A 144,179-nucleotide genomic window follows, 5' to 3' on the forward strand; every position below is an offset into this window, starting at 1 on the left:
ATAGCCGGCTGGTGATGGCTGTTCAACAGTCTGATGACCTGGTGACAGAAGCCATTTCTCAGTCTCTCGGTCCAGGCTCTGATGCACCTTGTATCTGTCTTCTAGAGGGTAGCAGAGTGAACAACAGACCATGGTTCGGGTGGATGAGGTCCTTAATGCATTTCTTGGTCTTCCTTCGACACAGAGTTCTATAAATGTCCTGGATGGCAGGCAGTGTGCCCCTGGTGATGCGCTGGGTTTCTGCTCCACCCTCAGGAGAGTCATGCGCAGGTGTGTAGTTCTGGGGGCGTACGAGGTGAGGCACTCCCTCACTTTTTTCAATTTGAGAATACACAAAAAATGTATTCTGATCAATTCTAACTAAATTATATTTAATTACCACAAAAATTCCATGAACAATGATTGAATGACAAACCAAATAAATATGTAGGCTACAGCAGCCTGCAGGTAGGTAATTGGGGGTTTCTTCCCTGTCTTCTCTCTGGTGGTGGAGAATGATGAAGAACTGAAGGCTACACTGTGGGGGCCTGTTAGAGGCTTGGCCAATCAGAACGTAAAAAAATAACAATCGAAATTCACCTTGATGTTCATAAAATACCACCAACCCCACTCTTGTGCAGTGGAACCCAAAACGATGTGACCACTTGGTTACTGCGACACCCTCCCTGCCGAGGACACCCAAAACAGAGGAGACACTGCAAAGCCCAAGAGACTTTAGCGCTGTTCTTTTATAACCACGAAGGGAGCTCCAGTCATTTAAAACAACATTCATCAAGTTCTGTTACCTATGCTTAATAGTCCTACTCAATAGTCCTACTTATTATTATTATTACAAATGAAAGATTATCACTTCTCACAATGATGCTAGTTTAGTAAAGTTAGATCAAAGTTGTCTTTGTGCTTGTCTCCACCCCCCTCCAGGTGTCGCCCACCTTCCCCATTATCTCCAGTGTATTTATACCGGTGTTCTCCGTTTGTCTGTTGCCAATTTGTTTTGTCTCGTCAAGCCTACCAGCAGTTTCCCCATGCTCCTCTCTTTCTCTAGTTCCTGTTTTCTAGTTTTCACGGTTTTGACCATTCTGTCTGTCCTGAGCATGTCTAATGTTCTGTACCTTGTCACACCACTCTGGATTACTGACTTATGCCTGCCCTTGACCTGTCTTTCGCCTGCCCCCCTGTTTTTGTAGTAAACTTTTGATACTTCAAGACTTTCTGTATCTGGGTCTTCTCCTGAGCTTTGACAGTTACACCAAAAACACAAAGATTTTAGGATAGTTAGCTGAAGCTGAATATCAATATTTTTTTAATCATGAGCCAAAACTCAACAGAGCCACTAGGCAGGATATATGATTTGATTGAAACAAAATACAATAAAGGCTAATAGTTTGTTAACACCATCTGCTCTAAGTCACTCACAAAACAGTAATTCAAGAAGATCAAAATGCATAGGCTATTCCTATAAAACACAATGAGATAAATCAAATGATCATTCACGATTGAAAGTGATGATGGCCTGTTTTGAAATTAGGCAGCATAACTGGGTGTTTGAGGGTATTAAAAATATAACCTTTTCATGAGACAATATGTGTGTGCATAGGCAGACGTTGCAATTGGAGGATGCATTTTATGCATATTCTACACTGAACAAAAATATAAACACAACATGCAACAAATTCAAAGATTTTACTACGTTACAGTTCAAGGAAATCAGTCAATTTAATTAAAATCCTTAGGCCTAATCTAGGGATCTCACATGACTGGGAATACGGATATGCATCTGTTGGTCACAGATACCAAAAAAAAAGGTAGACGTGTGGATCAGAAAACCAGTGAGTATCTGGTGTGACCACCATTTGCCTCATGCAGCGCATATATCAGGCTGTTGATTCTGGCCTGTGGAATGTTGTCCCACTCCTCTTCAATGGCTGTGCGAAGAGGCAGGATATTGGCGGGAACTGGAACATGCAGTCTTACACGTTGATCCAGAGCATCCCAAACATGCTCAATGGGAGACATATCTGGTGAGTATGCAGGCCATGTAAAAACTGGAACATTTTCCGTTTCCAGGAATTGTGTACAAATCCTTGCGCATGAGGCCGTACATTATCATGCGGATAAAAGGCACGACAACGGGCCTCAGGACCTCGTCACGGTATCTCTGTGCATTCAGATTGACATCAATAAAATGCAATTATGTTCGTTGTCAGTAGTTTATGCCTGCCTATAGCATAATCCCACCACTACCATGGGCACTATGTTCACAAGTTGACATCAGCAAACCGCTCGCCCACATACACATGGTCTGAAGTTGTGAGGCCGGTTGGATGTACTGACAAATTCCTTAAAACGACGTTGGAGGCGGCATATGGCAGAGAAATTAACATTTAATTATCTGGCAACAGCTAAGGTGGACATTCCTGCAGTCAGCATGCCAATTGCACTCTCCATCAAAACCTGAGACATATGTGGCATTGTGTTGTGTGACACAACTGCACATTTTAGAGTGGCCTTTTATTGCCTCCAGAACAAGGTGCACCTGTGTAATGATCATGCTGTGTAATCAGCTCTTGATATGCCACACCTGTTCGGTGGATGGATTATTTTGGCAAAGGATAAATGCTCACTAACAGGGATGTAAACAAATTAAGCTTTTAGTGTGTATGGAACATTTCTGGGATATTTTGTTTCAGCTCATGAAACATGGGACCAACACTTTACATGTTGCATTCATATTTTTGTTCAGTGTCGTTTTTGTTCAGTGTATTTTTTAACAAAGCTGAAATGTACTTTTTAGTGCAAAGTGTAAGAATAGGTGAAATAGGTGAAATCAGTCATTGACACACACATGGTGGCATAGCAGAAACATCAGAATGAGTTCAAATCCCAGGTGAGGACATATTAAATAATACTTGCTGTATGCATAAACATACACAATGTAATCATGCATGTCAACTATGTAAGTTGATGCCGGCAGCCTCGTATAGGGCTACCTGATCAGAGGGTCTCCCCCTGGAGACGAAGCCATTCCCCAAACTATTTAATAAAATATAACGATAGTTTTTTATTCAGTTAAGCCTGTACTCGATTGAAATGTAAGTAATTTAAGTTCAATCAGGAAGGTGGATCTGAATGCTTGTTTAACTTCATCCAGTAAGCATAACATAATTCACTTTTTTTCCTATTCTACGGGAATAGTGGGAATGAATAGAAACGTATCATCAGCATAGCACCTTGTTTCTTTTCCTCTTAGCCATGTTTGGAATGTCATTCACCTATTTACCTTATAGCCTATAAGCACGGCACAATAATGCACATTTCCCACGCTTGCTGTTTAAACTATGGGCTCACTTGTAATGATCGCCTCCCTCTCTCTCAACCAATGGGCATAAATCTTGGGATGTATTTATATATTAACTTACCCTTGTTCTCTCACTTACTGTTTTTCAGAAAAAGTTTTCGACAACCATCCACATCACCACCAGCTATAATAACCTTTAGGCTCATCGGTGAAACTCCTTTCCACCAGTGGGGATGTTTCGATGCCAGCAGCCCCGCATAGGGCTACCTGCCATCACATCATCTGGCTCCGAGGATCATCTGTCAGAGAACAGGCCATTCCCCAAACTATTTAATAAAATGTCATATTGCATTCCATCTTTGTTCATTCAGTTAAGCCTGTACTCAACTGAAGTGGGTCTAGGGTGTCGGGCAAGGTGGAGGTGATATGGTCCTTGACTAGCCTCTCAAAGCATTTCATGATGACAGAGGTGAGTGCTACGGGGCGATAGTCATTTAGTTCAGTTACCTTAGCTTGCTTGGGTACAGGAAGAATGGTAGACATATTGAAGCAAGTGGGGACAACAGACTGGGATAGGGAGATGTTGAATATATCTATTAACACTCCAGCCAGCTGGTCTGTGCATGCACTTAGTATGCGGCTTGGCTTGCCGTCCAGGGCCAGCAGCCTTGAGATGGTTAACACGCTTAAAAGTACTGCTCACGTCAGCAACAGAGACATGCGTTTCGTGTCTGAGCTATGTTGTTTTATTCATATGTACAGTGGGGCAAAAAAAGTATTTAGTCAGCCACCAATTGTGCAAGTTCTCCCACTTAAAAAGATGAGAGAGGCCTGTAATATTGATCATAGGTACACTTCAACTATGACAGACAAAACTAGGGAGAGAAATCCAGAATATCACATTGTAGGATTTTTTTATGAATTATTTGGTTACCTACAAACAAGCAAGATTTCTGGCTCTCACAGACCTGTAACTTCTTCTCTGTCCTCCACTCGTTACCTGTATTAATGGCACCTGTTTGAACTTGTTATCAGTATAAAAGACACCTGTCCACAACCTCAAACAGTCACACTCCAAACTCCACTATGGACAAGACCAAAGAGCTGTCAAAGGACACCAGAAACACAATTGTAGACCTGCACCAGGCTGGGAAGACTGAATCTGCAATAGGTAAGCAGCTTGGTTTGAAGAAATCAACTGTGGGAGCAATTATTAGGAAATGGAAGATATACAAGACCACTGATAATCTCCCTCGATCTGGGGCTCCACGCAAGATCTCACCCCGTGGGGTCAAAATGATCACAAGAACGGTGAGCAAAAATCCCAGAACCACACGGGGGGACCTAGTGAATGACCTGCAGAGAGCTGGGACCAAAGTAACAAAGCCTACCATCAGTAACACACTACTCCGCCAGGGACTCAAATCCTGCAGTGCCAGACATGTCCCCCTGCTTAAGCCAATTCAAACTCATCGTGTTTGGAGGACAAAGAATGCTGAGTTGCATCCAAAGAACACCATACCTACTGTGAAGCATGGGGGTGGAAACATCATGCTTTGGGGCTGTTTTTCTGCAAAGGGACCAGGACGACTGATCCATGTAAAGGAAAGAATGAATGGGGTCATGTATTGTGAGATTTTGAGTGAAAACCTCCTTCCATCAGCAAGGGCATTGAAGATGAAACGTGGCTGGGTCTTTCAGCATGACAATGATCCCAAACTCACCTCCTGGGCAACGAAGGAGTGGCTTCGTAAGAAGCATTTCAGGGTCCTAGAGTGGCCTAGCCAGTCTCCAGATCTCAACCCCATAGAAAATCTTTGGAGGAAGTTGAAAGTCCGTGTTGCCCAGCAACAGCCCTAAAACATCACTGCTCTAGAGGAGATCTGCATGGAGGAATGGTTCAAAATACCAACAACAGTGTGTGAAAATCTTGTGAAGACTTACAGAAAACGTTTGACCTCTGTCATTGCCAACAAAGGGTAAATAACAAAATATTGCGATAAACTTTTGTTATTGACCAAATACTTATTTTCCACCATAATTTGCAAATAAATTCATAGAAAATCCTACAATGTGATTTTCTGGATTTTTGTGGGAGAACTTGTGGGAGAACTTGTGGGAGAACTTGCACAATTGGTGGCTGACTAAATACATTTTTGCCCCACTGTATATGTTTATTCATATTCATATGCATAAGCATTCATAATCTCGTAAGCCTGTGAACTTGTTATCTTAATTAAGTGGAAAAATAGCACCAAAAGTTACAATAAATATTCACAAGGCAAGAATAGATGCCAACTTCAGCCTGAAATGTCCAAAAGATGCCAACAACTGAAATACTCTGGCTACAGAGGTACTGGAGACAAGTGACTCACTGTTTTTCTATAGATAGCTGCCTTTTTTAGGGTAATATTACATATTCCCCTTAAAGCTAGTCCTCTGAACCCAACCTAATCTAGACTCCTCCATGCTGTACACTTTCCTTTGCACCACCAAACATTGAATTGAAGTAAATCATGAGAATAATCATGAACCACATCTGTTGCAATGCATATTCATATTTCCCAATGCTGTTGAAAACATCTTTATGCTTTGCAGTAAATAATACATTTTATATCTGCAATATTGTGTGAGACAAAACAAATCAAAGACTATGATTCCTTAAAACGTCTTTGGGATAGGGGACAGCGTTTTCACTTTTGGATGAATAGCATGCCCAGAGTAAACTGCCTCCTACTCAGTCCCATATGCTAATATATGCATATTATTATCTGTATTGGATATTAAACACTCTGAAGTTTCTAAAACTGTTTGAATGATGTCTGTGAGTATAACAGAACTCATATGGGAGGCTAAAACCTGAGAAAAATCCAAACAGGAAGTGGGAAATCTGAGGTTTGTAGTTTTTGAACTCAGCCCCTATCGAATACACAGTGGCATATGGGTCATTTTGCACGTTTTGCATGCTTTAGAACGTTGTTTCAGGCTTCTACTGTGAAGGGGGGCCGGATGAGAGGGGATTGAGTCAGAGGTCTGGCAGCAGCCTCGATCTCAGTCACGCGCATTTCACATGAGAGGTAGCTCTCGTTCCATTGCTTTTCTTCAGACAATGGAATTCTCCAGTTGGAACATTATTGAACATTTATGATAAAAACATCCTAAAGATTGATTCTATACTTAGTTTGACTCGTTTCTACGACCTGTAATATAACATTTGAACTTTTCGTTCGACGTTCGGCTGGACCTGAACGCGCATTTGGTTTTGTTTACCAAACGCCCTAACAAAAGAAGCTATTTGGACATAAATGATGGACTTTATGGAACAAATCAAACATTTATTGTCGAACTGGGATGATGATCTGATGATCTGATCTGATGATCTGTATTTGGCGCCCTACAATTTCATTGGCTGTTGGTGAGGGGTTCCGCTAGCGGAGGTTAACAAAAATTTCATCTTAGAGTTGTACTTTGAGGTGATTTAGAAGACTGGAGCAGAGACACAATGATCAAACAACAGTTGTCAGATGTTGTTCATGTAATAACAAATACTAGAAAATAAAAGATTGTGTTGAACCATGCAACAATTAAAGGTCTTTACTTTCACTGCATGAAAATAGAACAAGTAAATGATGTTTCCATTCTTAGGCTGATTATTCTAACAAGGTGACAGGAGAAAAAAATTGCACCATGTGACAGGATGTCAAAATGATTTGAAATGAGCTAAATAACAGATGTATAATATTCTGTTACTGAAGACTTCAACAAATCCAAAGTGGGTTTAGTGTACACTGAAAGTACAACTTGAGGCAGCAATAACACCTGGGACACAAGTAGACAAGGCAGACTTAGTGTACTTCTCATTGTATTTATTTGTGAATCAATACAGGTGGAATAAAGGTTTCATCATTATTACACTACAAAAATGGCAAGCTCTTTTCTCATTTACATTGCATTGCATAATTCTATACACAGCAGTCTCACTCAAGAAAGAAAAAGCATTATTAAATCAATAAAAGCAAAACATTTTCTCTTTAGGCTTCAGTAAAGCCCATTGAAAATAGAAATAGCATATTAAAGTCAACTTTTTTCAAGGGCACTAAGTATGCTCTTTGAGATGATCAGCAATGTATCCATTCAATTATATTTAGTGATTGCTTTAAATGCAAGTTCTCAGTGCATTCGGAAAGTATTCATACCCCTTGACTTTTTCCACATTTTGTTACGTTACAGCCTTTTTCTATAATGGATTAGATAGTTTTTTCCCCTTAATCAAAAACAAAAATCCAAGATGGCACAACAGTAAGATGTGTTTGTTTTCATCCCATGTAAATATTGTCTTTTTTCAGTTTTTTTTTGTGTGTACATTTCAATCTCTTTTGTCCTTTTGCAAAATCTGGACTCCTTACAACTCAGCTGGGCTAGACAATCTGGACACTCTCTTTCTAAAATTATCCACTGCAATTGTTGCAACCCCTATTACTAGCCTGTTCAAACTCTCTTTCGTATCGTCTGAGATCCCCAAAGATTGGAAAGCTGCCACGGTCATCCCCCTCTTCAAAGGGGGAGCCACTCTAGACCCAAACTGTTACAGACCTATATATATTCTACCCTGCCTTTCTAAGGTCTTCGAAAGCCAAGTTAACAAACAGATCACCAACCATTTAGAATCCCACCGTACCTCCACTATAAAATCTGGTTTCCGAGCTGGTCATGGGTGCACCTCAGCCACGCTCAAGGTACTAAACGATATCATAACCGCCTTCGATAAAAGACTACTGTGCGGCCGTATTCATCGACCTGGCCAAGGCTTTCGACACTGTAAATCACCACATTCTTATCGGCAGACTCAACAGCCTTGGTTTCTCAAATGACTGCCTCGCCTGGTTCACCAACTACTTCTCAGACAGAGTTCAGTATGTCAAATCTGAGGGCCTGTTGTCCAGACCTCTGGCAGTCTCTATGGGGGTGCCACAGGGTTTAATTCTCGGGCCGGGGCCTCCCGGGTGGCGCAGTGGTTAAGGGCGCTGTACTGCAGCGCCAGCTGTGGCACCAGAGACTCTGCGCTCGCGCCCAGGCTCTGTCGTAACCGGCCGCAAACGGGAGGTCCGTGGGGCGACGCACAATTGGCCTAGCGTTGCCCGGGTAAGGGAGGGGTTGGCCGTTTGGGATATCCTTGTTTCATCGCGCACCAGCGACTCCTGTGGCGGGCCGGGCGCAGTGCACGCTAACCAAGGTTGCCTGGTGCACAGTGTTTCCTCCGACATATTGGTGCGGCTGGCTTCCGGGTTGGATGCGCGCTGTGTTAAGAAACAGTTTGGCTCGGTTGGGTTGTGTATCGGAGGACGCATGACTTTCAACCTTCGTCTCTCCCGAGCCCGTACGGGAGTTGTAGCAATGAGACAAGATAGTAGCTACTAAACAATTGGATACCACGAAATTGGGGAGAACAGGGTAAAATAAAATAAAAACGTTATTCTCGGGCCGACTCTTTTCTCTGTGTACATCAATGATGTCGCTCTTGCTGCTGGTGATTCTGTGATCCACCTCTACGCAGACGACACCATTCTGTATACTTCTGGCCCTTCTTTGAATACTGTGTTAACTAACTTCCAGACAAGCTTCAATGCCATACAACTCTCCTTCCGTGGCCTCCAACTGCTCTTAAATGCAAGTAAAACTATATGCATGCTCTTCAACCGATCGCTGGCCGCACCCGCCCGCCCGTCCAGCATCACTACAGTTCTGACTTAGAATATGTGGACAACTACAAATACCTAGGTGTCTGGTTAGACTGTAAACTCTCCTTCCAGACTCACATTAAGCATCTCCAATCCAAAATGAAATCTAGAATCGGTTTCCTATTTCGCAACAAAGCATCCTTCTCTCATGCTGCCAAACATACCTTCATAAAACTGACTATCCTACCGGTCATTTACAAATTAGCCTCCAACACTCTACTCAGCAAATTGGATGCAGTCTATCACAGTGACATCTGTTTTGTCACCAAAACCCCATATACTACCCACCACTGTGACCTGTATGCTCTTGTTGGCTGGCTCTCGCTTCATATTCTTTGCCAAGCCCACTGGTTCAAGGTCATCTATAAGTCTTTGCTGGGTAAAGCCCCGCCTTATCTCAGCTCACTGGTCACCATAGCAGCACCCACCCATAGCACCTGCTCCAGCAGCTATATTTCACTGGTCACCCCCAGAGCCAATTCTTTCCTTGGCCACATTTCCTTCCAGTTCTCTGCTGCCAATGACTGGAGCGAATTGCACAAATCACTGAAGCTGGAGACTCATATCTCCCTCACTAACTTTAAGCATCAGCTGTCAGAGCAGCTCAAAGATCATTGTACCTGTACATAGCCCATCTGTAAATAGCCCATCCAACTACCTCATCCGAAATATTGTTATTTTTGTTGTTGTTGCTCCTTTGCACCCAAGTATCTCGACATTCATCTTCTGCACACCTGTCACTCCAGTGTTAATTGCTAAATTACTTCGCCACAACGGCCTATTTATTGCATTACCTCCCTAATCTTACCTCATTTGCACACACTGTATATAGATTTTTTCTATTGTGTTATTGACTGTACGTTTGTTTATTCCATGTGTAACTCTGTGTTCTTGTTTGTGTCGCACTGCTTTGCTTTATCCTGGCCAGGTCGCAGTTGTAAATGAGAAATTGTTCTCAACTGGCCTACCTGGTTAAAACCTGTTTGGGATAGGGGGCAGCATTTTCACGTTCTGATGAAAAGCATACCCAGAGTAAACTGCCTGCTACTCAGGCCCAGAAGCTAAGATATGCATATTATTAGTAGATTTGGATAGGGAACACTCTGAAGTTTCTAAAACTGTTTGAATGATGTCTGTGAGTATAACAGAACTCATATAGCAGGCAAAAACTTGAGAAGAATCCAACCAGGAAGTGGGAAATCTGAGGTTAGTAGTCTTTCAACTCATTGCCTATCGAATATACAGTGTCTATGGGGTCATATTGCACTTCCTAAGGCTTCCACTAGATGTCAACAGTCTTTAGAACCTTGTTTGAGGTTTCTACTGTGAAGGAGGAGAGAATGAGAGCTCTGGCAGAAGGCCATGATCACACGTGCACCCGTGAGAGGTAGCTGTGTTCCATTGCATTTCTAAAGACAAAGGAATTCTCCGGTTGAAACATTATTGAAGATTTATGTTAAAAACATCCTAAAGATTGATTCTATACATCTTTTGAAATGTTTCTACGAACTGTAATATAACTTTTTGAACTTTTCGTCTGAACTTCCGCCTGGACTTGCCCGCGCCTGTATTTGTGAACTAAACGTGCTAACAAAAAGAGGTATTTGGACATAAATGATGGACTTTATCGAACAAAACAAACATTTGTTGTGGAACTGGGATTCTTGGGAGTGCATTCTGATGAAGATCATCAAAGGTAAGTGAATATTTATAACACTATTTCTGACTTTTACTGACTCCACAACATGGTGGGTATCTGTATGGCTTGTTTTTGTGTCCCAGCGCTGGACTCAGATTATTGCATGGTTTTCTTTTTCCGTAAAGCTTTTTTGAAATCTGATACAGCGGTTGCATTAAGGAGAAGTTTATCTAAAGTTCCATGCATAACACTTGTATCTTTTATCAAAGTTTATGATGAGTATTTCTGTAAATTCATGTGGCTCTCTGCAAATTCGCCAGATGTTTTCGAGGCACAACATTACTGAACACAACGTGCCAATGTAAAATGAGATTTTTGGATATAAATATGAACTTTATCGAACAAAACATACATGTATTGTGTAACATGAAGTTCTATGAGTGCCATCTGATGAAGATCAAAGGTTAGTGATTAATTTGATCTCTATTTCTGCTTTTTGTGACTCCTTTCTTTGGCTGGAAAATGGCTGTATGTGTTTTTGTGACTAGGTTCTGACCTAACATAATCATAAGGTGTGCTTTCGCTGTAAGGCCTTTTTGAAATCGGACACGATGGGTAGATTAACAAAAAAGTTCAGCTTTAATTTGTTGTATTGCACACGTTAATGTATGAAAGTTAAATATTTCAGAAAAATATTTTTGAATTTTGCGCTCTACCTTTTCAGAGGATGATGTCAGAGAATGTTGCCCTAATAAGTTTGAAGTTAAGTTGAAAAAAAAAATCTACGCACAATACCCCACCCACAATGACAAAGCAAAAACAGGTTTTTAGACATTTTTGCAAATGTATAATAAAACAACAAGTCAAATATAACATTTACATAAGTATTCAGACCCTTTACTCAGTACTTTGTTAAAGCACCTTTGGCAGTGATTACAGCCAGTCTTATTGGGTATAACGCTACAAGCTTGGCACACCTGTATTTGGGAAGTTTCTCACATTCTTCTCTGCAGATCCTCTCAAGCGCTATCATATTGGATGGGGAGCGTCACTGCATAGCTATTTTCAGGTCTCGGGTTCAAGTCTGGGCTCTGGCAGGGCCACTCAAGGACATTCAGAGACTTGTCCCGAAGCCACTCCTGCGTTGTCTTGGCTGTGTGCTTAGGATTGTTGTCCTGTTGGAAGGTGAACATTCACCCCAGTCTGAGGTCCTGAGCACTCTGGAGCAGGTTTTCATCAAGGATCTCTCTGTACTTTGCTCTTTTCATCTTTCCCTCGATCCTGACTAGCCTCCCATTCCCTGACACTGAAAAACATCCCCACAGCATGATGCTGCCACCACACTGCATGACCTTAGGGATGGTGCCAGGTTCCTGCAGAATGTGATTCTTGGCATTCAGGCCAAAGAGTTCAATCTTAGTTTCATCAGAACAGAGAAGCTTGCTTCCCATTGTCTGAGTGTCCTTTAGGTACCTTCTGGCAATCTCCAAGCGGGCTGTCATGTGCCTTTTACTGAGAAGTGGCTTCCGTTTGGCCACTCTACCATAAAGGCCTGATTGGTGGAGTTCTGCAGAGATGGTTGTCTTTCTGGGAGGTCCTCCCATCTCCACAGATGAACTCTGGAGCTCTGTCAGAGTGACCATCAGTTTCTTGGTCACATCCCTGACCAAGGCACTTCTCCCCGTTTGCTCAGTTTGGCCAGGCGACCAGCTCTAGGAAGAGTCTTAGTGGTTCCAAACTTCTTCCATTTAAGAATGATGGAGGCCACTGTGTTCTTGGGGAACTTCAATTTTGCATAAATGTTTTGGTAACCTTCCCCAGATCTGTGCCTAGACACAATTCCTTTCGACCTCATGGCTTGGTTTTTTGCTCTGACATGCACTGTCAACTGTGGGACCTTATACAGACAGGTGTGTGCCTTTCCATATCATGTCCAATCAATTGAATTTACCACAGGTGGACTCAAATCAAGTTGTAGAAACATCTCAAGGATGATCAATGGAAACAGGATGCACCTGAGCTCAATTTTGAGTCTCATAGTAAAGGGTCTGAATACTTATGTAAATAAAGTATCTGTTTTTTTATTTTTTTGTTAAGCATTTGCAAACATTTGTAAAAACCTGTTTTCAATTTGTCATTATGGGGTATTGTGTGTAGATTGACGAGGAATCTACACTCAATCATACATTTTAGATTAAGGCTGTAACGTAACATAATGTGGAAAAAGTCAAGGGGTCTGAATACCACCTGAATGCACTGTAAATAAACAAGTGAACAACAGTCCACGTAAAGAAATACTTTTAGATTTAATTCATTCAACCAAACCCCTTCCCTGGGGTTAGTACCTTAAAGTAAACAGACACTTGTCACTGCTTCATAGGGCCTGAACAGTACTGATGAGGAGATGACTGTACAATACACTGGAGAAACCAGACCAAGGTGACCCATGTTAGTCTTTATACAGGTACTCTATATGGCTATCCATAAAGCATAATAGGTGGGTGCATTTACCAAAAGGGAAATTAAATGCAGGGCCTGATGTCTTGTTTTACAGTATGGTTCCTGTTGGTTTGGTGAATTAATACAAATCCCTCTCTCCTCTCAGTTATACAGCCTTGTCCACCAGCACCACCAGCACCACCACCCCAGCAGCCAGACAGAAGTAACAAGGATTTTTTTTTAAAGCATGAGGACTTTCTAATGAATGTATTAATTTCTCTGTGCCACTCACCTGGGGAATCACTGAGCTTCCATTCTCAGTTAGAATCTCTCTGACCTGCATGACATCAGCATCCCAGAGACCGGAACAGCTAAAGCCCTGTGCAGATGGGACTTTCTACATGATGAAAATGTCAGAGTTGCTGATTGTGATGCACTAAAGGAAATCTGATGCATTTGCACTACATTTCCAGTTTTAGTTTTTAGGTAGAACGAGCATACTCGTGGCACCACCCCAACACTAATATAAAAAGAGCCTATACTGTACAATAATATTACACATAATAGAGCTGATGATTGAAAATGACATTTCTCCAATGAGTCAATCACATTGGATATTCGCAATACGCAATATGGCTGTCTTAAAAAAAATAACTTGTGCAATTCACATGTGCATTCAGTTTGCTTCCTCTGGGAAGAAGAATGGTTCTTTGTGCTTCACATCCTTATCTGTAGACTTCCTTCTCCTGGCTCTGCTCTGCTCAGGGTAAAAATAGTGGCCTCCGACCTTCGTTAGAGCTCATTACATGCCGATTCCTCTGCCGTCTTGAACATCAAGATTGAGTTGTAGATTTTTATGGCTGGACCCAGCTTGATGCTCATGATCCTCACTAGGTCAACCTGAGTCAACAGAAGGAAGGCTTCACCATCTATTTGCTGGACAAAAACATATGAGGGAGGGAAGAGTTAGAGAAGTCTCACGTTTGAAAATGTCCACCATCAAAGTGCTTTCCTAATGAACCTTTTTTCCCAAGGAATGTGTTTCACTTTCAACCTCCAAAAACAGGCAGCTTAGACATAGTGGTGCATAAAGAATTAACTTCAAAGCCAAGGGTTTTTAAAGATTCTTCACCATACAAATGACCATGGCTCATTAGAGGGGGTGTTATTCAGGGATTGAGTCATATTCTACATTTAACAAGCAGTCGTAATATCTCCCGCTATTAACGCTGACAGAATGGCATAATAACGATGCTCTTGTTTTGGGATAACCTATGCATCCTTCATTCCTCCCATCCTATAGGGAGACCGACAGATGAATATATTCAAACAGTGCCTTAGATGAGCTGGTTTGCGCATGTAGGAGTGGTACTTGTGTTGCCTCTCCTCCCACAGACACTTACGTAAAACCCTCTTGTTCATTGTTCATACTTCCCGCAGCCGTTGGATAGGCACATAATTTACTTTTACTTGCCCACTGTAACATATGATTAGCCTAGGGTACTCAATCTAGTAGGCCGCTATAGTTTTATAATGGGCTGCAAAATAGTGGTTTTGTGCTGAATTTGGAGAGCAGTTTGACATGGGACATACACACACATAGTCCCCAGTCTCCAGGATCCCAAGATAATGTGTTTTATTGGGTGCGCTCATGTAGCCAACTAGCGTATAGCTGTTAGAAGGATAGTTGCCATAAGGGCGAAATACTACTGTTAGTAAAGCACCATGGATAAGGTCATTAATAGTTATGTAAAAACATTTTTGCAAAATGTTCGCCTAGGGTACGCAGCAGAACGTTGTAGCGAATCTGGAGCGCAGACTGACTTTCTATGTTTGTGCTCATAACACTCCATGGTCGTTAGAAGAGTGTACACCTATAGTATGAAATTGACAGGGGGAAAGTTGGTGTGTGTGTGTGTGTGTGTGTGTGTGTGTGTGTGTGTGTGTGTGTGTGTGTGTGTGTGCGAGCTAATAGTTCATGTGCAGTGACGCCTGTTTGAATGAGTGTTTTTAGTCATTAGATTGATGGCCATTAGTTTGTTTTGCCCCTAGTTTGTACCACCCACACACACACACCCCCACACACACCTGCATACACACACAACCCGCCCGTCTCTGTATGTAACAACGGTTCCTCCTGAAAATAATCTGTGGCACAACCTTTTCCAGGTCCTAATACTTATAATAATATGGTAATTATGTGCTTCTTACTAAAGCCAATTCTAAAGTATAGTTTCACCAGGTCATCTACAGTAACTAAGACATTTCAATGGTGGCGTGCACAGCATTAGGGAGCCAGGGAGACATGCACTTTAACAAATCCCCTACGTTAATCTTGAAATATAACAGACTTTATTCTAAAATGTTTACTTTATTTGCAAAATATTTGCACCTTATTCATAAAATATTGGCACTTATTTTAACGTACTAGCATGCAAAAAATAATATTTCAAGTACCATCACCATCACTGTTTATTTGATTAATATTGTGATGCTCCAAACTGAATACAGTTCAACTCTATATCTGACATGGTACAGGTGTCTTCTTTTTTTAAGCTCATAACCGTGTGTGTGAGGTGTGTACGTTTGTTTCAAAGTAGATTTATTTAGGACTACCAAGAAACACTCTGTGTGACGCTGATTTAGCCCACTGCAGTAAAAGTTTAAACTCTGAGGCAGACACAGATGTGGAGACCACAGAGCGATAATGTGGAGGTAATGCATCTGATGAAACACAAATGGGATCTTTATAATCCCACAAGCAGACAGTAAATGGGAAGTCCTTTTCCCAGAAGTGTGTGTGTGTGTGTGTGTGTGTGTGTGTGTGTGTGTGTGTGTGTGTGTGTGTGTGTGTGTGTGTGTGTGTGTGTGTGTGTGTGTGTGTGTGTGTGTATCAGTGATCAGTGAGCTAAAAGCTGTAGTGTACTGAAACTGTACCTCATCTCTGAAAGTGTGCACGTGTTCGTTACAGCCTGGAAGACCTTGGATGAACTCAATCACCTGTAACACATTGAACATCATGGTTAGTACAGTTATCCAAATTACCCAGACAGTTATTTAGACTGCAAGAAACAATGTAAGTTATCCAGTACCTCCTCCACTGTCCACACAGCCACTTTGCTTGAAGTGATGCCAGCCACGGTGGGTAGCAGCTTGCTGTGCTGGTCCCAGCAGAAAGGAGTGCTGCTGGGGGATGGCGAGGTGCATGGCATGAACACTGACTGGTGAAGGGCTTCCTGTAGTGTCAGCTCTACTGTATGGAAGAGAAGAAAATAAACATACAAAACCTTGAATGAATTAACTTAATTTTAAACAACAAGGGATCTGTTGCTGTGGCTACCTGTAGATGAACTGCTTGATATTAAATCAGCAAGGGATCTGTTGCTGTGGCTACCTGTAGATGAACTGCTTGATATTAAATCAGCAAGGGATCTGTTGCTGTGGCTACCTGTAGATGAACTGCTTGATATTAAATCATCAAGGGATCTGTTGCTGTGGCTACCTGTAGATGAACTGCTTGATATTAAATCAGCAAGTGATCTGATGGAAGTATCTAGAAATGCTAGAAGAAACAGAACGCAGATCCTTGACGCCCACCTTTAACCATATTAGGAACCAGGGGCAACCAGTCTAATCAGATAGTGAGTTAATGCTGACTGTTACTTTGCTCCAGGCATAAACACATCTTTGAGCATCTTCCAAAGATTATTTCCTAAAATGTATAATTGGTAGTGACAATTCAAGTGAAGCAAAATATTTTGACGTTTTGAGAGTAATTCTAGTTTGATGGAAAATGAAGATAAATGTTGCCACGGGAGGAACAAATCTACTGTAGCAAGAGAGGGAGGACCACTTAGAAAGGTTTCAGCCAATAGCAAAGGCCACAGTCAAACGGATGGGTCATAACTCTTAGTACAAATTGAATGACAGTTGTGACACAGCAACTTCATGTTACTTTACTTTGGTGGATGGAGAAAACTAACAACAAAGCACTCAAGGACAATATTATTCATGTTTCAGGGAAATGGGAAGTATTTTTTGGAAGAGTCTTCTCTTGCCATTCTGCTGAGTAAATACCTTTGGGACATGTGGTGTTATATATGAAAATGCATGTTAGAGAATGACCACTACTCATTAAATCTATAATATACAGCGGGGTCCGAAATTAAAATGTAATTAAATGATATTGTATGCTCAAAAAAATTGGGAATTATTTTGTATTTTATTTTATATTAATACAATTGCTCAGATAAAGAGATTCTGTATAACAAGTAATACTATTTTCTCAAAAGGTAGGGCTCAAAATGATTGACACCTCTGTTTTCAATACTTCACCTTGTGAGGATAACGGCACTGAGCCTTTTTCTAAATTGTTTTATGAGTTGGAGAACACATTGGAAAGGATCTTAGCAGTGGCGGCTCAACCATTAAGGCGTTAGGGACGGCACCCCACTTGTGATAAACTGTTAACAAATATATTATATCATTCATGGATTATATTTTAAAATGCTGATAAAAGTGTGGTAAACATTTACATTTTCCGGTTTCAAAATGATATTGATTAACAAAAGGCTAAGCTTGAGAGCAAATATATATTTAATTTCATTTGCGATTTTCATGAATAGTTAATGTTGCGTTATGGTAATGAGCTTGAGACTATAAATAGGATCCTGGATACGGGATTGCTCGTCGCAACAGGTTAAAACAAGCTGTTCAGTTACCTACTAGTCAGCCTCTCAGTAGTGCTGAGTGATTAGTGCTTTTTGAGGTAGGTACGGTTTTGATTAGATTATTTTTTAAATAATCAGGTTTTAGATGTTTCTTTATACATTAAATGTATTATGAAATAAAGCTTTTTAATGGAAATTCCAAACCCCAAAATAGTGAGAATTAAATTTTGCAATGTCTCTGTCAGGTCCACTTTTGGTAGACATAAATAGAAAAATAGGAAATTATTATGAAATACTAAAATATTTCAGTTGTGTATATTACTTAGTTGTTATTTAATAACTTAATTATTTTTCATTTGTTAAAGTCATCATCACATCATCTTTAGTCATCCTATTTAGCTAGCCTGCCTAAGTACTGTAGCCTTCATACAGTATGCTACAGCGCTGTCTGATTAAATAATTGTACTCGTTTTTCAAAGTAGATAAGGCATACTTTCACAAACTGTCTCTGTCCCTCTCGTTGTTGTGTTCTGTACATTCACCTATCGTGCGGTCTGTGTGGAAATCTAACCTAACGTAGCAGACGTAAAAGTGTATCCATCCAGAGATCTACAGTACCAGTCAAAAGTTTGGACACACCTACTCATTCAAGGGCTTTTCTTTATTTTCACTATTTTCTACATTGTAGAATAATAGTGAAGACATCAAAACTATGAAACGACACATATGGAATCATGTAGTAACCAAAAAAGTGTTACAAAAATCCACCCTTTGTCTTGATGACAGCTTTGCACACTTTTGGCATTCTCTCAAACAGCTTCACCTGGAATGCTTTTCCAACAGTCTTGAAGGAATTCCCACATATGCTGAGCATATGCTGAATGAGTAGGAGTGTCCAAACTTTTGACTGGTATTGTATATATAATAACGAGATGCTCATGTCTCCGGGACCTAACAATGGGGGTCGTTGTCGAACTAGGTTGAATATTTGCTTAACTGAAAATGACAACTCTCTTAAGCCCAGCATCCCACAAAATTCTTGCCTTGATTTCAGTTGTAAATTATTTAAATTCTCTCTAGCGAAACGCTGCATTGGGCTCACAAGAACCCCTGAACTAAATGGAATTAAAGAAATTAAACCAACATTGGCCAATTAGTTATTTAAACCCGGAGAAAATAAATGTTGGTTAATCACTCAGCACTACCCCTCAGTGATTCTGCCAGCAGCAACAGCTCCGCGTGCGCATAGGCCCGGCGAATATTGTTTGGATTGTTTTACCAGCCATTTGCTATGAGTGGGAATTGCCCCAATGAAATTGCAGGATTTCATAGCATAAATTATAACAGCACAAAGTAAATGGATCATCCTGTGGCACTCAAATGTGGACTCAGTCAAAACCTCTGGGTCTGCTCTAGTCTCCCTCCCAATGAGTCTCCTGCACCAGATGGCTTGAGATTAGATCTGCTCTATCAGGTACAGATGGCACTAAAGCTAAAAGCAAATTGTAATGAAATAAATAATCATAACAGTCACTGGAGTCTGGGACCTGATAAACCGGATATCTACATCCAACAAGAGTCAAAGGACTGAGAGATACACTAGCTCAAACCTTCTCATTGTGGATCTGGTAGGACAAAAAAGCATGACAGTGGCTGGCCAATTCTCCCCATGGTATTCATAAACTGGGAGTATCACAAAGTATGATCAAATTAATTAGCAAGCTATAATACATTTTTTAGAAACATTGAGAAATAGTTTGGAAAATTTGGGGGTAAAATTAACCAGTTATCTACCTTTGATAAGCATCTAGCTAGCTATAGCTAGCTAGTTAGCTCCCATTCCAAATTAGTCTTTCTAAACTAATATGTCACTAACTCAGAAATATTAAGTTGTTTCAGAATGAAACTAGCTAGCGCATCATGCTTTGTGACATGGTAGCTAGCTATCCCCATTTAGATAATGTATTTTCACTTATTGCATCTGCATGCTTGTTGAGTTCTCCCAGGTGCACCCGTTAGTTCGTGAGCTGGCTGCTCATTCTAAATAGTATAATCTAATCTGTTCAAAACAGTGGCAGCATATGCAGCATTTGTCATTCGGTTTTTGACATGCAAAAGTGAAATGTATTTATGCTGTTGTTCAAATGCACAGATCGATTCTATATCTTCTCAAAGAAACTATCAGTAGTTTGAAAACTTCGCATCATATTTTTGTCATGCTGCTTTGTTGACAACTCCAACGACCCCGCGCCCCTGGTATTCAGCCAATCAGCGGCCACCACTGGATCTTAGACCATTCCTCCATTCAGAATCCTACCAAAGCCTTGATATCATTAGTCTGCGCTTATGGACTGCCCTCTTCAATTTAAACCACAGGTTTTCAATGAGTTTCAAGTCCAGAGACTGAGATGGCCAATGCAAAATGATGTTTTTCTGTCGAATTAACCATTTCTTTGTGTAATTTGATGCGTGCTTGGGGTTATTTTCTTGCTGGAGGATCCACTTGCAGCCAGGTTTCAGCCTCCTGGCAGAGACAACCAGGTTTTTGGCTAAAATGTCCTAGTACTGGGTAAAGTTGATGATGCCTTAACCATAACAAGGGCCCCAGGACCAATGGAAGCAAAATAGCCCCATAACATCCACCACCATTTAGTAGGTAGGGGTAGGTATGTGGTATAGGGTTCTTTTCTGCTCATGCATTCTAATTGAGGCTGCAAACCCACAACTGGAGCGCGTAGTTCTGGAGCTCTATTTTCATGTTATCTGACCAAAGCACTGGTTCCAATCCATGTGCCAATGCCGCTTACTAAACTCAAAACTACATATGTTGGATGACATGAAATACAGCTATTTGGCCACACACGCCAGGGGTGCGTTTGGCGTCGAAATGAGAATGCTGCCTAAATTTGTTTTGTGTGTAAAAAAAAGATTTTGAAAGAAGTAGCGCCCCTTGTGTGCACCGCCAGTAATAACATATACCACGGTATGGGTTCAGGAACGGTATGAAGGTATGAAAATCAGAACCGCACAACCCTAACGAAAACTAATTCTGTCTGTCTTTGTATTCAAATAATATTTGCTTCCAGCTTGCTAGCCTTTGATGAGTTCTGACTATAAACTTAAAATATTGTTAACTATCAGGTATTCTATTGAAATATGTCTTTGTCTGTTCAGCTGTTCGATTCTTTGGGTGAATAAACTTTGTTGGAACTTTTATAGTGTCCGTCAGTTTCTTACTCTGTTATTTAGAATCTAACACCTTCTATCCCTTCAGAAGAGTGAGAACTCACAAAGACACAAAGGACCAGAGCAGACAGAGCCTTTAATGCTCTGACACAGGGACATCACACAAATAACCCTGAATCCAGGGACTGTACTGTACAAGGAGTGAGACATTCCTATTGCTTTAAGGTTTCTTATTGCTTAATGGTTATGTTCACACTACACTACAAGGACTGCTTTGGTATGCGGTGCAGTTTGGTTTCATTTGGAGAGGATGTGAATGTTGGAATTTCGCTCAATAAATCAACTGAAACCAAAGGAGCTAGGACAAGAAACAAGATATATTATCTGTGCCAAAGACATGAACATTTACATAATTGCACTGTGTAAAACTGTTTTGACAGCTTGTGCCTAGCCCTGGCACGACAGAGTAAGGGGAGAGAAATCCCAAGAGGTGTACACATTCAGCATAGTAAAAGACAGAGGAAGTGATGTAATTCTTGCTTAATCTACATTACTGATTCATACTGTGAAGGAAGGCACGGGGTAAGATGAGTGGGAGGCGATAGATCAGACTATATTGGGGAAACACTGTGCAGTGTTGATATTGATATTCAGTGGGAAGAAGAGATCTTAGAGATCCTTATTATTCTCTATGTTTGGTTAGGTCAGGGTGTGGGAAAATCTATGTTTTCTATTTCTTTGTGTTTTTGGCTGAGTATGGTTCCCAATCAGAGACAGCTGTCTATCGTTGTCTCTGATTGGGGATCATACAGTGGGGAGAACAAGTATTTGATACACTGACGATTTTGCAGGTTTTCCTACTTACAAAGCATGTAGAGGTCTGTCATTTTTATCATAGGTACACTTCAACTGTGAGAGACGGAATCTAAAACAAAAATCCAGAAAATCACATTGTATGAGTGGCTCTGTAAGAAGCATCTCAAGGTCCTGGAGTGGCCTAGCCAATCTCCAGACCTGAACCCAATAGGAAATCTTTGGAGGGAGCTGAAAGTTCTTATTGCCCAGCAACAGCCCCGAAACCTGAAGGATCTGGAGAAGGTCTGTATGGAGGAGTGGGCCAAAATCCCTGCTGCAGTGTGTGCAAACCTGGTCAAGAACTACAGGAAACGTATGATCTCTGTAATTGCAAACAAAGGTTTCTGTACCAAATATTAAGTTCTGCTTTTCTGATGTATCAAATACTTATGTCATGCAATAAAATGCTAATTAATTACTTAAAAATCATACAAATGTGATTTTCTGGATTTCGTCTCTCACAGTTGAAGTGTACATATGATAAAAATTACAGACCTCTACATGCTTTGTAAGTAGGAAAACCTGCAAAATCGGCAGTGTATCAAATACTTGTTCTCCCCACTGTATATAAGTTGTCATTTTCCTTTTGGGTTTTGTGGGATCTTGTTTTCTGTATAGTTTATTTATCCTTACAGAACTAACTGTATGTGCTTTCGTTTTTGTCAATGTTATTTTGCTTTTGGTGTCATCAATAAAAAGAACGATGTATGCCTACCACGCTGCACCTTGGTCCACTCTTCATGCTACAATCGAGAGCCGTAACAACAGTTCAGTACCTTTGGTTTCAATTATGCATGGCACCTCACTCTTCATCTCCTCATCCTCCACCAGCTCCTCTACCTTCTTCTGCTTGCAAGGCCGCCCAACCCTGGAAGAGAGAAGGGGGTCAATAGAGACACACAAACAGGGCAATCTTGCAGGAACTGGGATCACACAATTTGGAAAAACATTTTTAATGACATACTGAGTTATTACTTAATTATCACAGTACATTCCAATATGTTCTAATACCTTCACTACTCCTGGGATGAAAATGTAATGTAGATTGTAATCACTCCCAAATCCCAAAAATAGTTTGGTCAAACTCAATCAACATGCTGCTCTGATGAGTCTTGATAATTCATAAATTACAGAGTAATGACTTGAGTTCTCTCTAAATTAAACTTAGCGAACACCTTCGGTCCCCTCTCTTTTCCATGTCTTCAGAATTTGTTTTGTGCATTGGACTGAAAGCAGGTTCCAACTCTGGAACAATATATGCCATTTAGCAGACGCTTTTATCCAAAGCGACTTACAGTCATGTGTGCATACATTCTACGTATGGGTGGTCCCGGGGATCGAACCCACTACCCTGGCGTTACAAGCGCCATGCTCTACCAACTGAGCTACAGGACCACCTATATAAAACACAGAGATAACACTTGGTGCCAGTCCCTTAACAACCAATTTCTCTGTGCAAATAACATTACTCAACATTTTAACAATCAACATTTTTTAATTAACATTTTAAGAATAAAGTGACGTTTTTGGTGAATTTCATGTTAGCCTATACAAATCAAGCTGCCCACATATGGCCAACAGCTCTGTGGCCATGCTTGTGGAGTAGAGATACTGTACAATTATAGTGAAATGGGATTGAGTGCATATTTGTGTAAATACCTGCTGGTAATGACATTAAAGTGTTTTTACAAGAGAAACACAGCATTATGTCATTTAATTATACGTTACTTTAAACCTGAGGAAAACAGTGCATGATGGATCTGGTAGTGTATGCTTGAGGAGTAATTTCTACTACTAGGCCTTCAATAACCACAATGAGAGGAGGGCAACTGGAGGGCAAGCATTAGTCAGATGACAGTTTGACAAATGTTGGGGAAGCTGATGTAGAGGCTTGGTACCTAGAGCAATCTTAAATTCTACTACTGTGACTCTGAGGCTCTCTGTGTGGCTCTCTGTGTGAAAATAGATAGGTTCTGATCTTTGCCCATGAACATTAAACTCTCAAGTCCAGAAAAAAGGACTTAACCTCAATTGTGTATCGGTCACTTGAAGGAGGATGTATACACCACCCCGTTCATGAAAATGGATCACTCCTACAGACAGTGAGTCACGTGGCTGTGGCTGTGGCTTGCTATATAAAGCAGGCATGGAAGCATTCAGTTACTGTTCGATTGATTGTTGGAATGGGCAAAATTGGTGACCTAAACATCTTTGATCATGGTATGATCGTCGGCTCCAGGCACACCAGATCCAGTTTCTCAGAAAGGTTCGCACTCCTGGGCTTTTCAAGAACAATACTGTACAGGGCTGTCCCCGAAAAAAAAGTGTAAAAATCTTGGTCGACCAATAGTTGTCTGTTCAAGTGAGCGAAATTTGTATTTTTTTTTTTACATATATACAGTCGTGGCCAAAAGTTTTGAGAATGACACAAATTTTCACAAAGTCTGCTGCCTCAGTTTGTATGATGGCAATTTGCATATACTCCAGAATGTTATGAAGAGTGATCAGATGAATTGCAATAAATTGCAAAGTCCCTCTTTGCCATGCAAATGAACTGAATCCCCCAAAAATATTTTCACTGCATTTCAGCCCTGCCATAAAAGAACCAGCTGTCATGTCAGTGATTTTCTCATTAACTTTTTTGGGATAGGGGACAGCATTCAGAATTTTGGATGAAAAGCGTGCCCAAAGTAAACTGCCTGCTACTCAGGCCCAGAAGCTAGGATATGCATATAATGGTAGAATTTGATAGAAAACACTCTAAAGTTTCCAAAACTGTTAAAATAAGGACTGTGAGTATAACAGAACTGAAACGGCAGGCAAAAACCTGAGGAAAATCCATCCAGGAAGTGCTATTATTTTGAAATGGGTGTTTTTCCATTGAAAGCCTATCCACCATATAAAGGGATAGGACCCAGATTCCGTTCCCTATGGCTTCCACTAGCTCTGAACAGTCTTTAGACATTGTTTCATGTCTTTATTATGAAAAATTAGGGAGAATGAGTAGTTTCAATGAGAGGCCAGTGGAAAATCCCCAACTTGTTTGGTGCGCAATCCCGAGAGCACGCCTTTCTTGTTTTTCTTTAATATTGACAACGCTATTGTCTGGTTGAAACATTAGCAATTATTTAGGCTAAAAACAACCCGAGGATTGATTATAAACATCGTTTGAGATGTTTCTACAAACTTTACGGATACTATGTTTCTACGAACTTTACAGAATTTTCGTCTGCTTCTTGTGACTGCATTTGAGCCATTGGATTACTAAACAAAACGCACCAGCAAAATTGAGGTTTTTGCATATAAAGAGGGACTTTATCGAACAAAATGAACATTTATTGTGTAACTGGGAGTCTTGTGAGTGCAACCATATGAAGATCATCAAAGGTAAGTGATTCATTGTATTGCTATTTCTGACTTTCGTGACTCATCTACTTGGCTGGTTACTGTTTGTAATGTTTTGTGTGCTGAGCGTTGTCCTCAGATAATCGCATGGTTTGCTTTCGCCGTAAAGCCTTTTTGAAATCTGAAACGGCGGCTGGATTAACAACAAGTTAAGCTTTATTTTGATGTATTGCGCTTGTGATTTCGTGAAAGTTAAATATTTATAGTAGTTGAATTTGAATTTGGCCCTCTGCAATTTCACCGGATGTTGTCGAGGTGGGATGCTAGTTTTTAACACAGGTGTGAGTGTTGGCGAGGACAAGGCTGGAGATCACTCTGCCATGCTGATTGAGTTCAAATAACAGACTGGAAGCTTCAAAAGGAGGGTGGTTCTTGAAATCATTGTTCATCCTCTGTCAACCATGGTTACCTGCAAAGAAACACGTGCTGTCATCATTGCTTTGCACAAAAAGGCCTTCACAGGCAAGGATATTGCTGCCAGTAAGATTGCACCTAAATCAACCATTTATCGGATCATCAAGAACTTCAAGGAGAGCGATTTAATTGTTGTGAAGAAGGCTTCAGGGCACCCAAGAAAGTCCAGCAAGCGCCAAGACCGTCTCCTAAAGTTGATTCAGCTGCGGGATCGGGGCACCACCAGTACAGAGCTTGCTCAGGAATGGCAGCAGGCAGGTGTGAGTGAATCTGCACGCACAGTGAGGTGAAGACATTTGGAGGTTGGCCTGGTGTCAAGAAGGGCAGCAAAGTAGCCACTTCTCTCCAGGAAAAACATCAGGGACAGACTGATATTCTGCTAAAGGTACAGGGATTGGACTGCTGAAGACTGGGTTCAAGTCATTTTCTCTAATGAATCCCCTTTCCGATTGTTTGGGCCATCCAGAAAAAAAGCTTGTCCGGAGAAGACAAGGTGAGCGCTACCATCAGTCCAGTGTCATGCCAACAGTAAAGCATCCTGAGACCATTCATGTGTGGGATTGTTTTTCAGCCAAGAGAGTGGGCTCACTCACAATTTTGCCTAAGAACACAGCCATGAATAAAGAATGGTACCAACAGATCCTCCGAGCTCAACGTCTCCCAACCATCCAGGAAGAGTTTGGTGATGAACAATGCCTTTTCCAGTATGATGGAGCACCTTTCCATAAGGCAAAAGTGATAACTAATTGGCTCGGGGAACAAAACATTGATATTTTTGGTCCGTGGCCAGGAAACTCCCCAGACCTTAATCCCATTGAGAATTTGTGGTCAATCCTCAAGAGGCGGGAGGACAAAAACCCACAAATTCTGACAAACTCCAAGCATTGATTATGCAAGAATGGGCTGCCATCATTCAGGATGTGGCCCAGAAGTTAATTGACAGCATGCCAGGGTGGATTGCAGAGGTCTTGAAAAAGAAGGGTCAACACTGCAAATATTGACTCTTTGCATCAACTTCATGTAATTGTCAATAAAAGCCTTTGACACTTATGAAATGCTTGTAATTATACTTCAGTAGTCCATAGTAACATCTGACAAAAATATCTAAAGACACTGAAGCAGCAAACTTTGTGGAAATTAATATTTGTGTCATTCTCAAAACTTTTGACCACGACTGTAGACACACTGTAGACACACATGTGTTTGAATAAAATCAACTAAATGCACTGAACTTGTCTGATACTTTAAGAGCACTGGTTGATGAAATAATTAAGAAACAAATGACTCAAGAGGGAGCCTGGTGGCCACTCTGTGTTAATCTTTTTATTTTATTTTTACAGCCATTTAATTTCTTATTTGTTTCTCTGACTGAAACGTTATGTTACCGAAATCCCTCATTTGTTTAGAAAAAACATTCCCTATTTGCTCAACCCTTGCTCTCTTTATGTGAAACACGTATGCATCGCATGCATGTGACCAATAGGGCCTGACCTACTGAATAGCCTATCAGAATAGCCTAGTGATTAAAGCGTTGGGCCAGTAACCGAAAGGTTGCTGGATCGAATCCCCGAGCTGATGAGGTAAAAATTTGTCGTTCTGCCCCTGACCAAGGCAGTTTAACCCACTGTTCCCCAGTAGGCCGTCATTGTAAATAAGAATTTGTTCTTAACTGGTGTCACGAAGTTGGCCTGGGGGTAGGTTTATGACAGTCCTAAATACCTATTCACCCATTTTTCGTCTCTCTACCCTACTGATGTTACATTTGCAAACCCCTTTGGTTAACATAGAGATTCTGGGAACATCAGAAGGTGGGGGGAAATGAACTTTTTTCTGGTAATGCGAACAATTGAACATATGCAGTGGTACTTAATGAATATGATGTCAGTTCGGTTGTCATCTGAGACATTCTCATCAATGATAAGATGACATAAACTCTACAGTGGAAAGTCTACACATCAGAGTTATCGGATTCACATGGAATTGTTGTTCAATCTAAATGTTTGAATATGAAATTATTCGTGATGGGATGAAATGTGATTTTAGCTTTTAAAATGTGAGATTTGGGTTTTCATAAGGTAGGACTCTGCTCAATCAGTGGCCCGCCCCTGTGAATGGACATGGGCTATAAAACTTTTCAAACACGCTCTCCTCTCCCTTCCTATATAAAGCCTTGACGACAATGTAACCTCCTGTTCCAAGGATGTGAGGACGACGGTCCGATGTCAGAATGGTTCAGATAATAACTACAGAACAAAGCCAACATCAGCGTGAGCTTTGGTTACGAATGGTATGAACTTTGAATTCTTATTCACTACAGAAGTGATACCTCCTAGCCGTTGAGTTAGCAACAGCAGCTGCAAACGCAGGTTAGGAAGGAACAGACAGAGTATCCCGTCTACCACACAACAACGTTACTACAATGTATCCAATTTACCAGCAGAGACATTCTTCAAAGGACAAAGGACTCGGTTGGGCAACACGGCCTTCCATCTACCACCAACCTACCGAAGCGCAGCTCAGAGTAAATATTTATTGCATTTTCCTTTTCTAAATGGGCGGTAATTTAGAATGCATAAAATACTGTATTTACGATAGCACAGCTTCACCCTTTGTTCCTCAGTCTTCCCGCTCTTTCACTCAAACCCAGCCCCTTTTCTTTTGTGTAACAAGCTGTCATATCTGTTCCGCCCGCCAGGGACGTTTTCCTTTATGACGTAATTTGTAATCAAGTTATGATTTAATTATGTGTATGTGTAATTCCGTGTGATTAGTTAGGTATTTAGTAAATAAATAATTAAACCCAATTTTGTATTGCTGATTCAACTTGTTAGCCAGGGTTTGTGCAGATAACCAAGAATTTACAACTTTCAGATGAGACTGAATTAAGATGACGATTAATATTGACTGCTATTGATGTAAAATATTACTAAGTCTTTAAGAGTTTATTCTGAAAATAACAGCTCTATAAATATTATTTTGTGGTGCCCCGACTCTCTAGTTAATTACATTTACATGATTAGCTCAATCAGGTAATATTAATTACGGAGAAATTATTTTATAGAATAGCATGTCATATCACTTAATCCAGCATAGCTTGCCTAGTTAAATAAAAAATAATAATCACATCAATAAATTGGTTATAACAAGCTCTGAACGCCATAACACATGACAACAAAATTGAGGCAGAGGATGGGAAATAGGAACTTGAAATTGGCTAATGTTTACTGGTTCCCAGGAGGGAAATGGAAGTCAGATGTATTTGACTTAGTTGTGGAAAATACTGTGGATCATGCAAGCGCACTGTGTAAGTATTATGTGTGCCAAACAAGTGCTGTTAGATTACAATATTATATATTGTTTTGACCATTTGGAACAGTGTAAACAACACTAAATTGTGTACCAGTGTCTGTTCTAACCAAAACATTTTTTGTAGAAAGCAAAGATCAAAAACAGTTACATGCATTCGTGAATTGTGATTTATTTATTGTTTAGGCTAATTATTCAGCTCCCTTATTTTATGCTTGATTGCTTATCAAAGCATGAATGACTCGTATGCTGTGGGATGACATGAACAAATAATTCATTGATACATTAGCTCAGCAGTTCACAAACTGGAGGGTTGCGACACAATATGGGGTCGCCTGATGTGAAAATGGGGTCGGGGATAAAAACATTTATTTACAATATAAAATTGTCTTTGTATCTCAAAATCATTGCAATCTGGTTGCAACCTTAAATATCTACATGAAAATTACTCAAATCTAAAATTCTACAGAGAGCGTCCTTAGATCATGGGAAAAGGCCACACTTGACCGTTGCACTTGAACTATTCCCACAGTGAATGGCTAGGCCTGTTACACTATGAAACCACACACTATTGCGGAGACTTTGATATTACTGGCCGCAATTGATATGGTGAAAACAATGTGTGGAGTGACAGAGGCACACAAACACATCAATACCTTTGTCAGATAACATTGTTAAACAAAGAATTCATGCTATTGCGAACAATCAAGAGGAGACTGACTGAATGACTCAAAAACTCCCTAGCTTATGCTCTCCAAATGGATTTTAGCTGTGAGGACCAAGATGTGCATGCATTGACTTTTGTTCACTATACATGTCGGGGGATGTTATTCACCAGGACATATTGTTCTGTCTCACGATTCCCGAGAATAAAACAGCCAGGGGATGTTCAGTGTGCTGCCTGGCTGTATTGATGAAAAACGGATGAATCATGTGACCGAATGCATTCACGGGTCACTACGGAGGAGTTTTGGTTCTTGACTCAAAGGGAATACCCTGCTGCCAGTCTCACTCTGATCATCCTCACTCAGGATTCCAACTTGGGAACTCAGGCCTCTTTCTAGAGCCCCGACCTTCTGACCTGATGATCACGGACATCATGATTAGACTTTTCAGAGTTCCCAGTTGTCTTGAAAGCACCATAAAACTCACAGTAGCCTTTGCCAGCTCATATCTGTGTGAAGCGGGATTCGGTGCTATTGTTTGCATTAAAACCAAATACCGATCCAGGTTGGATGTGACAGCAGAGATGAGGTGTTTACTGTCGACCACGCCCTCTAACTTTGAGAAGGTCAAGCTCACCCACCTCATTAGTGGTGGTTAGATAAGATACATTATGTCAGACTAATTTGCAATTGACTATCATACCATCACATACTTTTAATGTGGGGCTGAGTTGAATAGATCGTCAGAAATACTGTTATAATGTTGAATGGCATAGCCCCAAATTTAAAAAATCACGTGGTTGGGGTTGCGAGAAAAACGGGTTTGTGGGCAAAAAAAGTTAGGGAACCCCTGCAGTAGCTTACAGTATATATTGAAATATAGGCCTAAGAAGGTTACGCTATTAAGACTAAACAGGAAGCGCTCTTAGGCTTTCAGCTCAGTGCTGGTTATACAAGGCTGCGTGCATATTATGTGTGACAAACAGGTGTTGTTAGATCACAATGTTTGGAACAGTGTAAACAACACTAAATAATTTTAAAGTAATACCAGTCTAACGGGGAAAAAGCCTTTATTACTGCATAGCAAAGATTAAAAACAGCACATTTGTGAAATTGCTTTATGCTACAGTTTGTGGTTGAGTGAGGCTTGGTGTTCTCAACACCAATATGCTGGTTAACTTTGCTATTATGCACATACAGAAGCAACATACAGTACCAGTCAAACGTTTGGACACACATTCCAGCTATTTAAAAAAAAACGATTTTCTACATTGTAGAATAATAGTGAAGACATCAAAACTATGAAATAACACATATTCATGTAGTAACCAGAAAAGTGAATGAGTAGGTGTGTCCAAACATTTGACTGGTACTGTACAGGGAAAGGCACCAATTCAACGGCAAACTGAAGATTATGTTTCAGAACCACGGACAGTGACCTCTATCCAACGTGTAAGAACGCACATTTGTTATAAAATATTATTATATTTATTAGTGTTGCACCATTATTCTTACATAATATAACTGCCGTAGCGGCAGGGTAGCCTAGTGGTTAGAGCGTTGGAGCGTTGAACTAGTAACCGAAAGGTTACAAGTTCGAATCCCTGAGCTGACAAGGTACAAGTCGTTCTGCCCCTGAACAGGCAGTCAACCCACTGTTCTTAGGCTGTCATTGAAAATAAGAATTTGTTCTCAACTGACTTGCCTAGTAACATAAAGGCAATTTTTAAAGTTTTTTATTTATTTATTTATTTTGTATTGTATTTCACTGTCTTTTCCTTCCCAATTTTGTGATATCCAATTGCGATCTTGTCTCATCACTGCAACTCCCCAACAGGCTTGGGAGAAGTGAAGATCGAGTCATGTCTTGCAGATTTCACACCAACATCAGAAATTCACAAGCTAGTCACAACCTGTTTACGTGACTATCAAATCAGTTACGTGACTATCAAATCCTCACAGTCCTATCAAGAGTCCAACACTGGGCCGGCAGGCAGGCGGGCAGGCAGGCAGGCGGGCGGGCGGGCGGGCAGGCAGGCGGGCGGGCAGGCAGGCAGGCAGGCAGGCAGGCAGGCAGGCAGGCAGGCAGGCAGGCAGGCAGGCAGGCAGTAATAATACAGTACAGTCACACACCACTCCACCATCAGATTTAATGCGAGGTCTGGCAGCCATTCCGGAGAGCAGGGTTATTCACATGTATTGTAAGGGCCACTCACCTCCTCTTGGGCTCTGTGCCGACGGGTTTCGCCATGCCGCTGCCAGCCATCTCACCCCTGCCAGGCTTTTCCAGGTGATTTGTGTTGGCGCTTAAGTGCTTGCTAAGAAATTGTCAGAGAGAGGAATTGCTTTTAAGTTGTGCAGAAAGAACATCCATAATAAGGCTGGCGGGGAACAGTTTAGAATGTTTAGTCACTTCAGACAGAAATAGATGAGGGCTGTTCACACTTATTTGGGTGTTAAGCTGCTAAAATGCTTCAAGGAATTTAGAATTCAAAATATGAAGCTACACGATGATAGTTTCAGCCAAACTCAGGAATTATACTGTATATTTTCCCCCCTACAACATCTGTCTGGGAATGTCTGAGAATGTTGATTAGTTAAGAGCATTCTGAGCGTGTTCTGGTTACTAATTGGTCCTTACTCTGCAGTGAGAGCTAGAGCTGGGTGGTTCTCTGGGTTGGGTTCTGCCCGTCGGGGTCGGCCCAGTCCTCCTGACCCTGGCATCTCACCACTCAGACGGTCTGGCAGCACTGAGTCCTTGTTGATGTTGAGATCAGAGTATGGGCATCCCACCGCACTGCAAATCAGAAAACGGACATTATTACAAATGACTGATTTCAGAAAAAGGACTTTGTGTAATACAAACTTCATAATAGGACTTCATTATAACTTAATAAGGTATTAATAACATATGTTACCATCAGACAAGATATGATTTCACACATCAATGTTCTTGGGGACAGAATCAATAAAAGCAATAATAAATTGATAAATAAATAATAAATAAAGGTGAATGCACCAATTTGTAAGTCGCTCTGGATAAGAGCGTCTGCTAAATGACTTAAATGTAAATGTAAATGTAAATAATGAGAATAGGGAAGTTGTCTCACACTGAGAGCGTGTCACAGACTCTCTTTCCTGTCTAATCGGGCAAAAGATGATTTTGCTATAAAACATGTGAGTTTACACAGTTCCAAGTACTTCTCAATAGTCACTGCAGCAAACCAAAGAATTCTGAGTCGCTGGGATTGACGTAATTAATTCCAGGGGGTTGAATCTCAATTTGGAAGCATTACATTTGCTGCAGACAATAGCAGTGTGCAGACTGTGACTACTTCTTTACAGTGCATTATCACCTTCTCATTAACTTTGGGGGAAACATACTTTAAGTCCACTAAAAAGGAAATATATAAACAACATATTTGCATATACATGGGGGTATGGATGGTTGAGTAACTGCGACCACTGACTGATGAGAGCAGAGAAGAGAAATTGAAGCGTTTTTCTCATTCTCCTCTAATCCCGCTCTCATTCCTCCCTGGCCACTGTCACACATTTTTATCAAAATGAGGATCTTCCCCATTATTTCTGGCCATAGCTAGCTGTGGCACTACCTGTTTAATATGCCAGGTTAGCCCACAAATCCTGATAAAGCGCCCTTCATTCCATAGATACATTTTAATAAACTACAGTATGTACTCAGACTCCAAGGTTAATCAGCTTACATTACAGATACATGGTACAGTGTCCCCATTAAAAAGTGACTCTACAGCAGTATCTATGACCTCAGGTAACTATATAATGTAGGACTTAAATGTCAGAGTCATATTGCCTTTGCTGCAAATATTTTTCTGCTCACATTAGTAGATATACTACACCTGGAGGGGTATATGCTGTAAGAAAGCCAGCTGATGCAGATGCATCATTGTAGGTGTATGGAGAGTGGAGATGTGGTTTCTTAGGAGAAAAGGGAAAGAATGGTGATGAATACTGATGGGAGAGAGTGACACTCATGCGCTTACACGGCTGTGCTTCTAGCTCCACACAGCCAATTATACAGCCTATATACAGCCTCACCTCAGGGGCATACAGGTACGTGTGGATCATGTACAATACCAATACTGTTGACATCCAGACCTAACACAGCTGCTCTAGGCATATATTGGGTGTCTTTTGCATTACGGATGTCTATGCTACAATATCGGCTAATACATGTAACCAGTTGATCAATGAGCAAGAAGACCCAGTTTGACCATTCACTGGCCTGTAGTGATATGAAGCCTGTTGGTGTTATTTGTATAATTTTTTATTTTTTATTTAACCTTTATTTAACTTGGCAAATCAGTTAAGAACAAATTATTATTTACAATAACGGCCTACTCCGGCCAAACCCTACCCCGGACGACGTTGGGCCAATTGTGCGCCACCCTATGCAACTCCCAATCACGGCCGGTTGTGATACAGCCTGGAATCGAACCAGGATCTGTAGTGATGCCTCTAGCACTGAGATGCATTGCCTTAGACTGCTCGGGAGGCCTATAAGTGTCAGTTTCCAGTAGATGGTAGTTTTATTCCTGGCCAGCCAGATTGAGTGCTGTGAGAGAGAGAGAGCACCTGTGGTGGCCAGAGTAGCGGGCTCCTTTGATGTGGCCCACACCTTTACACCCTGGGGTGGGACATCCGCCCTGCCCTGATGACTGAAACAGCTCCTGTGGACCTGGGGATGAGGAGAGGGGAGATATTACATTTGGGTCTACAGTACCAGTCAAACGTTTGGACACACCTCCCTACATTCAAGGGTCTTTCTTTATTTTTACTATTTTCTACATTTCAGAATAATAGTGAAGACATCAAAACTATGAAATAACACACGGAATCATGTATTAAGCAAAAGTGTTAAACAAATCTAAATATATTTTACATTTGAGATACTTCAAAGTAGCCACCTTTAGCCTTAATGACAGCTTTGCACACTCTTGGCATTCTCTCAACCAGTTTCATGAGGAAGTCACCTGGAATGCATTTCAATTAACAGGTGTGTCTTGTTAAAAGTGAATTTGTGGTATTTATTTCCTTCTTAATGCATTTGAGACAATCAGTTGTGTTGTGACAAGGTATGGGTGGTATACAGAATATAGCCCTATTTGGTAGATAACCAAGTCCATATTATGGCAAGAACAGCTCAAATAAGCAAAGAGAAATGACAGTCCATCATTACTTTAAGACATGAAGGTCAGTCAATCCTGAAAATCACAAGAACTTTCAAAGCTTCTTCAAGTGCAGTTGCAAAAACCATCAAGCGCTATGATGAAACTGGATCTCATGAGGACTGCCACAGGAAAGGAAGACCAAGTGTTCCCTCTGGCTGCAGAGGATAAGTTCATTAGTTTCCAATCTGAAAACAAGACTCCCTAAATTGTATCAGCATATCGATTGCGCAACCAGGGCTCGTAAAACCTTGGATCATCGCTTTTCTAACTTCCGCGATGCATATAAGGCCCTCCCCCGCCCTCCTTTCGGAAAAGCTGACCACGACTCCATTTTGTTGCACCCTGCCTAAGGACTGAAGCTAAAAGAAGAAGCTCCCGCACTAAGGTCTGTTCAACGCTGGTCCGACCAATCTGATTCCACGCTCCAAGACTGCTTCCATCACGTGGACTGGGATATCTTCCGCATTGCGTCGAACAACAACATTGACGAATACGCTGATTCAGTGTGCAAGTTCATTAGAACGTGCATTGAAGATGTCGTTCCCATAGCAACGATTAAAACATTCCCAAACCAGAAACCGTGGATTGATGGCAGCATTCGCGTGAAACTGAAAGCACGAACCACTGCTTTTAATCAGGGCAAGGTGACCGGAAACATGACCGAATACAAACAGTGTAACTATTCCCTCCGCAAGGCAATCAAACAAGCTAAGCGTCAGTGTAGAGACAAGTAGAATCTCAATTCAACGGCTTAGACACAAGAGGTATGTGGCAGGATTACAAAAAGAAAACCAGCCCCGTCACGGACCAGGATGTCTTGCTCCCAGGCAGACTAAATAACTTTTTTGCCCGCTTTGAAAACAATACAGTGCCACTGACACGGCCCGCTACCAAAACATGCAGACTCTCCTTCACTGCAGCCGACGTGAGGAAAACATTTAAACGTGTTAACCCTCACAAGGCTGCAGGCCCAGACGGCATCCCCAGCCGCGCCCTCAGAGCATGCGCAGACCAGCTGGCTGGTGTGTTTACGGACATATTCAATCAATCCTTATCCCAGTCTGCTGTTCCCACATGCTTCAAGAGGGCCACAATTGTTCCTGTTCCCAAGAAAGCTAAGGTTACTGAGCTAAACGACTACCGCCCCGTAGCACTCACTTTCGTCATCATGAAGTGCTTTGAGAGACTAGTCAAGGACCATATCACCTCCACCCAACCTGACACCCTAGACCCACTCCAATTTGCTTACCGCCCAAATAGGTCCACAGACGATGCAATCTCAACCACACTGCACACTTCCCTAACCCATCTGGACAAGAGGAATACCTATGTGAGAATGCTGTTCATCGACTACAGCTCAGCATTTAACACCATAGTACCCTCCAAACTCGTCATCAAGCTCGAGATCCTGGGTCTCGACCCCGCCTTGTGCAACTGGGTACTGGACTTCCTGACGGGCCGCCCCCAGGTGGTGAGGGTAGGTAACAACATCTCCACCCCGCTGATCCTCAACACTGGGGCCTCACAAGGGTGCATTCACCCACGACTGCATGGCCACGGACGCCTCCAACTCAATCATCAAGTTTGCGGACGACACTACAGTGGTAGGCTTGATTACCAACAAAGACGAGACGGCCTACAGGGAGGAGGTGAGGGCCCTCGGAGTGTGGTGTCAGGAAAATAACCTCACAATCAACGTCAACAAAACTAAGGAGATGATTGTGGACTTCAGGAAACAGCAGAGGGAGCCCCCCTGTTCATATCGATGGGATAGTAGTGGAGAGGGTAGTAAGTTTTAAGTTCCTCGGCGTACACATCACAGACAAACTGAATTGGTCCCCCCACACAGACAGCATCGTGAAGAAGGCGCAGCAGCGCCTCTTCAACCTCAGGAGGCTGAAGAAATTCGGCTTGTCACCAAAAACACTCACAAACTTCTACGGATGCACAATCGAGAGCATCCTGTCGGGCTGTATCACCGCCTGGTACGGCAACTGCTCCGCCCACAACCATAAGGCTCTCCAGAGGGTAGTGAGGTCTGCACAACGCATCACCGGGGGCAAACTACCTGCACTCCAGGACACCTACACCACCCGATGTCACAGGAAGGCCATAAAGATCATCAAGGACAACAACCACCCGAGCCACTACCTGTTCACCCCGCTATCATCCAGAAGGCGAGGTCAGTACAGGTGCATCAAAGCTGGGGCCGAAAGACTGAAAAACAGCTTCTATCTCAAGGCCATCAGACTGTTAAACAGCCACCACTAACATTCAGTGGCTGTTGCCAATATATACTGTACTCTATCATCTACTGCATCTTTATGTAATACATGTATCACTAGCCACTTTAAACTATGCCACTTTGTTTACATACCCTACATTACTCATCTCATATGTATATACTGTACTCGATACCATCTACTGCATCTTGCCTATGCCGTTCTGTACCATCACTCATTCATATATCTTTATGTACATATTCTTTATCCCTTTACACTTGTGTGTATAACATAGTAGTTTTTGAATTGTTAGGTTAGATTACTCGTTGGTTATTACTGCATTGTCGGAACTAGAAGCAAAAGCATTTCGCTACACTCGCCTTAACATCTGCTAACCATGTGTATGTGACAAATACATTTGATTTGATTTGAGCCTCAGAAATTGCAGCCCAAATAAGTGCTTCACAGAGTTCAAGTGACAAACACATCTCAACATCAACTGTTCAGAGGAGACTGTGTGAATCAGGACACCGATAAGAAGAAGAGATTTGCTTGGGCCAAGAAAAACAAGCAATGGACATTAGACAGGTGGAAATCTGTGCTTTGGTCTGATGAGTCCAAATTTGAGATTTTTGGTTCCAACCGCTGTGTCTTTGTGAGACGCAAAGTAGGTGAACAGATGATCTCTGCATGTGTACTTCCCACTGTGAAGCATGGAGGAGGAGGTGTGATGTGTGGGGGTGCTTTGCTGGTGACACTGTCAGTGATTTATTTAGATTTCAAAGCACACTTAACCAGCATGGCTACCACAGCATTTTGTAGCGATACGCCATCTCATCTGGTTTGTGCTTAGTGGGAGTATCACAGGACCTCCAGGCTGTGTAAGGGCTATTTGACCAAGAAGGAGAGTGATGTAGTGCTGCATCAGATGACCTGATTTCCACAATCACCTGACCTGAACCCAATTGAGATTGTTTGGGATGAGTTGGACTGCAGAGTGAAGGAAAAGACGCCAACAACTGCTCAGCATATGTGAGAATTTCTTCAAGACTTTTGGACAAAACAATCAAGGTAAAGCTGGTTGAGAGAATGCCAAGAGTGTGCAAAGCTGTCATCAAGGCCAAGGGTGACTACTTTGAAGAATCTAAAATATTAAATATATTTATTTGTTTAACACTTTTTCTAGTTACTACATGATTTAATGTGTGTTATTTCATAGTTGTGATGTCTTCACTATTATTTTACAATGTATAAAATAGTAAAAATAAAGAAAAATCATTGAATGAGTAGGTGTGTCCAAACGTTTGACTTGTACTGTACCTCGTGAGACATTATCCACAACATGACTTCAGGCAAACCATCCTAGAATAATGTTACAAAATCTATTGGATTCATGTAATGCTAATGAGCAGTACAATGTCCATATTAGGATAGCCTCAGAGTCACAAGAAGTAGGTGTCAACCTCAGAAGGAGTTGGTACTAATGAGAGCCATACAGGTAGAGAAAAAGCAGATATCTTCCTGAATCTGTCCTTAAGACACGAGTGAGCTGTCATGTGAAGCAGTAGCTCTGTACTCTGAAATATGACGGCAGCATTGACTTCTCCACGCCACGTTTCCATGGACACCATTACACAGGGAGAAATGATCAGGGAGGGGAGGCAGAGGAAAGTTATTTGTTCTGCTCCCAGCATCCTCTGGGTAAAATACAGGATATTGACCATATGATTTCAGGACAGGACTCAGGAGCCGGACTCGGGAGCCATCAAACATCTTGAGTTATTTTGAGCAATTATTTTCACAAACAAGGCTTCAACTACTTCTTAAATATAATAACGGCAGATCAGATTAAAACAATGTAAAGTTGGAACTGAGGCAGGGAGCTGGACATGAATAGATTAGGATGAGTCATAAAGCCACTCACTGATCGGGGGCTGGAGGGGGTGGCCTGTCTTAGCACACCAGCCCGCAGGGTGGATGTCTGGGCTGTCTGTGTCCACCCAGTAGTCATACTTATCCGTCCAGCCGTCAAAATGGATCTAAAGGAACACACAAACCAAGGACAAACGGTCACAGTAAAATAGCTAAATATAGAAATGTGGGGAAAAGTGATTGTCAAAACCATGGTAGACATGTCTTGGAGGTAAGAAGCAGAACTGCTGATTGCGCCAGTCTACCTGACAAGTATTGTCTCCGACTGAAGCCCCCTGTCGCTGCCTCTTACAGCTGCCTAGCCCTGCTATCTATGTGAGGCAGACACACAGCCTAGTTGATCACTATCTCTCCCTCAGTTCTGATTCACACTCCTGACAATGAGAGTTTGCTTCACAGTCTGGGGCAAACAAGAAGAGACATGAGCACATCAGGGAGTTGTGGAAAGGCAGACCATCCTAGTCTACAGCCTTCTTCCCTCCCTGGCTGAACACCCTTATTACTATTTTACAGTTGAAGACAACATGAAATATGAAGCAAGTGATGGTTTTCAGAGGAACTGGAGAAGGGGAAGCAGTAAGATAACGCATGTGATTGTTGAAGGACAATGAGAGCATGAAATGCCTGTAGTGTTGGTTTGTGTGTGAGTGATAGTGATGGTGGGGATGGAAGGAGATTTAGAGAACACTGCCTTGGAATGGAAGATAAAAGTCAGGACAGAGGTCCAGATCACATCTAAAGGCTTGTATATAAATGGAGGAGTGAAAGTAGAGTACAGTTTAGGGGTTAGGATTTATTTAATATATTTGTGTGTGAGTGTGGGGGGAGGTAGATCCGCTTGAATGTTGTTGATAGGTATTGGGTTCTATCAATTTAACTGTTTGCATAATTTCTAATTCCCCTTACTTATGTATTTTCTCCAACCATATCACCCCTCTCCTGACTGGAGTAAACTAACTGATAACAATACTGCTATTTTAGCTCACATGTACGGTACATGTAGTTAAATAATTATAGATCTATTCCTAATTTCCTCATTCTGCAAGTTCTGAATGTTCACCCACAGCGGGTAAATCCACCATTCATTGTGATCTTAACTCCGACCCTCCAATGTCCACAGTCTAACCCATCTTTCCCAGTATAATACAGTTTTGCTATTTCCTTTTGCAATACATCCCTCCACTTGACTGTGATGTGTTATGAGGTTCCTGAACCTCCCTATTTGTAACATTTCTGACGATATTGCCCTAAAAATAAATACTTTACAGAAGAGTGTAATGATATTTCACATTGACTGATCACATTTTTTCAGATCCACTAACAATACAGTTTGCAAGCCCATCTGAACACTGATATTATGACATAACAACCATTCCTGGCATAACAACCATAACGATCATTCCTCCAAAAGCGAGCTGCCAATGGACAGTACCAGAAAACATGTTCTATTGATTCTGTTTCCTCGTGGCAGAGTCTGCACAATGCTGACTGTTCAATGCCCCATATATTGAGTATTATTTTTGTAGCAAGGATTTTATATAATAGCTTAAATTGAAATGAATGCCTGCTCTTTCCATGACATAGACTAACCTGGTGAATCCAGGGTGGGGGGTTAGTTGCTTGTGTGACATCATTTTACCATCCTTGTTTACAATGTTCTTCATAAATATTATACCCTTCTTGTAAATGTTTTCCAAGAAAATGGTTGTTTTCTCTATCAGAACAGTGGAGTTCAGACATATTATTTGCTGTAATATTTGATCTGCCTTTCTTGGAGGATGAAATTGAAATTGTAGCCAACTCTTTATGTCTTAATTTAAAAAGGAGGATACTTAAACAGGGATCCATTGTCAATAAACCGAAAATGTACGGTTTTAATCTGCAAAAAGGCAAAGAGCCCACTCTTAAGCATAGGATGGGCCTCTCTTAGTTACCAGTTTGGATTTAGATATCGTTTTTGACTAATGGAGGCTGTAAGAGAGGTTTAATGCCTAAATATTGAATAGTTTTAACCTTCCAAACTCATGTTCGCTTTATAAATATGCCTGTTTAATTTGATCTGGTTTACAATTCCAAGTAAAAATAAACATTTTGTCTTGCGTGATTTGAAAAAGGATTCTCCTGGAGTCGGTAGATCCATGAATAAATATGTAAACTGAGAATGAATCAGAGAATGAATCAGGGTAATCGTCCAGTAGGTGGACAGGTAGGGGTTAGGACTTTAGAAACCTGAGGGACTGTATAGAGTGGAGATATGCTATGAAGGGTTATTTTTGCTCAATGGACAGAAGGGTTTAGACTGAGATGACTGAACAGTATACACATAAGTAAGGCTGAGGTAAAGGCATTGACATACTGTAGGGCTAGAGAGCAGGGGAAAGAAAGAATGTATGGCCCATCTGCAGGAGCAGCAGGTTAGAGAAGAGGAGAGAGGGATGAGAGAAGAAGGGGGAGGTGACACTACTGCCCTCTGCGGATAGATACCTGTCCTGCACTAATGTCCCAGCACAATGCAATCCCCTCATGACTCCCCCCAGGAAGCAGGCTGGCCACTGGCACTGAATTACTGTTCACTTCAGAGTTCATGGAAGGTGAAGCTTATGGTGCTCCTCAAAATGATCTCACTGAGAAAGTCAGGCAGACTTGACACCACTCGGGTTCCTGAGGGGTCTAAGGCACTGCATCTCAGTGCAAGAGGCATCAGTATAGTACCTAGTTTGAATCCAGGCTGTATCACATCCGGCTGTGATTGGGAGTCCCATAGGGCGGCGCACAATTAGCCCAGCGTCGTCCGGGTTTGGCCAGAGTAGGCCGTCATTGTAAATAAGAATTTGTTCTTAACTGACTTGCCTAGTTAAATATAACAAATGACATAAAAAATGTACTGGAACAATGGGATGTGACAATGCCAGGGACTTTAATCATTTTTCGATTCATTCCCAATGCAGTACATCAGTGCATTTCACTTATTTGCCATATAAAGGACCCTTTCATTTCCTTCCAACTTTCTATGTGAAATTCCTTTACATTTTTTCCAGAGAAATGTTGAAATATAGGCGCTATACAGGGCTCGGATTAGGCATATAATTCTGTCATCTAAGATTATACCCTTTCAAATCTAAAAAGTGACATATTGTAGTTCAGAGTGCAGATGAGTGATGTAATGGCTAATCGTCCTGTACAGCTGAACTGAACGACACACAACACCTGGTGAAACTCATCTCCCGGTCTGAGCTACACACTAGTGATCGGAGGAAGGGAGCATTCCTAGTTATTGACACAGATAGAAGTGTTGCTACAGCTGAGTGACGCTGCCATTTTGAATGAATCCAGTGTGGAGTGCAGATACTGTAGATACCGGTAGACACAGGGGTCAGATAGACACAGATAGATAAAGATAGACACAGTGACAGGAGTCAGATAGATCATTGGGTCTCAAAGCTCTCCTTGGGGACCCCCAGACATTTCATTATTTAGTTTTAGCCCTGAACTAGCTCTCCTGATTCACCTACTCATTGGCTTGATGATAAATTGACAAGTTGAATCAGGTGTGCTTGCTCTGGCATAGATCAAAAACATGGATGGGCTGGGTGCGCGTCCTAATGAGAGGTTTACAGTAGATAGAGAGTGATAGATATGTTCTCACTTGGATCCTGTGGTCCTCAGTGTCTACCACGGTGGCCACTCTGACAAGCATGGGGTTCCTCTTGTCCACCGTCTCCAGCTTCATGAGTGGCAGGAAGGTGTGGGGGGGTTTCTGTAGAGGAAGAGGGGGGTGTGAGGCTGCATGTCATATGTCACTCTGCAGCAGGCAGACAGCCAGCTAGGCTACTCTATTAAATTGTGTTTGGATGTGGATGGGGGGCTGCCACATCGTCTTATGGGCCGAGGATAGAGAGAAACAGCCTCACCCCTTTGAAAGCCCTGGCAGGGGCCGCTGATGAGTTGGTCTCCTCCAGATACTTTCCCCAGGAGAAATCCTTGACACTGGGGTAACCTAGAGCAAGGAAAAAGATTGAGGATGTTATTACTATATGCTATATTATGTAGTGAGTGGGCAGGCGGGTAAAGTCCCTTGTGTTTTCTGGTACTCGGAACCATCTGTCTACTCCACAGTGGAATAACATCATTTATAGATCAGATCATCTGTTTGGAAACGTTTCATGTGTTTTTTTTTTTACTCTAACACGGAACCCAAACCGGCTGCGCGCGTGTGTCATCGTGCATACATGTATTTTGTCCCCCTACACCAAACGCGATCACGACACGCAGGTTAAAATATCAAAACATACTCTGAAACAATTACATTAATTTGGGGACAGGTCGAAAAGCATTAAACATGTATGGCAATTTAGCTAGTTAGCTTGCACCTGATAGCTAATTTGTCCTATTTAGCTAGCTTGCTGTTGCTAGCTAATTTGTCCTGGGATATAAACATTGAGTTGTTATTTTACCTGAAATGCACAAGGTCCTCTACTCGAACAATGAATCCACACAAAACGGCCAACCGAATTGTTTCTAGTCATCTCTCCTCCTTCCAGGAGGTGTTTCATCTTTGAACTTATATGGTGATAGGCATCTACACTTTCATAATATTACCACAACAACCGGCGAAACACTTTGTCTTTCAATCACCCACGTGGGTATAACCAATGAGGAGATGGCACGTGGGTACCTGCTTCTATAAACCAATGAGGAGATGGGAGAGGCAGGACTTATAGAATAAAATAGATAGATTTTATCCCTTGGCATCGCAGACACTCGTTGGCACGCGCGAGCAGTGTGGGTGCAATAATTGAAAAACATGGATTTCTACATTTATTTTGCGACGCTCGCACACGCGACGTGTCCGGTCTGGTCAGCATGTTACATGTGGTCTGGTCAGCGCGCCAACGAGCGGCTGCGATGCCAAGGGATAAAATCGAACTCCTTTCTATTTATGACGCAGATCGCGCTGCAAGTCGTGATCGCGTTTGGTGTAGGGGGACAAAATACATTTATGCACGATGGCGCAGGCGCGCAGCCGGTTTGGGTGCTGTGTATAACTGTATGGTCAGTCATCATTACACACTACATCTTGGTATCTACAGGACAAATAGTGACAATAATGATTGACAGGAGTTAGTATGTCACCTGGAGGGGTCGTGAGAATCCTGTCGTTGTCTTGACACCAGCCCACTGCGTGGATGTAGGGACTGGTTGCATCACACCTACAGAAGAGCAGGAGAAGGACAGTGGTTAAAATGCCATCAGCTCACCAATGTCAAATTACCCCCTTTCCTATTGCCTTGGCGGCAGTTAGCCTAGCCATTAAGAGGGAAAGGGAATATCTAGTCAGTTGCACAACTGAATGCATTCAAGCTAAATGTGTCTTCCACATTCAACCCAACCCCTCTGAATCAGAGAGGTGCAGGGGGCCGCCTTAAACGACATCATCAGCACACGAGGAGAAGTTGTTGGGGGTTAACTACCTTGCTCAAGGGCAGAACAGCAGATATTTTTAAACTTGCCAGCTCGGGATTCAAACCAGTGACCTTTCGGTTACTGGCATAACACTCTTAACCACTAGGCTATCTGCCATTCGGCCAGAAACTGAAAGGTTGGGTTAAATGTGGAACGCATTCAGTTGTGCAACTGACTAGGTATCCCCCTTCCCTTTTCCCTCCGTCTCCATAAACTGTTAAAGACATGAAGTTTATGATATGAATCCCACTGTTATGAGTGATTGAATAAGGATCATGTTAATGACTGCGAATACAGACAGAGGAATAGATCAATTGACAATGTGACAGAGTCTGACACACTGTGGCATGCATTTAGCCATGATGGCATGTTATGCAACATACACTTTGATGTTTCGGGACAGTCAGGGTGAGAAAGGACACTTCTCTCACAGCTTCCTAAAAATACCTCTCTGCACGACAAACATCAGTAGGACAACATTCACCCATCACTGAATGATGGAGGGCACATCATTGACCTGATGAGTAGCATTGTTTAGGTGCAACTACAGGTATTAATACTGTTATGATGCCGTTATTGCATCGGCATTGCTGGATAAATTGCAAGGGGCTTGTAAATCTGTTTAGTATATTGCAACCCTCCTTACTTGTCCAATAGGCTGTTACTGAAATATCTTTGGAGAGTTAAACTGTTTACTATGCCGCTCTGTACCATCACTCATTCCTATATCTTTATGTACATATTCTTTATCCCCTTACACTTGTGTCTATAAGGTAGTAGTTTTGGAATTGTTAGCTAGATTACTTGTTGGTTATTACTGCATTGTCGGAACTAGAAGCACAAGCATTTCGCTACACTCGCACTAACATCTGCTAACCATGTGTATGTGACAAATACCATTTGATTTGATTTGATTTGATGTACTCAACATACTGTAAAGCCAAACCCTATTGTGGTGTGCCAGTATGGAATACTCTCAGTAGTGCAATGGGCTTTTACTAGTCCTGTATTAGTAGACCGATTTATAGATGTCTTCAGCACATGAAACCAAAATAATTTGTATCGCTGCACTCCCCCCTAGTGTCCTACTCTCTGGCCAGGTCAGGGTGGAGCAGAGTGGAGTAGTTTAGCTGCTCTCTGGCCCGAGCTGTGATGTTGGAGTGGCCTGTGACTGGCTGCAACTGGCTGATGTGATACGTAGTGACATCACGTGTGAGAAAGTCATCTCCCTGGATGAGTCTGCTCCTACCTTAGCCGCTCTGGGCTCTACTCTTTCTCTAACTCCTTGAGATTTATTGACGATCATCCATAATTGAACCAATACAAGCTCCTGCATCGTGCAGATTGAAGCTTCCTCCTGGCAATCTAAATCCACAGCTGGGAGAGGTCAGAGTGGGCACGAATTGACAGTAACGACTGTAACCACACACGCAGTTCTCAATCAGAAAGTCACACAACGGAAGCATTAAGAATTGTGAGAGCCAAACAAATGCAATAAGAAACCAATAAAAGGGATAAAAAATAAGACTAATTAATTGTGAGAAAAGTGATGTGCCAGTGTCAAAATAATAATTCACGGTACAGACATTTTTGTCTTCCAAATCTGAAAGCAATAATGCAGATTCAAGTGATGTAGCATGTTTGCTTGTGTAAAATGTAAATAACAAACACTTTGGTAAGAGGCAATGATTTTCTCCTCCCAGACACAAACCTTCTGGTTTAATAATCTAGCACCATCTAGTGCCCAATTCTGCAACAAGCTAAACCAACACAGACTCCAAAGCAATATGATTATTATACGGCATCAGTTAACACAAATCACTGCTGGTGATGATACAGTGCTTTGATTTTGAGTACTGAAGGAAATGTAATCACAAAGTTAGACATTACCAGAAGTCATAGCTCTCATCCCAATTATCAAAGTGCACCAGGAATCGACTGTCCACCATGTCTGTTACTGTGGCAACACAGATGAAGGAGGGGTTCTTCTTGTCAATGGCCTCCAGCTTCATCCCAATTCTGAATCCTAAAGGGGTGACAGTCTGGAAAATATACATAGGACGGTTACTCAGAGGCAAAAGTTACTTCATCCATAACCCTACAGATATAGGATCTTCATTTCATCACCCTGTTTGTTGTAGGATAACTTTCGCAATGCACAACATTTTAAACTTGCAGTGTATTCTGAAGGCTTCTGAGGCTTGTAATTTCCACTTAGAAATGTCAGACTTAAGAAAAAATGTATCAACCCTTACAAAAAAAGTCAATTAATTATAATCCACATAATAATGAACATTTCCTGTTGCTGCAGGACTATTTTCCTGCTGTAGAAAACCACACCTGTACTTTAAACCCTTTAAACTGCACATGCATCTGAGTCAAATCTATGTTGAATGGGCTGATGTCAAGTACTGTACTTCAATGAATGCCGTGTAGTCTTAACTAAACAGTTTTGCCAAGTGGTGGTAAAACGCTACTACTAAAGCAATATGAAAGTGGACACGTTGAGATTTTGTGTCAGAGAATTTCGGATGGAGCAAATGCTTTTTAAATGGGAGTCATCTGTTGATGAATGACAATGGGGATGATTGACAAAAAATGAATGCAACTCGTCCGAAAATAGTTTACTTGATTTGTACTTCTGATGCTCAAAAATGGACAATGATGTATGTCGATTTCATTTGTGTTCATGCATCGGAGTGTGTCCCCGGCCAAATCTAGGTCTGTAGGCTTCTCTTACCGTGTTCTGATTCTCAAACAGGGCCTTGGGAGCTGCCTGGGCTTTGCTCTGTTTGATGTATGACGACCAGCCGAACTCCTCATCCTTCATACCTGTCCATCCATAGAGAAATGACAAGGATTATACTCACGTTTCCATAAAGAACTGGGGGTAAAAATGATTTGACTCCTTATTAAATATTGCTGGTTAAATTACAGTGCTAGTAATCATACATAGAAGTCATATAAATAAACATCTTTGTCTTCTTTGTGTTTTCAAAATGGTTTAGAACCGTTTTCCATTTGCCATGGGTAACCTGCTTGCACACCTGCTTGTCAAAGTATACACACTGTAACCATCCCTAAATGACTAGTCTCGCATACAGATGTTAGATATTAATTTGATCACCCTGTTGCAGGAGAACTTTCCTGCAATGCAAGACATTTAAAACGTGTAGTGTATTTGAGGTTAAAAAAAATTCTACTTTGAAATGTCAGACTTGATTTTCCCTTACAAAAAAATGTATCAACCCCTACAAAAATGGCCACTAATTATTATAATACACATAATAATAATTCAAATTCCCTGTTGAGGCAAACTAGCTCAAATTAAAATACAGCAGTAAGGAAATACTAATGAGAAGAAGATGAGGAAGTGCTAAAGTAACCGTTTCAAAATATCCCATCCAAAATGGCAAGCAATCCATACGTTATTATCTTTTCCAGGTGGATATCTGTCAAAGGCAGCATGTCTCTTACCTTTGGGGGGGTGCAGCTTGTGTCCTGTTTTCTCACACCATCCCACAGGGTGGATGTCTGCAGAGTTGGAATTCACCCAGAAGTCATAGCAGTCCAAGTTCTTGTCAAAGTGAAGCCGTATTCGGTGTCCTAAAACCTAAACATGGAAGAAGCATTAAGCATCTTCATACCTAACATGGTCATCATGTGTTTGCTACTCAGAGATGAAGTAGCAGAATACTGACCAGAAGTGCACATGATGCCAAAATAGAAAAGTAGACTCAAAACCAAACAAGCATTTATGGTCGTATTAATACTGTAATTTGCTAAATGCCATTGCATAGCAACACATACAGTACATGTTAGTGAACACAACTATTGCTTTGCACTGGAACAAGAACAATGACAATGCAGACTTTGCTACAGATCTGAAGAAATCCATGCCATGAGTTGAGACTCCTCTAAGAGGGCAGCGATGATGAGTAGAGGTGAGAGGTTACCTCAGCTACAGTGAGCACACAGTACATGGAGGGATGTTCTGGGTCCACACCCTCCAGCCTCATCCCCACCCGGAATCCATTCTTACTCTGGGGGAAAGCCTGGTGCTGAAAGGAAAATGGGACATAATAAGTTTAAAATACATATTCCCAGACTTATGTAGAATAAATAATGAACTTAACAGTGTTGCTGTAGGAAAATAATAATATGATTAATGAGTTGAATAAATTAACTCTAAACATGCAGGACACAATGTAGGCCTTGTTGTGAAATTGCATATAAACGCTGAATGACAAGCTGTAAAGGAGAAATAGGAGAAAGATTAGATTGACTTGAAGGAAACAGAGAATGATAATGGGTTAGACCTCAGTTAATAACCAATTCTAGACAGGCCTGGGGGGTATGATAGCTCACCTCTTTGAACAGTTTAGTGGGGGCAGCGATGGCTTTGTCCTGCTCCAGATAGGAGGCCCAACACCAAGACTTTTTCTTCCCTCCATATGGAACAGCTGCCATAAATAACGATTTGATTGTAGCAAGCAATAAATTCAATTACATACAGTTTGTGTGTGTGCAATGGCAGTGATTATATGAATATAGTGATTTGGAAATAGTGAGAAGATTCTGTCCCAAGAGACAGTCCCAAATGGCACCTCTATATAGTGCTCTACCTTTGATCAGGTCCCATAGTGCACTACATAGGGAAAAGGGTGCCATTTGGAACACACCCCTCACAGGTGTCCCTTCCACTGCCTGTTTCTACTTACTGTGTCTCAGCAGGGCTGCATCCCCCCTCCGCTTCCTCCTGCCTCGCGGAGCTCCACGCGTCGTCTTCCTGCTGTCTTTCTCCTCCTGTTTGATGCACAAACAGCAGGATTTACACACTAGAACATTATAATATTCAGGAATATTCTAATGAGACTAAGAATACTCACAAATACAGTATAGCCTAGGGCAATATGATATGTTGGTGCAGGCAATCAGGACAGTGTTTGTGAGGTAGTATGGAAATCATTCTGAATTTGTGTATACATTGAAATGTTTCCATTTTGAAACATTAATGATAAATCAGAGACTATCAGCGAGTTTTCAGCACCAATCAGGTCACAGAACTTTGTGAGAGGTATTAATTTAGTTACGACACCTCGGCAGTGAAAGACATGTAAGGCTAATGTATCATCCCTCACAATCTTGTGCAATCTGGGGTGATGCAAAAAATGTACAGACTGAGAGCTCTGAAACAATTTGTCTATAGCGTATTTAAAATCACATAAGCAACATCTACAAAATGTGATGAAATATCAAGAAATATCAGTAAATGTCTTAAAATGTTGGGAGTGATTTAGTAGGTACACAATATCTGTAAAAGTGAGGGGGGGGAGCATGGATAAGAATTCCGGATAACAACATTGGTAAAAAAAAAAAAAACTCCCATATTCCTTGGAGTATAAAGTAATACTGACGTAGTCCTCATCATGGTCCTCAGGCAGGACCTCTGTGGTGTCCATCTTGTCAGCTAGGCTCTCCTTGTACTGCTGCAGAGGCCTCTTACAGCTGATCCCCACCACCTCCCCATTGCTCTTAGACACCTCTTTCTTCAGCTTCAGCTCACTGCAGTGGAAAGAACACAGAGTACCAGTGATTTAGAAACTAGAAGGTTTCTAAAAGGTTATGCAAAAAGGATTAGCATTGTTAAAAACTATCGTTTCAGTAATAACTCAACTGGGAAATGTTTCTGTCAAAATATCTAAAGTATGACCAGCTCAATACAGTGTTCATTCACGGCAAATAATTGAAGTAAAAAATGTAAATGAGGACCACATGTATTTCATATTCATAACGCATTGCGCCTACATTGACTTATTCCTGGTGACGGCTGCCTATGAATAATCGTATCATCATCAGCTAAAATGGGCAAAATAAAAAAAAATGTTTTATTTTATTGTAATCTAACTCAAAATGTTTCTAATTAAGTGTAATTAACAATTTATTATAGGATGCAAAGGCAGTATTTTCCTTTCTCTGTTGCCATGGCAGTCGTAAATCCACAGAGGGAATACCACTTTAAGATGTAACGTTCTGTTGGCAGCTTCTCCTCCTATAAGACAATGGATACATGGTGCCCACGGCAATGCAGCACTGGCTCTCTCTCTCTCCAGCTCAGAGCATGCATTAGCATCACCACCAGTCTTTACATTAACTAACTGATCGATTATTCCTGGCTTCCACTCTGCATAGGATGGCTGGCCCCAAAAACATTTTAGGAGGGAGACTCATTGATTTTTTTTAAGCATATGAAGGATGTTTATAGTTCTTCATATGAGCAAATTGAGAAAGAGAAAATATGATATCAGTAAAACCTTTTTTTAATCTATATTGGTGTTTCAAAATAATTTGAACATGATAATTTGGCATCAATGTATGATATCAACATTGACTATGTGAGTCTGTCACCGCTATTATTTCAGTGTATTGTACATAAGGGAATGTTATTACAAAAGGAATAACCTCAAGAGCTCAATAAACAGCAGTTCAACTACCAGAAAGTAGCATGATATTTTCCCACAGGATCATGCAGACACTGCAGTTAGGACCAGACCAGACCCACTGGACCCTAATAAATCTCTAGTCCTCCCCAGACCACTCACTCCTGCTGGTCCTGCTGCAGACAGCGCTCGCTGCAGTGAAGGCAGTCAGACAGGAAATCCACGGGGGAGCCCTTCCTCTGGCAGCGCACACACACCAGGCCTCTCTGGGCCCACTGACCCTCCTGCCTCTCCTCTTTCACCGCCACACACGCACTGTCTGAGAGGGCTGGGGAGGGAGTGAGAGAGGGAGAGAGAGAGAGAGAGAGAGAAAGAGGGAGAAAGGGAAAGAGAGAGAGTCACAAAGTCATCCTCACCCATCTCCTGTGTGGCTAATGAAACATTTCTAAGCTCAGGGTCAATAAGAACAAGGTAATGGTCAAATACTCCAGTCACCCAAGTCATATGCACCGCAAGCGGTAGCTGAGCGCCAAGTCTGGGACCAAAAGACTCCTTAAGAGCTTTTACCCCGAAGCCAATAAGAATGCTTACAACTAATCAAATGGCCACCCGGACTATTTACATTGACCCCCCTCCCCCTTTATTTTTACACTGCTGCGACTTGCTGGTTATTTCTATGAATTGTCACTTTACAAATTACCTTGACTAATCTGTACCCCCGCACACTGACTCGGTACCGGTACCCCCTGTATTTAGCCTCAATATTGTTATGGAAATGTTTTGTGTTACTTTTGATTGATTTGATTTATTTTTTACTTTAGTTTATTTAGTAAATATTTGATTAACTATATTTCTTGAACTGCATTGTTGGTTAAGGGCTTGTAAGTAAGCATTTCACGGTATATACATGTTGTATTCGGTGCATGTGACAAATACAATTTGATTTGATACCCTATTTGATATTTTTAAACAACAATATAGCCACGAGCTAAACTAACACATACTGTACATTAAAGGCATTTGAGATCTCAGCTAATCAGAAATGCTCCAATAGATAGCTGACAGCTGACCACTTTTAATGATCATTATTCATCACTTTCTTAGCTTTGAGCTCAATTTAACTAATTCTCATACCTATAAGGTTAGACACAATTATGACAATGTAATATTCTGGAAAATGCATATATCAGAGGTATCCTAAACTAAAAGATGAAAGCATTTTTCAGACAGCACAGTTACCTGATGTAATTATCTGGTGTTGTGAATAGTCATAAAAACAAAGCCACCACTACTGATGTGAAGTCGTTTCTTGAAGATTGTGTATGTGGAATGTGGTAAGGTAGTAAAAACCGTCAGTTAAACATGCCTACTTGAAAGAGGAAGAAAGAGTAAATATATGCATATCCCACCAGGTCAGGTGCTAGAGAGACAGGTACATATTATGTAAGATCCCAATGGGGATACAAACATTGTACAAGTGTAGGTTACATCTCACAAATATATCCCTGTTGGGAGCATATCAAAGTTGTGTACATTGAACCATGCCATCTTACCCTCCTGAACAGTGGGCACTGCCCATGTAGTGGTAGCATGAGACTTCTTCACCCTCTCATCATCTCCCTCCTCTGTTAGGACCTCCAAGACTCCAAACTCATTCACCTTAAACTGATAAACATAACACACACACACACGTGAGGAGCAATTATATTTAGATGAATACTGTGATTAGGGCCATGCAACATGGTCAGGAAAAACTAAAACGAATTATGATTTTTACAATTTATGATGTACACAATTATATATAACATTGCATTTGTCATTACAAAAACGGCTCATTTCATTTCATTATAATGTTTCATTTTTCTGCTAGGTATAATACAAATATTTACAGTACCCGTCAAAAGTTTGGACACGCCTACTCATTTATGTTTTTACTATTTCTTACATTGTAGAATAATAGTGAAGACCTCAAAACTATGAAATAACCCATATGAATCATGTAGTAATAAATAAAGTGTTAAACAAATTATTCAGAATAGCCACTCTATGCCTTGATGACATCTTTGCACACTCTTGACATTCTCTCAACCAGCTTCATGAGGTAATCACCTGGAATATATTTCAAGTAACAGGTGTGCCTTGTTAAAAGTTCATTTGTGGAATTTATTTCCTTCTTAATGCGTTTGAGCCAATAAGTTGTGTTGTGACAAGGTAGGATTGGAATAAGAAGATAGCCCTGTTTGGTAAAAGACCAAGCCCATATTATGACAAGAAAAACTCAAATAGGCACAGTGAAATGACAGTCCATCATTATTTTAAGACATGAAGGTCAGTCAATCAGATATTTCAAGAACTTTGAAAGTTTCTTCAAGTGCAGTCGCAAAAACCATCAACCGCTATGATGACACAGTCTCTAATGAGGACCACCACAGGAAAGGAAGACACAGAGTTACCTCTGCTGCAGATGATAAGTTCATTAGAGTTACCAGCCTCAGAAATGCAGCCCAAATAAATGAAACAGACACATCTCAACATCAACTGTTCAGAGGAGACTGCGTGAATCAGGCCTTCATGGTCGAATTGCTGCAAAGAAACCATCACTATAGGACACCAATATGAAGAAAAGACTTGCTTGGACCAAGAAACTCAAGCAATGGACATTAGACTGGTGGAGTCCAAATGTGAGATTTTTAGTTCCAACCGCCATGTCTTTGTGAGACGCAGAGTAGATGAACAGATGATCTCTGCATGTGTGGTTCCCACCGTGAAGCATGGAGGAGGTGTGATGGTGCTTTGCTGGTGATTTATTTCAAATTCAAGGCACACTTAACCAGCATGGCTACTACAGCATTCTGCAGCGATACACAATCCCATCTGGTTTGAGCTTAGTGGGACTATCATTTTTTTTTATCAGGACAATGACCCAACACACATCCAGGCTGTGTAAGGGTTATTTGACAAAGAAGGAGAGTGATGGAGTGCTGCATCAGTTGACCTGGCCTCCACAAGCACCTGACCTCAACCCAATTGAGATGGTTTGGGATAAGTTGAACCACAGAATGGAGGTTACGCTTCCAACAAGTGCTCCGCATATGTGGGAACTCCTTCAAGACAGTTGGAAAAGCATTCCAGGTGAAGCTGGTTGAGAGAATGCCAAGAGTGTGCAACACTTTCAATGTAGAAAATAGTCCAAATAAAGCAAAACCCTTGAATGAGTAGGTGTGTCCAAACATTTGACTGGTACTATATATATATATATATGTATATGACAATATTCAACCTTTTTGGCTATTGTGGTGATCTGTACCTTTAGCTCACTCCCAGGTAAGGTCCCAACACCCTCACTCCAGTCCATGGCACCATACACATCAAAATCAGGGGTTACTGCATTTGTGATGTTTGTAGACTCATCCATATTAAAAATGGTGATATCTGAAATAGACAATGATAGATGAAGCCAAGCCAGACAATTAATAATGCACTGCATAATAAATGTCATAGGACTACTAAATCTACATAAACTGACTTTATAAGTCTTTTTATAACATTAGCTAAATAAAGTGCAACTCAAATGAAATGAAGCAAAACAAAGTGACGTTCAACAGAGCCGATTGGCAACAATGTTTCAATAATATTTCACAGAGCTGCTTTGCAACAATATTTCACTATTGTCGAAACAGCGGAAGCCATGTGATTGGAACTCGATGACGTGCATCAACCACTAGAGGTCATTGCTGACAACACTAAGACGACTGCGTTTGAAACTTTCAGACCCTATTCAACAATGAAATCACTGAACAAAAAATCGAGACGAAAATGTCTAATGTATTTTATAGAAAATATGAATTATTGATAGTTTATGCAATATGATGCATCAACATTGCTGTCTTTCAAATACAATTCCTGACATTGGGGTAGGGTATTGGCTATAATTTATGTTTTATGTATGCGCCTATAGGCATTCAGGCAGTTACAGTAGCCTATATCAACAGCAAATCGTTGACAGTCATTTCTGAAATTGCAATATGAAAGTAACTTCAAATTGACGCAAGCATATAATTTAATTTACAACCCAAACTATTTGAAGGATTACTCCTATCTGCTAAGCGTCAAAATTGCATCGTTGCGGGAATACTTTTTTGAATGATCCAAAAATATTATTACAAAGGAAAATTCCGCATGTTGACTGTGCACATATTATTCTCCATGTGTGTTAGATTTTATCATCAGATGCTCACTACCGGTTGTGAACGTTATTCATATTTATTTCGAGCTCTTTGAGTCAAATAGTTTTTATTACGAGTGGGGTTAAATTATTCGGTTGGGCGCAACCAGTTCGCATTTCCTTTGTATTCCAACTAGGAGTGTTACAGGTATGTAGCGATGTCCCTTAGCAAGACGCCCAACATGCATTGCATCAGATCTAAACACTTTTCTTTGCTCTGATACTATTTAATGTGTTTTAAAGGCAGTTTCCCAAAATGGCGGAGCTGGAATATACTCTATATAATTCTCACCGGCAGGCCTGCAGACTCGTTGCACTACAACAAAAATAATATTTAACTGCCTTGACAGCTTTTTGGAAGGAAATGGTGATATAAATATTTTAGTCCAAATCGCTTGTCAAGCGCACAGTTCCTCCTTTCCACATCCATAACCGGGAATTACACTGAAGCGCATTATTCTTGAAAGAGTACAATATACCATTATTATATACGTCTCCAAGAGACAAGAAATGTAGCGCAACATATTTTCTATCGATTGCAGTAATTTTCAACGCAACTTTTGTTACAATTTTAGAACGCAATAGATTAACGCTTTACATTGAACCTCTTCCTGGCTGATATTATTGATGACACGTCCAGTCGTTTTGTACTTTATTGCTAAGTTTTGGTCAAATTCCGTCGCAATGAACCTCTCACGAAAGTATTAGACTACACAATAGATCACTAATTACAATAAGACATAATTTTCTGCATTAACTGTTTTATCGTAAAGTACATTTGTTTTAATTTGTCTGTTTCTTACCCAAATTCTCCCACGAGTACTGACAAATTGCCCAGGCAGCCGTCAATGCGCATGAGCGTGGCTCTGAGCGAGTGCTTGCAGTGAGTGCCCCAGCTCGACTGAAGAACACATGATGGCAATATCGAAAGTTTTAGCTGGTTGAGTAACAAAATATTTATAGATTTAACCATTATTTGTCGCATAACGTTGCCATCGAAATAAAAGCACCAGCAAATGATTATTGATGCGTTGTGGATATTTGGAGAATGAAATATGCGATAATGGGAATACAAGAGCACGAATACCATGTTACTAAAAATACAACCCAGTGTGCTTGTCGACAGTGAAACGGGGTGACTTGCGAAATAGCACAAAGAACGTCAGAAAACGTTTCACTACCGACATTGTGTTGTATAGTACGTAGTGCGCCATCAACACATTTTCAATTTTGTGCTTAGGTTTATAGTACGCAGCAAGCTCGTTTTCGTTGCATTTGATATACTAAAATTAATCTGTGCTTGTGAGTCCTGTGCAAGAAACCATGCAAATATTGATGTACAACGTTTCTTTATGTCATGCTATAGTTCCATTACTATGAACAAATTGGCTCAACTTGATGTAATGACATCAACATGAAAAACACTAATAGGCTGTATCCATGGCCTACTTTTTAATTCAAATACCTTTATTGGACTTCTAGTTAGTTTATCTAGAGTTGATTCAGTAAAAGTAGCAGTACATAATAGAATACATAACGTTAGAGTAGAATACATTATGTATGACTTTCATCAGTAATGGCTGTCTAGAGACAAATGTACAGTAACTATCTGTGCAGATTTGTAGTCAATCATGCTTATCATTACCAATGCATTCAGTTATACAAACAAATGTATGATCATGAGTATGACTACTTTTTCTATAAAATCTTTCATGCTTTCTCATCAGATTATTATGGACTGCTCTGTGAGAGCATGTCTGGCTAATGCATACTGGATTGGGTGTTACTGCTGTTGCATATCACCATAGTGTACATTTAATTTGTTACTTATGGAGCTCAATTTCAATTCATGGAATGTGCATATTGGAATGGCATGCGGGCAAAGATTTCATTGGGAGCCCTTTCTTGCATATGACTGAGTATTTAACTGAAGACATGCTTTGTGTTTGTGATCTGTCTCTTCTCTAATGCATGATTGGCGTCACCGCACAATCCACTCACTGTATAGAACATTAGTGATTAGTGAGTTACAGTGTCACTAATTTGCTAAAAAGAAAGGAAGCTCAAATGATGCTGTGCTGATGATGCTGTGCTGAGGGTGATTATCAAAAGACATATTGAAGACTGGGTTTATGACTGGGATAATGATTTAAGTGCTTAGGACTTGTTTGCTTTCCCTCAAAGTTCTGTCATGGTTTTAACAACTGTCACAGGAGCCTGTTCAATGTCTCAACTCTAAACATTCAAGAATATGTTCAGTTTTACAGAGATCATATGTAGTAGGACACACACACACACACACACACACACACACACACACACACACACACACACACACACACACACACACACACACACACACACACACACACACACACACACACACACTGTAGAGTGTTACATTTAACATTGTTCCAGTGTCTATACAGTCCACACTTTTCAGTGTTAAAGTAACACATTGTAAAGTGTAAATTCTTATTTCCAAGTGTGCCTTTCCTATTGAGTGAATTGTAGAGTTTTACAACCCATGACTGTATTTGTTAGTGACAGTGACATCGTTGTTGCATTCATTCATTTTCAGTCCTATGGACCTCACCAAGTGAGATCCTAAGTGGATATGTTATCATTAAACTGTCATTATTTAATACAATACCATACATATTTCATAACGCCTTATTTTGAGGGCCTAGTTGTAACCTAATACAGTGACCTGAAACTCATGCTGGCTTGCAAAGTGATCTGTAATTCCTATTGGAATACAGCTGGACTGGGAATATCCAACATTTGGAATTTGTATTCGACTGGAACCTGTATTCAGAATGACTGCCTGGATTGGGAAGACTAAAATATGAGACTACCTAAAGCATCTAAACTGGAACAACCATTTCAGTAACCGGTGGACTAAGTCCAAGTAACAGATTTAGAAAAATTGTGTTTATATTTGAGTAGCATAAGACTAATAAATCAATCAATATACATGAAAAGCATAGATATTGAATCAAACTGTTCTAAAAACCAACCTGCAATAGAGCTCAACTCTGGTTATTAATGCCAACACCAATGAGTGTTAAATTAACACTTACAGAGTCAACTTCACTCCTGAATCAACCATAGAAAAGTTACACTGAAAAATCTACACTAGGTAACACTGGCCAATTTGCTGTGCAGTATGCTGTTGATCTACTGGCCAGAGAAGCAGAGAATTCCACTGTTCTAAAGAAGTGTGTGACCTATTTACATTTAATTTACTCAGAGTCATGTCTGGCTTGCCTCCTGGTGCTCCAGCAGCTGTTACAGTATATACACCCCAACAGGCCAACATCACACATTAATAGCTTAAAAAATAATACCGTCCAGTGAATATGTATGCAGTGACATCACAGTGATGTGAAGAGAGGTTGGTTGTCACCCCACTCAGGTGTATTTCTAGCCACTGGGTGTTGGTGATGCTGTAGAAGTGGTCTGGGCCTTGGGGCGTGCTTTATCCAGCCTGGATTGAGACAGGAAGCTTTTTGCGTGTGTGTAATCTCATTAACCATTAAGACCAGCCCTCATCCCCTGGTGTGTTTGCTCTGCTGTAGGCGGCCTTCTAGCGTCTCAACTGATAAAAGAAAAGGCGGCCATTCATGTTGTTGGACTACTGTTGCAGGTGTTGTGGGTATTGTGGGTCTACTCTGAAGCGCTATGGCCCAACATCAGCCAAGATCAAGACCAACGTCAGTGAAACATGGGTAAAGACCTTGTACTTCAGTTTTGGATACCACAGAAAATGTAGTAGTAGAGAACTACAGGAGGTGTACATGTTTACCAGTGTCTACTTAGTGTGGCACTGTGTACATAGTTCATGTGCTGCTGTAGTTTTGGCAACACAGCTCACTATTCAAGTTAGAGCATTTGGTATAGAATTCTAATACCTTTCAATGAAATGACTGAACGTATCTGAGTTCAGTTTATGCAAGTATTTCAGTCCGAAACTTTCTAAATGGCCTTTCTTTTTTGTAGATTTGTGGCAACAGCAATGATCAAATGAATCCATATTATTATGGATCATATTTGAGGTTTTGTTAAGAATGAGCGTCTGACATTTTGAGGGTCTTCTGTGACGGAGTCTGATGTGATGTTATGTATTACAGATTGTTCTCCAGAACTTGCTGATGTGCATAATATCCTTCTATGCTGTTTACTACATAGTGGTCAGTCTCTGCATTGGTATTCTCAGGTGAGTCTAAAATAATAGATATTTTGCACAATATTAAAATGAAGTATATCCTGTCTTTCATATAGTTTCATTGTCATATGTTGTGTACATGATTGACGTGTACTTCCTGTCTCATGAACACAGAAACTATCCACACAAAAAATGCACAGTGTCTGCATGGAACCCTCATTCTGGTTTCTGCCAAAAAGCATCACAATATGTCTCCAGTGCTACCTCACACATTTACTGTAACTACAGTTAACAGCAAATATACAATTTTTGACCCAAGTTTCTCATTATTCATCATCTCTGCAGGGTACATGAGGTTGACAGCCTTTTAGCGCCCTTTGACTACACAACACAGCCATCATGGCAAAGTCCAAAATACCTAGGTGAGTTGATCGAAGACTCTGCTCTATTCTTGTTATTCAGTAGTTAGCAACATCCCTTTTTTAGATAGACTACCTTGAATTCTGTGTGTTCATGTTGGTAAGCATGTTGGCTGAGGTGTGTAGTTTTGTATTTCCTGCATAGTGACAGTGATCTCCATGGAGCTGACCTATCTTTTGGGAGGCCTGATATTTGCGTGGATTGTCGAGGAGTGGGTGTGGGACTACGCCATCACAGTCACACTAATCCACATCGGTCTGACGGTAGCAGGTAAGCAGCAAGAGAGCCGGTTTTACAAGTATGTACATATGGTCTAATCACTGCGTTGTGTATATGCAGCGGTCTACTTTGTGTTTAAATCTGTGTCAAGTACCATGCTTCAAGAGTCCCTCCTTTTATTGGTTAACATCAATTAATGTCGCTACTGAATAGCAACCAGTCCTATAGTGTGATGGCGTCTGTCTGTCTGGTTATGTCTGGTGCTGCCTGTGCTCTACTGTAAAGCCAGGTTTGATAATAGCAAACACATCAATGACTCCACATGAATCTACTTCCCACCTGAGATACACTTTTTAGTAGATGTTTTAGTACCAAGTTTCAGTATCTGCTAATGAATTAGATTAAAAATAACTAGGATTTCAATTGCTAGGATTTCAATCTACAGTAGGTTATGTTATGCAAGGTTGTAGGCCACTTTAGTATAAACAGGCTTGTCAGAAGAACATCATGATCATACAGTTTCACAAGCTGACAGAAAGCTTGATTTGATGTATTAGTTTATTTGATGTGGTTGAATATGTGTCATATTCAATTAATATCATGTCTGTTTCTTTCATCCAGTTATGTCTGATTTCCCGTCAACAGAACATTATTGGATTGCCCTTGGTAAGGAATCATACTTGATTTCAGGCCATTTGGAGCCAATAAAAACATGATTTGTTAATTAGTCGACGTACATTTATTGATTCAATACTTGATGCATTCAAATAGGTCTATCCTTTAAATCCACTTGTGTCACAGGTTCTGGATTGGTGATGATGATTTTCGGAGGCCAACTTGTAGCATATAAGCTCTTCAGGAATAATTTTGTGTATCCGGATGATCTCCAACATTTCTAAGAAAAAGATTTCGCTTTTCTTCTACAAAATGATGTAGGGTCAAATATTTTTTTATATTCATTTTTTTTGTACTACACAACTTTGGTACTCTGTAAATCCACACATTATATTGTTTGGAAGGAATAGTTGAGAATAGTAGCCTAGTGGTTAGAGCATTGGACTAGTAACTGAAAGGTTGCAAGTTCAAATCCCTGAGCTGACAAATCTGTCGTTCTGCCCCTGAACAGACAGTTAACCCACTGTTCCTAGGCCGTCATTGAAAATAAAAATGTGTTCTTAACTTGCCTAGTTAAATAAAGGTAAAATATATATATATATTAAACACTTCTTGCCAACAATGTTCTTGTTTTTGTGTATCTTGTTCATATTCATATCCATGCCATTGGAAATAATAAGTGTTATTACTGTAACAAAGTGATATTACTGTGTTATTACTGTAACACTGTGTTATTACTGTGTTATTACTGCAAGAAAGTGTTATTACTGTAACAAAGTGATATTACTGTGTTATTACTGTAACAAAGTGATATTACTGTGTTATTACTGTAACAAAGTGTTATTACTGTGTTATTACTGTAACAAAGTGTTATTACTGTAACAAACTGTTATTACTGTATTATTTCTCTAACAATGTGGTATTACTTATATCAAAGTGTTATTACTGTAACAAAGCGTTATTACTGTGCTATTACTGTAACAAAGTGTTATTACATTGACATTTTTGTAATTTAGCAGACACTCTTATCCAGAGCAACTTACAGGAGCAATTAGGGTTAAAACAAAGTGGTATTAGTGTCTTATAACACATTACCTAATTAAAACACTAAGGAACCTTAGGGATAGCACAGTGGTGATTGTTATTAAGCCTGAGCATCTGTTGTCTGTTAAATCCCTTGGGATTAAGAATGCTTAGAATTACTGAGGCAGTAGCGAGCATTCAGTCAGTCGCTCCTCCTTACTATTTTGAATGTCATTTCAGTACTGAAGCGCACATCCACCTCTTGAACAGGTCAGTCTGTTGATCATTACAGTCTGCAATACTGACCCTAGTCACAGTTGTAATCCCAGTGACCCCATATTTACACAGACACACCCCAGACAGTGAAGTAAATCAAAGACTCAACTAAAACAATTAAAAAGCTACAACAGGAAGTATATCTACCCATAATATATTGGTAATTTAGCAGTCACTCTTATCCAGAGTGACTTACATGAGCAATTAGGGTTAAATGAAGGACACAGGCAGATTTGTCACCTAGACTTGAACCAGCATCCTTTTGTTTATCTGCTCAATGCTCTTAACCCCTAGGTTACCTGCCACATCAACTAGTTTCACTCCATTCTTGTACCTGCAGGTGTAGATTTGACCTTGGTAAGAGCTTTGCTCAGATCATAGTGTCCACACCTTTCCAGATGGATTGACAGAGGGCGTTATTAATCTAATATCAAATGTATATAAGGGTTAAAGTGTTAAGTAACATGCTAAGAATATAAATGTTTCTGTTTAGTGAATTGACACAAGGTTTTGTTATATGCCTACTTGTATTTCAAACACTTGATCAGAGTAATAGTAGTATTAGTAGTACTTATTAGGATCCCCAGTTAGCTGCTGCTGAGGCAGCGGATACTCTTCCCGATGTCCAAACAGGAATCAAAACATAACAAATAAAATACATAATATACATAATACACAGTACATAGCACTACATGTGCTAGGAGAGATTGAAATGCATGTTATTGACATTCGTCCTCTGTGTCCATCAAAGTGAAATACGTGCTGCTCTGTCCTGGAACAACTGCAATTTGCTGCACCTGACCACATAACTGTGCAGTATTCCAGATGCGACAAAACTAGGGCCTGTAGGACCTGTCTGCTTGACTTAGATGTCAAGAAAACAGAGCAATGCGTTATAATGGACAGACCTCTTTACCAGCAGTAGATTTAGCAGTAGACTTACCATCAGATCCATTTTCTAATCTGACTATGACTATGAAGCCATGATAAGCACAAAATACATGGCATATTTCGTAATCCGAAAGGTCAACTGCCTAACCAGTCCTAACCAAACAGTCCATGTATGATGACTGGTACCAGAGGTATACACAGCCATTACCATGTAAAATTCAATACCAACAGTAACATTTCATTTAACCTACAGTGATATTATTTTAAGTTAGTTTGCTTAGTTTAGTGGCTATTAAGTATTTAATTGTGATTAATACTGCCCCCATTTTGTTCTATACACTCCCACTGACAGACGTTATCGCAGCAATGAACCCAGATTGTTTTTGAGCATCATTACCAGTGAATCGAAAACAAAGGGATTTCCTCTGCTGCACCCAACAGACATAGAACATGTTGTAACCGAGCACCAGATGGCAGTATAGAGGTAGCCTACTAATTTACTGTATTATGGGAGGCCTTTATTGTAATGGCCAATGCGTGTCAGATGATAAACCTACGCACAAGAGCCCCTACATAGTTCCTAAATCAATATTCTAATTGTAGATATGGACATTGACATAAATCACACAAAATACGCAAATTAAATAACTGTTGTACTGCAGTTATTACAGCCTTACTACACAGCTATAAGACCAAGATAATGCAGGCTTAAAAGCCATGAACACTATGCAATAGTCACAGAGGACATCAGATCAATATCAGGATCAGAACGGTGAATTCCAATTCACTAAGTACAGGTGGAATTATATAGCATTATAATGCATCCTGAATCAGAATTAATATCAATGTAGGCCAAGGATGAGCTATTACATACAGTAACTTGGAATATTAGAGCAGTAAAACATGATTGTGCTGTTTTCAGGTCATTGCCCTGTTACTTGACAAATGAATGCCCCAGGTAGGATATTAGTAGTGCTGGGGCCAATTGCTGGTGGGCCATATAAAGTAAGTAGATACCATAGAAGGCTGGGACAAGAAAAAAAGTGATCTTTTATAGGTTTATAGGAGTGGCTCAGCCCAGATTACACGACTCAGCGGCATTATGGGCGGTGCTTTCAGGCAGCTGTTGATTATCCATGTTATCGGGGAGGCAGTGAGTGAGATCATTGAAACAGCTCCCCTGTTACACACAGCGTTACTACCCCTAGAGCTGTGTACATTCTAAGTCACCTGCGAACTGCAACAATAATGCAGCATGAGTCGCGCAACATGAATCGTCAGCAGGACGCCAAGGGAGTAATCTTGACCGGGTATTTTAGCAATAGTGAAGTTTCACCTCCCGCCTCAGTTGTCAATAATGCCGAAGAGATCGAGTCTTCATCGTTGAGGTGAGCGGATAGTCTGTTATTGAACATAGCGTACTGTATGTAACATTGCCGCTTGAATAGTAACGAGAGGTGCAGTTGCCTAGCATATTCTCTTTTTAATCAGATATGGCTACCAGTTGTCCGGTTTGTAATCTGACCTCTAACAGAAGCCTTCAAGCCACCGCTGACTTTTCCATGTGTTGATACATTGTTTTCTATGATGGATATTTGAAATCGAATGATTTCATTGACTAAACAAGCAGTGACGATATACAAGGCAAGCAGTATAAATACTAAGTGTAGGCTAAACTAGGCTACGTCATTATGCCAAAATTCGACTGTCCACAACCCCACTTTTTATTAGACTACAGAAAACCTTAGAGCAAGCCCTTCCAGGATATATAATGAACACAAATATAAAAGCAACTTGAAATTACACAAATATAAAAGCAACATGAAACAATTTCAACGATTTTACTGAGTTACAGTTAAGGAATATAAGGAAATCAGCTTATTTAAATAAATTCATTAGGCCCTAATCTAAGGATTTCACATGACTGGGCAGGGGCAAAGCTATGGGTGGGCCTGGAAAGGCAGAGGCCCACCCACTTGGGAGAAAGACCCACCCACTGGGGAGCCAGGCCCAGCCAATCAGAATTAGTTTCCCCCCAGTATAGGGCTTTTTTACACCCAGAAATACTCCGGGGTGGCTGGTCGCAGATGATCCCGTAGGTGAAGAAACACGTGGTCTGCGGTTGTGAGGCCGGCTGGACATACTGACAAATTCTCTGAAACGATGTTGGAGGCAGCTTATGGTAGATAAATGAACATTACATTCTCTGGCAAAAGCTCTGGTGGACATTCCTGCCAATTGCAAGCTTCCTCAAAACTTAAGACAACAGTGGCATTGTGTTGTGTGACAAAACAGCACATTTTAGAGTGCCTTTTATTGTCCCCAGCACAAGGTTTACCTGTGTAATGATCATGCTGTTTAATCAGCTTCTTAATATACCACACCTGTCAGGTGGATGGGTTACCTTGGCAAAAGAGAGATGCTCACTAACGGGGATGTAAACAAATTTGTGCAGACAATTTGAGATAAGTAAGATTTTGTGCCCATGGAACATTTCTGGGATCTTTTATTTCAGCTCATGAAACATTGGACCAACACTTTACATATTGCATATTGAACATATTTTTGTTCAGTATATATCATTTTTGTTACACAAACATGGTTTGTTCTGCAAATGTTTAAATAACAATATCAAACCCCATGCAGAGGCTACAGAGGACATACACACACAAAGCCCTTTTCTTCTCAATTTTGTGGTATCCAATTGGTAGTTAGTCATCCTCCGAAACAAAACCCAACCAAGCCACACTGCTTCTTGACACAATGCCCACTTAACCCAGCTGCACCATGTGTCAGAGGAAACACCGTACACCTGGCAACCGTGTCAGTGTGCACTACGCCTAACCCTAACCCGCAATGGGACAAGGACATCTGGCTGGCTGTGGCAGAGCCTGGACTCAAACCCAAGGTCTCTAGTGGCACAGGTACCACTGCCCCACTCGGGAGGCCTCCCTAACCCTAAAATATGTATTTATTTATTTGTAATAATGACAATTACAACAATACTGAATGAACACTTATTTTAACTTAATATAATACATCAATAAAAATCTGTTTAGCCTCAAATAATGAAACACTTTAGTAACACTTTTTAACAATTTAGTTTAAATAATGCAAAAACAAAGTGTTGGAGAAGTAAAAGTGCAATATGTGCCATATAAAAAAGCTAACGTTTGAGTTCCTTGCTCAGAACATGAGAACATATGAAAGTTGGTGGTTCCTTTTAACATGAGACTTCAATATTCCAAGGTAAGAGGTTTTAGGTTGTAGTTAATATAGTATTTATAGGACTATTTCTCTCTATACCATTTCTATTTCATATAGCTTTGACTATTGGATGTTCTTATAGGCACTATAGTATTGCCAGTGTAACAGTATAGCTTCCGTCCCTCTCCTCGCACCTACCTGGGCTCGAACCAGTAACACATCGACAACAGCCACCCTCGAAGCAGCGTTACCCATCGCTCCACAAAAGCCACGGTCCTTGCAGAGCAAGGGGAATACCTACTCCAAGTCTCAGTGCGAGTGACGTTTGAAACGCTATTAGCGCACACCCAGCTAACTAGCTAGCCATTTCACATCGGTTACACCAGCCATTAGGCTGATAGGCTTGAAGTCATAAACAGAGCTGTGCTTGCGAAGAGCTGCTGGCAAAACACACGAAAGTGCTGTTTGAATGAATGCTTACGAGCCTGCTGCTGCCTACCATCGCTCAGTCAGACTGCTCTATCAAATCATAGACTTAATTATAACATAATAACACACAGAAATACGAGCCTTTGGTCATTAATATGGTCGAATCCGGAAACTATCATTTCGAAAACAAAACGTTTATTCTTTCAGTGAAATAAGGAACCGTTCGGTATTTTATCTAACGGGTGGCATCCCTAAGTCTAAATATTCTTGTTACATTGCACAACCTTCAATGTTATGTCATAATTATGTCAAATTCAGTCAAATTAGTTCGCAATGAGCCAGGCTGCCCAAACTGTTGCATATACCCTGACTCTGCGTGCAATGAACGCAAGAGAAATGACACAATTTCACCTGGTTAATATTGCCTGCTAACCTGGATTTATTTTAGCTAAATATGCAGGTTTAAAAATATATACTTCTATGTATTGATTTTATTAAGAAAGGCACTGATGTTTATGGTTAGGTACATGTTGGAGCAACGACATTCCTTTTTCGTGAATACGCACCGCATCGATTATATGCAACGCAGGACACGCTAGATAACTAACTACACATGGTTGATGATATTAAAAATCAAATCAAATTTTATGTCACATACACATGGTTAGTAGATGTTAATGCGAGTGTAGCGAAATGCTTGTGCTTCTAGTTCCGACAATACAGTAATAACCAACAAGTAATCTAACTAACAATTCCAAAACTACTGTCTTATACACAGTGTAAGGGGATAAAGAATATGTACATAAGGATATATGAATGAGTGATGGTACAGAGCAGCATAGGCAAGATACAGTAGATGGTATCGAGTACAGTATATACATATGAGATGAGTATGTAAACAAAGTGGCATAGTTAAAGTGGCAAGTGATACATGTATTACATAAGGATGCAGTCGATGATATAGAGTACAGTATATACGTATGCATATGAGATGAATAATGTAGGGTAAGTAACATTATATAAGGTAGCATTGTTTAAAGTGGCTAGTGATATATTTACATAATTTCCCATCAATTCCCATTATTAAAGTGGCTGGAGTTGTGTCAGTGTGTTGGCAGCAGCCACTCAATGTTAGTGGTGGCTGTTTAACAGTCTAATGGCCTTGAGATAGAAGCTGTTTTTCAGTCTCTTGGTCCCAGCTTTGATGCACCTGTACTGAACTCGCCTTCTGGATGATAGCGGGGTGAACAGGCAGTGGCTCGGGTGGTTGATGTCCTTGATGATCTTTATGGCCTTCCTGTAACATCGGGTGGTGTAGGTGTCCTGGAGGGCAGGTAGTTTGCCCCCGGTGATGCGTTGTGCAGACTTCACTACTCTCTGGAGAGCCTTACGGTTGAGGGCGGAGCAGTTGCCGTACCAGGCGGTGATACAGCCCGCCAGGATGCTCTCGATTGTGCATCTGTAGAAGTTTGTGAGTGCTTTTGGTGACAAGCCGAATTTCTTCAGCCTCCTGAGGTTGAAGAGGCGCTGCTGCGCCTTCTTCACGATGCTGTCTGTGTGGGTGGACCAATTGTGATGTGTACGCCGAGGAACTTAAAACTTACTACCCTCTCCACTACTGTTCCATCGATGTGGATAGGGGGGTGTTCCCTCTACTGTTTCCTGAAGTCCACAATCATCTCCTTAGTTTTGTTGACGTTGAGTGTGAGGTTATTCTCCTGACACCACACTCCGAGGGCCCTCACTAGTTTAACTAGTGATTATGATTGATTGTTTTTTATAAGATCAATTTAATGCTAGATAGCCACCTACCTTGGCTTCTTACTGCATTCGCGTAACAGGCAGTCTCCTCGTGGAGTGCAATGTAAGGCAGGTGGTTAGAGAGTTGGACGAGTTAACCGTAAGGTTGCAAGATTGAATCCCCCAGCTGTCATTCTGCCCCTGAACAAGGCAGTTAACCCACCATTCCTAGGCCGTCATTGAAAATAATGTGTTCTTTAACTGACTTGCCTAGCTAAATAAAGGTGTAATAAGAAATAAACAAATTAAATACAAAAAAAAATACATTCAAAAAATCGGCCAAAACTGTGTCTAAAAATACAGATTTCCGATTGTCATGAAAACTTGAAATCGGCCCTAATTAATCGGCCATTCCGATTAATCGGCCGACCTCTAATACACACACACACACACACACACACACACACACACACACACACACACACACACACACACACACACACACACACACTACCGTTAAAAAAATCTGGGGTCACTTAGAAATGTCCTTGTTTTCCATGAAAACACACATGAAATGAGTTGCAAAATGAACAGGAAATATAGTCAAGACGTTGACAAGGTTATAAATAATGATTTTTATTTGAAATAATAGTGTCCTTCAAACTTTGCTTTCGTCAAAGAATCCTCCATTTGCAGCAATGACAGCCTGGCAGACATTTGGTATTGTAGTTGACAATTTGTTGAGGAAAGATGAGATTTCATCCCATGCTTTCTGAAGCACCTCCCACTAGTTGGATTGGCTTGATGGGCACTTCTTGCTCCCACAACAGCTCAATAGGGTTCAGATTTGGTGACTGTGCTGGTCACTCCATTATAGACAGAATACCAGCTGACTGCTTCTTCTCTAAATAGTTATTGCATTGTTTGGAGCTGTGCTTTGGGTCATTGTCCTGTTGTAGGAGGAAATTGGCTCCAATTAAGCGCCGTCCACAGGGTATGGCATGGCGTTGCAAAATGGAGTGATAAGTGTACAAATGGAGTGTACAAATCTCCCACTTTACCAGCACCCCCAGAGCATCACATTGCCTCCACCATGCTTGACAGATGGTGTCAAGCACTCATCCAGCATCTTTTCATTTTTTCTGCATCTCCTAAATATTCTTCTTTGTGATCCTCAAACTTACATTTGTCTGTCCATAACATTTTTTTCCAATCTGCCTCTGTCCAATGTCTGTGTTCTTTTGCCCATCTTAATATTTTATTTTTATTGGCCAGTCTGAGATATGGATTTTTCTTTGCAACTCTGCCTAGAAGGCCCGCATCCCGTAGTCACCTCTTCACTGTTGACGTTGAGACTGGTGTTTTGAGGGTACTAATAAATGAAGCTTGCCAGTTGAGGACATGTGAGGCGTCTGTTTCTCAAACTAGACACTCTAATGTACTTGTAATCAAACTCAGAAATGCTGATGCTCCAGATACTCAACTAGCCAAAGAAGGCCAGTTGTATTGCTTCTTTAATCAGCACAACTGTTTTCAGGTGTGCTAACATAATTGCAAAAGGGTTTTGTCGTTGACACAACATTCCAGTTCTGGCATAGGAACGGTCTGGTGTTTTTGTGTGACCTATTTGTTGATAACACATTTATCTCATTCGATACTCTGAGGGTTGACCATAATATTCCAAATACCCACTTTTTTAGAATCCTGCAAACGAGCAGCTTTGCCAAAAAAACATTTTCCTTAATTTCCACTCGAGCCAACTAAGTGTCGTTGAGAGGTGCTTAGATCTTAACCCTTATCTGAAGGGCACAATCTCCAGATTATACGACATAATACAGAACATTAATCTGACTTCCATTGCAAATACAAAATCTGCATGGGAGCAAGACATACTGTAGGTGGCGAACTACAAGATTATATATGTCAACAAACTATTGAGCTTATCCACACATCATCATTTTGCATAAGGCATGGGCTTATTCAGTTTATACTTTTGCACCGTGTCCATCACTCAAATGACGGATTGGCAAAAATATACCCAAATGTTGACCCCAAGTGTTTGAGATGCCACTAGAGTCCAGCGACATGTTTTGTTTATGCCAATCTTTGAGTTGCCTCTGAGACCCAATTTTTGAGGCATTCTCACATATGTGCTATACAACTGTTAGCTCCAACACGGTCACTGCCATTTTTGGGGTACTTCCCCTAGACCAGAATGTCCTCTTTCACTGGAAGTCTGCAAAGGCTTCCTCCTTAATGCTGTGGGTTAAGGAGGTGATGTCATCTCTGCCTCTGGAGAAGGTTAGATACATTGTGCATGGGTCCCGACAAAAGTTTGACTTAACCTGGTCCCCCATAAATAAACTCAGCAAAAAAAGAAACATCCCTTTTTCAGGACCCTGTCTTTCAAAGATCATTCGTAAAAATCCAAATAACTTCACAGATCTTAATTGTAAAGGGTTTAAACACTGTTTCCAATGCTTGTTCAATGAACCGTAAACAATTAATGAACATGCACCCGTGGACACTAACAGCTTACAGACGGTAGGCAATTAAGATCAGTTATGAAAACTTAGGACACTAAAGAGGCCTTTCTACTGACTCTGAAAAAGCGTAAACGTGCCTTAGGCATGCTGCAAGGAGGCATGAGGACTGCAGATGAGGCCGGGGCAATAAATGGCAATGTCCGTACTGTGAGACGCCTAAGACAGAGCTACAGGGAGACAGGACGGACAGCTGATTGTCCTCGCAGTGGCAGACCATGTGTAAAAACACCTGCACAAGATCGGTACATCCGAACATGACACCTTCGGGACAGGTACAGGATGGCAACAACAACAGTCTGGGTTACACCAGGAACGCACAATCCCTCCATCAGTGCTCAGACTGTCCGCAATAGGCTGAGAGAGGCTGGACTGAGGGCATGTAGGCCTGTTGTAAGGCAGGTCCTCACCAGACATCACCCGCAACAATGTTGCCTATGGGCACAAACCCACCGTTTGCTGGACCAGAAGGGTGCTCTCAAAAAGTGCTCTTCACTGACAATGTTTCCCGTTTTTTTTCTCACCAGGGGTGATGATTGGATTCGTCAAAGGAATGAGCGTTACATCGAAGCATGCACTCTGGTCTGGGGCGGTGTGTCACAGCATTGTCGTGTCTTTGGCTATGCCGGATTAAGTGATATGACATGCTATTCTATAAAATAATTTATCCGTAATTAATATCACCTGATTGAGCTAATCATGTAAATGTATTTAACTAGAGAGTTGGGGTACCACGAAAGGGTGAGCTGTTATCTTCCGAATAAACTCTTAAAGACCTAGTAATATTTTACATCAATATCAGTCAATATTAATCGTCACCTTAATTCAGTCTCAACCAAGAATTTACAACTTTCAGATTTCTTCACGAACCCTGGCTGACAAGTCAAATTAGCAATGCAATATTGGGTTTAATTATGTATTTACTAAATACCTAACTAATCACACGGAATTACACATACACATAATTAATCATAACTTGATTACAAATTATGTCATAAAGGAAAACATCCCTAGCGGGCAGAACAGATATGACAGCTTGTTACACAAAAGAAAAGGGGCTGGGTTTGAGTGAAAGAGCGGGAAGACTGAGGAACAAATGGCGAAGCTGTGCTATCGTAAATACAGTATCTTATGCATTCTAAATTACCGCCCATTCCCACATCCTCGGAATGGGAGGTTATATTGTCATCTTGGCTTTATATAGGAAGGGAGAGGAGGGCGTGCTTGAAAAGTTTTATAGCCCATGTTCCTTTACAGGGGCGGGCCACTGATTATGAAAACCCAAATCTCACATTTTAGAAGCTAAAATCATATTTCATCCCATCACGAATAATGTCATTTTTCAAAAAATTTAAATTGAACAACAATTCTATGTGAATCCGATAACTCTGATGTGTAGACTTTACACTGTTGAGTTTATGTCATCTTATCATTGATGAGAATGTCTCAGATGACAACCAAACTGACATCATATTCATTAAGTACCACTGCATATGTTCAATATGATGTTCCCAGAATCTCCATGTTAACAAAGGGGTTTGCAAATGTAACATCAGTAGGGTAGAGAGAGGAAAAAGGGGGGAAGAGGTATTTATGACTGTCATAAACCTACCCCCAGGCCAACGTCATGACAGGATCATCGGACTGAGCTTGTTGTTATTGCAGGCAATCTCAACGCTGTGCGTTACAGGGAAGACAGCCTCCTCCCTCATGTGGTACCCTTCCTGCAGGCTCATCCTGACATGACCCTCCAGCATGAAAATGCCACCAGCCATACTGCTCGTCCTGTGCGTGATTTCCTGCAAGACAGGAATTTTGCAGTGTTCTGCCATGGCCAGCGAAGAGCCCGGATCTCAAACCCATTGATCACGCCTGGGGCGTGTTGGATCAGAGGATGAGTGCTAGAGCCATTCCCCCCAGAAATGTGCCTTGGTGGAAGAGTGGGGTAACATCTCAGCAAGAACTGGCAAATCTGGTGCAGTCCATGAGGAGAAGATGCACTGCAGTACTTAATGCAGCTGGTAGCCATACCAGAGACTGTTACTTTTGATTTTTTGACCCCCCTTTGTTCAGGAACACATTATTCAATTTCTGTTAGTCAAATGTCTGTGGAACTTGTTCAGTTTATGTCTCAGTTGTTGAATCTAGTTATGTTCATATGAATGTTCATACAAATATGTACACAAATATGTACACACAGTTTGCTGAAAATAAACGCAGTTGACAGTGAGAGGACATTTCTTTTTTTGCTGAGTTTATGCCCAAGCCTCTCCAGGTTCTCCTTTACCCAAATCCAGATAACAGATGTTCTGAAAGAGCTGCAAAACCTGGACCCGTATAAATCAGCTGGGCTTGACAATCTGGACCTTCTATTTCTGAAACTATCCGCCGCCATTGTCGCAACCCCTATTACCAGCCTGTTCAACCTCTTTCATATCGTCTGAGATCCCCAAGGATTGGAAAGCTGCTGCAGTCATCCCCCTCTTCAAAGGGGGAGACACCCTGGACCCAAACTGTTACAGACCTATATCCATTCTGCCCTGCCTATCTAAGGTCTTCGAAAGCCAAGTCAACAAACAGGTCACTGACCATCTCGAATCCCACCGTACCTTCTCCACTATGCAATCTGGTTTCCGAGCCGGTCACGGGTGCACCTCGGCCACACTCAAGGTACTAAACGACATCATAACCGCCATCGATAAAAGACAGTACTGTGCAGCCGTCTTCATCGACCTTGCCAAGGCTTTGGACTCTGTCAATCACCAGATTCTTATCGGCAGACTCAGTAGCCTCGGTTTTTCGGATGACTGCCTTGCCTGGTTCACCAATTACTTTGCAGACAGAGTTCAGTGTGTCAAATCGGAGGGCATGCTGTCCGGTCCTCTGGCAGTCTCTATGGGGGTGCCACAGGGTTCAATTCTCGGGCCGACTCTTTTCTCTGTATATATCAATGATGTTGGTCTTGCTGCGGGCGATTCCCTGATCCACCTCTACGCAGACGACACCATTCTATATACTTTCGGCCCGTCATTGGACACTGTGCTATCTAACCTCCAAACGAGCTTCAATGCCATACAACACTCCTTCCGTGGCCTCCAACTGCTCTTAAACGCTAGTAAAACCAAATGCATGCTTTTCAACCGATCGCTGCCTGCACCCGCATGCCCGACTAGCATCACCACACTGGATGGTTCCGACCATGAATATGTGGACACCTATAAGTACCTAGGTGTCTGGCTAGACGGCAAACGCTCCTTCCAGACCCATATCAAACATCTCCAATCGAAAATCAAATCAAGAGTCGGCTTTCTATTCCGCAACAAAGCCTCCTTCACTCACGCTGCCAAGCTTACCCTAGTAAAACTGACTATCCTACCGATCCTCGACTTCGGCGATGTCATCTACAAAATCGCTCCCAACACTCTACTCAGAAAACTGGATGCAGTTTATCACAGTGCCATCCGTTTTGTCACTAAAGCACCTTATACTACCCACCACTGCGACTTGTATGCTCTAGTCGGCTGGCCCTCGCTACATATTCGTCGCCAGACCCACTGGCTCCAGGTCATCTACAAGGCCATGCTAGGTAAAGCTCCGCCTTATCTCAGTTCACTGGTCACGATGGCAACACCCTCGCACGTGCTCCAGCAGGTGTATCTCACTGATCATCCCTAAAGCCAACACCTCATTCGGCCGCCTTTCGTTCCAGTACTCTGCTGCCTGTGACTGGAACGAATTGCAAAAATCGCTGAAGTTGGAGACTTTTATCTCCCTCACCAACTTCAAACATCAGCTATCTGAGCAGCTAACCGATCGCTGCAGCTGTACATAATCTATTGGTAAATAGCCCACCCATTTTCACCTACCTCATCCCCACAGTTTTTATTTATTTACTTTTCTGCTCTTTTGCACACCAATATCTCTACCTGTACATGATCATCTGATCATTTATCACTCCAGTGTTAATCTGCAATATTGTAATTATTCGCCTACCTCCTCATGCCTTTTGCACACATTGTTTATAGACTCCCCTTTTTTTCTACTGTGTTATTGACTTGTTAATTGTTTACTCCATGTGTAACTCTGTTGTCTGTTCACACTGCTATGCTTTATCTTGGCCAGGTCGCAGTTGCAAATGAGAACTTGTTCTCAACTAGCCTACCTGGTTAAATAAAGGTGAAATAAATAAAGAAATAAAAACAATGTGTGCCATTCAGAGGGTGAATGGGCAAGATAAAATATTTAAGGGGTGTCTTAATGTTTTGTACACTCAGTGTATGGTCCTCTAACTGATAAGATGCCAAGGCTAAATCTATGTCCTACACAGAATGGGGATAAAGTGAGCAGGAATAAATCTTAATATAAGATTCTCCTACCAGAAATAAATCCCTTGTTATGAGTGACAGCCTTTCACTAAAACCACATATGCAGATTTAAAACCCAGGCATTTTGACTTGTCTGAGAGCTCAGGAGAGATATCGATGTTATGATGGACTTGGTCATCAAATCAGCCGTCAGAGAGAGCCCCTGTCATGCTGCAGAGATAAAGCTGATCACCTTTACACCCCTCCTCATCCCCTCCTATGCCTGTGAAGATAAATGGCTTACTGTCCAGCATTACTCTTCCTTATATCCGTTTTGGTAATGCTGTCAGAGCAGATCCATTTTATTCTCATTTAAAATTGTGCTTGCCAGTAGCTGGAGAGGGGCCAAATGAGGTTCCACTACACGCACCCATCTTCTGGATCTAATGTCCTGACAACATGTCAGATTTAGAGATGGTAAAAACCTACTCCGTGGCGGCTCTCCCCCTCTCTCAATGGTCTGGTGAATTCAGCCGGAAACATATATTTTAGAGAGGTGAAGGGGAAAAGTGTACCCTAACACATTCATAACATGTCGATGACATTTCTAAAGTAGACAAATACACTGAACAAAAATATAAATGCAACATGAAATAATGTCTTAGATTTTACTGAGTTACAGTTCATATACTGTAAGGAAATCAGTGAATTGAAATGAATTCATTAGGCCCTAATCTATGGATTTCACATGAGTGGGAATACAGATATGCATCTGTTGGTCACAGATACCTTAGATATGGGCGTGAATAAGAAAACCAGTCAGTATTGTGTACAGATCCTTGCAACACAGCGCCAGGCATTATCATGCTGAAACATGAGGCCAGGCATTATCATGCTGAAACATGAGGCCAGGCATTATCATGCTGAACCATGAGGCCAGGCATTATCATGCTGAAACACGAGGCCAGGCATTATCATGCTGAAACACGAGGCCAGGCATTATCATGCTGAAACATGAGGCCAGGCATTATCATGCTGAAACATGAGGCGATGGAGCGGCAATGGGGCCTCAGGATCTTGTCACGGTATCTCTGTCCATTCAAATGGCCATTTATAAAATGCAATTGTGTTTGTTGTCTGTAGCTTATGTCTTCCCATACCATAATCCCACCACCACCTTGGGGCGTTCTGTTCACAACGTTGACATCAGCCAACCGCTCGCCTACACGACCACATACATGCTGTCTGCCATCTGTCCGGTACAGTTGAAACCGGGATTCATCCGTGAAGAGCACACTTCTTCTGTGTGCCAGTGGCCATCGAAGGTGAGCATTTTCCCACTGAAGTCAGTTACGATGCCAAACTGCAGTCAGGACAAGACCCTGGTGATGACGAGCATGCATATGAGCTTCCCTGAGACTGTTTCTGGCAATTTGTGCAGAAATGATTTGGTTGTGCAAACCCACAGTTTCATCAGCTACCTCCACGGGTGGCTGGTCTCGAACGATCCCGCAGGTGAAGAAGCCGGACGTGGAGGTCCTGGGCTGGCGTGGTTACACAAGGTCTGTGGTTGTGAGGCTGGTTGGAGGTACTGCCAAATTCTCTAAAATGATGTTGGAGGCGGCTTGTGGTAGAGAAATAAACATTCAATTCTCTGGCACGATGTCATAACAGCAGCACACCACTTGTAGTTCCATTTTCCTTAGCTGAGTGGCTATCAGGGCCAATGAAGCACCATAAACAGGCCATTTGTCCCAATAGTCCCTAACAGCTCTGGTGGAATGTCCTGCTGTCAGCATGACAATTACACGCTACCTCAGAACTTAAGGCATCTGTGGCATTATGTTGTGTGATAAAACTGCACATTTTAGAGTGGCCTTTTATTGTCCTCAGCACAAGGTGCACCTATGTAATGATCATGCCGTTTATTCAGCATCTTGATATGAGAGAAATAAGCGTTTTTTGCATATGGAACATTTCTGGGATCTTTTATTTCAGCTCATGAAACATGGGACAAACACTTTACATGTTACGTTTATATTTTAGTTCAGTGTAGTTGGTAGGAAGAAACTTTGCCATCATCATGTTGTTCAATTTACTTAATACATATGAAAATGTTTTTATTCGTAAGCACAGTTCATCAAAAATAGCTAGCAATGATAACTTTAGCTAAAAATCTGTTGGTCTCCCCTCAATATTAACTAGCTAGCTGTCACGGTTTTCATATGGTGAAGGAGAGTCGGACCAAACTGCAGCGTGTCGATTGCGATCCATGTTTATTTAAACAACGTAAACACAAACTCAACAAAACAATAAACATAGTGAAAACCGAAAACAGCCTATACTTGTGTCAAATAGCACAGCACAGCACACAGCACAGCACAGCACAGCACAGCACAGCACAGCACAGCACAGCACAGCACAGCACAGCACAGCACAGCACAGCACAGCACAGCACAGCACAACACAACACAACACAACACAACACAACACAACACAACACAACACAACACAACACAACACAACACAACACAACACAACACAACACAACACAACACAACACAACACAACACAAGGACATCAAGACACTCAGGACAATCACCCACGACAAACTCAAAGAATATGGCTGCCTAAATATGGTTCCCAATCAGAGACAACGATAAGCACCTGCCTCTGATTGAGAACCACTCCAGACAGCCATAGACTTTGCTAGATAACCCCACTAGCTACAATCCCAAATACATACACACCAAAACCCCAAGACAAAACACACCACAATACAAAAACTCCATGCCACACCCTGGCCTGACCCAATACATGAAGAAAAACACAAAATACTTAGACCAGGGCGTGACACTAGCTAACGTTTTACTGCATCTACAGTCAATCTGGTTACATCACAATGATGACAAAAGGTAGAAATGTATTGTATTTCCAAGCCACTTTAATACACTTTTGATGAAATTTTACTCCATGCCAATTGAGCAGAATGCTGTTGGGCATCAGTCCTAAAATAATGTTCAAAACAGTATTTTGACTAAAATTCCAAGCCATGAATACTAATTTCGATTTTGACCCCCCCCTTTGTTCAAGGACACATTATTCAATTTCTGTTAGTCACATGTGTGTCGATCTTGTTCAGTTTATGTCTCAGTTGTTGAATTTTGTTATGTTCATACAAATATTTACACATGCTACGTTTGCTGAAAATAAACGCAGTTGAGAGGACGTTTCTTTTTTTGCTGAATTTACAATGTGGAGAGCCTGTCTTACTTAGTGTAACTTTGTATAGTTTGGTAAGCAGTCATGTCTGTCTAGTGGCCATTTGTGCTGATAAGAATTTTAATGGAACTTTATTTTCTCCGTTTTTGTTTCTATTACTTTTTGTTTCTGTTTTTCTTTCCTATTTAGCTTACTTTTATAGATGCCTTGGCGGGTGGGTGGTTTGGAGGGAGGGAGTGAAGGGTTGGAGGGAGGGAGGGAGGGTGGTGATGGATGGATGGATGGGAGAATGAGGGTTTGGGGTTGTACGGTTTTTGTTGTTATATCTGAAAATCTATAAATAAAGTAAAAAAAATACAACTTTAAAGCTACCCAATCTCTCAATGTCTCACTTCCAAAGCAATTTGAGCTACTACGTAGTTATACATGTTGTTATTTGCCAGAATGTTAATTTCTATGCTGCAGGGACCAATGGCCCTCCCTCTGCCACAGCAGGAGCAATCAATGCTGCCTCTGAACCACTCGCCCCATTCATAGCCTCTGAAATAGTGATATAGGAGCATCTGAGTCTTCAACCTTGTGTAGTCACGTGTAACATTCTGTATACTCCCCTTGTCCTAAGGGTCAAAAATGACCCGCCTTTACTAAACCCCTAAAATATAGCAGCTTGATTGAATTTTAAACCCCAAATCTATTTTGCATGAAGAAATAACATGTCATTCATCACAAACTTTGTGAATATATTGGTTTTCCCTCTTCACAATGCAGAAAGACTGCATTTAATCAGTGGCCATCACTCGTTTTTATTACAACACACCTGTCATGATAGTTTTCTTTACTAAATTACAGCTCATTACTAAGCTAAGGAAGCTGGGACTAAACACCTCCCTCTGCAACTGGATCCGGGACTTCCTGACTGGCCGCCCCAGGTGGTGAGGGTAGGTAGCAACACATCTGCTACGCTGATCTTCAACACTGGAGCTCCCCAGGGGTGTGTGCTCAGTCCCCTCCTGTACTCCCTGTTCACCCACGACTGCATGGCCAGGCACGACTCCATCACCATCATTAAGTTTGCAGACGACACAACAGTGGTAGGTTTGATCACCGACAACGACGAGACAGCCTACAGGGAGGTGGTCAGAGACCTGGCCGTGTGGTGCCAGAATAACAACCTATCCCTCAACATAACCAAGACTAAGGAGATGATTGTGGACTACAGGAAATGGAGCACCGAGCACACCCCCATTCTCAGCGACGGGGCTGTAGTGAAGCAGGTTGAGAACTTCAGGTTCCTTGGTGTCCACATCAACAACAAACTAGAATGGTCCAAACACACCAAGATAGCCGTGAAGAGGGCACGACAAAGACTATTCCCCCTCAAGAAACTAAAAAGATTTGTCATGGGTCCTGAGATCCTCAAAAGGTTCTACAGCTGCAACATCGAGAGCATCCTGACTGGTTGCATCACTGCCTGGTACGGCAATTGCTCAGCCTCCGACCCTCCCGCACATTGGCTAACCGGGCTATCTGCATTGTGTCCCACCACCCGCCAACCCCTCTTTTTACGCTACTGCTACTCTCTGTTTTTCATATATGCATAGTCACTTTAACCATATCTAGATGTACATACTAAGTCAATAAGCATGACTAACCGGTGTCTGTATATAGCCTTGCTACTGTTATTTTCAAATGTCTTTTTACTGTTGTTTTATTTCTTTACTTACACACACACATTTTGCACTATTGGTTAGAGCCTGTAAGTAAGCATTTCACTGTAAGGTCTACACCTGTTTTATTTGGCGCACGTGACAAACTTTGATTTGATTTGGTTTATTATTATTATTATTATTGCTAAAGGTACTGCATAGGTGTAAACATAATGGGTTAGCAAGATATAGCACTTGTATAGCCTAAGAAAGTAGCAGAAATGTGCAGAATATAGATTTTAATGCATTTTATTGAAGGGAAACAATAACAGTCTTGAACTTTTTGGCAACATAGTGATATATTCTTATACTGCAGAATGAGGAATTCAACTACAAAATACTAGTCTTCTTCTATTTTTTAAATCATTGCCCACACCCACAAGGTGTATAAACAACAACAATGAATAGGAATAAGATAATATATACAAAACAAAAACATGAAGAACATAAATCAATCAACTCTAATTAGCACATGTTGGACAGTATGCAAGTGTGTGTGCATGGTCTTTGCAGATGCATTTCTCACATGTGCAGCATATAGTATTTGTTTTTACAGTCCTTCCTTGGGTGTCAAAATTGGCATCTCCTCCTCTTGCCTGCCCCAGCTCCAGCCTCAGTTGGATCAGGACAAGATTCAGCCCCCTGAACAGCTTTCACAAGCGCTGCAGAGGCTGCTTTGCAGAGAAGGCGCTCCCTTCTTTGAATGTGTGGGGTTACAATTGTCTCTCTCAGCTGCTCCAGGAACACCCTCCTCTTGTTCCGTTTATCAGGCATCCAGGTAGGGTTGATCTTGTTCCATATCATGAAGGCATTGTATGAGGACACATCAATGATGTTGTGGAAGATGACCAGGGGCCAGCGGGCAGTCATCCTCCTGCAGCTGTAAGTTCCAATCACTTTGTCCGTGCCTCCTTTGTTGTTGTTGTAGTCCAGGATTATGGCTGGTTTCCTGTCCTCACGATCACTGATCTTAACCGTTTTGTGCAGTGTGCTTAGGAGAACCACATTCTTGTTCATCTTTGGAGGTAAGAAACTGGAGTGGTGGTGGGGGTGAAGACAAACTTTGATGAGAAAGGCCCCTCTCCCCCTTGCGAGGAGTGCAGTGGGGAGCTCAGACTTGTTATTTCTAACTGCCAACCATGGTGATCTTCCTCTTCAGGAGCTGCTGGCTGAGTTTAAAAGAGGTGAAAAAATGGTCAGACATGACATTGTGCCCCGTCAGTCCATCTGTCACATCAAGCACAACCCGCATCCCCTGGTTCTTCTCCGGGCCTCCACTGGTCGGCTTCCCTGTGTAGACTTGCATCTTCCAAGCGTAGCTGAATTGTGTGTTACAGGCCACACATATCTTGATGCCATACTTTGCTGGCTTGCTGAGCATATACTGCCGGAAAGGACAGGGACCTTTTGACAAAAGAGATTACTATCAGGGTCACAGAAAACAATCACATAAATCAATGACATTACAGCAATACATAATAAAATGAACAGTGGAAATCCCTTATATTACAGATATGAAAATGAAAATGTACTTCTGAATGGGATCAGTTGCTCCTCCACTGTTACTTCAGGCCCAGGATTGTAGAGGTATGGCAGATGCTCCAACCACTTCTCCTACACCTCTCTTATGGCCACCAGTTTGTCTCTCACACGTCTTGCAGGTCTTGACTCACGGTTATCAAATTGTAGCATTCTTGAGAAAGTGTGAAAGACTTTCACTGGCATCTAAAATTCCCTTCCACTCTTTGCATCCCAGAGACTACATGTAGCCTCGCCTCGGGACCAATACTCACCCGCTAAGATTAGCAGCCCTATGTAGGTGTCATCCGTATGAAATGTTGTGCTGCCATCCTGCCCTGGTTATCATACGGTGACAAGGACCATGTTATTTTGCTGTTCTTTGACAAAAATGTCTCTCTTTCAGCTTGGGGGATTTCTTCTTCATCTGAAGATGATGCATCGTGCTCTGGGTTGTATTCTTATCTTCTTCTTCAGATACCTCCTCTACTAAATAATTGTTCTCTTGTTCCTCCTAGACATCTGAAAGAAAAATCCGATCTACTACCTGTTGGGCACTGAAACATGCACTCATGGCTGAAATGTTTATTACATGAAATGTAGTTTATTTTGTCTGTGAACTTGAGCCATGTGTGGGGTCATGGAGGGGAGATGCTGCACATGCACAATAAAGTTTTAGTGTTGTTCAATCAGTAGCACACAATCTCTCTCTCTCTCTCTGTGTGTGTGTGTGTGTGTGTGTGTGTGTGTGTGTGTGTGTGTGTGTGTGTGTGTGTGTGTGTGTGTGTGTGTGTGTGTGTGTGTGTGTGTGTGTGTGTGTGTGTGTGTGTGTGTGTGTGTGTGTGTGTGTGTGTGTGTGTGTAAATTATTTTATAACTGCCGGGTCAAAAATTACCCTAAGACAATCTTTGTACCCTGGTGGTGTACAGCTTTCATGGAAATATGAACAAAGGCGATGTTTCACTTTTTCTAATTTTGGGGTCACTCTAGGAAAAGTAATCAAATTTCAATGTGAAAAAATATAATTTAGGGGGTTTTCTCTGCTGTTAAACTTAGTGGTGGGTCATTTTTTTACCCTTAATACAACACAAGGGTTAAATCAGCATGTATTGATCTGAACTGATTTCAGAGCCTACTCATTTGAATGTAAAAGTCCTGCTAAATCAACTCTGATTGATCTCATACTTACAAATAACCCTCATAAATAGTCAACTAGTAGTGTTTTGATATGGACCTCGGTGATCACTGTCCCATAGTCTATGTCAGAAACACAAGATGTCTAAAACTAAACCACGCCTTGTTATTAAAATAAACATTTCCATGCGCAAGGGTTCTTACATGACCTTTACCATTCAGGTTTCTTGGTGTTAATGAGAGTCCGGACGTGGAACTTGCCCTTTAACAATTCTCTAGTATGTTTATCTCTGTACCTCTATGAAGAGATTAAGAATTAAAGATAGGGCCAACCCTTGGTCAACGCCTGAACTTGCCGAGTTAATTCAGCTAAGGAAGAAAGCTTGGTCTGAAACAAGACACACTGGTAGCTCTGCTAACTGGCTCACCTTCAGACAACTTTAGCTTCCATTAAATGGACTAAATCAATCTATTTCATGAATTCTATTCCTGACCCTTGTGACTATTCAGCTATGTTTTGGAAGGCTAATAAATTGCTAAAAAGAAGCAGCCACACCTCTCTGCCCAATGAGGTTCTATTTAACTCCAATACTATAACAGACAAAACTGAAATAACCGACGCGTTTAACCAACATTTTATTGCAGTGGGCCATTTATTTGAAAGGGGAAATAGCAGTAATAAGGACATCTCTGAAAAGACTGTTCATGAAACAAGCTCATCTCTGATACACCCCTGTTTAATCACAGACTTGCCTGCTACTGTAAATGGTAACCCACTGTTCTCTTTTCTTCAAGTCACAACTAGGGAAGTTCTGGATGCTCTCTTAATTATTGATGTAAAGAAATCATCTTGGGCAGACATGCTTGACCTGTGTCTTCTACGGCTTCCTGCACCTCTGATTGTGGAGCCTTTGACACATTTTGTATCTATCCATTCTCTTGGGTATTATTCCTAAGGTGTGGAAGGTGGCCCTTGTTCTCCCGCTCCACAAAGGTGGTGAGCCCTGCGATCTTAATAATTATCGCCCAATTTCAAAACGTTCATGTCTAATGGAAATATTAGAACTCTTGATACGTTCTCAACTGCGGTCCTTTTTTAGATGGAAAATGTATTGTATGTATGCTCACCAGTCAGGCTTTAGGCCAGGACACCAATGTCATAGTTATTAATAAATTACATAGTTAACACACTACACAGGAAACAGCACTGCTCTGCCCTCTGATTCAGAGGAGTTGGGTTAAATATGGAAGACACATTTCAGTTGAATAGATTCAGATGGACAACTGACTTGGTATCCCCCTTTACCTTTATATTGATATGTGGAAAACATTCAATACAGTTGATCATGCACTGTTGCTATGGAGACTATCCAACATTTTTCAAGACCAAGCGGCCTGCGGCTGGTTAAAGTAATTTCCTGCACGACATAAGTCAACGTACAGTATCTGCTCATGGCGTTCTCTTAAAGGTCCCAAACAGCCATTCTGATTACCATGTAAAATAGCCTTTTGAGTGACTAAAATATCTCCCATAATATTTTATGGGGATAGAAATGCATTTTTTTTAATGGCTAACTACCAGGAAGTTTGGAAAGATGGACATTCATCAGCTTGACTTGACTGACAACTCGTTGAAACGCCTATGTCAAGTAACTTGGATGCAGTGTTGCAGCAAAATAATTTCAAGTAAATTTGGTAAAGCACAAATCAAATCATCAAATTTTATTGGTTACATACACATGGTTAGCAGATGTTAATGTGAGTGTAGCGAAATGCTTGTGCTTCTAGTTCTGACCATGCAGTAATATCTAAGAAGTAATCTAACAATTTCACACCAACTACCTTAAAGGAATGAATAAGAATATGTACATATAAATATATGAATGAGCGATGGCCGAACGGCATAGGCAAGATGGTATAGAGTACAGTATATACATAAGAGATGAGTAGTGAAGGGTATGTAAACATTATATAAAGTGGCATTGTTTAAAGTGACTAGTGATACATTTATTACATCTAATTTGTAATTATTAAAGTGGCTAGAGATTTGAGTCAGTATGTTGGAAGCAGTCACTCAATGTTAGTGATGGCTGTTCAACAGTCTGATGGCCTTGAGATAGAAGCTGTTTTTCAGTCTCTCGGTCCCAGATGCACCTGTACTGACCTCGCCTTCTGGATGATAGCGGGGGGAACAGGCAGTGGCTCGGGTGGTTGTTGTCCTTGATGATCTTTTTGGCCTTCCTGTGACATCGGGTTGTGTAGGTGTCCTGGAGGGCAGGTAGTTTTCCCCCGGTGATGCGTTGTGCAGCCCTCACTACACTCTGGAGAGGCTTACGGTTGTGGGCGGAGCAGTTGCCGTATCAGGCGGTGATACAGCCCAACAGGATGCTCTCGATTGTGCATCTGTAACAGTTTGTGAGTGCTTTTGGTGACAGGCCAAATTTCATCAGCCTCCTGAGGTTGAAGGGGCGCTGTTGCGCCTTCTTCACCATGCTGTCTGTGTGGGTGGACCATTTCAGTTTGTCTGTGATGTGTATGCCGAGGAACTTAACTTTTCACCTTCTCCACTACTGTCCCGTCGATGTGGATAGGGGGGTGCTCCCTCTGCTGTTTCCTGAAGTCCACAATCATCTTCTTAGTTTTGTTGACGTTGAGTGTGAGGTTATTTTCCTGACACCACACTCCGAGGGCCCTCACCTCCTCCCTGAAGGCCGTCTAGTCGTTGTTGGTAATTAAGCCTACCGCTGTAGTGTCTTCTGCAAACTTGACGATTGAGTCCTTTAAAACGCACATTGATAAACTGACTAAAACATTGAGTAAAGATTGGTTTCCTGTATATAAATAAATCCTGTCTCCCTTTTGAAAATAGGAGGAAGATTTTTCAAGCGACACTTCTCCCAGTAATTGACTATGGCGACTCAATCTACAGTACATGCACGGGTCAGCCTCTGTGTTAAAACCTATAGATTCAGTCTATCACTCTGCCTTGATTTTATCACTAGTGATCATTTCTGTATGCATCATTGTCTCTTATATAGTTTTGTTGGCTGGGAGTCTCTGACTACCAGAAGAGAGTACAATTGTCTCCTATATAAATCAAATCAAATCACATTTTATTTGTCACATACACATGGTTAGCAGATGTTAATGCGAGTGTAGCGAAATGCTTGTGCTTCTAGTTCTGACAATGCAGTAATAACCAACAAGTAATCTAACTAACAATTCCAAAACTACTGTCTTATACACAGTGTAAGGGGATAAAGAATATGCACATAAAGATATATGAATGAGTGATGGTACAGAGCAGCATGGGCAAGATACAGTAGATGGTATCGTGTACAGTATATACATATGAGATGAGAATGTAAACAAAGTGGCATAGTTAAAGTGGCTAGTGATACATGTATTACATAAGGATGCAGTAGATGATATAGAGTACAGTATATACGTATGCATATGAGATGAATAACGTAGGGTAAGTAACATTATATAAGGTAGCATTGTTTGAAGTGGCTAGTGATTTCCCATCAATTCCCATTATTAAAGTGGCTGGAGTTGTGTCAGTGTCAGTGTGTTGGCAGCAGCCACTCAATGTTAGTGGTGGCTGTTTAACAGTCTGATGGCCTTGAGATAGAAGCTGTTTTTCAGTCTCTCGGTCCCAGCTTTGATGCACCTGTACTGACCTCGCCTTCTGGATGATAGCGGGGTGACATCGGGTGGAGTAGGTATCCTGGAGTGCAGGTAGTTTGCCCCCGGTGATGCGTTGTGCAGACCTCACTACCCTCTGGACAGCCTTACGGTTGTGGGTGGAGCAGTTGCCGTACCAGGCGGTGATACAGCCCGCCAGGATGCTCTCGATTGTGCATCTGTAGAAGTTTGTGAGTGCTTTTGGTGACAAGCCGAATTTCTTCAGCCTCCTGAGGTTGAAGAGGCGCTGCTGCGCCTTCTTCACGATGCTGTCTGTGTGAGTGGACCAATTCAGTTTGTCTGTGATGTGTATGCCGAGGAACTTAAAACTTGCTACCCTCCACTACTGTTCCATCGATGTGGATAGGGGGGTGTTCCCTCTGCTGTTTCCGGAAGTCCACAATCATCTTCTTAGTTTTGTTGACGTTGAGTGTGAGGTTATTTTCCTGACACCACACTCCGAGGGCCCTCACCTCCTCCCTGTAGGCCGTCTCGTCGTTGTTGGTAATCAAGCCTACCACTGTTGTGTCGTCCGCAAACTTGATGATTGAGTTGGAGGCGTGCGTGGCCACGCAGTCGTGGGTGAACAGGGAGTACAGGAGAGGGCTCAGAACGCACCCTTGTGAGGCCCCAGTGTTGAGGATCAGCGGGGTGGAGATGTTGTTGCCTACCCTCACCACCTGGGGGCGGCCCGTCAGGAAGTCCAGTACCCAGTTGCACAGGGCGGGGTCGAGACCCAGGGTCTCGAGCTTGATGACGAGCTTGGAGGGTACTATGGTGTTGAATGCCGAGCTGTAGTCGATGAACAGCATTCTCACATAGGTATTCCTGTTGTCCAGATGGGTTAGGGCAGTGTGCAGTGTGGTTGAGATTGCATCGTCTGTGGACCTATTTGGGCGGTAAGCAAATTGGAGTTGGTCTAGGGTGTCAGGTAGGGTGTCTCTCAAAGCACTTCATGATGACGGAAGTGAGTGCTACGGGGCGGTAGTCGTTTAGCTCAGTTACCTTAGCTTTCTTGGGAACAGGAACAATGGTGGCCCTCTTGAAGCATGTGGGAACAGCAGACTGGTATAGGGATTGATTGAATATGTCCGTAAACACACCGGCCAGCTGGTCTGCGCATGCTCTGAGGGCGCGGCTGGGGATGCCTTCTGGGCCTGCAGCCTTGCGAGGGTTAACACGTTTAAATGTCTTACTCACCTCGGCTGCAGTGAAGGAGAGTCCGCATGTTTCCGTTGCAGGCCATGTCAGTGGCACTGTATTGTCCTCAAAGCGGGCAAAAAAGTTATTTAGTCTGCCTGGGAGCAAGACATCCTGGTCCGTGACTGGGCTGGTTTTCTTCTTGTAGTCCGTGATTGACTGTAGACCCTGCCACATGCCTCTTGTGTCTGAGCCGTTGAATTGAGATTCTACTTTGTCTCTGTACTGACGCTTAGCTTGTTTGATAGCCTTGCGGAGGGAATAGCTGCACTGTTTGTATTCGGTCATGTTACCAGTCACCTTGCCCTGATTAAAAGCAGTGGTTCGCGCTTTCAGTTTCACGCGAATGCTGCCATCAATCCACGGTTTCTGGTTAGGGAATGTTTTAATCGTTGCTATGGGAACGACATCTTCAACACACGTTCTAATGAACTCGCACACCGAATCAGCGTATTCGTCAATGTTGTTATCTGACGCAATACGAAACATATCCCAGTCCACGTGATGGAAGCAGTCTTGGAGTGTGGAGTCAGCTTGGTCGGACCAGCGTTGGACATACCTCAGCGTGGGAGCTTATTTTTTTAGTTTCTGTCTGTAGGCAGGGATCAACAAAATGGAGTCGTGGTCAGCTTTTCCGAAAGGACGGCGGGGCAGGGCCTTATATGCGTCGCGGAAGTTAGAGTAACAATGATTCAAGGTTTTTCCACCCCTGGTTGCGCAATCGATATGCTGATAAAATGTAGGGAGTCTTGTTTTCAGATTAGCCTTGTTAAAATCCCCAGCTACAATGCAGCCTCCGGATAAATGGATTCCAGTTTGCAAAGAGTCAAATAAAGTTTGTTCAGAGCCATCGATGTGTCTGCTTGGTGGGGGATATATACGGCTGTGATTATAATCGAAGATAATTCTCTTGGTAGATAATGTGGTCGACATTTGATTGTGAGGAATTCTAAATCAGGTGAACAGAAGGATTTGAGTTCCTGTATGTTTCTTTCATTACACCATGTCTCGTTAGCCATAAGGCATACTCCCCCGCCCCTCTTCTTACCAGAAAGATGTTTGTTTCTGTCAGCGCGATGCGTGGAGAACCCCGCTGGCTGCACCGCCTCCGATAGCGTCTCTCCAGTGAGCCATGTTTCCGTGAAGCAAAGAACGTTACAGTCTCTGATGTCCCTCTGGAATGCTACCCTTGCTCGTATTTCATCAACCTTGTTCTCAAGAGACTGGACAATGGCGAGAAGAATTCTAGGGAGTGGTGCACGATGTGCCCGTCTCCGGAGTCTGACCAGAAGACCGCCTCGTTTCCCTCTTTTTCGGAGTCGTTTTTTTGGGTCGCCGCATGGGATCCTTTGTCCTGTTTGAAAGGCAGAACACAGGATCCGCGTCGCGAAAATCATATTCGTGGTCGTACTGATGGTGAGTTGACACTGATCTTATATTCAGTAGTTCTTCTCGACTGTATGTAATGAAACCTAAGATGACCTGGGGTACTAAGGTAAGAAATAACACGTAAAAAAAACAAAAAACTGCATAGTTTACTAGGAATGCGAAGCGAGGCGGCCATCTCTGTCGGCGCCGGAAGTTTAAGTTGTTGGCTGGGAGTCTCTGACTACCAGAAGAGAGTATCATTGTCTCTTATATAGTTTTAATGGCTTGGAATCTATGACTACCAGAAGGGCCCAACATTGACTATTATTCATATATAAAGCATTTCTCCAGAATATCCCATACTACCTCACCTCACTTCTAAATTGGAAATCTAGTAATTATAAGACTCAAGACTGGTTGGTACTAGAGGTTCCACAGGTCTCCTCTGAGTTAGGGAAGGCTGCTTTCAGTTACTCTGCCCTTCAGTCCTGGAATGTCCGACTTGCCTGACTTGTTTGTCGCATGTGCCAGTTCAGTTTGTCTTGCATCTGTGCTTCTGCATGGGAAAAGACAAAAGGACGCAAGGGGTGGCAGGTAGCCTAGTGTTTAGAGCGTTGGGCCAGTAACCGAAAGGTTGCTGGATCGAATCCCTGAACTGACAAGGTAAAAATCTGTTGTTCTGCCCCTGAACAAGGAAGGTAACCCACTGTTCCCCAGTAGGCCGTCATTGTAAATAAGAATTTGTTCTTAACTGACTTGCCTGGTTAAATAAAAAGTTGTGGTCAATGAATGTTGTTCAGTTTGTTGGAATAATAGCCTACAATTAAAAGTTCAACAAGAGACTTTGCCATCAGATTACTGAGTCATTCTGGTCTTACAGTATGAACAAGTCATGTTGACCAATAGAAACGGCGGAGTACATCACTTTTAATTAGTTGATAACATAACAGTTTGTATACACAAGTACAAAGAATGTGATATACAGATATGTGTTGGAGCGTGTGTGAGCATCTGAGTTTAATATGAATGAGATATAATATGAACTCAGGGACCACCTGTCTTAAAATACCTCCAGCAATGTAAACATGAGTCCGTGCACAGAATCAACATGGGTTATCATCATAGTGTTATTGGCGCTGTTTGTGGTTTTATCGTTTTTACATTGACACAGCAGCACTCTCTTTACCTTTCCTGTTGTTCCCTGAGGTTGGAGATTAGTAAAGATTATGCTTACTTGTGTCTCTTTTTACATCCTTTAAAGGGGAAATCTGCAGTTCAACAATAAACAAAGCAGCCGCCCCACCACCTTTTTGGGTACACTGCTTGGGGATGGGTCTGGAGGAATGTAACTTCTCTAAGATTCATAGACGGGGCTATGGATGCAAGGACTGACCATACATGAAATCAAAATGATAGTTTTATCTAGGGCTGCACATTTTGGGTTATATTCAGAGGTGGAAACTTTCCGTGGGAATTAACGGGAACATATGGGAATTAACGGAAATATATGCAAATGAATATTAAAACTATTTAAATGTAGATGTTTGTTGCATTGGATATATTTACCATATCATATGGAGACAGAAACATAAACCATTTACCTTATCATAAGTAGACATAATTGCAAATGATTAAATCCTTACAATATAAATAAATACAATAATTTTCGTTACGAATTGAACTTTAACGCTTCACGTGGGATTATTTCACTGAACAACAAAAGAAAGCGAATATTGAATGATCCCCAATGATCCATCGCATCTCCCAATCTGTAAAATGATAGTCTAGAAACTAAAGCTTTGGTTGTCTTCCTCAGGCTTCCATGTCTTCTCCCTGGACCTCCTCAATGTCCACCTCTTGAACATCAGACTCTGAGGCCTCATCTTCACTGTCACTTTTCAACCTTGTTGAGAATGGCTCATTGTCAGACCCAAATGACCCTTGTATTGGTCAGCCTGTTGCCTGCTTTGGTGTGTGTTCCCAAACAAAGACCAGTTGCGCTCTGAGGCGGCTGATGTTGGTAGGATTTGGAGGATGATGGAGGCAACAGGGAAAAGAGACTCAGATCCACAAAGTCCCTTCCATCAGTTGGCTGATGATATATGTTGGCACGACTGCCATATTGCATCTCCATCCCAAAGCCCTTGCTTGGAAGTGTACATCACCAGACTGCCAAGAACCTTGCCTTCATCCAGGCCAATGTGGCGAGACACGATAATGATGTCACCATAGGCCTTGTTGATCTCTGCACCACACAGGATGCTCTTGCCAGCATACTTGGGGTCCAACATGTACGCTGCGGCGTGTATGGGCTTCAGGCAGAAGTCTTCATGCTTTTTGATGTAATTCAGAACTGCAGTTTTCTTTGTTTGGAGCAACAGTGAAGTGGGCAGGGCAGTACAGATGTATTCTCTTACATGTGCAAGCAGAGTCTAAACATCAGACAGGATGGCATTGTCTCCCTCAATCTGTGCATTGGATACTGCTATAGGTTTAAGGAGTTTCAGGCTGCTTACCACTCTCTCCCAAAATACATCATCCAGGAGGATCCTATTGGAGACTTCTTCCCCTCCAGGATGCTGTCAAACATGATGACAACACCACCACAATGGGTGTTGCTTGGCAGCTTCAATGTGGTGCTCTTATTCTTCTCACTTTGCTTGGTGAGGTAGATTGCTGCTAAAACGTGATGACCCTTCACATACCTAACCATTTGCTTGGCGCTCTTGTAGAGTATCCATTGTTTTCGGTGCCATGATGTACTTGAGGAACAGATTCAATGCATGAGCAGCACAGCCAATGGGTGTGATGTGAGGGTAGGACACCTCCACTTTAGACCAATACCGTTCTGTGTTCCAAGGTCATTGATGACTGCCTTCAGCTCATCTGCAGTGTAGAGACGGGTGTTTCTGTTGTCCCTTGTGTCTGTGCTCTTGTAGAATACTGAGATGATGTCGTTAATTATTCCTTGCCCTCGTACATTCGACCACCCATCAGAGATGATTGCAAAACTTTCTGCTTTCTCTATGATTTGCTTGACATTCACTTAAACCCTGTTGAACTCTGCATCCAGCAAATGAGTAGATAAAGCATGTCTAATTGGAGGGGTGTGTGCTGGGCGAGGGAACTCTTCCAATACACATTGCCTCTGAGCATCAGAGGTGAACCAGTTGCATACACAGCAAGACATTCATCAGCATTTCTCTGACTACTTCTGATTCCAGGAGGACCGTGAGCTGTTGCTATCGATAAGGTGCCTTATTCATCATTTTCACCTCAAATAAAAGTAGAGGGACTTTTGTCAGAGGTTGCTTGTTGTGAGCGCTGAGGGAACTTTATGCACTTGGCCAGATGATTCTGCATCTTTGTTGCATTCTTCACATATTTACATTTACATTTAAGTCATTTAGCAGACGCTCTTATCCAGAGCGACTTACAAATTGGTGCATTCACCTTATGACATCCAGTGGAACAGTCACTTTACAATAGTGCATCTAAATCTTAAAAGGGGGGGGGGGGTGAGAAGGATTACTTATCCTATCCTAGGTATTCCTTAAAGAGGTGGGGTTTCAGGTGTCTCCGGAAGGTGGTGATTGACTCCGCTGTCCTGGCGTCGTGAGGGAGTTTGTTCCACCATTGGGGGCCAGAGCAGCGAACAGTTTTGACTGGGCTGAGCGGGAACTGTACTTCCTCAGTGGTAGGGAGGCGAGCAGGCCAGAGGTGGATGAACGCAGTGCCCTTGTTTGGGTGTAGGGCCTGATCAGAGCCTGGAGGTACTGAGGTGCCGTTCCCCTCACAGCTCCGTAGGCAAGCACCATGGTCTTGTAGCGGATGCGAGCTTCAACTGGAAGCCAGTGGAGAGAGCGGAGGAGCGGGGTGACGTGAGAGAACTTGGGAAGGTTGAACACCAGACGGGCTGCGGCGTTCTGGATGAGTTGTAGGGGTTTAATGGCACAGGCAGGGAGCCCAGCCAACAGCGAGTTGCAGTAATCCAGACGGGAGATGACAAGTGCCTGGATTAGGACCTGCGCCGCTTCCTGTGTGAGGCAGGGTCGTACTCTGCGGATGTTGTAGAGCATGAACCTACAGGAACGGGCCACCGCCTTGATGTTAGTTGAGAACGACAGGGTGTTGTCCAGGATCACGCCAAGGTTCTTAGCGCTCTGGGAGGAGGACACAATGGAGTTGTCAACCGTGATGGCGAGATCATGGAACGGGCAGTCCTTCCCCGGGAGGAAGAGCAGCTCCGTCTTGCCGAGGTTCAGCTTGAGGTGGTGATCCGTCATCCACACTGATATGTCTGCCAGACATGCAGAGATGCGATTCGCCACCTGGTCATCAGAAGGGGGAAAGGAGAAGATTAATTGTGTGTCGTCTGCATAGCAATGATAGGAGAGACCATGTGAGGTTATGACAGAGCCAAGTGACTTGGTGTATAGCGAGAATAGGAGAGGGCCTAGAACAGAGCCCTAGGGGACACCAGTGGTGAGAGCGCGTGGTGAGGAGACAGATTCTCGCCACGCCACCTGGTAGGAGCGACCTGTCAGGTAGGACGCAATCCAAGCGTGGGCTGTGCCGGAGATGCCCAACTCGGAGAGGGTGGAGAGGAGGATCTGATGGTTCACAGTATCGAAGGCAGCCGATAGGTCTAGAAGGATGAGAGCAGAGGAGAGAGAGTTAGCTTTAGCGGTGCGGAGCGCCTCCGTGATACAGAGAAGAGCAGTCTCAGTTGAATGACTAGTCTTGAAACCTGACTGATTTGGATCAAGAAGGTCATTCTGAGAGAGATAGCGGGAGAGCTGGCCAAGGACGGCACGTTCAAGAGTTTTGGAGAGAAAAGAAAGAAGGGATACTGGTCTGTAGTTGTTGACATCGGAGGGATCGAGTGTAGGTTTTTTCAGAAGAGGTGCAACTCTCGCTCTCTTGAAGACGGAAGGGACGTAGCCAGCGGTCAGGGATGAGTTGATGAGCGAGGTGAGGTAAGGGAGAAGGTCTCCGGAAATAGTCTGGAGAAGAGAGGAGGGGATAGGGTCGAGTGGGCAGGTTGTTGGGCGGCCGGCCGTCACAAGACGCGAGATTTCATCTGGAGAGAGAGGGGAGAAAGAGGTCAGAGCACCGGGTAGGGCAGTGTGAGCAGAACCAGCGGTGTCGTTTGACTTAGCAAACGAGGATCGGATGTCGTCGACCTTCTTTTCAAAATGGTTGACGAAGTCATCTGCAGAGAGGGAGGAGGGGGGGGGGGGAGGAGGATTCAGGAGGGAGGAGAAGGTGGCAAAGAGCTTCCTAGGGTTAGAGGCAGAAGCTTGGAATTTAGAGTGGTAGAAAGTGGCTTTAGCAGCAGAGACAGAAGAGGAAAATGTAGAGAGGAGGGAGCGAAAGGATGCCAGGTCCGCAGGGAGGCGAGTTTTCCTCCATTTCCGCTCGGCTGCCCGGAGCCCTGTTTTGATTTTGCACAGTATTTGCAAATGTACACAGCTTTTCCTTCTACATTAGCTTCAGTGAAATGTCTCCACACATCAGATAGTGCCAAATAGTGCAAAAAATTACCAGAAAGCATGTAGTCCTTGGCTCAGTAATGAGGGCTCAATAGCATCTCATTCGTGTGCAACATCTTGAGAATCAGCTGTACATGGGATGGAAGAATACACTGTGCATGCAGAGGGTTGCAATTCCATTGAATTGGGGATAGTTTAACCAAAATATGCCACAAGACCTACAATTGCCTTATGTGTATCCCACAAAAAAAAGGTTCACTGTTATAAGCTAACTTTTTTGATGAATTTAAGCAAAATTCCCCAAATTCCCGGGCTTATTAACTTCCCATGGAAAAATTCAGGAAATTTACGCGAAACGTATCCGACCCTTTGAAACCCTAGTTTTAACCATGTTTTGAAGGTGTACAGTGTTTGTTTACAATTTACAAACAATGGAGTAAAACAACATATTTTATATTTGAGGAATACAAAGAAATACAATCAAGCAATTATTTTTTACACAAAAGAACATACAGTATCTGAAAACACAACCTCCCAGAACCCATCACTGGGGGCTTTCCCATGCAGTCTGTCCAGTTCAGCTTTGCCTCAATTCCTTGGCACTGTTTCCATGGTGCATCCATTCACTAGGTACTACAGTATTTGCCCCCCCCCACACATGTTATCAGTAGTAAACCCAGCCAATTCTCCAGTCTTCTGGAAATGAGATGTCCTTTGAGAGTGTACACTACAGAAGAGTGGGGGGCCAGACAGATAGAACCCCAGCAGTAACATTCCATGTCTCTGTTGGGGTTGTCGCAGTAACCAACAGGCATAGGCCCTTGTATTAACAGTAGTGGATGTTTGAAATATGTATTATGAGTTAAGTGAAACTTGATTGCTAGTGCATGTGATTGATAGTACTGTAATTCCCAGTTTCCATGCTAAACGCATGCATTTTCTGTCACTACGTAGAAATACTTTTTTACCACACAGTCTCATATTTAGTAAGCCTCGGTGGGGACAGTATACCTGTGTGCCCCTAATCTGACCTGTACTTTCAGATCTTCTGTATGACTGTATTACTATGGCTCCTCGGATTTGTGTCTGTATGCAAAATGACAAGGCAAAACACTAGAGAAAGACTAAATTGTTTCTCCTTTTGTCCTTGTGCACTGGCAGTTTGTCAATCTTGGAGCCAGCAAAATAGCTGACCTTTCAATGGAATGGGGCAGGCTGTGGGATAACATTGGCGCTGTTTGCATTGTTGGTATACTTGGTTTACCTACTAACAGTGTAACACTTTCCTCTTTCTCGCTGCATTTTCTGGTGGTTGTTGTGTTTATTAAAATGCCCTACTAAACCAAATATGTGGGCTGTGTTTTGGGTTGTTCCCCATAAAAGGTAATTACACGGCTGAACATTTGAATAAAAAACATTACAGCAATTGAAACATGGTGGAAATATCAAAGAAAGCTAGAAAGAAAATAGACAGAGCAATTGCTTTGTGAGAGCATTTCCCCAACACTCTCTGAATTTCAGATTTGTGCAGGTACTGTATGTTAATTATCCAGGGCCAGAAATGTCAGGTACTACTGATATCCTGTCCTGTGGTTAGGAGGGAGCTGATACTCATTTGACCACCTCCACAGACCTTTAGGTGAGACCTAACAGCCTTTAAGGCCTGCAGCTCATTTGTCTTCCGTCCTGTTTATGACAATTCACTGCAAGAAAGACTGTATACCTCACAGCCATGAAGAACACTAAGCTGGAATTATCTTGGCTAATTTGTATTGAGGTCATCACATATTTCTCCTTGCATGCTGACACCTTGGTAGTGTAAAACACACCTTACTGCTGACTGCTGCATTTAAGACAAGGTGTAGCCTGGCATGACCCAGATTAACTGTGTTTAGTATCGAGTGTATAAAGCAGTAGCAGTCATTAAGGAATGTAAAACTGCTGAGGGTTGATAAAACGCCACTCTAGGCGTCCCTTTAAGTGCAACCACCAGAGATTATAGGGGGAGGGGAGGATAGCCGCTCTCTGATGCCCATCAGGAGTCCTCTTCAGTGTTTCCCCTAGGATTTTTTTCAGCAGAGGTGGCAAAGTACTCAATTTTTTTTGTTTCCAGCCTATAGACAGAGACTAAAACAGGAAGCTCCCGCGCTCAGGTCTGTTCAACGCTGGTCTGACCAATCTGATTCCACGCTTCAAGACTGCTTCGATCACGTGGATTGGGATATGTTCCGCATTGCGTCCAACAACAACATTGACGAATACGCTGAATCGGTGAGCGAGTTTATTAAAAAGTGCATCGGTGATGTCGTACCCACAGCGTCTATTAAAACATTCCCAAACCAGAAACCGTGGATTGATGGCAGCATTCGCGCGAAACTGAAAGCGCGAACAACTGATTTTAACCAGGGCAAGGTGACCTGAAACATGACCGAATACAAACAGTGTAGATATTCCCTCCGCAAGGCAATCAAACAAGCTAAGCGTCAGTATAGAGACAAAGTAGAGTTGCAATTCAACGGCTCAGACACAAGAGGTATGTGGCAGGGTCTACAGTCAATCACGGATTACAAAAAGAAAACCAGCCCCGTCGCAGACCAGGATGTCTTGCTCCCAGACAGACTAAATAACTTCTTTGCTCGCTTTGAGGACAATACAGTGCCACTGACACGGCCCGCTACCAAAACTTTTGGACACTCCTTCACTGCAGCCGATGTGAGTAAAACATTTAAACGTGTTAACCCTCGCAGGCCCAGACGGCATCCCCAGCCGCGTCCTCAGAGCATGCGCAGACCAGCTGGCTGGTGTGTTTACGGACATATTCAATCAATCCTTATCCCAGTCTGCTGTTCCCACATGCTTCAAGAGGGCTACCATTGTTCCTGTTCCCAAGAAAGCTACGGTAAGATAACTAAGTTAAACGACTTCCGCCCCGTGACACTAACTTCCGTCATCATGAAGTGCTTTGAGAGACTAGTCAAGGACCATATCACCTCTACCCTACCTGACACCCTAGACCCACTCCAATTTGCTTACCGCCCCAATAGGTCCACAGATGACGCAATCGCAACCACACTGCCCTAACCCATCTGGACAAGAGGAATACCTATGTGAGAATGCTGTTCATCGACTACAGCTCAGCATTTAACACTATAGTACCCTCCAAACTCGTCATCAAGCTCGAGACCCTGGGTCTCGACCCCGCCCTGTGCAACTGGGTACTGGACTTCCTGATGGGCCACCCCCAGGTGATGAGGGTAGGTAACAACATCTCCACCCCGCTGATCCTCAACACTGGGGCCTCACAAGGGTGCGTTCTGAGCCCTCTCCTGTACTCCCTGTTCATCCACGACTGCGTGGCCATGCACGCCTCCAACTCAATCATCAAGTTTGCGGACGACACTACAGTGGTAGGCTTGATTACCAACAACGACGAGACTGCCTACAGGGAGGAGGTGAGGGCCCTCGGGAGTGTGGTGTCAGGAAAATAACCTCACACTCAACGTCAACAAAACAAAGGAGATGATCGTGGACTTCAGGAAACAGTAGATGGAGCACCCCCCTATCCACATCGACGGGACAGTAGTGGAGAGGGTAGTAAGTCTTAAGTTACCAAACTGAATTGGTCCACCCACACAGACAGCGTTGTGTAGAAGGCGCCGCAGCGCCTCTTCAACCTCAGGAGGCTGAAGAAATTCGGCTTGTCTCCAAGAGCACTCACAAACTTCTACAGATGCACAATCGAGAGCATCCTGTCGGGCTGTATCACCTTAAAGATGGAATCCGCATTAGTGCAAATTAGCGCCACTGTCTGCCCCACAGTCGTTGTTATTAAAAAAAATATATAGATATATATGAAATAAAACTACATGCAGTTCAAATTAAATCAAAGTTTATTTGTCACGTGCGCCGAATACAACAGTGAAATGCTTATTGCATGTGCAATTTAAAAAAATACTCTGTTCGCTGTTTGCTGTAACTTAATTGTTTTAATATCTCAAACGGATGTGGCTGTTTCACCAGTATGGATTACAGCTTTAAACTACTAACTTGGCATTTTGTAATAGGTTCATATAGGGGCTGGTCCTGGGCCAGCTAACAAGCAGCTAACAGCAGCTAACAGCAGGTAACAGCAGGGGTGCACAGAACTCCTTGTTTTAGTGTGACTCGGTCAGAGGAAAACAGTTCTACATTGAATGACTGAAATTAGTTAACCCTTCACGTTCATGCTAAACTAACTTCTATGCGGAAAATACAACCATATGTGACAACACAGCATTCACAGAGTTGCAATTAAAAAATATTTACCGGACAACCACAGTTGGTTTTCTCATTAGAGTTCAGATTGGAAATTCAACACATGGTTGTATGGTATATGGCTTGTAGTATTTATAACTCACTTGAACCCGAATAAAATTCACACTGAACTAGTCCTCGTACTTTGTCCCTCTTTCTTCCTCAGTCGCAGGACCGGCCTCTACAGTGTCCAGAGCCGGCCCAAAAATGCCTCAGGAAAGCCCCCATACCACTGCTGTAACTCCCGGGACTCACTGGACGAGCTGTTCATGGATGAATACTGGACAGAGGTGGAGAACATCACCCTTAGCGGCGAGGGAAAGGGGGATGCAGAGCCACAGGAGGTGGTGCAGCTGAAGTTGCCTGATGGTATGGAGCTCTACACTAGAGATGAGATGGGGTTGTTATAGTGGAAGGACTATATGCCCTGCTGCTTCAAAGTAACATTTTAGACCAACCTGCTGAAACAAGATTGAATGAGAGTGATGAGCTTAGCAAGGGGGGCTTTAGCGGAGAAATAATAATAAATACATATTTTTTCATTATGCCCAGCTTACGAGGCCACTTGATGCAATTGCCTCTTCTGCCTAACGGTAAGTCTGCCAGTGAGTATGTACTATGTACATTAGAAATATAATGAATTCATTCTATTTCTATGGTACAGTATATGACTGTGATTTACCTAGATCACTGTCTGAAAGGATTCTTTTAGTAGAGCACATGCAGTACATACTGGTCCGTTCTAATGACATAATGATAACTGATTTCTTTCATCCACAAAATACAATAGCCTGGCTTGATCCTACAGGGTCAGGAAATGTCTATAAAAAGGACTGCAGAAGTTTGTTTATAAAGTCAAAATGCATTGTTTTGTCTGAAGCACTAAACGTAGGAACTTCCTTCTGTTATCTCTTATATCAAGAATGTTGGTGTATGACCGGTTAAGGCAGCGGTTCCCAAACGAAGGGTCACCTGATATGTAAATTGGGTCGCGAGAGAATTCCCAAAATTCTGAAAAACAACAACCCCCCAAAAATTATTATAATATAGTCTATCTCAAAATCATTGGAATGTGGTTAACCTTAAAAATCTAAATTAAAATGATTAAATTCAACCAGAGAGCGCTCTTAGATCATAGGAAAATGCCGCACTTGACCGTTGCACTTGAACTATTCCCACAGTGAATGGCTAGGCCTGTTACACTATGAAACCACACACTATTGCAGAGACTTTCATATTACTGGCCGCAATTGATATGGTGAAAACAATGTGTGGAGTGACAGAGGCACACAAACACATCAATACCTTTGTCAGATTACATTGTTAAACAAATAATTGATGCTATTGCGAACAATCAAGAGGAAACTCTGACTGAACGACTCAAAATCCCCAGTTTATGATCTCCAAATGAACGTTAGCTGTGAGGGCCGAGATGCCCATGGATTTACCTTAGTTCGCAATTAATGTTGGGGGATTTTTTGCATTGAGAGAGGAACTGTCATTCACAATGGATGTAATGAAAATGAAATGTCTCCTTGCCTATGTAACAGACATACAGTATTTGGGAACGAACTGAACGCAAGCATGCAGGGGAAATACGAAAACGTTCTACAGATGATCAGTGGATTCAGAGGAAAGAATTCTTATTGGCGAGAGTTTTTCGAAAGCGAACCATGCCACCTTCCCTCAGCTGTGTATGTTTCTAACAGAAAACAGCATCAGTAAGTGTCCCACACGAGTGAACACTGCTCACCTCCAACGCTTGGAAGAGCACTTTGGGATTACTTCCCAATCCGTTTGAATGGCTCAGTTGACATGCCGTTAAGTGATAGGCGAACAGCTGATCGAGCTGTCATGTGACCGAATGCTGCAGACAACACATTCACGTGTCACTACGGAATAATTTTGGTTCCTGACTCAAAGGGAATATCCTGCTGTCTCCCGTTTAGGATTAAAACTCATGGTACCCGTACCTCATATCTGTGTGAAGCTGGTTTCAGTGCTCTCGTCTGCTTTAAAACCAAATGTCGATCCGGGTTGAATGTGAACGCAGAGATGACGTGATTACTGTCGACCGCGCCCCCTGACTTTGAGAAGCTCCAACAAAACAGTCATCAAGCACAACTATTTCATTAGTGGTGGTGAGATAAGACACATTACGTCAGACAAATTAGCCCCACATTAAAAGTATGTGATTGTGAGTTGAAGACAATCAGAAATACTGTTAGAATGTTTTTTCAATTGATTGTCATATCATTGGCTGTTAATTACACATGGTCCACATGGGTTGCGAGAATTTTTTTATCAAAATGGGGTCGTGGGACAAAAACGTTTGGGAACCCCTAGAGTAAGGGGTTAGGAGTGAGACATCCTTCCCTTTTTCATGTCCTTGTTTGTTTATATTCCCACTCCTCAGTACAGAGAAATTGCATAATATAATAGTAATTACACAGAAATAATCTATGAATTAGTTTGTATCTTTATTATTCAGTCTTTAGACCTAGACTTTACCATGAACATACTACAGCTCTTTTGGTGTATCATCAACCTAACTGAACTTGGCAATCTGTCTGTCTGTAGAGGGGGAACAGGAGAAGGCATGGCTGACTGAGGCAGGGTTGGCCCCTCTGTTTGACGAGTCGGCGTCTGACCCCGAGGACATGATGGGGCTGTTGTTCACACTGACGCGCACACAGGCTGCAGCCGTAGAGAAACGTTTTGAAACCATCAGGAAGAGGAACAAGCAGCACCACATACCTGACGTCAGAGACATCTTCAAACTCCCAGGCACACTGGAGTCAAAGGTCAGCCTACCACAAGTCCTGTTAACACGCTCCAACCTGGTTTTAGAACTCAGTCATGCCTGAGATGCTTCACTGCAGAAAGAACCCATTGACTTGTGTACCACAGTCAGTTAACATCATTACTAATCACATGGAGATTGTCTGTTAATGGACACCAGAATGTGAGGTAATAGGTAACTGGATATCTTATCCTAATGAGATTCTTGTCTTTAGTCTGTTCACAATTGGTAATAGAAACATATCGACTTTCTACAATATCAGCAGTTACATGAACTTGTTTGATTCATTAATTGTGCAAAATAAGCTATATTGAATTCTGATGAGCCTGTTTTTGTTCTGTATTATGTTGCAGGAGGATGAAGCAAAGTCAACAGAGAAAAAAACAGAAAACAGAAAAATGAATATTACGACAGATGGTATGTACCACAAGTTCTAGTAGGAGCAAGGGTCAATTTCATCATGTAAAAACTGGCACACTGGCAACATTTGAGGTGTGTCCTTAAAATCAAACATTTCATGTAGCACTAAAGGGAAGTTTTAAGACCCCCAAAAAGCAGGTCTTAACGGTAATGCAGTTGATAATGGCATTGATTTTGAGAGAGGCAGCGCAGCCTGTCCTGCCGTGACTCTCAGTGCCCATTGAAAGAGAGGTGTGCCTTTTATGCTGGTGAATCTCGTATTTTCGAAACATAAAAAACTATTGGTTTCCTCCCCATTTCGTTTGAGGCAATAAGGCCCTTTATCTAATTCCCCAGAGTCAGATGAACTCGTGGATACCATTTAGAGGTAGTTTCACTAGCCAATGCTAACTAGAATTTGCACAATGATTGGAAGTCTATGGGTATCTGCTAGCAGGCTAGTAGATAATCATAGACGTCCAGTCATCCACAAGTTCACCTGACCCTGGGGAAGTAGATAAAGGGACTCATTGCCAAAATCCCAAAATATCCCTTTAATCAAGGCTGGTTTCACATAGGTGCATCTTTTTATTATGTTGTATTGTTACATACACCAGATAGGTGCTGTGAAATGTGTTGTTTTACGGGTGTCAGTCATAGTTGTTCGGAGCAAATGAAGGTTAAATGCTTTGCTCAAGGACACATAGACAGATTTTTATCCTTGTCGGCTCTGGGTATTCGAACCAGAGACCTTTCGGTTACTGACCCAACGGTCTAACTAGGCTACCTGCCACTCCATTAGCCAAGTTTTGAGTAAAGGGGTCTTAAATGGTCTACTGAGAGTGCCTTGAAATATTTTGGAGGTTTTTGCCCTCATGCTTTTTCATGATTCACAATTCAATTTGCTTGTTCAAGTAGGCTATCCTTCTCCATTTTCAAAGAGTACCCCTCATCCGATTACCAAAGACGTGATCCTCCAAACTATTCAGTCCTATAATGCCATAACAACGGCAGATCATTTTGAGAATGTGCCTCGCACATAGGCAACGATACAATTGACAGGAGCGTAGTATTTTGTAAAGACGTATAAATGTAATGCGTAAAGACATTTAGGCCTACGTGTGCACACAGTTGACAGGAGCGTAGTATTTTGTAAAGACGTATAAATGTAATGCGTAAAGACATTTAGGCCTACGTGTGCACACAGTTGACAGGAGCGTAGTATTTTGTAAAGACGTATAAATGTAATGCGTAAAGACATTTAGGCCTACGTGTGCACACAGTTGACAGGAGCGTAGTATTTTGTAAAGACGTATAAATGTAATGCGTAAAGACATTTAGGCCTACGTGTGCACACAGTTGACAGGAGCGTAGTATTTTGTAAAGACGTATAAATGTAATGCGTAAAGACATTTAGGCCTACGTGTGCACACAGTTGACAGGAGCGTAGTATTTTGTAAAGACGTATAAATGTAATGCGTAAAGACATTTAGGCCTACGTGTGCACACAGTTGACAGGAGCTTAGTATTTTGTAAAGACGTATAAATGTAATGCGTAAAGACATTTAGGCCTACGTGTGCACACAGTTGACAGGAGCGTAGTATTTTGTAAAGACGTATAAATGTAATGCGTAAAGACATTTAGGCCTACGTGTGCACACAGTTGACAGGAGCGTAGTATTTTGTAAAGACGTATAAATGTAATGCGTAAAGACATTTAGGCCTACGTGTGCACACAGTTGACAGGAGCGTAGTATTTTGTAAAGACGTATAAATGTAATGCGTAAAGACATTTAGGCCTACGTGTGCACACAGTTGACAGGAGCGTAGTATTTTGTAAAGACGTATAAATGTAATGCGTAAAGACATTTAGGCCTACGTGTGCACACAGTTGACAGGAGCGTAGTATTTTGTAAAGACGTATAAATGTAATGCGTAAAGACATTTAGGCCTACGTGTGCACACAGTTGACAGGAGCGTAGTATTTTGTAAAGACGTATAAATGTAATGCGTAAAGACATTTAGGCCTACGTGTGCACACAGTTGACAGGAGCGTAGTATTTTGTAAAGACGTATAAATGTAATGCGTAAAGACATTTAGGCCTACGTGTGCACACAGTTGACAGGAGCGTAGTATTTTGTAAAGACGTATAAATGTAATGCGTAAAGACATTTAGGCCTACGTGTGCACACAGTTGACAGGAGCGTAGTATTTTGTAAAGACGTATAAATGTAATGCGTAAAGACATTTAGGCCTACGTGTGCACACAGTTGACAGGAGCGTAGTATTTTGTAAAGACGTATAAATGTAATGCGTAAAGACATTTAGGCCTACGTGTGCACACAGTTGACAGGAGCGTAGTATTTTGTAAAGACGTATAAATGTAATGCGTAAAGACATTTAGGCCTACGTGTGCACACAGTTGACAGGAGCGTAGTATTTTGTAAAGACGTATAAATGTAATGCGTAAAGACATTTAGGCCTACGTGTGCACACAGTTGACAGGAGCGTAGTATTTTGTAAAGACGTATAAATGTAATGCGTAAAGACATTTAGGCCTACGTGTGCACACAGTTGACAGGAGCGTAGTATTTTGTAAAGACGTATAAATGTAATGCGTAAAGACATTTAGGCCTACGTGTGCACACAGTTGACAGGAGCGTAGTATTTTGTAAAGACGTATAAATGTAATGCGTAAAGACATTTAGGCCTACGTGTGCACACAGTTGACAGGAGCGTAGTATTTTGTAAAGACGTATAAATGTAATGCGTAAAGACATTTAGGCCTACGTGTGCACACAGTTGACAGGAGCGTAGTATTTTGTAAAGACGTATAAATGTAATGCGTAAAGACATTTAGGCCTACGTGTGCACACAGTTGACAGGAGCGTAGTATTTTGTAAAGACGTATAAATGTAATGCGTAAAGACATTTAGGCCTACGTGTGCACACAGTTGACAGGAGCGTAGTATTTTGTAAAGACGTATAAATGTAATGCGTAAAGACATTTAGGCCTACGTGTGCACACAGTTGACAGGAGCGTAGTATTTTGTAAAGACGTATAAATGTAATGCGTAAAGACATTTAGGCCTACGTGTGCACACAGTTGACAGGAGCGTAGTATTTTGTAAAGACGTATAAATGTAATGCGTAAAGACATTTAGGCCTACGTGTGCACACAGTTGACAGGAGCGTAGTATTTTGTAAAGACGTATAAATGTAATGCGTAAAGACATTTAGGCCTACGTGTGCACACAGTTGACAGGAGCGTAGTATTTTGTAAAGACAGTTGATAAATTTTGTAAAGACGTATAAATGTAATGCGTAAAGACATTTAGGCCTACGTGTGCACACAGTTGACAGGAGCGTAGTATTTTGTAAAGACGTATAAATGTAATGCGTAAAGACATTTAGGCCTACGTGTGCACACAGTTGACAGGAGCGTAGTATTTTGTAAAGACGTATAAATGTAATGCGTAAAGACATTTAGGCCTACGTGTGCACACAGTTGACAGGAGCGTAGTATTTTGTAAAGACGTATAAATGTAATGCGTAAAGACATTTAGGCCTACGTGTGCACACAGTTGACAGGAGCGTAGTATTTTGTAAAGACGTATAAATGTAATGCGTAAAGACATTTAGGCCTACGTGTGCACACAGTTGACAGGAGCGTAGTATTTTGTAAAGACGTATAAATGTAATGCGTAAAGACATTTAGGCCTACGTGTACACACAGTGCCATTCAACAGGTGATGTGATCTATGATATCATGCTTCTGACCCCATCCTATTTAGAAATGTTGTTGTTTTTAAAAACAGATGGCTTGTTTTTCATTTGATTAAACACCAGTTATAGCCTCCCCTCAATGAAGGCTGTTTTTTTGTCCTGCCAAATGCATTCGCCAAATAGCAGCATAACAATTCAAATGATATTATAATGAATTACTCTTTTTAAGTCTTATCAATAGTGAATTCAATCTAGCTTATTGACAACGTTTGGCATGTCCATGGCTCAGATTCACACTGGTGTTTGTGTGTGTGCTTGGGCGTGTGTGTACAGGTCAGGTGGTGGGGCAGGGGAATGGGGCTGGCCCTTCTGAGCAGAGTGTGTCTGAACCTGAGACTGACATCAACCTAGAGCTGTCCTTCTCTGATCAGGCCCTCAGCTATAAGGAGGACTCAAAGGCCAGCAGTGAGGCTCTGACGGACACAGACGATAAGCTACCTGTGAGTAAACATTAACACCACCACACAGATTGACTGAGCCTCTCAGCTGGAGTAAAGTTTACATGTCGAAACAGGAAGTGTCACTCGTCAAAAATATACACACAACATGTAAAGTGTTGGTCCCAGCTGAAATAAAAGATCCCAGAAAAGTTCCGTATGCACAAAAAGCTTATTTCTCTCATATTTTGTGCACACGTTTGTTTACATCCCTGTTAGTGAGCATTTCTCCTTTGCCAAGATAGTCCATCCACCTGACAGGTGTGGTAATCAATAACCTGATTAAACAGCATGATCATTACACCGGTGCATCCTGTAATGGGGACAATAAAAGGCCACTCTAAAATGTGCAGTTTTGTCACACAACACAATGCTAAAGATATCTCAAGTTGAGGGATCGTGCAATTGGCGTGCTGACTGCAGGAATGTCCACCAGAGCTGTTGCCAGATGATTTGATGTCAATTTCTCAACCATAAGCCGTCTCCAACGTCGTTTTAGAGTATTTGACAGTACGTCCAACCGCCCTCACAACCGCAGACCATGTGTGTGGCATCATGTGGGTGAGTGGTTTGTTGATCTCAACGTTGTGAAATCTTTGATGTTGTTGCATATTGCATTTATATTTTTGTTCAGTATAATTAACATAATAAACAATTCCCGTTGAATTCCGTCTGTTTAAACTAGAGATATACATGTTTTTGTTTGGGCTGCGTCTCAATCCACCGCATTCGCCTACAGTGCCATCAGAAAGTATTCATACTCCTTGATTTATTTCACATTTTGTTGTATACAGCCTGAATTCAAAATGTATTAAATATATTTTTTCTCAACTATCTACACACAGTACCCCATAATCTCAAAGTGAAAACAAATTTATATTCAAAAATTACATTTATTGAAAATGAAATATATAGATATCTCATTTACATAAGTATTCACACCCCTGAGTCAATAATTTGTAGAAACACATTTGGCATTGATTACACTCTAAGAGCTTTCCACACATGGATTGTGCAACATTTGCTGATTATTCTTTTCAAAATTCTTCAAGCTCTATCAAATGGTTGTTGATCATTGCTAGACAACCACTTTCAGGTCTTGCCATAGATTTTCAAGTAGATTTAAGTCAAAACTGTAACTCAGCCACTCAGAAACATTCACTGTCTTCTTAGTAAACAACTTGTGTAGATTTGGCCTTGTGTTTTAGGTTATTGTCCTGCTGAAAGGTAAATTCATCTCCCAGTGTCTGGTGGAAAGCAGACTGAACCAGGTTTTCCTCTGGGATTTTGCCAGTGCTTACTACATTCTTTTTTTTTTATCCTGAAACTCCCCAATCCTTAATGATTACAAGCATACCCATAACATGATGCAGCCACCACTATGCTTGAAGATATGAAGATATTTTGGGATTTTCCCCAAACATAACACTTTGTATTGATACACCATCCAAAGTGTAATTAATAACTTCACCATGCTCAAAGGGATAGTCAGTGTCTATTTATTTTATCTGCCAATATGTGCCCTTCTTTTTGTGGCATTGCAAAACCTCCGTGGTCTTTGTGGTTAAATCTGTGTTTGAAATTCACTGCTCGACTGAGGGACCTGACAGATAATTGTATATGTGAGGGACAGAGAAGAGGTAGTCATTCAAAAATCAGGTTAAGCACTATTATTACACACAGAATGAGTCCATGCAACTCATTCTGTGACTTGTTAAGCGAATGTTTACTCCTGAACTCATTTAAGATTGTGATAAGTAAAAGGATGCATGCTTATTGAATTAAGATATTTATTGAAATTTTTTATTAATGTATTTTTAATTTTTTTTAAAATGAATTTGTAAACATTTCTGAACAGAACATAATTGCACTTTAACATTATAGGGTATTATGTGTAGTCCAGTGACAAAAAAATATATATTTTAAATTCAGGATGGAGCACACCAAAATGTGGAAAAATACTTCCTGAAGGCATAGTATGTTGGCCTTACGCATCCGTGGTAGAAAGTGGCAGAGCTACAGCGGTGTTTGCCAGACCAAGAGACATCCTGAAAATCGTTCCTCTCACGAAAACTAATGTAGCATCCCAACTAATATGACCACTGTATGGAAAGAGGAGACTCACGAACACGATGGTGTTCTCCGTTTTGCCCATGACTCCCATGGGCCCCAGGGGCCTCATCTGAAGTCTGTACCGCAGATGTGCCAACTTCTGTTTGTAGCATCCGAACCGTTTGGGCTTCAAAATAATGAACTCTCAGGAACACGACAGTGTTCTCCGTTTGTTCTCCTACCCTCACAGGCGTCACGGGAATCGTCTGAATGTAACCCGGTATTGGTTTAAAAAATGAATGGAACTATGGAAGTAGTTTTTTGCCCAAAGAAATGTCAACAACAACAACAACACAAATCCTGAGCTTTCTTATGTCTTGTTTCTTATATCCCCCCCCCTGCTTGTGTACTAGTGTAAGTTTTATATGACATTGAATGCTGCCGTTTGCACAGATGATCAATCAGAACCTTTGAGTACTTTTTGTCTAATACATTTCACAGTCCAAACTATTCTAGCCTACTTGTGCATTTTAGTCTCTGGCTCTAGGGACACCTGGTGGTGACATTAAAGTATAACCACAGATACTCAAATTATGTTGGGTTTGCTAACTTGCCTATGTTCACCTCTGCTTCTCTCTTCTCTGTGTGACAGAACTTCAAGCTAAGCAGAGACAAGACTGGGCTGACCAAGATGGGGGACCTGTCCCCTCAGGATATGAAGAAGGTGCACCGCCTGGTACTGATAGAGATGACCGCTCTGTTTGACACGGCAGGCATCGACCTCAAGGCCCACAAAGCAGTCAAACTCAAGGTCAAAGGTGAGCCAGTATGCTACAACTGTTAGCATGGAAGTACTATATAACAGTATATCTAAGTGCCCTAATAACTATCCTATTAACTATCCCATTTTGAGCTATAGTTCGATTCAGAGTTTAATTATTTGTTACATTTTATTCATTTGGTCCGGTTGGTTTCACATTGCCAAATGTCAAGCAAACTAAAATGCCTAAACATGTGGTCATGCAGGTAACTTGTTTATTGGAGAAAAATGCTCACGTTAAATCCATCTACGATAATCAAGAAGCATAACTTGTGTGTCCCAAACTTCATAGGCCTAGTACTTTCACTTTGGTTTTCCAACAACATATGGGAGGAAACGACACGATAATCATAAATGCTCTGCCACTCACATAATGTTTCAGGTATATGAAGTTATTTAATCCAATGCTCGCATTCAAGTAACCAATAATACCTGTGGTTCTTTCCCTGTATTTGGTCCGGACTGTGTTCCCACCTGTAGCGAAACGCACCATGGTACGAATGGACCACAATTTTGAGCGAACCATGGTGTATTGTTTAGTGCGCTCCCGAGTGCGGATAGAGTGTTCACACCTGTCCAAACGAACCAAACTAAGGGGGAAAACACGCCAGGGTTTGGAAAAAACACTACAAACCAATTTGGTGTGAAAGCACCCTTAGTCTCAGAAAGCTCTGAGGAAATTATGTTTGTTGTGTCTGTGTTCTAGAGTCTGGCCTGTTTGGAGTTCCCCTGGCCGCCCTATTGGAGCAGGACCAGAGGAGACAGCCAGGGACCAAGGTGCCAATCATACTGCAGAGGGTGAGCAGCACAATCTCTCAGTAACACAGTTAGGGATCCTGGTGCACTGTAATCTGATCCTGGTTCACTTTAATCCTACGGTATGTCTAAATGTGTGCCCTGAGGTAGAAATCTTGCTGTAGTGGTGATGGTATTCTCATGTGTGCTGTTGATTTGGTGGTTAAAGCTTATAAGAGTGTTCTATTGTTTCCAGCTGATCTTTCACATAGAGGAGGAAGGTCTGGACACAGAGTGGCTTCTACGGATACCCGGATCAGCCACAAGAGTCAAGGTCATTGTTCATCATTGTTGATAGTTGGTTTATGGTTTATGCCTATACGGTGTCTGGGCAAGGATTTGCATGCTGTAAAATCAGCATAATGTTTGAATAGAGAAATTAACATTTGGCTAACGGAGGGGCTGGTGTGGTGACAGACTGTGTGGAATTTATGATTAGTGTTGTACTGTAGGCCTATGTGATGAAGCCTACAATGTATGTGTGTATATTAACATATGTGTCCTGCTGGCAGGCGGTGCATGTGGAGCTGGAGGGGAAGTTCTATGAGGGCCTGTTCTCATGGGAGAGTCTGAAGCAGCACGATGCAGCCAGCCTGCTCAAGCTCTTCATTCGGGAGCTGCCCCACCCACTGCTCACTGTGGAGTACCTCATTGCTTTCATGGCAGTGCTCAGTCAGTCCCATTATATCCTGCACTACATTATGTACCAGACTCTCCTTATGCTACACACTTTCTCACAATGGTGCACTATATGTATACTGCACGGGAGGCTGCTGAGAGAAGAACGGCTCATAATAATAGCCGGAACGGCACAAATAGAATGGTTTCAAACACCTGCATGTTGGATGGACCAACTAATTACGCTCCAGCAATTACCACGAGCCCATTTTCCCCAATTAAGGTGCCACCAACCTCCTGGGGTATACCCGTTCACAAATGTAGCTTGATTCACATTGAGTTTTATCATATGTTGAGTTATGGGTTAGTAAACCAATCCATTGTGGATGTGATTTGCTTGCTTGCTTTACAGAACTGCCCACTAAGACGCAACAGCTGCAGGCTCTCAACTTAGTGGTTCTGCTACTTCCAGAGTCCAGCCGTGATGTACTGAAGGTAGATAGAACTGCTTTCTCTGTGCTAGTTTTCTAGCCAATACAGTGTAGACTCATGGTGTCTGTTGGACACAATATAATGTATCTTATGATGGGTTCAGGCGCTGATGGAGTTCCTTCAGAGGGTCATAGACCACAAAGAGCAGAACAAGATGACCTTGAACAACGTTGCCGTGGTGATGGCTCCAAACATATTCATGTTTAAAGGCTTCCGCAACAAGATCAGTATGCAGCAGGAATTATCCATGGCCACAGAGACCGCCAACATCGTCCGACTGCTCATCCGATACCAAAACCTGCTCTGGACGGTACGCTCTAGTCTTCTACCTTTTTGACATAGATACTTAGTTGTATGTAGCCTACTGTAGTTGAAATTACACTTTGGTATCATATTTGTAATGTTATTATACATTTTTCACTTCAGATTCCTAAATTCATAATGAACCAAGTCAGGAAACAAAACACGGAGAACCAGAAGAAAATTAGCAAAGAGCGTGCCATGAGGAAACTCTTAAAGAAGATTGCTTATGACCGAGAGAAACCCGAAAAACAGGAGAAACCCCCCTCAGAGGTGAGAGCAGCAGAAAACAAAGGAGGCCGTCTTTCTAGCACCTGTGTATGGTAACTGAAAAGCAGTTATGGCTGAGGGAACACCCATGCTCCTGAGTGAATCACGAGGATAATATGTGAATGACTCAACTCAAATGCCTTCTGCACTTCCTGGTTCAACTGAGTTAAAAGGGAATGGCTCCCCTGTGACGCCTAGTGGACATATGTAGAACTGTAATGTTTTTGTTTGAAAAATTACTTAATAATGAAGAATATGGATTTATGACACAATTGTATAATTTAGCATAGAATTTGAATACCTTCAAAGTATATTGATATTGAAGTGCAATTTTCAAGAAACGCTTGATATGTTGTACAAGAATATAGCTGCTGTACAGTTTGTATTGGTGTAGTATGAAGTACAGTAGCTACACTATAGTGTGTACACTATTATGATGGTTAGCGGAGACGTGTCTGTTGTCTATCCTTAGGCGGACAGTAGTTCTCAGGGCTTCATCAGGGTCCAGGCCCCTCAGTTCTCTAAGGTCTCCATGGCTGTCCAGTTGACTGAAGAGCTGCAGGCGTCTGACGTCCTCAGTCACTTCCTCAGCCAGAAGAGGTGAGACCAACACCCCTCCCTCTCCCCTGTCCACGTCCTCCCTGGGGAACTACTGTCAAGCCCGTCATACACAAAAGGATTGCATTCTGAGTCCAGCTAAATTACAGTACAGACACATTTACACCCTGTGTGCGGTATGACTGAGACTATGGAGACTGTTATTTATGCTCCAACTCAGTTGAGTGACACTGCATGGCATGGCTCAGATTTCCCGACATCTGTTACATAAAACTAAAATGTCATAGCTCTGACATTGTATTGGAATGTCACTCTCTATATTTCTAACAGAGTTTTTATTTATCCCTCACTATGTCATCTGTGTGTTCTAGCTCTGTGTCTGTGAAGAGAGAAGACCTGTGCCTTTATGAAATAGGGGGCAATATCAGTAAGTATTCCATGGTGGTGTGCAGTCATTCAACACACAAACCATCTCAAATACACTGAGTGTACAGACTGACCAGGTGAACCCAGGTGAAAGCTATGATCCCTTGTTGATGTCACTTGTTAAATCCACTTCAATCTGTGTATATTAAGGGGAGGAGACAGGTTAGAGAAGGATTTTTAAGCTTGTAGGCAATTGTGACATGGATTGAGTATGTGTGCCATTCAGGGGTGAATGGGAAAGACAAAATATTTAAGTGCCTTTTGAATGGGGTATGGTAGTAGGTGCCAGACGCACAGGTTTGTGTCAAGAACTGCAACGCTGCTGGATTTTTCCCGCTCAACAGTTTCCTGTGTGTATCAAGAATGGTCCACCACCCAAAGGACATCCAGCCAACTTGACACAACTATGGGAAGCATTAGAGTCAACGTGGACCAGCATCCCTGTGGAACTTTTTTGACACCTTGCAGAGTCCCTGCCCCGATGAATTGAAGCTGTTCTGAGGGCAAAAGGGGGCGCAACTCAATATTAGGAAGGTGTTCCTAATGTTTTGTGCACTGTATTCTGTGGCATTAATATACAGTACCAGTCAAAAGTTTGGACACACCTACTCATTCATGGGGTTTTCTTTATTTTTACTATTTTCTACATTGTAGAAAAATAGTGAAGACATCAAAACTATGGAATCATGTAGTAACCAAAAAAGTGCTAAACAAATCTAAATGTATTTGACATATTAGATTATTTAAAGTAGCCACCCATTGCCTTGATGACAGCTTTGCACACTCTTGGCATTCTCTGAACCAGCTTCACCTGGAATGCTTTTCCAACAGTCTTGAAGGAGTTCCCACATATGATGAGCACTTGTTGGCTGCTTTTTCTTCACTCTGCGGTCCAACTCATCCCAAACCATCTCAATTGGGTTGAGCTTGGGTGTTTCTGGAGGCCAGGTCATCTGATGCAGCACTCCACCACTCTCCTTCTTGGTCAAATAGCCCTTACACAGCCTGGAGGTTTGTTGGGTCATTGTCCTGTTGAAAAACAAATGATAGTCCCACGAAGCTCAAACCAGATGGGATGGCGTATCACTGCAGACAGCTGTTGTAGCCATGCTGTTTAAGTGTGCCTTGAATTATAAATAAATCGCACAGTGTCACCAGCAAAGCACCCACACACCATCACACCTCCTCCTCCATGCTTCACGGTGGGAACCACACATGCGGAGATCATCCGTTCACCCGCTCTGCTTCTCACACATACATGGAGGTTGGAACAAGATTTCCACTGGTTTAATGTCCATTGTTTGTGTTTCTTGACCCAAGCAAGTCTCTTCTTCGTTTTGGTGTCCTTTAGTAGTGGTTTCTTTGCAGCAATTCGACCATGAAGGCCTGATTCACGCAGTCTCCTCTGAACAGTTGATTTTGAGATGCGCCTGTTACTTAATTAAACTCTGTGAAGCGTTTATTTGGGCTGCAATTTCTGAAGCTGGTAAGTAATGAACTTATCCTCTGCAGCAGAGGTAACTCTGGGTCTTCCTTTCCTGTGGTGGTCCTCATGAGAGCCAGTTTCACCATCCCGCTTGATGGTTGTTGCAACTGCACTTGAAGAAACGTTCAAAGTTCTTGAAATTTTCTGAAATGACTGACCTGCAGGTAATGATGGACAGTCATTTATCTTTGCTCATTTCAGCTGTTCTTGCCAGAATATGGACTTGGTCTTTTACCAAAAATGGCTATCTATATACCATCCCTACCTTGTCACAACACAACTGGTTGGCTTAAAATGCATTAAGAAGGAAAGAAATTCCACAAATTAACTTTTAACAAGGCACACCTGTTAATTGAAATGGATTCCAGTTGACTACCTCATGAAGTTGGTTGAGAGAATGCCTAGAGCGTGCAAAGCTGTCATCAGGGCAAAGGGTGGCTACTTTGAAGAATCTCAAATGTAAAATATATTTGGACTTGTTTAACACGATTCCATATGTGTTATTTCATAGTTTTGATGTCTTCACTATTATTCTGTAATGCAGAAAATAACAAAATAAAGAAATCCTGGAATGAGTAGGTGTGTCCAAACTATTGACTGGTACTTACATTTTTTTTTAGATATGACAACATCCTACAGTAGACTCTATTCAGACCATATTCAAAGCGTCACCTTCCCAATATGTCAGACAGTACCTGATAAGTTCTTTGCTGTGTGTTGTTCCTGAACAGAGGAGCGCTGTCTGGATGAGGATACCTATATGAAAGACCTGTTGGAGCTGAACCCCAGTGCAAAGTGGGTCATCAAGTGGGTCATCCAGAGATAGGATACTCACACCCTGCCAGCCATGTCTTAAATGTCCAATGCAGCCATTTTTATCTCAATATCAAATAATTTCTGGGTAACAAATAAAGTACCTTACTGTAATTGTTTTCTATTGAAATGGTAAAAATCAAACAAAAATAGCTTATTTGCAAAGGGCAATTTCTCAAGCATGAATTTTGATAAGACTGTCGGGTCTGAGTGAGGGGCCTGATTGCACGAGCCTAATGGGAGGGATATGTAACCTGATAACTAGCTGTTATTTGCAGAGAGGTCGCTAGGCAGGCCTCACTCCATCCCACTGAAACAGGCTGAAATTTCAGGCGGTCTTTTCAAACGGCTCTTGCACTAAAAGGGCATTATCATAATTTTTACAATTTCACAGACTTTTTCCAACCTCATAGTGTGGAAATATACATTCACTGTCCAGTTTATTAGGTACACCCATCTAGTACCTGGAAGGACCCCCACCTTTGCTTCCAGAAAAGCCTGAATTCTTTGTGGCGTGGTTTCTACAAAATGTGGCATTCAAACATTGCTAAATTGGTATCATGGGTCCTAATGTGTGCCAGGAAAACATTCACCACACCATTACACCACCGGCACCAGCATGTACCGTTGACACCAGACAGGATTGGTCCATGGACTTATGCTGCTAATGCTAAATCCTGATTCTGCCATCCGCATGATGCAACTGGAACCGGGATTCGTCAGAGCAGGCAATGTTTTTCCACTCCTCAATTGTCCACTGGAACCACTTTATGTTTTTAGCTGATCGGCGTGGAACCTGATGTGGTCGTCTGCTGCAATAGCCCATCCGTGACAATGATCGACGAGTTGTGAGTTCCGAGATGGCGTTCTGCACACCACTGTTGTACTGCACTGTTATTTGCCTATTTGTGGCCCGTCTGCTTGCGCGATTCTTGCCATTCTCCTTCTCCATTCTCCTCTCTCATCAACGAGCTGTGTTCGCCCATAGGACTGCCGCTGACTGGATGTTTTTTCGCATCATTCTTGGTAATCCCTAGACACTGTCGTGCGTGAAAAGCCCAGGAGGCCGGCCATTTCTGAGATACTGGAATCGGTGCGCCTGACACTGATGATCATACCATGCTCAAAGTCCCTTAGCTCACAAATATTTCCCATCCTAACGTTCAATTGAACGCCTCGATGACTTTCTGCCTGCTTTATATAGCAAGCCACGGCCACGTTTCTAATTGTCTATTGGTGCGATGCATCTTTGTGAACGGGGTGTTGTACCTAATAAACTGGCCAGTGAGTGTATATACAACATATGAATATCACGTTTTTGAGTGCACTGGGCCTTTAAAGGATAACGGACGTGGGTAACATTAAGGCTGACAACTGGACCCAGCAGGACAGGTATTACAGAAGTGTTAAAGTTGTCCTTTGGTGCTGTAGTTTAGAATACAGTTTAAGTAGATGAGGGCTCTTCCTCTGAAATGTATGCCCTGTGGTGTGTTAGGTCCACATGTGTACAGGGTATTTACTGTTTGGGATAAAGCACTCCCCTGATTGACATGTATGCTACTGGAAGTCCAACTGCCAAGAGCTTGAGGAGTTGAGGAGAGCCACTGAACTATAATCTGTGGTGGTATTGATCAATACAGTAAATGCCCCAAACCAAGAAAACAACAGTTGAGGAAACAGTATATTGTAATGGATTGCTCTAAAAATGACAAAGACAATGTTTTTACATTCAATGATAGACATTTATGACATAATTTAAATACTAATAGGATTTTCTTTACTCTGCTTATTCTCTATCGTAAGATAACTAAAACGTAGCATATAGGCCTCCCCAAACTACCAGGGTCAATTCTATTCTATTTCAGTTTCAGTCCATTCAGAAAGTACCCTGACATTCCAATTCTCTTCAATGCTTTTCAATTGGGAAGAATTGGGATTGGAATTTGGTTTACTTTCTTAATGGACTAGAATTTAAATGGGATTGACCTCAACCCTGCTAGCTAAAATTGTGTTCATATGAATATGTGTTGGGTAGATGTGTTTTGGTAGAACCGGTTCTCAAGCTGTGGTCCTAAGCTAGCATTCCAGGTTGCTTCCTAATAACATTAACATGTGTAGTTCTCAAAAGGTACTTTCGATGGCGGGATCAGATTTGAATAATGCAATGTATGTCTGATCATTTCAATTTAAAAAACATGAATAACATTATTTCAGATATGTACTGTATTTTATACACTCTACCTGCCCTTATGTTGTTCTTGATACTGTGAATATGACTGGAAAGATGTTCCATTTGATGTTGTATACTGTATGTTATACTGCTTCTGAAATGACCACTAAACTTTTTGTAAATAAATGTGTAATTGCTCCTATTTAGTGTGTAATGTTCTCATGTATACACAATAAAATACATTAAAAACAACAATAATAGAAAATCAAAGGGAACACATTTTTCCCAAAGGAGAATATTGTGTTCTGTTTTGCTTGTGCCGACATGAGACGTCCATGTTTCCTTTGATGGGCCTGTATAGTGGCCTGGAGGGCTTGGCTGTAGTGGTGGAAGGGGACTTGGACAAACTGAGGTGGCTGGTGCTGGCTAGACTTTACTAGGCCAAACACAGAGGTCACCATGGCCTGCAGCCGCCTCACATCTGCAGGGGACACACAGAGAGACACGACGCCACATTTCATATTTTGAAAGTAAAATGTGTGCACTTGTGGGTTGGAGTGAGCTTTGTGCAGCATGCTGACCTTTACGGTTGTTCCTTTTCCACGGTCTCATCCAGAATACTTGTAATGTGATGTTCTTAAAAAGAAGACATTTCTGTTGGAGAGCCAATGAAAACAGAAATGTCAAGGGTATACTGTAAGCAAGGTTACATTTAGTCTACAATTTACAGGACAATTTGTGAATCATTTGAGATTACGTTGAACAGGAAAACAAATGTGAACTCTGCCTGGGGGGTCATGTGCAAACATCTGAGGGAGCAAAGTACATTAGAGAATGTTAAATTCAAACACCTTTTTCTTGCAGTCTAGAGACATAATAATTGTTCAAAATTCAATGTATTTTTTTTCTGCATATATAAGCATAATTCTTGAGCTGTCTGTATCAACCTGACTGCCTCTGTCCTCCGTGTATCTTTAGATGTAAATGCTAATGCCTGGTGGAGATTATAAGAGTACATGGCTATTTAGGCCAGATCCTTCTTCAAGACGTTCAAAGATGACCAGCATTGTCAACAGTTCAACACCTCAGGAGTAAGGCTTTTCATAGCTGAGCATTCAGAGGTCGAGAGAGGCAGGCAAAGAGAGTGCTCGAGAGAGATCGAGAGAGAGAGTTGTTCTCACTTTGAGCTATGTTATCATGTGCGCTCCAGCTCGACTCCACACACAGTTAAGACATCATACCTTACCTGACTGGGTCATGGTGATGTCCACGATGTCTGTACACCAGTGCTGAGCTGGAGTGGAGCTGCCGTAGAGCTCCAGGATGGTTCTCCTCTCTCTCTGCCCCAAGGAGAGGACTCTTTCCTGGGTCAGTCTAAACAGAGCCCTCATTATGACAACCGATGCAGAGCAGCACAGGATGGATGAATCAGTTCTACTTCTACACTGGGATGTAGTGGTACACTCTCACTATAATCTCACTTCCTTAATAACCTCTTGAAGCTATGGGGGCACTATTTCATTATTGGATTAAAAAAACGTGCCCGTTTTAAGCTCAATATTTTGTCACAAAAAGATGCTCGACTATGCATATAATGGACAGCTTTGGAAAGAAAACACTGACGTTTCCAAAACTGCAAAGATATTATCTGTGAGTGCCACAGAACTGATGCTACAGGCGAAACCAAGATGAAACTTCAAACAGGAAATGAGCAGAATTTTTGAGGCTCTGTTTTCCATTGTCTCCTTATATGGCTGTGAATGTGCCCAGAACGAACCTACGCTTTCTGCCGTTTGCCCAAGGTGTCTGCAGCATTGTGACGTATTTGTAGGCATATCATTGGAAGATTGGCCATAAGAGACTACATTTACCAGGTGTCCGCCCAGTGTCCTTTGTCGAAATTGCTGCGTAATCTCCAAGCTGCACGCATTCATCTATATGATTCAGGGGAGAGAGGAGACTTCCACGAACGATATATCATCGAAGAGAAATGTGAAAAACACCTTGAAGATTGATTCTAAACAATGTTTACCATGTTTCAGTCGATATTATGGAGTTAATTTGGAAAAAAGTTTGGCGTTTTGATGACTGAATTTTCGCTTTTTTTTTGGTAGCCAAACGTGATGCACCAAACGGAGCGATTTCTCCTAAACAAATAATCTTTCAGGAAAAACTGAACATTTGCTATCTAACTGAGAGTCTCCTCATTGAAAACATCCGAAGTTCTTCAAAGGTAAATGATTTTATTTGAATGCTTTTCTGGTTTTTGTGAAAATGTTGCCTGCTGAATGCTAACGCTAAATGCTACGCTAGCTATCAATACTGTTACACAAATGCTTGTTTTGCTATGGTTGAGAAGCATATTTTGAAAATCTGAGATGACAGTGTGGTTAACAAAAGGCGAAGCTTGAGAGCTAGCACATTTATTTAATTTCATTTGCGATTTTCATGAATAGTTAACGTTGTGTTATGCTAATGAGCTTGCGAATAGAATTACACTCCTGGATACAGGTGTTTTTTCGTAGCTAAACGTGATGAACAAAACGGAGCGATTTCTCCTAAACAAATAAATCTTTCAGGAAAAACTGAACATTTGCTATCTAACTGAGAGTCTCCTCATTGAAAACATCCGAAGTTTTTCAAAGGTAAATGATTTTATTTGAATGCTTTTCTGGTTTTTGTGAAAATGTTGCCTGCTGAATGCTAACGCTAAATGCTACGCTAGCTATCAATACTGTTACACAAATGCTTGTTTTGCTATGGTTGAGAAGCATATTTTGAAAATCTGAGATGACAGTGTTGTTAACAAAAGGCTAAGCTTGAGAGCTAGAATATTTATTTAATTTCATTTGCGATTTTCCTGAATAGTTAACGTTGCGTTATGGTAATGAGCTTGAGGCTGTAGTCACGATCCCGGATCCGGGATGGCTCGACGCAAAAAGTTAAACTCTCTTGGGTAGGGGGCAGTATTTTGACGACCGGATGAAAAGCGTGCCTGTTACTCAGGCCCAGAAGCTAGGATATGCATATACATGAGAAAACACTATAAAGTTTCTAAAACTGTTAAAATGATGTCAGTGAGTATAACAGAACTGATATGGCAGGCGAAACCCTGAGGACAAACCACCCCCCCCCCCAAAAAAAATTGGGCCTACCACTATTTTCAATGGCTATCACTTTTATTATAAGGCCAAGTACCCCCAGATTGCAGTTCCTAGGGCTTCCACTAGATGTCAACAGTCTTTAGAAAGAGTTTCAGGCTGGTTTTTGGAAAAATGAGCCAGAAATTGTAGTTTTTCTAGGTGGCTCCCATTTTGGCTGTAGTGTTTCCAAGCGCGTGGAAGAGAGTGCGTTCTTTGGAATTTTTCTCCGGTAAAGACAATAACGATTCTCTGTCTTAAATTTGATTGTTTATTTACATATTAGGGTACCTAAGGTTTGATTGTAAACCTTGTTCGACTTGTTTGGAAAAGTTTATTAGTAACGTTTGGAATTCATTTTGTATGCATTTTGATGGAGGGAAACTAGGTTGATTACTGACTGAAGCCCGCCAGCTAAACTGAGTTTTTATGGATAAAAGAATGACATTATCGAACAAAAGGACCATTTGTGATGTAACTGGGACCTTTTGGAGTGCCAACAGAAGAAGATCATCAAAGGTAAGGCATTTTTTATATCGCTATTTGTGACTTTCGTGTCGCACCTGCCTGGTTGAAATATGTTTTTCATGTGTTTATCTGCGGGGCGCTGTCCTCAGAATATCGCATGGTATGCTTTTGCCATAAAGCCTTTTTGAAATATGACACAGCGCCCCTAACAAGAAGTTAGGTTTTATTTTGTTGTATTACACTTGATTTTATAAAAGTTAAATATTTAATAATGTAGATTGAATTATGCGCTATGCAATTTCACCGGATGTTGGCCAGGTGGGGCGCTACTTGCCCATAAGAAGTTAAACCTGATAGTCCTAATAGACTGGGAGGCTGAAGAAAGCGCGTGACCCAGCCGAGGTTGATCAGAACCCGTGTCCAGGTGTGTCCAGGTGGCATAATGCTGTGCCCAAAGGATCTCCTCTCTTGATCCAGAGCCATATTGAGGCTTTTACAGCTGCCTTGATGTTGTTGCTGATGGCTCTCCTCGTCTTCGATCCATTGATGCTGAGTGTACTGTAGGCTCTGGAGAGGGATTGCCCAGCTAAACCCCTACAGCCTACCTCGATAGGCACACATCTAGCCTTCCACACCCTGCTTCCAACAGTCGATGACCAGTCCCTCGTACTTTAGATTTTGTTTTGGATTTTGAGCCTGGTTGAAACGAAAGTGATCTTCTGACAGTTGGGCCGAGCTCGCTTACACTGCCTGGTCCTACTTCCCCCAGGCCCTTTGCTGTCTCATTCCCACTGCTCTGCTGGACCTCTTTCACAGCTGCTCTCATCTCCTCCTGAACCAGCCTGTGTCTCTCCTTCCCCTTGGCAGTGTTTCACTTCCCTCGCCCGAGTGACCTTGAGCTCCTCTTCCAGGGACTTCAAGGGCAGCCTCAGCTTGTTGCTGTTCCCATAGAGAGCTGTGCCGCAAGAGGGCCACCATTGTTCTTGTTCCCAAGAAAGCTAAGGTAACTGAGCTAAATGACTACCGCCCCGTAGCACTCACTTCCGTCATCATGAAGTGCTTTGAGAGACTAGTCAAGGACCATATCACCTCCACCCTACCTGACACCCTAGACCCACTCCAATTTGCTTACCGCCCAAATAGGTCCACAGACGATGCAATCTCAACCACACTGCACACTGCCCTAACCCACCTGGACAAGAGGAATACCTATGTGAGAATGCTGTTCATCGACTACAGCTCGGCATTCAACACCATAGTACCCTCCAAGCTCGTCATCAAGCTCGAGACCCTGGGTCTCGACCCCGCCCTGCAACTGGGTACTGGACTTCCTGACGGGCCGCCCCCAGGTGGTGAGGGTAGGCAACAACATCTCCTCCCCGCTGATCCTCAACACGGGGCCCCACAAGGGTGCGTTCTGAGCCCTCTCCTGTACTCCCTGTTCACCCACGACTGCGTGGCCACGCACGCTCCAACTCAATCATCAAGTTTGCGGACGACACAACAGTGGTAGGCTTGATTACCAACAACGACGAGAAGGCCTACAGGGAGGAGGTGAGGGCCCTCGGAGTGTGGTGTCAGGAAAATAACCTCACACTCAACATCAACAAAACTAAGGAGATGATTGTGGACTTCAGGAAACAGCAGAGGGAACACCCCCTATCCACATCGATGGAAAAGTAGTGGAGAGGGTAACAAGTTTTAAGTTCCTCGGCATACACATCACAGACAAACTGAATTGGTCCACTCACACTGACAGCATCGTGAAGAAGGCGCAGCAGCGCCTCTTCAACCTCAGGAGGCTGAAGAAATTTGGCTTGTCACCAAAAGCACTCACAAACTTCTACAGATGCACAATCGAGAGCATCCTGGCGGGCTGTATCACCGCCTGGTACGGCAACTGCTCCGCCCTCAACCGTAAGGCTCTCCAGAGGGTAGTGAGGTCTGCACAACGCATCACCGGGGGCAAACTACCTGCCCTCCAGGACACCTACACCACCCGATGTTACAGGAAGGCCATAAAGATCATCAAGGACATCAACCACCCGAACCACTGCCTGTTCACCCCGCTATCATCCAGAAGGCGAAGTCAGTACAGGTGCATCAAAGCTGGGACCGAGAGACTGAAAAACAGCTTCTATCTCAAGGCCATCAGACTGTTAAACAGCCACCACTAACATTGAGTGGCTGCTGCCAACACACTGTCATTGACACTGACCCAACTCCAGCCACTTTAATAATGGGAATTGATGGGAAATGATGTAAATATATCACTAGCCACTTTAAACAATGCTACCTTATATAATGTTACTTACCCTACATTATTCATCTCCTATGCATACGTATATACTGTACTCTACATCATCGACTGCATCCTTATGTAATACATGTATCACTAGCCACTTTAACTATGCCACTTTGTTTACTTTGTCTACATATCTCATATGTATATACTGTACTCGATACCATCTACTGTATGCTGCTCTGTACCATCACTCATTCATATATCCTTATGTACATATTCCTTATCCCCTTACACTGTGTATAAGACAGTAGTTTTGGGATTGTTAGTTAGATTACTTGTTGGTTATCACTGCATTGTCAGAACTAGAAGCACAAGCATTTCGCTACACTCGCATTTACATCTGCTAACCATGTGTATGTGACAAATAAAATTAGATTTGATTTGATTTGCTAAAGCTTCTGGAAAACCCCAGCCACCTTTGGAGATGGCTGCTGACCTTCCTCTCCAAGTTCTTGACTGTGGAGATGGTGACTTCATAGATGAACGGAGGCCAGAGTATTCTCAGGAGGATGCCATGCTGATACATCCATGCCTTGAAATTCCGGGCAGTCCTGACCGATCAACTGCTCTCAGCCAGGTCTCCAGCTCTGACAGGTGGACTGGATTGATGTTGTGTCCTCAATCTGCTGTTAAACACCTTGCCAAGGCTCTTCACTGGCTTTTTAGAGACTGTGGGGATTGGTGTTCCTGCGATGACGAAGCGGAATCTGTCTACGACCTTGACCTTCTTTGACCTCCTTGACCTCCTTAATTGGTTGATTCTCTCAGAATCCTCTTCCTTTGGGATCCAACTCCTTTGGCCAATCCCTACTGCTGTACAACCTTGCCTCTCCTCCAGCTGACCTTAATGATCTTCCAGAGCCGCTTGAGTAACAGAGGGCAGTGCTCATAGACCTCGTATGGGACTCCACTTGGTCCAGGAGCTGAGCTAGACCTTGCCCTCTTCACAACTTCCTGTACTTCTTTCAGGAGTAGCTCCCTGTTGTCAAACTCTGTGACCGGTGCTGGTGGGTGTATCAAGATGTTACACTGACCCAACTCCTGCTCCTTGTCAGAGTCACTGTATGTGCTCTGGATGTGCTGGTCAATCTCCTCTTTGGACAAGCCAGGTTCGCACTGAGCTTCTATCCTAGTAGCTGCTTTGTGAAACCAAAGGGATTGGCTAAAAAGGCAGTTCGCTTCCTGGCTCATTCTTTCCGCCATCTTCTCTGCCATTCAGCCCTACGCATCTTTCTCAAGATGCTCGTCACTGGCCTCCTTGTGTTGTTTCTTTGTTTCTTGAGGACCTTCAGTTCCTGCCTGATCTTGTGGATTTTTGCAGCTCTCTAGTTCTTGGTGTACGTTGTTCTCGTAGACTCCTGCTTCACTGTGCCAAACCATTCCGCTGCTAGGCTGACTAAGATTGTTGTTATAGTTTGTAGCCTCCTGTCTGCGTCTCCCTTTGCTGTTGCGCCCAGCACCTTGTCTGAATACTCGATGAACTGTTACCACACTTGTCTTGCACGTTTGCGGCCACTTGATGCAAAGCTTCTCTGATGATCTTTCAGGAGGGACTTGTTGCAATGCATGGAGGCTCTGGGCTCTGTGGGGTAACACTGGGCCTGGCTCCTCCTGCTTCTCACCAGGTTTGCTACCTGTGCGTTGTGTTGCTACTTTCCCCTCCAAACAAGCACTGAGGACAATTGTAGAACTGAATTAAGCATTCATACATCATGGTATTATTACAAGAAAAAAAATGCACTTCCCAATAATAATTACAAACATATATGTTGCTTAGCATTTTATTTTCACAATTCTTCCCATTTCAGTCCAGTTCACTGTTTGCTCCATATATATTAGACATAGCCTACTGTAGAATAGACATCAAATAAAGTTTGTGTACCAGATTGACAGTAAGAGTTTCTTGCTTCAGAAGGTTAGGAAGAGCAGCAAACTAAGGCAGTTTCTTGTTGGAGGAAATGTTGCAAGAGAAATTTATTGGATATGAAGCAGGTGGCAATCCTCAAAATCCCGAGTGTAAATTAAAGGCCATGGTTTGATATTGTAATAAAACAATACACACAATTGTTTTGTAATAAAGTCAATACTATTGTTTGATTTCCTTCAAAGCATGGATTTCAAATTCCAACCACAACATACATACGGTATGCTACATCACATGTAGTTTAGACAGACAGACACAGGAGGCTTAGGACATGCAGGATAAAGAAGAGGATCTATAGTCCCTTAAATGAACCATGATTTTATACTATGTCTTCCTAAAGGTTACACTCACTTGTATTGTATACTTCACACTCTAAAAAGCAATCCAAACCCTTGGTATAAAGCTGGTTGGCCCGCTGATCCAGAATGAGAGAGAAGTTACAGTCCTGTAAATTGTGTCTCCATGTGTTTTGGTGCTGCTGCTGTACCTCTGGCAGTGACAGGCTTTGGTAGTCTGTGTTTAGGCTGCATTGGCTGGGCAGGTGAGAGGTTGAAACCCCTTGAACTCCAGGCCCTTGTTGAATTGAACCTCCAACACTTTGGATACCTTTGTTATCTTCAGGTTGCGCATGCAGCCTTTGAATGCAGTGCTGGTAGTCAGGCCAAACTGATTGAGCCCCTCAGGAAAAGAGATGAAAGACAACGGTTGATTTATGATTGTAATTTTCTGGCCCGTTAAACAAATTCATGAATCTATTTCATAAGTCAGGAAGCCGATGACTGCTGGAGGTTATAACTTTAAATATCTCCTGAGGTTTAGATAGGAAGTAAATCACAAACATCTTCAATGTTGTAGTGAAGCATGGTTTGGCACATCTTTAATGTCCCACACAGTATCCAGGGTCATGTTCAGGAGTTAGTATGTAACCTGATTCCAGAGGCATGTCTATTCTACATGATGTTCTACATGGTACAGTTCTAACTGAATGTTTAATGTTCCACAACGGTACGTCTACTGAACATGTCCCAGGTGCCTCTACTGAACATGCCCCAGGTCTGATGTGCTTGGTGAGTGCTGTCGTATCATGTACCTGTCCCAGATGTCAGCGGTGTTGGACCTGGTGTTGGGGCTCTCTGCTTGCTCCTTCCTGCCGTCCACAATGATCTCCAGCCTCGGCTGTGAACCGGCCCACCCAGTTGTTCACGTGGAACAGCAGCTAGGAAAGGGAGAAGACATACTTTACTCAGAATACACCTGGCTTGTCCTCCCAGGTGGCGCAGTGGTCTAGGGCACTGCATCACAGCGTTAGCTGTGCCACCAGAGACTCTGGGTTCGTGCCCAGGCTCTGTCGTAGCCAGCCGCGACTGGGAGGTCCTTGGGGCGACGCCCAATTGGCCTAGCGTCGTCTGGCGACTCCTGTGGCGGGCTGGGCGCAGTGCACGCTAACCAAGGTCGCCAGGTGCACGGTGTTTCCTCCAACACATTGGTGCGGCTGGCTTTCGGGTTGGATGCGCGCTGTGTTAAGAAGCAATGCGGCTTGGTTGGGTTGTGTTTCGGAGGACCTTCGTCTCTCCCGACCCCGTACGGGAGTTGTAGCTATGAGACAAGATACTAACTACTACTAATTGGATACCACGAAATTGGGGAGAGAAAGGGGGTAAAAGAAAAAAGGAAATAAAAGAATATAGTCGTCTTTGTCATAAAACATGACTGTTATTTATGAACAGCCATGATTCTGTTGAAACCCATTATTGAATTTATACAGAACAATAGCTTTGCACACTCATTATTGTTGTTAGGCTTACAGAAGAGAGTGCATAGTCTGATTAGAATTGTATTGTATTGCATGTTTGTGTGTACCTTTCCGCCGTGCAGGACGATGCCCAGGCCCTCCATCTTGGTGTCCACCTGGCTGCTGACCGCCAGCAGAACCCCGTTGCTCTGGGACGTACGGAACTCCAGCTCCAGAAACACGTCCACACTTTCCACCCTGTAGGAACCCACTGGACCAGATGACAGGAGATACCGGGAACAGTCAGAACTGATACAACAAATCCCACGAGATTGAATAATAAGTTATCTATTTTTATTTCACCTTTATTTTGACAGGGAGTCATTATACTGTCATAAAAATTGGATCTGTGAAACTTTGGTGTACGAGGAGTTATATTTTGTGATTGATAGGATATGGTGAGGTTTGTGGGGTCAGGAGTTTTCCTGACCAGGATCTTATAGTTATGTTACTATAGCCTGGTCAGGAAAACCCCAGGATCTTATAGATATGTTACTATAGCCTTGTCAGGAAAACCCCAGGATCTTATAGTTATGTTACTATAGCCTGGTCAGGAAAACCCCAGGATCTTATAGATATGTTACTATAGCCTTGTCAGGAAAACCCCAGGATCTTATAGTTATGTTACTATAGCCTGGTCAGTAACACCCCAGGATCTTATAGTTATGTTACTATAGCCTTGTCAGGAAAACCCTAGGATCTTATAGATGTGTTACGATAGCCTTGTCAGGAAAACCCCAGGATCTTGTAGATATGTTACTATAGCCTGGTAAGGAAAACCCCAGGATCTTATAGGTATGCTACTATAGCCTGGAGTCTTTCCTATAGTTATAGTTCTAAGTTTTGAGTGTCAGAACGTACCTGCTTTAATATATCCAGTGCCATCGAAGTAGGTTCCCTTCTCAGTGATGATGAAACAGCTGCCCGCTTGGTGGTTGGAGGTGGGCGTGTCCATGTCCAACACAATACCCAGCATCTTAAAGTTCCTGATGCAGCCATTGATACGATACAAGACCTAGAAGAACACAACACACCTTTAACTATGCTACAACATATGACTTTACACTGAGAAGTTTCATTTACTGTTGAATCTATCCCATAAATTGTAAATGATTACTTCTAACATCAACCCTTTCAACTGATCATATGTAAATACATACAATTACAGTAATACAGTGTATAAAGGCTTTGTGTTTTACTTCCTACAAATGAAATGTGAGGAAGCGTGTATGAACGTACTGGTCCGATCCTCTTGGTGGTGTATTTGACAGGTAGGCCACCTATGTACAAGCATGCCAACCACATCCAGGATGTCAGCCTTCTTGGGGCTGGTGGTGTGCTTGGAGTAGCGGTTGTCTATCACCAGTACATCTCTCTGTTTCTTTCTCACCACCTGGATCAGAGACCGCAGAAAGGGAAAGATTCAGGGGTAAATAAGGACAATAACAATACATATCTTTAATACATGATGGAAATAAAGAACTGTAGTTCCTGATTACTTTGCTTGTCTACTGTTTTGGTCAATGAACTAGTCAAATAGAAAATGATGTGGTTTTGTAGTTGTGTCATTGTGACACAGTATTTTGCTGTCTGCTCTCACGATCTAAACTCACTCAGACAGTGAAATAGAACTGATGGTAACTGCCAACAGACTGTACACCATGCTAAATTACTATTATGATTGTTTCCTCGGCTGGCTCGAGAGGTATATTAGGTGATCCCAGACCTTGTGCTAGTGTCCGTCGTTGATAACAGAGGTGTTGCCGTGGCCCAGGTCGTAGCCGAGGTGGGCCATGCCCTCCTTCACCTGAATGGTGGCGAAGTCAGCGTGGTTGATCCTCGGCATGTAGAACACCAGGCCTGACTCTGCTGTGATCTGCAGCTCAAACTCTATGATTAGCCTGTAAGCAAACAGATTCACAACAGTCAGTCCAATATGATATTTATAGAACTGACGCATGATCTAGAAAAGAAAGGTCTCATTGGTACTTTTCAAAGAAATTAAAACTCTATATACCTGTTCTTGACCTTTGTGTCATCAAATGCAACATTTTTGGAGAACCCAAACTGTTTGGCTTTTTCTAAGACCACTGGAGATTCCTCGGCAGCACGGGAGGCCTGTAGGGGTCGGGGGAGTAGCAGTCGTCTTAAACCATTCATATTAGCTAAGATGATCTCATTCAAAGAATGCATTAAAAACACAATGCAAACATTCATTTTAATATGAATATAGTTGACCTGCTTTCTGTTTCTAGATGAAGTGCTATTCTAACGTGCCAATAGATGGTGCTATTGAAAAAGACATGGATTTGCTTTTGAGACTATCAGAAAATGTACATTTGTTTTTGCAAGGCCAACATCTAAAACACTTATTTTGTTCTGTTCAGAACATGAAGACATCCGTATTCCTCTGACCTTGCATTATACAATACATCTCTCTCAATGTAGAATGGTCCTTTCTTTCTATATTCTTGTTGAGCCACGAAGGTTCCCATTGCTTAAAGGGACATTGATTTTACACCACATACACTTATTTCACACTGCACACAGTACAGCATATATCATATATAGCCTGTTTATAAAGCAGAACTACTAAAACCATATTGATTTACTTAGAAAGAAATTAAGAAAATCCCTATTGAAAGTCAAATGTCTTCTGGCAATACTTGGAATATGGACATGGAAAGTGTGTGCATGTATATTTCACGAGCAACACATCTTCATACAGGAGGCTTGGTGTTGAAGGTCTATGGCTGAAATCCATTCAAATGAAGGTTCCACAGACACGCGTCTGATGTCACTGATGTCATGAATGGCGAAAGTCAGCCCAGCAGGTAGCTAGAGGACCAGTGCTAAGAAAAAGATGAGTTCTACAAGAAAATATTGTACAACCAGTGGCAATAGTGTAGCAATCTATTAATTTGCCTACAATGATACATACTATGGAGATATATCGAGAGAATATTTGAGGAAAATACAGGTGGTGTTGGCCAATGCAGGCAGCTTGGTTAGCAGAGAATGAATGAGTCTGGAAGGATGGATGAGAGATAGCGAGAGAGAGAGACACAGAGAGACAGTGCGAAGAGGACCGAGAGATCGAGACAGAGAGAGGACAGAAAGAGAGAGAGAGCGAGGAGGACAGAGACGGAGAGGAGGAAAGGGAGAGAGAGAGAGAGAGAGGAGGACAGAGAGACAGAAAGAGAGAGGAGGACAGAGACAGAAAGAGAGAGAGAGAGCAAGGAGGACAGAGTGAAGACAGAGAGAATACTGCTACAGTACCTCAGCTGTCAGCTAGAGAGGATAGATGGAGCAGTGGAGCTATGAGAAAGAGCCCTGTCAACACTGCAGCTTTACCTATAAAGCAGACCTAATGGATTGGAAAACGGCCCATTCTTTATTCCAGCCACATCAACCTCTCTGATGGTGTATTTAGACTCAGGGCCAACCGGTCTGGCTGAGCTGTGCTGGGGACAGATGACAGCTCTTTATGGGGATAATATATCACTCCATCATAGGCTGGGAACTTAGTCCTTTAATGTGATTTTTTTTTGTCTTTTACTCCCTGATACCCATACGAGTGGGACATGAGAGGGTCTGTCTGGTGTCTGGGTGGGTGGTGGAGCCTCAGGTTGGACCGTCTGGGATACGTCTTCTTCCTTGGCCTTCTCTTCCTCATCAGGCTCGTCCTCTGGGAGGGGGGAGGGGGAGGGGCCAGGTTGTTACACTGGCAAGTCTCTGCATTCTCAAAGGACACGGGCTGGGAGAAATCTGTGAGGCTGTAGGGCATGCACAAGCAAACAAACACACACATGGATGTGCACACACACACAAATACACAGAAAGTGTGTTAATGGGTGATGATGTGTAATCAGTTGAATTATGAATATGGTTATCACAGAGGATAGCCCCATTAAAGCCAACTAAATATGGGTGAACTGTGTTTAGTCCACTGGGAAGCGAGAGAGAGCCCTGAGCCTAATGATATGAATGTATTGTCATCTATAGACAAAAACAGTCAAAACAGTTCAAGGTATCAAATGACTGCATTTACAACCTGTTTAACTGGGAGAAACCAACGCACCATGAAACAAATACTTCACATTTACAACACTTCCCACATAGCCTTCCATTAATAATATCTACTAATAATGAGCCAATATCTACGATCAGGATAATGAATCGTTATATGGAGATAGTAGGGAGATAATAGGCGCTGTTTGAGAGATGTACATGGTATTGATCATGAGGTTCCAGATGCAGCCTTCGAAGTGGACATTGGGTCTCTGGGAGCTGAACTCTACGTCAGCGGAGATACCCCCTATGAACAGTCTCTTGACGCCCATTAGCTGCTCGTTGGGAAGGCCCTGCTCCCTCTTCAGCTCCTCATCCACCTGGACTGCAAATAACCTGGACAGAGACACGCAGGACAGTGAGACATTTTGAGCCAGCTGTGTGTAGAGCCAGCTAAAAAAGAATGGCTTGAAACTAGTTCATTAAGACACAAGTTATTGTGCAATATGAGGCTATTCAGTGTATAGCAATGTGTGTGTGTGTGTGTGTGTGTGTGTGTGTGTGTGTGTGTGTGTGTGTGTGTGTGTGTGTGTGTGTGTGTGTGTGTGTGTGATCTTACCTGCTGCCTAATCTCTCAATGCGCAGGGTGTGTTCTCTCCCGTCATGAAGGATGCCCTGGTCAAGCTTGCGGACCACCTTGCGTGGGCTGTGGCTGCCTGTAAACACTAGCACCTCCAGTGCCCCCTTGTTCAGCAACACAGCCAGGAAGGGCTGTAGGAGGCAGTGGAGAAGAGAGGGTGCGTGAGGCGGGACCACCCAATCTAAATGACCAGGGACACAGGGTTATACAGATAATCAATACATAAACACACTCAGTGCATAAAACCATTGGTTAGAAGACACAATCTGGAGCAAGTCAGGACAGGCTTCATACAATATGGAGCAAGTCAGGACAGGCTTCATACAATCTGGAGCAAGTCAGGACAGGCTTCATACAATATGAAGCAAGTCAGGACGGGCTTCATACAATATGGAGCAAGTCAGGGCAGGCTTCATACAATATGGAGCAAGTCAGGACAGGCTTCATACAATATGGAGCAAGTCAGGACAGGCTTCATACAATATGGAGCAAGTCAGGACAGGCTTCATACAATATGGAGCAAGTCAGGACAGGCTTCATACAATATGGAGCAAGTCAGGACAGGCTTCATACAATATGGAGCAAGTCAGAACAGGCTTCATACAATATGGAGCAAGTCAGGACAGGCTTCATACAATATGGAGCAAGTCAGGACAGGCTTCATACAATATGGAGCAAGTCAGGACAGGCTTCATACAATATGGAGCAAGTCAGAACAGGCTTCATACAATATGGAGCAAGTCAGAACAGGCTTCATACAATATGGAGCAAGTCAGGACAGGCTTCATACAATATGGAGCAAGTCAGGACAGGCTTCATACAATATGGAGCAAGTCAGAACAGGCTTCATACAATATGGAGCAAGTCAGAACAGGCTTCATACAATATGGAGCAAGTCAGGACAGGCTTCATACAATATGGAGCAAGTCAGGACAGGCTTCATACAATATGGAGCAAGTCAGGACAGGCTTCATACAATATGGAGCAAGTCAGAACAGGCTTCATACAATATGGAGCAAGTCAGAACAGGCTTCATACAATATGGAGCAAGTCAGGACAGGCTTCATACAATATGGAGCAAGTCAGGACAGGCTTCATACAATATGGAGCAAGTCAGGACAGGCTTCATACAATATGGAGCAAGTCAGAACAGGCTTCATACAATATGGAGCAAGTCAGAACAGGCTTCATACAATATGGAGCAAGTCAGGACAGGCTTCATACAATATGGAGCAAGTCAGGACAGGCTTCATACAATATGGAGCCTTGAATGTTCAAAGACAATAAGAACTTTATACCCAGAAACATTAAGAAGAATCTGTTCAATAATGATGAAACCTCAGATACTTTGAGAAAAGGAAGTCAACTTTACATAATTGCATACCGATATGCTTTTCAACCCTGAGGGCCTGTAGCGTTTATGTAAGTCCTCCATTTCTCTACACGCCTTGATTGGATTCTGTTTGGGCAGAGCTTCAAAGAAAGCGCAGCCCTCTCTGAAACATACTAGACGAGAAGTAGATAGATTTAAGTGTCTCTTGTTATGATTAAATTCTCTGTAATCAGTCCAGCGAGATGGTGAGCACATCCCACCACAGCGTTGGAATTGCAGACTAGCATGCACAGAGGGAGTTTGCCTGGGGCGAGTGAGGGAGAGTGAGGGAGAGTGAGGGGAAGTGCTACTGCTACAATAACTATGGTCTGATTCAGCACGCGTTCCTCCTGTCCCCTGCGCAAATTGACAGAATGAACGACGAGGACAGAGAGACAGATGAGGCCGACATGTACTCATTCGAAATGACACTCACTTAATTTACTAGGTCTAATGATTTTTAAAGGTGACGGTCTGGACCTTTACCAAGGGTCATCGTTAAATTGGACGTGATCCATCAGAGGACTGTTGTATAATGAATGTATTTCTTACTAACGACACTTGCAGGGAGAATGTTAGAGGTTAAACCCACTATCATTTCCTGCAGCCACAGGCACTAATTGATGTGGTGGTCTGCAGATGAAGAGAAGGAGAGATGCAGAGAGAGATGAAGGGTGCCCTAACAGAGATGTAGAAAGTCATATTTTAATCAAAACTGTCATCGCAAATCTCCCAGCCTTTAGCCCTCTGTGAAAGATTATCCATTTTTGTTTGCTGTCGGGTGAAAGTATAATCATTAAACCTCACAGGCAATCCATCTCTTTTATAGTTAGTTTAATAAGGAGCCTCGCACACAGCAGGAGTTGATTATCAATGTGCTGGTAGTTTTTCAAAGCAACTCAACCAGACAGCACAGTGCTCCTTATTCAATTACAGGAACCAAGAAACACCTCCAACAGCCATTCCAGTTCTACTGGGTAATAGGATCCAATGACATAAAGAACAAGGAGGTGACATTATAGAGGACTTAGTGCTGTGTTAGCATGCTTTGATAGCTGTAACACTGAAGTGTGTGTGTGTGTGTGTGTGTGTGTGTGTGTGTGTGTGTGTGTGTGTGTGTGTGTGTGTGTGTGTGTGTGTGTGTGTGTGTGTGTGTGTGTGTGTGTGTGTGTGTGTGTGTGTGTGTGTGTGTGTGTGTGTGTGTGTGTGTGTGTGTGTGTGTGTGTGTGTGTGTGTGGTGTGTGTATGTGTGTGTGTGTGTGTGTGTGTGTGTGTGTGTGTGTGTGTGTGTGTGTGTGTGTGTGTGTACAGTATATGTATACGTGTGTGTACGAGGAGTGTATGTGTGTGTGTATGCATGTATGCATGTGTGTATCTCATCCACCTCCTCTTACCACCCCAGACTGCATGTGTCTCCACTTGGGGAGTTGGAACTGGGAGCTGGTCCCATTGGTGCCCCCACTGCCAAACAGGATGATGCCCTTGTCACTCTTGGTTGTGAAGGACAGGCTGATCACTGTATGGAGGTTCTGTTGGTGAGAGAGAGACCAGTCATGATGTTCATTCACAGCACAATCATTTGAAAGTCATCAGTAATTGGCAGAGTTCTTTTTATAATCTGAATACTGTATAATAGAACAATATAGTATAACGTTGTGTTGTTTTGTTTATAATGTCCATATCAATTTCAGAGTTATATCTAACATAATAAGAAACCTTGTCTGTTAGAGTAGAGTATATTAGCACAGTATGCATTTTCAGATGCATCATCAGGCATTGACACAGGGTCAACAAGAAATGGATGTAGGCCTACTGAAGTGAGTGTGAAATCTTGCAAACATTTGACAAACACAACTGAGACGTACAAACCAGCCGTTGCTAAATTAAAAATGACTTCTCCCACTCAATTCTTTGCATTCTGTGTCTGTGGTGTGAATGTGTGTATAACTATTCTCCCCTAACTAAAATAACTATTTCAGAAGCAGCGATTTCTCTGTTATTTATATGCCCCACTCGTTTTTATTATTCTTTTTTTTTTTTTCGCAAAATGTTTGGCCATATTTCATGAGTGTGCCTGTAACTCTGAATAATTAAAGGGGTGATGAAAAAAAGAGGGAGATGAAAGAGAAGATGTGCTAAACTGACCTCTACAGACCAGCCTTTGGTCAGGCCGGTGTAGTCGGAGCTGCTCAGCAGGTTACAGGCGGTTCTGTTCACCTCAATGTCTCTCATACAGCCAGCATACCTCTTCTTGGTAACCTCTGACCTGTAAAGAGAAGAGAGAGTTGTCTCAATTGCAATTTGGCCAGCATATATTGCATTAAAGCATCTACAATATAGCATACTTTTGTGAAGTAAATGCATGGTAACTTGTATGATAAAGCCAAGGTACCAGGGATGCTTTAGAGAGTAATGGGCTATGCTAAGTACATGCAAAAGGTGATACAGTAAACTTTAACAGTACATCTATTACCTTGCTTTAATACTGTAGGAGCAAAAGATACAAGTATATGGATATTAAGACAAGTATGACACACGTAGACAGAAACTTAAAAAGTATATTCAGTTCTCCATGTGTGATTTAAAGACCTATAGAATACACCTCTCATACTGCCGAAGACTGTGAAGGTCATATCTACATAACCTATTGTTACTATTTATGTGACAGTTCCTAAAGAGTTAACACCAAAGAGGCCAGCGACAATGACACTGTGACACTGACTCAAGGTCCGGGAGCAGACAGAGGTGTTCTAATGGAAACTCAAATCTTTGTCTGTTTGTCTGTCTGTTAATCTGGCTATATGCCTTGTCAACCCTCAACTTTTATGGCCAGACGTAACAATATGAGAAGAACAGGAACAAACAGTAACAGACTGTACAGTACTGAGTGTCTGAGCAAAACACGGAGCAGAGGTGTAAAGAAAAGCTATCCGAGGTGTACTTTAGTTGAAGAAAGTTCTAAATGACCATATTGGGATTTCTTACAGACCTTTACACATGTTAACCCAAGTGAGATTGATGATCAAAGGTAGTGTTCAGTATGCAGACACAGAGTTGTGTGTGTGTGTGTGTGTGTGTGTGTGTGTGTGTGTGTGTGTGTGTGTGTGTGTGTGTGTGTGTGTGTGTGTGTGTGTGTGTGTGTGTGTGTGTGTGTGTGTGTGTGTGTGTGTGTGTGTGTGTGTGTGTGTGTGTGTGTAAAAAAAGAAACTATTGTTAGGCCCTACTGTGGAGGTGATTGACCTCCTAAAGAGTACAGGAAATACCTATAATTTCCAATGGTTGGCAAACCACCAAAGTAAATCCTCTCATCTTCCTTGAGGTTGAGCCCAGTGGCAGTGCCTTGAGATGACAGCACCAGCTTCTCCTCTTCATTGGAGTATATGTCCACGATGGCCACCGTAGCGGGGCCACCAAAGCACCAGTGACAAGATCAATACAAAAGTGGTCAGATGAAGCAGATAGTAAGCTACAGGACTGTTTTGCTAGCACAGACTGGAATATATTCTGGGATTCTTCCGATGGCATTGAGGAGTACATCACATCAGTCACTGGCATCATCAATAAGTGCATCAATGATGTCGTCCCCACAGTGAGTGTACGTACACACCCCAACCAGAAGCCATGGATTACAGGCAACATCCATACTGAGCTAAAGGGTAGAGCTGCCGCTTTCAAGGAGCGGGACTCTAACCCGGAAACGAATAAGAAATCCCTATGCCCTCTGACGAACCATAAAACAAGCAAAGCGTCAATACAGGGCTAAGATCGAATTGTACTACACCGGTTCTGGCGCATGTCGGTTGTGGCAGGGCTTGCATACTATTACAGACTACAAAGCGAAGCACAGCTGCGAGCTGCCCAGTGACACGAGCCTACAAGACGAGCTAAATTACTTCTATGCTCGCTTCGAGGCAAATAACACTGAAACATGCATGAGAGCATCAGCTGTTCCAGATGACTGTGTGATCACGCTTTCCGCACCCGATGTGAGTAAGACCTTTAAACAGGTCAACATTCACAAGGCCGCAGGGCCAGATGGATTACCAGGACGTGTACTCAGAGCATGCGCTGACCAACTGGCAAGTGTCTTCACTAACATTTTCAACCTCTCCCTGTCTGAATCTGTACCAACATGTTTCAAGCAGACCACCATAGTGGTCTCTGTGCACAAGAACAGTAAGGTAACCTGCCTAAATTACTACCGACCCGTAGCACTCACGTCTGTAGCCATGAAGTGCTACGACAGGCTGGTCATGGCTCACATCATCACCATTATCCCAGAAACCCTAGACCCATATCAATTTGCATACCTCCCCAACAGATCCACAGATTGCACTCCACATTGCCCTTTCACACCTGGACAAAAGGAACACCTATGTGAGAATGCTATTCATTGACTACAGCTCAGCGTTCCCTGTTCACTCATAACTGCATGGCCAGGCATGACTCCAACACCATCATTAAGTTTGCTGATGACACAACAGTGGTAGGCCTGATCACCGACAACGAGATAGCCTATAGGGAGCTGGTCAGAGACCTGACTGTGTGATGCCAGGTCAACAACCTCTCCCTCAACGCAATCAAGACAAGAGATCAAATCAAATCAAATTGTATTTGTCACATACACATGGTTAGCAGATGTTAGTGCGAGTGTAGCGAAATGCTTGTGCTTCTAGTTCCGACAATGCAGTAATAACCAACAAGTAAATCTAGCTAACAATTCCAAAACTACTACCTTATAGACACAAGTGTAAGGGGATAAAGAATATGTACATAAGATATATGAATGAGTGATGGTACAGAGCGGCATAGGCAAGATACAGTAGATGGTATTGAGTGCAGTATATACATATGAGATGAGTATGTAAACAAAGTGGCATAGTTAAAGTGGCTAGTGATACATGTATTACATAAGGATGCAGTAGATGATATAGAGTACAGTATATACGTATACATATGAGATGAATAATGTAGGGTATGTAAACATTATATTAGGTAGCATTGTTTAAAGTGGCTAGTGATATATTTTACATCATTTCCCATCAATTCCCATTATTAAAGTGGCTGGAGTTGAGTCAGTGTGTTGGCAGTAGCCACTCAATGTTAGTGGTGGCTGTTTAACAGTCTGATGGCCTTGAGATAGAAGCTGTTTTTCAGTCTCTCGGTCCCAGCTTTGATGCACCTGTACTGACCTTGCCTTCTGGATGATAGCGGGGTGAACAGGCAGTGGCTCGAGTGGTTGTTGTCCTTGATGATCTTTATGGCCTTCCTGTGACATCGGGTGGTGTAGGTGTCCTGGAGGGCAGGTAGTTTGCCCATGGTGATGCGTTGTGCAGACCTCACTACCCTCTGGAGAGCCTTACGGTTGTGGGTGGAGCAGTTGCCGTACCAGGCGGTGATACAGCCCGACAGGATGCTCTCGATTGTGCATCTGTAGAAGTTTGTGAGTGCTTTTGGTGACAAGCCGAATTTCTTCAGCCTCCTGAGGTTGAAGAGGCGCTGCTGCGCCTTCTTCACGATGCTGTCTGTGTGGGTGGACCAATTGTGATGTGTACGCCGAGGAACTTAAAACTTACTACCCTCTCCACTACTGTTCCATCGATGTGGATAGGGGGGTGTTCCCTCTGCTGTTTCCTGAAGTCCACAATCATCTCCTTAATTTTGTTGACGTTGAGTGTGAGGTTATTTTCCTGACACCACACTCCGAGGGCCCTCACCTCCTCCCTGTAGGCCGTCTCGTCGTTGTTGGTAATCAAGCCTACCACTGTTGTGTCGTCCGCAAACTTGATGATTGAGTTGGAGGCGTGCGTGGCCACGCAGTCGTGGGTGAACAGGGAGTACAGGAGAGGGCTCAAAACGCACCCTTGTGGGGCCCCAGTGTTGAGGATCAGTGGGGTGGAGATGTTATTGCCTACCCTCACCACCTGGGGGCGGCCCGTCAGGAAGTCCAGTACCCAGTTGCACAGGGCGGGGTCGAGCTTGGAGGGCACTATGGTGTTAAATGCCGAGCTGTAGTCGATGAACAGCATTCTTACATAGGTATTCCTCTTGTCCAGATGGGTTAGGGCAGTGTGCAGTGTGGTTGAGATTGCATCATCTGTGGACCTATTTGGGCGGTAAGCAAATTGGAGTGGGTCTAGGGTGTCAGGTAGGGTGGAGGTGATATGGTCCTTGACTAGTCTCTCAAATCACTTCATGATGACAGAAGTGAATGCTACGGGGCGGTAGTCGTTTAGCTCAGTTACCTTAGCTTTCTTGGGAACAGGAACAATGGTGGCCCTCTTGAAGCATGTGGGAACAACAGACTGGGATAGGGATTGATTGAATATGTCCGTAAACACACCAGCCAGCTGGTCTGCGCATGCTCTGAGGGCGCGGCTGGGGATGCCGTCTGGGCCTGCAGCCTTGCGAGGGTTGACACGTTTAAATGTTTTCCTCACGTCGGCTGCAGTGAAGGAGAGTCTGCATGTTTTAGTTGCGGGCCGTGTCAGTGGTCCTGTATTGTCCTCAAAGCGGGCAAAAAAGTTATTTAGTCTGCCTGGGAGCAAGACATCCTGGTCCGTGACGGTGCTGGTTTTCTTTTTGTAATCCGTGATTGACTGTAGACCCTGCCACATACCTCTTGTGTCTGAGCCGTTGAATTGAGATTCTACTTTGTCTCTATACTGACGCTTAGCTTGTTTGATTGCCTTGCGGAGGGAATAGTTACACTGTTTGTATTCTGTCATGTTTCTAGTCACCTTGCCCTGATTAAAAGCAGTGGTTCGCGCTTTCAGTTTCACGCGAATGCTGCCATCAATCCACGGTTTCTGGTTTGGGAATGTTTTAATCGTTGCTATGGGAACGACATCTTCAACGCATGGTCTAATGAACTCGCACACCGAATCAGCGTATTCGTCAATGTTGTCGTCTGACGCAATACGGAACATATCCCAGTCCACGTGATGGAAGCAGTCTTGGAGTGTGGAATCAGATTGGTCGGACCAGCGTTGAACAGACCTCAGCGTGGGAGCTTCTTGTTTTAGTTTCTGTCTGTAGGCAGGGATCAACAAAATGGAGTCGTGGTCAGCTTTTCCGAAAGGAGGGCGGGGCAGGGCCTTATATGCACCGCGGAAGTTGGAATAGCAATGATCCAAAGTTTTTCCAGCCCTGGTTGCGCAATCGATATGCTGATAAAATTGTGGACTGATTGATTGTGGACTGCAGGAAAAGGAGGACCGCAGGAAAAGGGGGACCGAGCATGCCCCACTCTCATTGACGGGGCTGTAGTGGAGCAGGTTGAGAGCTTCATGTTGCTTAGTCTCCACATCACCAACAAAGTAACATTGTCCATGGACACCAAGACAGTCGTGAAGAGGGCACGACAAAATCTATTCGTACGGCCCAGTACATCACTGGGGCCAAGCTTCCTCCCATCCAGGATCTCTATACCAGGTGGTGTCAGAGGAAGGCCCTAAAAATTGTCAAAGACTCCAGCCACCATAGTCATAGACTGTTCTCTCTGCTACCGCACGGCAAGCGGTACCGGAGCGCCAAGTATAGGTCCAAGAGGCTTCTAAACAGCTTCTACGCCCAATCCATAAGACTCCTGAACATCTAATCAAATGGCCAACCAAACTATTTGCTACTCTCTGTTTATTATCTAGGCATAGTCACTTTAATAACTCTACCTACATGTACATATTACCTCAATTACCTCGACTAACTGGTGCCCCTGCACATTGACTCTGTACCGGTACCCGGTACCCCCTGTACATAGACTCTGTACCGGTACCCCCTGCACATTGACTCTGTACCCCCTGTACATTGACTCTGTTGACTCTGTACCGTACCCCCTGTACATAGACTCTGTACCGGTACCCCCTGCACATTGACTCTGTACCGGTACCCCCTGCACATTGACTCTGTACCGGTACCCCCTGCACATTGACTCTGTACCGGTACCCGGTACCCCCTGTACATTGACTCTGTACCGGTACCCCCTGCACATTGACTCTGTACCGGTACCCGGTACCCCCTGTACATAGACTCGCTATTATTATTTTTCCGCTGATCTTTACTTATTTGTTACTTTCATTTCTTAGTTTTTTTGTATTTTTCTTAAAACTGCATTGTTGGTTAAAGGGCTTGTAAGTAATCATTTCACTGTAAGGTCTACTACACCTGTTGTATTCGGCACATGTGACAAATAACATTTGATTTGATTTGATGAAGCTACAAAGGCTCTAAAATTATCCACTTGAGGGAAATGTTCTTTAAAATACACAGGCTCTAGAAACATCAACTTGAGGGAAATGTTCTTAAACTACAGTTCCACAGGCCGATAGGTTTGTTGTCCAGGTATGTCACTCTCATATACCGAGAGAGAGTAGTGGTTTTGACCACTTTTTACAGGACAAACAACGAAACACATAGTGAATACCATTGCATCTACCAAAATAGAAACGGGTGAAAATGTCTAAATGGCTCCGGGATAAACTACTGTATGACAAAGTGATATCAGCTACCTTCACACTGCCCAATATGCCATCGACAAACAGTTAGGCATTCTGGTCCACATCCAGGATCATATAGCCTTCGGGGGAGGTGCCACTCTTTTAGAGGTGGGCACGATGCCAGCTCTGGGACCCTCCAGTGCATGGACAGAGATGATGCCATTCCTGGGACCAAAACAGAAATGATCAGACGAGAAGTGATTTTTGAATAAGAAGCTTACCTGGCACAATCAATGCTAAAATATGAATGAATTAATAAGTAAACTGATAGACAAATCTCTCTATCCCTGTATAATCTTTGCTCTGAAAAATATCTGGTATAGAAAATTAATAACAATGGTATTCTACCGCGAGGCCTCGATGCGATGCCAGTTGCCATAGTTTATAGTCGTGTCAGGGTACTCCACGTTACCCACTCCGGAGCCCACATCCCACAGGAAGTTGACCTTGCCCTTACACATCTCAATTGCCAGGAAGTCAATCTAGAGGCAGACAGATGATGAGCCAATAAGATGCAGCACTGCAATCTCCTATCTGATAACATTACAGGTCCATTATTATTCTGTCTCTCTTGGTTGCTGTAGTGTAGTGTAGGTAGCACAGTGCAGGAGAACAGAGCAGGACACATTAGAATAAGATAATGGGGAAGAATCACAGGCAAATCAAGAGATGAACAACAGCAGTGTAATTTCCCCAGGGAAATCAGTGATGAAGACAGATGAAATAGTCCGGTTTGAACTGGCGGCTAATTGCTGTGGTTGCTGTGGTTGCTGTTGCAGTATATAGAGGCAATATCACCTACTCTCTCATGGGGATCACACAGGGAAACAAGTAACCTTTTATTATTTTCTCTCTGACTTTAATATAATTGGTATTTATCTAGTATGTTGGGAAGTAACCACTGGTGGAATGATTTGAAATGAATTGGCCAACAACACATTACACATCCCAGAATAGAGATGAGCCAAACCTAAACACTAAATGGCTCTAATATGTTACGTTTCACACACATTATTTGTTGCCCTGAGGTTTCCCTTATTATGGTTCAGTGATTTACTGGGGGATTGTATCCACACACACACACACACACACACACACACACACACACACACACACACACACACACACACACACACACACACACACACACACACACACACACACACACACACACACACACACACACACACACACACACACACACACACACACACACACACACACACACACACACACACACACACACACACACACACACAGAGAGAGAGGTGACTAACATCCATCCCAGTGTGGTGCTATGTCCTCTGACTCAGGTAGAAGTGTCGGTTATCAGGGGAGGTGGTCTTCACATTCACACTGATGGTGTTGTAGCGACCCTTCTTGATTTCTGGTCCATATGCACGGACACAGTCTCCCCCGGAGGACACAGACACTTTAATCTGTGGAGAGAGACATCACATGGATCACCATACAGAGAGCACTTAAAAAGCCCAAGGAACGCTCAGGGATCTTCTATTGCATGTGTCTATTTCCACTGAATCTGTAGATGCCCGCTATTAGTCTGTGAGGTGGACGGAAGCTGAGCTACAGCAGTGTTTGTAACGTCTGTAAAGCAATGATTGTATGCTGTAAAATCTGACCGATTTTAGCTACAAACTGTTATGTTCCCATTCTGAAAATTTTAGACTCTCAGGAACACTGATATGTTTTGCTCTACGGTGCTCACAAGCTAATAGCAATGAAAAGGCCCAAGGAACACTCAGGAAAAAAACACAATTGTGTAGTGACAGAAGTAAAATACAAGGTCCTTTAGAGGCAAGAGAAACAATTTGTTATTTTACACTTTTGTAAAAAAAAAAACATTTAAAAAAAGCCTTGACATTGATTTAATTTTTCTTTTTTGAACAGAGCCTTCACTCAAACGGTGGAAATGCATGTGAACCACAGTGTAAAGCTGGGTGGAGGGATTTACAGGGATTTACAGGTTGTCCGGTAGCTCCTGGACGGGCTTCAGTTTCTCCAGCAGTCTGTCTGCCTTGTCTTTCAGGTCCTTCACCTTGGGCCTCGCTGCATGGACTGATAGACACACACGGGCATGCACATGCGCACACACACACATGCAGAAGCAGACACACACGCAAGCACACCCCCACACAGGCAGACAGAAACACACACACAAGCACGAGCAAACACACGCTGTCATGGAAAATTGATTATGTTATAGTGCTTGTATTGCATTATAATGGTTGTTTTATTGGACAGAATATAGTATTCTGTTAACTATTGTGTGTGTTCTACTGAGGATGGGCCTCTATGAGATAACACTGACAGAGGAGATTTACGATGTCTTTGGGTGATAAAACCTAAAGAGTATTCCAGATAACATGAGGTAATGTTTTTGTGCTATGAATTACCAGGAACGAGATTAGAACCTCGTCTTAGAGACCAAACTGAATGATAATTTATAGCGAATGCTATCTGGCTAAGGGATACTCCTTTCTCATTATAAAGTCTTCCTTTGTGGACTGTTCCCGAAGGTCTGTGGTTCATCATGTAGGTTGAGAGGGGTGTATCTTGGCTATAAAAGATCTTTGTACGTTTGTGTTGTCACTATCAACGGTTCATTAGAAATGGCGAATCGTTGAAAGTCATTGCTAATGCAAAGCTCTTATTATTAAAGATGTAGTTCAAGTATAACTCTGACGTGTGTGAAGTTTGTAACTCTCCTCATTTGGTAATGGAGAAATTAGCCACCACAACGCACGTAAGGACACACACACACACACACACACACACACACACACACACACACACACACACACACACACACACACACACACACACACACACACACACACACACACACACACACACACACACACACACACACACACACACACACACACACACACACACACAGGGAAGAGACATCAGTCTAAAAACATCACTCTTCCTTATTAACTACTGTAGCACGTTCACAGCCACTGCTTTCTGTGAGCCAGGCCTATTAGTCAGAGATCAGCGGAGAGATGGCGGCATCTTAATCACTTATTTAGAAGCATCAAAGGTAAAGAGCTGAAAGCTGTTATGAGAAGAAAGATTGCTATGCATTCAAGAAGGCCCTGACAAAGGCCATGCAGCCGAAACGCGGCAGATTTTTTAAGACTTTGTTTCTATTGAATATGCCATACAAATAAAGGCATTTTAATTAATTATATAAAGAGTGCCTTGGTCCCCCTTT

At 42.3% G+C, this 144,179-nt stretch overlaps 3 protein-coding genes across 6 annotated transcripts; 2 read left to right on the forward strand and 1 right to left on the reverse strand.

The window, feature by feature from the left end:
- Positions 1-7,147: 7,147 nt before the first annotated feature.
- Positions 7,148-56,208, reverse strand: LOC118398713 (lethal(3)malignant brain tumor-like protein 3). 3 transcript variants are annotated; one of them, XM_035794348.2, is made up of 23 exons: positions 55,911-56,208; positions 54,190-54,314; positions 52,436-52,547; positions 51,045-51,210; positions 49,860-50,007; positions 49,164-49,248; positions 48,811-48,905; positions 48,399-48,503; positions 47,920-48,055; positions 47,183-47,274; positions 46,333-46,484; positions 44,113-44,189; positions 42,891-42,976; positions 42,626-42,736; positions 38,972-39,086; positions 34,230-34,332; positions 33,492-33,572; positions 32,257-32,412; positions 31,832-31,933; positions 22,602-22,693; positions 16,207-16,364; positions 16,052-16,114; positions 7,148-14,050 (listed from the first exon to the last, which is right to left on the reverse strand). In XM_035794348.2, the coding sequence occupies exons 2-23, from the start codon at positions 54,295-54,297 to the stop codon at positions 13,907-13,909; spliced, it is 2,487 nt and encodes an 828-aa protein (XP_035650241.2). In that variant the 5' UTR covers positions 54,298-54,314; positions 55,911-56,208; the 3' UTR covers positions 7,148-13,906. The 3 variants fall into 3 exon arrangements, with proteins under 3 accessions (XP_035650241.2, XP_035650240.2, XP_035650242.2); XM_035794347.2 differs by having other exon boundaries at positions 16,207-16,367; XM_035794349.2 differs by lacking the exon at positions 33,492-33,572 and having other exon boundaries at positions 16,207-16,367; positions 55,911-56,207.
- On the forward strand, positions 55,100-61,403 carry tmem244 (transmembrane protein 244). The gene is made up of 7 exons (XM_035794351.2): positions 55,100-55,255; positions 58,689-58,838; positions 59,241-59,326; positions 59,621-59,697; positions 59,840-59,965; positions 60,536-60,580; positions 60,716-61,403. The coding sequence occupies exons 2-7, from the start codon at positions 58,734-58,736 to the stop codon at positions 60,811-60,813; spliced, it is 537 nt and encodes a 178-aa protein (XP_035650244.1). The 5' UTR covers positions 55,100-55,255; positions 58,689-58,733; the 3' UTR covers positions 60,814-61,403.
- Positions 61,404-63,851: 2,448 nt separating this feature from the next.
- Positions 63,852-117,043, forward strand: LOC118398715 (rho GTPase-activating protein 18-like). 2 transcript variants are annotated; one of them, XM_035794352.2, is made up of 15 exons: positions 63,852-64,107; positions 98,732-98,934; positions 101,146-101,369; positions 101,722-101,785; positions 105,828-105,994; positions 108,696-108,861; positions 109,570-109,661; positions 109,855-109,932; positions 110,171-110,330; positions 110,689-110,771; positions 110,872-111,078; positions 111,195-111,341; positions 111,811-111,938; positions 112,268-112,323; positions 114,540-117,043. In XM_035794352.2, the coding sequence occupies exons 1-15, from the start codon at positions 63,968-63,970 to the stop codon at positions 114,632-114,634; spliced, it is 2,010 nt and encodes a 669-aa protein (XP_035650245.1). In that variant the 5' UTR covers positions 63,852-63,967; the 3' UTR covers positions 114,635-117,043. The 2 variants fall into 2 exon arrangements, with proteins under 2 accessions (XP_035650245.1, XP_035650247.1); XM_035794354.2 differs by lacking the exon at positions 63,852-64,107 and adding an exon at positions 99,118-99,158 and having other exon boundaries at positions 98,793-98,934.
- Positions 117,044-144,179: the final 27,136 nt, after the last annotated feature.

The sequence above is a fragment of the Oncorhynchus keta genome, chromosome 19, assembly GCF_023373465.1.
Source record: "Oncorhynchus keta strain PuntledgeMale-10-30-2019 chromosome 19, Oket_V2, whole genome shotgun sequence".
NCBI classification, from domain to species: Eukaryota; Metazoa; Chordata; class Actinopteri; order Salmoniformes; family Salmonidae; genus Oncorhynchus; species Oncorhynchus keta.

Bases quoted from the DNA above. Each gene is read 5' to 3' on its own strand.
- LOC118398713 (XM_035794347.2), bottom strand. From the start codon at position 54,297: ATGGATGAGTCTACAAACATCACAAATGCAGTAACCCCTGATTTTGAT. The intron at 48,056-48,398 runs GTAACCTCTCAC...TTCCATGTTTAG, and splicing joins GTGTGCTCACTGTAGCTGAG to GTTTTAGGACACCGAATACG. The intron at 47,275-47,919 runs GTAAGAGACATG...ATGGATGGACAG, and splicing joins CAAGCTGCACCCCCCCAAAG to GTATGAAGGATGAGGAGTTC.
- tmem244 (XM_035794351.2), top strand. From the start codon at position 58,734: ATGTTGTTGGACTACTGTTGCAGGTGTTGTGGGTATTGTGGGTCTACT. The intron at 59,327-59,620 runs GTGAGTCTAAAA...TCATCTCTGCAG, and splicing joins CTCTGCATTGGTATTCTCAG to GGTACATGAGGTTGACAGCC. The intron at 59,698-59,839 runs GTGAGTTGATCG...TTTCCTGCATAG, and splicing joins GCAAAGTCCAAAATACCTAG to TGACAGTGATCTCCATGGAG.
- LOC118398715 (XM_035794352.2), top strand. From the start codon at position 63,968: ATGCAGCATGAGTCGCGCAACATGAATCGTCAGCAGGACGCCAAGGGA. The intron at 64,108-98,731 runs GTGAGCGGATAG...TTTCTTCCTCAG, and splicing joins ATCGAGTCTTCATCGTTGAG to TCGCAGGACCGGCCTCTACA. The intron at 105,995-108,695 runs GTGAGTAAACAT...TCTGTGTGACAG, and splicing joins ACACAGACGATAAGCTACCT to AACTTCAAGCTAAGCAGAGA.